The sequence below is a fragment of the Phaseolus vulgaris genome, chromosome 4 (genome assembly GCF_051622355.1).
Source record: "Phaseolus vulgaris cultivar YP4 chromosome 4, ASM5162235v1, whole genome shotgun sequence".
NCBI classification, from domain to species: Eukaryota; Viridiplantae; Streptophyta; class Magnoliopsida; order Fabales; family Fabaceae; genus Phaseolus; species Phaseolus vulgaris.
The window spans coordinates 8,686,629-8,830,807 of record NC_143501.1 but is presented as its reverse complement, the minus strand read 5'-3'; the positions used below and the strand labels follow the sequence as shown (position 1 = coordinate 8,830,807).

Genomic DNA, 144,179 nt, shown 5'->3' with positions numbered 1-144,179 from the left:
GTTGATTCACATTGGAACAAGAATTTATGTTATGACAAAGGTAAGAACTCTATCATCTTTCTTCATAGCACGTGTTTTAAACATGAAGAAATTTTGGATGTTAGGATCCCTCAAACATACTTTGTAGACACCAAATTTGTCAAATTTTTCAACAACCATCGTAATTTTGACTCCATCAAGTTTGAAGCTAGCCACATCTTTCCATAGAGTGATTTCCAACACAATTTTCACACATTTGACTTTAGAATGGATAACTCCATTCACTAACTATTAAGGCCAATATGAATTAAGTCATTATATGATACATGTCTTAATCTCATAGTCTTACCATTGATACCCAACTTTTGATAATAACAAAATAAATTTTTGGTTTTCCTAACATAAGATACCTGGTGTGAAATAAGTATTAGAAGAAAACAAAAGAAGGATATTAGATCATGAATGAAACACAAGTCGTTGATAGGATGCAAGTTGAGTTTCAAGTATAAAATGTAAGAATAGATGAGCTCGTTATAGACCTATGTTTGATGACTTTTTACGGCAAGTGCACCGCGTTGTCAGAAGTAATAATGTGTCCCTGAGGACGGATATCGAACCCACAAGGAACAGTTGAATATTTAAGTAAAAGATTCGCTAAATATAAAACAGAATAATAAAAGTTTGTTGGGAGTTTGTTGAGATGACAATGATTAACAAGAAAACAAAGCAAAGAGTTGTTACTTCAATTGGAAAAATAGGGATTTGGTTTCATCTTTCTCACTCTATTTTATTTTTATTAGCATGATAACATTATGTCCTTTGATTGATATTGATGCTAGTATAAAATTCATTTATATCGATTCTTCGTATATAAAGTTCTTAAAATGCTTCCTACATATCGATTCCTCGCATATTTATAAAACAACATAGTATCAAGATCAGACGTTGATAGCAATTAATATTTCAAGTTTATTCCTAGCACTCAAATATGTTAAGTATTATTGTTTAGGTCAGAACCATAAAAATACTTTCTAGTTAGATTTAAGATTCTAGATCAAGAATTAGAAGCAAAACAATAATACCAATAATCAATCAAGAACAAAATATTATATTTAGATATCACCTTAATACATAAGAGATTGAACAAATTACTCCCAAATCCACAGGGTAGAATTAGTCACACATCTTCTAACACCTTTTATTCTCCCAATGGGTTACAAGCTACTCAATGATTTTTTTTCTCTTAATCTTGCACACTAGGGTTGAGCCTCTAGCCCCCTATTTCCTAATCTGCTAGGGTTAAGTGACTTCTTGCTTGACATTGATGAGCTCATTGAATAAAACATAAAAAGACCCAATGTGTCTAGCGTTATCTCGCTTAAGCGAGAATGGGCTCGCTTAAGCGAGATGCTCTGATGTTGATTTGAGCTTTTTCTGCACTTGTGCATTTCGGGGCCTTTCAACTTTCTCCTTTTACCTTATATTATTCTTCTTTAGCCCAGTCATCTCAATTCTTCCATAGAAGCCTAAAATTAACACCAAATTTGGGAATAAAATGTCCTTATTCGAATAAAGATGATAAAATATGTAAAAAAAGGTATAAAATCATAAATTAGGGGTTATTTTATATTTATTTTAGCAATTAATACTCATAAGTGTCTATATTTTAATATGAAATATTATTGAAATTAGACACTTATCAATTCAATGTTACTGTAGAAAACAAGAAAAACACAAGAAGGGGCGTGCTAAATTGTGTTTTAATAATTCTTTAAAAAAAATTCGTGAATATTGTCTCATAATGATAATTCAGACGATAGTATTATAGGTTAAAAAAAATGTTAACGATTTTCTTAATAGAAATTGAGTCTAATAAGATATGTTAAACAACTTTTTATTTAACAAATCCACTTGTGTTAAAATAGGAAGAACACAAGAAAGGAGGATTGAATTGTTTTTTTGTTTTAAAACTTTTGTGCACTTTTCGCAAATATAGTCTGACAATGAATACGTAAACAATAGATTTATAATTAAGTAATCAACTAATGGTAGTTGTATCTAATGCAGTGTATCAAACAAAGCAATTTAGCTTAACGAAATTACTTATATGAAACATTTTGGTTATATCTAATATTGCAGTGACTCTCCTTCTTTGTTACATATAACAATAATATGCAAAGTAGAGAGATAGAAAAAGAAAGGATACACACTATAACTTTTATATTTGTTCGTCTAATCAAATAAACTATGTTCAGTTCTCAATCAACTAATTGAGATCCATAAGCAAACTACTACAATGAAATACAATTGAGTATTCTTTGGGCACATAGTCACTCCTAACTAGCCCCTTGAGTATTCTTGATACAAGTCATTCATGGATTAATCGAGTAATCTTTGGACCCTAACCACTCTTGACTAACCCCTTGAGTATTATTGACACAAGCCACTATTGGCTCAACTAAGTATTTTTTGAGCTTGTATCCACTCCCAGCTAATCTCTTGAGTATTCTTTATACAAGTCACTCCTAACTTAATTAAGTATGATTTTCCAAACAACCACTTCTAGCCAAGATGAATAATTTGCACATAGAATGATCAATTGATCAAATTGAAGCTTGCTAGAAAGGATAATCGTCTAAAGGTGTATGTAGAATTTGATCACACACACTCTCTCTCAGTTAGTTGATTGAACACCAATAATGTTCTTCTGTGAAGCTTTAAAAGGGCACACAAAATTTGAGCAACATTTTAGCACTATACAACATGGTCTATTATTTTCTTCTTCTCCTTGAGATGCTTAATATAGGGTTTGAAAAAGATGATTGTTGTGAATAAGTTTTTGCCACTGAATCACCTTTAGTTCTTTTGTATATACTTCTTTCGTCTAAAGAGCTTGCTTGATTGGAATGCATTAAATGATCTCTTCTTCTTTATGTAATATTTCCAAAAGCTAGATCCAGTTATCTTTCCTTGGACAATGTGCCTTGGCTTAATTTTCCCTACTTGTGCATAGTTGTACAAGGCAAATATTCTTTCCAGAGTTGTCAATGCTCAATGCTCAATACTTCAGAATTGCAAAGAAGAAGTAACTTTAGTTCGAACTCCAAGATATCTTTTAATGTTGACTTTAACTTTTGCTTTTAATGGGTCTCTTTGGCATATAATATTCCATGCAACATAGAATGAGCATATATGTATGTATATATATACATATATTTATATTTATTGAAGTACAAGGTTAGCTTACACTATGTGCCTTATCAAACGTAATAAAAGACAACATAGTGTTGTATTATCTATCTAAGAAGAATGCTAAGTTTAAGCAAAAATTAGTGACAAGAGAAAATTTGGGAAAATGAATGTGTTTTTTGGGTGTATCTTTGGCATTACAATTATCTTTTGCTTCATTTTTTTGCTAAATAGAAAATGTAATATGTAATGTTATCCCCTTTGAAGTGGATCTGAAATGAACTTAAGTACAAATACATGTTTTCCCTTTTTATTGGAATGTTGTGTTTTCTCTATTTATTGAAATCAATGTTAGTTATGATTGTATCAGGCAAAAGAAGCGTTTTGAATATGTCAAATGGAAGTAATAAAAGTCATTAGTTGTAATGAAGAAATTTAAAAGTAATAGGTAATATAACTTGTCCATACATGTTTGATAAAGTAAATACAAAAGTTGGTGGAGCCTCAAATACAACAGGACAAACTACATTAAAAAACCCTCCATCAAATGGAACAAAAAATGTTCAAAAGAGGCAACACATGACCATTAATAACGAAATTTTACACATCCCAATGCAGTTTTACTTTTTCTTTTGAAAGACCTTAGTAGAACTTGCTTGATAGCCTACAATAGGTGTCTCCATGTGAGTGGTGGACGATTTGCTCTTCTTCTTCTATGTTCATTGAGCTATTGTGGATGTGATTTGGTCTATCATTCCAGATGTAGAACCTTTACTCATGGTCCTCATTGCAGTTGCAGTTGGATTGTTTGGTGTCTTCATTTTCCCTTGCACATATAGTACACATTAAAAGCAAATTTGGATAGAAGCTTTACATCAGTGTAAGTGGTAAATGGTTCATTACCTATGTAGTTTTTTTGGACCTTTTCTAAATTAATTTATGCAAGCTCTACTGTTGTGACCATACTGTTGACATGTGTTGCACCTCATTCTCACGTTTGTTCTGCTAATTTTTGTGGCATGACAAATTTTATCAACTTCTCTCCTCCTTAATTATCTTGGCCTTCCCGGAGGTGTCTTATGCAATGGAGTTACGATGTGTAGTGAATTTTTTCTTGACCACAACTACTATCCATTTATGACAAAAATTTCTTGGTTGCAATAAGCATCATATGCATCCCTTTTGTAATATCTTATTTATAGGTTGTTCTAACTTACAATTGATTGCAACAACATGTCTACAAGGTATACCTACTAAAACCCCAAAAGAACATGTACAAGTATGGTGCTTAAGATCTACAACATATTTTTTTAGTGTAATATGTAAATTGGAACTTATCCTGTCCAGACCATACAGATAACAAATTTCCACTTCTCTTATCCTGTCCCAACCCATTCCACATTATCACTCCCAACCCTTTCCACATCATCACCCTTAAACCCTCATTACCATTGACTTCATCACTTTGATCAAAGCCAATGTACTCAATTATATGTGTTTCACTAATGACATCATGTTAAGCATAAATTTCTACTTTCGGCTTTGTATTTTTTGCAGTTAGCCATATCCATAGAATCTCTATCCCTAATTAAGTATTTCAAATTTTTCTCCATCCTTCCTTTCTTAGGTTTCCACCATAGCTTAACCTTATAATCATACTTAAACTCCTTAATTATCCCAACCACTTCAAAATATGACCACCTATTGATAAGAGCCAAAATCAGTAATATTTCATATTAAAAAATAGGCACTTATAAGTAATAATTGCTAAAATCCTAATTTATGAATTTATACATTTTTACATATTTTGTGATCTTTATTTGAATAAGAACGATTTATTCCCAAATTTTGTATTAATTTCAAGATTCTAGGGTAGGATGAAGATGATTGAGTAAAAGGAGAATAATATAAGTTAAAAGGGGAAGCTGAAAGGCCCCGACATGCACCAAGCCCACAAATACCCAACTGAGCATCATAGGATCTTGCTCAAGCGAGCCCATTCTCGGTTGAGCTAGAATGCTCCAGCAACATTGGTCAATTTCAACGTTTTACTCGCTCAAGTGAGCCCATTCTTGCTTGCGCGAGAATCCACTTAAGCCCAATCAAATTAGGTTAAATAGGGGGTTTTAGGCACAACCCTAGTGTGTAAGATTGAGAGGAAAACATCATTGAGTGACTTGTAACCCAATTGGGAGAATAGGAGGTGTCAGAAACATTAAAGGAGGCAGTTGTCAAGGAAAAACATCATGGATCTTCTTTTCATGCTTTCCTTGCGTGTAATAGTCATCACGAGTGACTAATTCTACCCTTTAGGATTTAGAGTAATTTGTTCAAACTCTTATGTATTGAGGTGATATCTGAACATAATATTATGTTCTTGATTGATTATTGATATTATTATTTTGCTTTTAATTCTTGATCTAGAATCTTAAATTTGTCTGGAAAGTATTTTTAGGGTTCTGACCTAATTAATAATACTTAACATATCTGAGTGTTAGGAATAGACTTGGAATGTTAATTGCTATCAACATCTAATCGTAATGATAAGTTGTTTTTATAAATATGCGAGAAATCGATATTTAAGAAACACCTTAAAAATTTTATATGCGAGGAATCAATATAAATGGTTTTTATAGGAGCATCAATATCAATCAAAGGACATAATATTTTCATGCTAATCAAAATACAAAAGAGTAAGAAAGATGAAACCCAATCCCTATTTTTCCAACTTGAAGCAACAAATTCTTTTACTTGTTTTTTGACTAATCATTGTCATCATAACAACTTTCATTACATTTTTATTATTTTGTCTTATATTTAGCGAATGTTTTACTTGATTATTCAACTGTTCCTTGTGGACTCAATATCCGTTTTTAGGAACACATTATTACTTCTGACAATGCGGTGCACTTCCCATAAAGAGTCATCACCTATCTGAATTCAACCAATGAAAAACATGTTTTTCACCTCCTTTGTAATGCAACAACAACGGAGATGTTATAAACTTTCTCATATGATGAAGATTGATTGTGAATCCCATTTCTTACATTTTTATTCAAATATCATTCATAACACAAAACAAAGCAAAACAAAAAATTCTTACCTTTTAAAACCAATGTCATTCTACGAAAACAACCCTAAAGATCACCCCACCAAAACTCTAATTCACCTCATAAAACGAATGTCACAATCACTCAACCACAATAATCTTCTTGTAGAGGGCAATAATGTAACTTTTTCAGTTAAACTTTGTCACTCTTTGTTTTCTCCTTTGTTTCTCCCTCCAAATACACTGTTCAAACCAAACGATTCACGTGGACGTTAAAATACAATCCACGTTGAAAGTATGTTCGTCACTTCAAAAAAAGTTAATGTCGTATATTATCAAAGACTCGTTCCAATAATTTTCATACTAAAAAAACCAGGAAGTTTATAGTTTGGACTAGAAATGGAGAATAATTTCACATAAAATACAATAAAAAAAACATATTTAACCTTGTTATTAAAAAAATTTGATTATATTTTTAAAGTCTTATAGAACAATTTACTTAATTTGTCTTCATTTATTATTACAGTTTTTCTTAACTAAAATCACTTAATATTTAAAACACTATTTAATGTAAAATAAAAAAATATAAAAAAGTTGTTTGAGTTGTGTTTTAAAACCTTTTCATAGAATGTCAATAATTTAGTATTTTATATAATAGTAAAAACTCATATATATATATATATTTATTAGGAAAGTTTTTATTATAGACAATAATTTCTTTTTCTTCTTGAATAAAGAGATTCTTCTCTTGTTCTCAATTTTTATTTTATTTTATCTTTATATTAATATTTAATTTTATTAAAACAGTTATTAAAAGTTTTGAATGGAATTTTTTATTTATTTTATTTTTTTGTAGTGACAATAGATGCTTTTCAATTTGAATTTTATCATATTTTTTCTTTCTATATTTTTTCTCACTTTATCTCTCTTTTTCTCAAATATCTTGAAATCCAATAATATAGCTCTCATGTTCTCTTTCTCATATATACAAATACACATACATTTATGTTTTGTTTAAATAAATAAATATATATATATATATATATATATAAATAAATACGAGATCGTGTGTATTCCACTTGTAGTTATAATGCTAATGTAGCCGATCACAAATATTTTATTTTTCAAATGCATTTATAGAAACAAGCACCGTTTCATTCTCGATATCTGTCAAAATAAGATATAATTAAATCTCCCAAAATATTGTTAACAAAAAAATTTGAATCAATTTATAAAAAAAAAAAAATACATACAATTCTTTCATTAGTTGAAATTGATGTAATATTCAAATTTGTACTAAATAAATTCAAATTATTAATATATTTTTTCAACAATTTTTTTTAATTAGGTAAAAAGATTGCATAATATTAATGGGGTCAAAGTGATAAAATAAATGAATCATGAAAATGAAAAAAGGAATCATGTTTATTATTAAAATGTTTTTAAAAAAATTATCAGTTTAGAGGAAGAAGAAGCAACAGGAACGACGGCGTTTTGGTGGAAAGCTTTAGAAGGGAAGGCATACTCATTGAGTGACTAAACATTGAGGTTTGACCTCCCAAAATTGGGCCATTTTCCTAACCCTAGCCACGCTTCACCGCCATCATCGTCCACCTTCCAGAAAAGAACCATAACCAATCTTTCTCACTCTTTCCCTTTTCTCTCAAATTCAAGATCCTTCCAATCCATCCCTCTCTCCCACCCAACCCCCATGCACCCAAGATAATCTCGTCTTCTTCTAACCATCTGGAGTTTCGCGGATCCTTCTAAGGCCAGATCGAGGTAAACCCTAGTCGATTAAGTGGTTTTTCATTTTCGGGCTTTTTTTAATTTTCCGGGGCAATGCAAATTCGTAGTCGGTGGTGACTCACGCAAGTTCTGAATTTGGACGCTTGAATTTGTTGGTTATTTCCTCGCTTGGTTCACTGGTTAAGATCGAGAGTTAAAGATATGATCTTTTCATTTTGGTATTGAGGTTTTTGTTTTTGCTTTTGTTTTTGTTTTGCCCTTTTCTGGTTGACTAGTGGATTAGGTTTGGATAGTGATGTCTGTGAACAATAATAACCCTTCTAAGGGCATTGGGGCCTCTTCCTCATCCTTTGGCAATGCTGGAATATCCTCCAATTCTATACCTACAAACCTTGGTTTTTCACAGTCCCAAGGACCGGGCCAGATTCCCGTTGGTTTTCAAGGGCAGTTTCCACTGTCACAGGCCCATGCTATTGTCCAAGCTCAGTCCAAGGCCCAGGCTCAGGCTCAGGCTCATGCCCAAGCAGCAGCTGCAGCCCATGCTCAAATCCAGGCTCATTTGCAAGCACAGGGTTTGAGTCTTAATCAGAACCAAGGTGGTGGTTTGGGGAGTTTGGGGCTGTCCTCGCCTATTTCCACACCGGGCAATGCTAGTGGGAAACGGATCCCTTTGAAACCTCCAATTCGGCCAGTTGGATTTTCCCCTCCCAACAGCTTCTCTCCTTTGAGACCGATGGAGCTCACACCTGCTTCCCGGAGGAAGAAGCAGAAGCTTCCGGAGAAACAGCTGCAAGATAAAGTGGCAGCTATACTGCCCGAGTCTGCCCTGTACACACAGCTTCTCGAGTTTGAGTCTCGTGTTGATGCAGCACTTGCTAGGAAGAAGGCTGACATCCAGGAAGCGCTCAAAAACCCACCCTGTATTCAGAAAACCCTTCGCATCTATGTATTTAACACTTTTGCTAATCAAATTCGCACAATTCCAAAGAAGCCGACTGCAGAGCCTCCAACCTGGACGCTGAAGATAGTTGGAAGGATATTGGAAGATGGTGTAGACCCTGATCAGCCAGGAGTGGTTCAGAAGTCGACTCCTTTGTATCCCAAGTTTTCAGCTTTCTTCAAAAGAGTAACCATTTCTTTAGATCAGAGACTATATCCAGATAATCATATTATTATGTGGGAGAATGCTCGATCACCTGCTCCACATGAAGGTTTTGAAGTTAAGAGGAAAGGGGATAAAGAGTTTACAGTGAATATACGGCTGGAAATGAATTATATACCAGAGAAGTTTAAGCTTTCGCCTGCTTTGACAGAGGTTCTTGGTATTGAGGTTGATACCCGCCCAAGAATTGTTGCTGCGATCTGGCACTATGTAAAGGCCAGGAAGTTGCAAAACCCTAATGACCCTTCTTTCTTTCACTGTGATCAGCCTCTTCAGAAAGTATTTGGAGAAGAAAAGATGAAGTTTACAATGGTTTCTCAGAAAATATCTTCACATTTGTTCCCTCCACAGCCTATACTTTTGGAACACAAGATCAAGCTATCGGGAAACAGTCCAGCTGGGACTGCTTGTTATGATGTGATGGTTGATGTTCCTTTCCCAATTCAGAGGGAGTTGTCTGCTTTATTGGCTAATGTGGAAAAGAACAAAGAGATTGAGACATGTGATGAAGCAATATGTGGAATCATTAGAAAAATTCATGAGCACAGAAGGAGACGGTCATTCTTTCTTGGTTTCAGTCAATCGCCAGTAGAATTTATTAATGCATTGATTGAATCTCAAAGCAGGGATCTGAAACTTGTTTCCGGAGAACCTAGTCGCAATGCAGAAAAAGAGCGCAGATCAGATTTCTTCAACCAACCATGGTAAGCCTTAACATTTATGTTATTTTTTGTTTATAATACTGTTAACATGGTTATGATTTAGCTAATGAGAATAATTTAAAATCTAGCTTTATAGTTTAGATATTAATAGTTGACTTCTATATGTTGCCTTAGATCATTTGGATTCTAATTAGTTGACTGATACACTTAGATCACCAACTCATATCCATGGAAGGATTTCATTTCAAAATTCAGATGTGACTAAAAGTGCATCATATTGACACCCGAGGCTTCTTGAGATTGCATTAACCCTCTTCTTATTTTTCCTATTCACAGCAGTTTTAAGTCTCAAGAGATGTTAGTGTTTGTGCCAACTAAAAGTAGAGTTGATCAGTGTTCATGTGTTTTTTCTTCAATGTTATATAAATGCACGTCAGTTACAATCATTGTTAAATTTTATCTTGTTTGACAACTTGAACAGGGTTGAAGATGCTGTTATTCGATATCTGAATCGCAAACCAGCTGTGGGAAGTGATGCACCAGGAAGCACATGACAGGAGGAGTTGGAGGGCCACTTACTCAGTAATTCATCCCTTTTGGCGATGTATTTGGGGATATATATACTCAGTAATTCATCCCTTTTGGCGATGTATTTGGAGATATATACTACGAGAATTTCTGAAGTAGCTAGTTTTCCGACTTCCATGCTGTATTAGTGGCGGGAAGGAATGCTGCTCCATGGTAATATATACAATATGTTGTTGTATGGGTAGTATGAGCACAACTAGTTGCAGTGCTGATAATTATTTGTTAGGTGATAAATGGTGCCACAGTTTCACATCTAGTTGTAGTCAACTGTGGTGAATTCTTTGGTTACCTCAGAGTTCATTTCTCCGCGCAAGATGCTTGTCATTATGGAAAATTGTATTAGGAAGGATTTGATTGGTGTACAGTGTCTTCAGTTGTCTTGCGACAACACGATAAAAAACAAATGTTGCACCCCATGCCTCGTATTTCATCTATATCTATAGCTTCTGTTGACATTGATTTTTGGACTGTGTTACCTGCTCAATATGAATGATAGTAGTAGTGGTAAATAAATAATTCTCTAATAGTAAAATTTGGTTGCTTTTCTTCTTTTACTTTAACTCAACTTGAAGCAATGCAACAGTCTTTCATGAACACCGCATATAACAGGCTCCAAGCTTTACAAATAATGATTTTGGTTTATTTGATGATGTAAAATTATTTTACATTAAATGTTAATAGAAGTAATGTTTTTGGATTAGTTGATCATTTATAATGATTATACATGAAAATTGTACTCTATAATCTGATTTATTCAAGTATTATTTGCTTTACATAGTTTTTTACATTGGTTATCATAGCAACATCAAGTTCTAACTGTGAAACCGTTTAGATAATCTCCAATACAGTTGCCTAACATAAGTTGTTTGACACTTCACATATTTGTTGTTTAACATAATTTACTAAATAATACGACATGGCTTCCGTAAACAGGCAAATATTGTATAAGAAAGACATGGCTTATGTAAACAGGCAAATAAATTTGTGCTTTATTAATTTTGGATGATAGGATAGTGACCTACCATTGTAGGGACAGAGGACGGAGAATTAAGGTTTAATTTGGGAGATGGAACCTGAGAAACAACTACCACAAGCAAGAAAGACAGTAAACGCAAATTATCCAGTCTTGACAGAAAAAATTTGTTTCTTTAATATTCTTTTTGAATTTAACTCTTCCTCTCATATTCTTAACCAAATTCTTGTTTGGCAATAATTTCTACTATTTCTGTGTTTGCTAACATATTTACATAACTTCCAACAAAATATCCACGGACATATTTTTATTCAAAGAACTAGACTACACGAACTCACGTATAATCAATAACTGAAAAGTTACTAGTTTTATATCAGCGTGCAAATAGCTAAACACATTTGACTAATTGGATAACATAAAAATACACTTCAATATAAAGAAAAACCAAACTCTTCATCAGTAACTGATAAACTGATTCGTCAAGTGTTACTACTCAAGATAGACATTTTGCCACAGTTTTGACATTTCCTTGGATCACCGTAAGCCAAAGGCATTATGAAATCCCAAATAACCATGGAATAAAAAAAAACTTGTTAAAAACTCTAGGCTCTATTAAAGTATATAATACTAGCACCACTAACGGGCATGATGAATTACTGCAAAACTTGTATAGAAAGGCGATTGTTTTGGCAAAAGGTTCCATTTTTTGCGATGTATGCATTCATTGCTTGAGTCCTTGAATGGAAACGTACTGTGGCCAATTTAATAGGTTCTGCAGCCCCCCAATCTCCTGACCTGAAAATAAGAAAATAATCTCCAGTTTTAGAAGCATATAATCAAGCAGCCATTTGTTTCAAGGCACCGAAAAAATTACTTTCTTTCTATAACAATCACCTACCTCACTTCATCCTTTTTCATGTTTCTTTTTTTTCAATTACATAAATTCTAACTTTTTTATAAACTACTAATATTAATACTTGTTCATGGTAATAACATTCTTGGGAGGGTTAGGAACATAGATACAATTTATTGAAGTACAAAATTGAGAGAGATCCTTAAATAAAGTGAGACCTGCCAAATTTTGTGATTTTCAACATATTTCAATCAATGAGAGTATGTGTTCAGAATGTTAAGAGTTTATTCCAAGCACTTCTCTTTCTATGAATACAATTTTATACCTTGAAACAACCCCTCAAGGTTTAAACATTATTTTAGTCCTTATAAATGTAGAACTGTTCACCTTCAGACCCTAAAACTAAAATTATCGCATTTGATCCATTAAATGTGTCAACTGTGATCCTTGTCCACCACAGAAGTTCTTCACTTTTAGGTCACTGGTGAAAATGGGGACCACACATGCATGATACATTTCCATAAATGAAACTAAAAGCACTTGTAAGAGAAGAAAATAAGAAATGCACTAAACTTCTCCATAAACTAAATATGATTTATGCTTTTTGTAGAAGATCTGTCGTTAGTTCCTCAAAAATAAGATTTTTAACTACAGCGTAAACTAGTAATTTGTAGAAGTTTTCTCACTTATTTTAATTTTATCTTCTCCTAGAAGTATTTATGAAGAAGTTTTGCCAAACACGTTCTTAACTAAACTAAAAATTGCCCTCTTCACAAAAGACTAAAAACATGTTTAACTCTAAAATAAAATATCAAATTTGAAGTATAGTTGATGTTAACCTCAAAAATACGTTGATGGCAGAGGAATCAAATTCACAACCGGACAGGATGCGCGCTACATCTTCATGTGAAGCAGTTCGATGCATTCCTTGAATCAAAATCTAAAAAATTTAGGCAGTGTTAGGTAAATGTGTTATTTCCACTGTAATATTTGCATAAAACAACAAAAATTATAACACTTCAACTGGCAGTCTTCAGTTTATAAAGTAATTCTAAATATAATTTCAGCTTTAGCCAGCATATCACACAACAGTGGTAAATAGAAGCACAACACCAAATACCAAATTTTTATGGCATCCACAATCTTAGTACTTCCATACGAGAATCCAAGCGATCTTTTGATTTATAGATAATGCATTCAATAAGTAATGCATAAATAAACTGAATAAGTTTGATGTTGTAACTTGTTGTAAATGAAGGATTATTAGGATAAAAATATTTTCAATATCTTTATAATTAGGAGAAAAATATATTTGGAATCTTCTTATTCATTTACTTGAAAAAATAAGATGGAGGAAAATCAGGGTATTCAAGCTACACTTTTGTGCCTTTTATTGATGTATATATAGGAGTTACAAAAGGTAAGGCACTTACCTTAAACCCTAACCCTAAAGAGAGACCAATGTAATCTTCTCTAGAGCACCATGAATCAAGGCATTTTTGTCAAGTTAGTGAAGAGGCTAGTGACAAATGGAAGCCATGGCAAGGAAAAGACGAACAATGTTAATCTTAGCCATAGGAGAAAAAGTATCATAGTAATACAGACCATAAATCTAAGTGTATCCCTTAGTCACTAAGTGAGCTTTGAGACTATCTACTTCACCAAGAGGACCAACTTTAATTGCACAGACCCATCTACAACCCACAGACTTCTTACTAGGAGAAAGGGGGACAAACTCTCAAGTACTACTATGTTCAAATGCATGCATTTCATCAATCATGACTTGTCATCATCTATATAAATTCTCTAGTTGTACTCTTTCTTCAATAAGATAAATGTCTCAATGATCCTTTTTGCTTTCTCTGTTTTCTCTTTTCAATATTTATGTTAATAAGCAACTTTTTGGTTTCTCTTGAATCCATTCATTTTGAAATCATGAGCTATTCATGCACTTGATATTGCTTTTGATGAAGGTTGGCATAGCTTGGGGCTAGAGAGTGACTCAAAGTTGGTTGTATAAGCTTTTCAAAATTATCATACTATTCCTTGGTATCTTTGCTCTAGATGGCAAAATATGAAGTTTAAATGTAAAATTGAGATTTCATGTTTCTCATATTTACATGGAAGGGAATAATTGTGTTGATAAACTTGCATGCTTAAATGGTGTAATTGAAAGATATAATCATTGGTAGGATGACATTTTGGATTTTCTTACATATGATTTATTAAGGATTCTCAACCTTATTATAGATTTCTTTCTTGAGTAGGTTTTGGTATAGTTCCCCTACACTTTTGTATTTCTTTTCTTTATTTTTACCCTTTTTGAGTAACCTACAAATAATTGATATGATATAACATAGGATGACAACATAGATGGGATCATATGTTTTACAATGATGCTTTTCCATAATCTCTTTTTGAAACAAAAAAACAATAACATGAAATCGCTATGTGTTGCTTGATCCTGACTATAACAAACAACACCCTAAACTTTCAAAATCTTAAGGGAAGAAATTTTTTGTTTGTGATGGTTCAAGTTTCAGATACTTAGATATTCATGAATAATTCTGATTTGCATGTTCCTCATACAACAGAATTACATTTCTTGATCCTTTTCCATTATCCTTGGTACTTTAATTTCAAAGAATTCTTGTAAAATGTGTTTAATTAACATTCCTTAATTATACAAGTCAACAAAATCAACCAATGTTTTAAACTTTTCATTTATTAAGGGAAAACAGAAAAAACAATAATATGCATCTCTTGACAAAGAAGTAAAGATTAAAACTTCTAAGATTTACCTCCAAATTATTGTGATCTGCTCACTATTTAAAAATCCAACAATAAAAAACCTTATGGTTATGCATTTGGGTAGTTTAAATATATTATAAACCATAAAAAAATAAATACTATTCTAAAAACAATAAGCAAAGATAGGTAAGAATCTGTACTGACAGTTTTTCCATCATATGGTTTTACAATGTCCCATTGGGAACGATCAGCCTGATATCAGAAAAAGGAACAAAATAAAAACATTTTCCAATTATAAACAACCATAAAAACTATTTGATTTTTGAAAAATACATCTGTGCAGAGCAGCATACCCTGTCCAATCTGTACAAGCGACCTTTCCTTACAACCACCCTTATAGCATTGTCATAGGATTTCCGAGTGGGGAATTGCAACAACCTGATTATACCCAAAACATTTAAATGATAATTTGAAGTAAACAATCTAAGAGGAGGCCCACTTAGAAAACACAATGATAAGCCACTTTCAGGATGTTAGCTATGCTAGATGATTATTGCACGGGGAGAGTCATGCGGATGAACCAAGGTAATAACGAAATACTAATTCTAGCAATTGAGGAAGTAAAAGAGAGGAAAATCAGTTTAAAAAAAAACGGGGAGAGGGAAGAAAGAGGTAGGCAATAATTGGATAAGGATTGAAAGGGAAGGTTAGCACACCCTCAAAAAGCTACTCTTTGTCTTTTCACTTTTCCTGTATTATGATTTTACCTCTGCAATTGGGATTATTTCTACTTGTCTTCAATGAAATACATGAGTTCATATAACAAAACGAGTATGACAAAATCTAACACTCCATATTATGGAAAGACGCCTTAATTAAAGTTCAAAGGAGTGTTTTTTAATGGTGTTTAGTTTCACAACAACTAAAAATATGACTTAAATAGAACTTTAATATATATATATATATATATATATATATATCTTGAACAGTCCTCACCGACAAGTCAGTTTTATAGGATTTTAAGGCTTGAAAGTCCAAATTCTAAGATCATGACATGTAACAAACAAATATATAATGAAATTGAACTTTCCCTCTTGTTCTCCAAAACATCATTCAAAGTAAAGGAAAAAGAAAAGAAAATGCAATTGCCTGTGATAGGCATGAAAATGCACTGATTATATTTCTATGACAAAATACTAGAACTTTCACAATACACACAAAGCAAGACAAAAGATGGAATACATTACGTTGAAACTGGAAAAAAGCTACGGTTGTAATCCAATTTAACATCCTCCAGAGTCAAATTACAATCTTCAAAGAAGTTGATGATATCTGTTTTCAGTACATGTTTACGAATACCAAACAGCTTACCATATGTCACTCCTAAAGAAATAAAGAGAAAGGAAAACGGTCATTACCTTAGATGGAAATTATTTAAAACAAAAGAACTATAAAGTGTTAAAAGGTATTATTTAAATAACATGGCTAGCAGTGAATGGGTTAGAAATGTAACATCTTATTTTCAAAATCCAAATGTATGCAAAAATATATTGTCAATTGCATCAATGATATATACTGTATGCCAAATTCCTATAATTTTATACATTTATTATTTTCACATTCTCAAATCCGTAAACTATTTGGCCTTTGAATGTTAATAATACACACGAATAGATATGAGGAGTAACCAAAAACTTAAAACAAGGACAATGATGATGATGATGATGACATGGAGGAGGAGGACTTTGCTAGGCATCCCAATTATTTGAAATTAATAATTAGAGAGAAAGGGATGCACTCCTCCTTTCTCACTCTTATCTCCTCTCCCCATTGTAAAGTTTACCATAAGCCTTATGTAGGACCCAAATAAACTTTAAAGAACTATATACACAGTAATTAGAAGGTTACAAGATGATCTAACATGGCATGGCATTCCTCATTTGAATGAATCATCATTACCTAAAATGAAAGATTAGCCCACCTTTTCCTTTTCTTCCAAATTCTCCATCCTAACATACCGAGTTTTGGAGTTAGGTTTAGGATGGGAAAGAAGGGAGTGACAGATTTTTTTTTCTTTCTAATAAACATTCTCTAATTTTATAATTTTATAAAACAAAAAGAAATAAATTAATATATTAACAGACTTAATATGTCAATCTTTTGTTTATTGTTAGAAATATTGCACAAGTCTCTTAACTTAAAATAAAATATCCTCCTTTCTTCTCCTTCAAAGCCAATAAAATAACACATCCTTAATGTTAATCTTTTGTTTAGTTTACCCCTCCCTTTTCTTCTCCTCCAAAACCCAACTCCCAAACATAGCCTAAAGGTATTGATACTCTCACAGAAACAAGAACCTCCTCCTACTCCAAATAAGAATAATAACAACAATGTACTAATACTCTAAGGGCTTGTTTGATGGTCAGGACATGATAGGATAAGATACAAAAGTAGGATACGAACATGATAAAATAAGAGCAAGAAAAGCATTAATTATATATGATATTTGGTGCATACCATGATAAGGACCAAATACTAATATGTTGTGTTGGTCGGTGATGTCCGTGCAAATGGTTACAATGACAACAACATCAATAACGAGATGGTAGCAAATGGTAAACATGACGACAAAGATGGACCGATGACAGTATAATAAAGAAATGATGGTGACAATGACAAAGATAGTGAGAGTGATAACAGTGGTGAAAGTGGTAATGTCTCTTATGACAAAAAGGGTGACATTGACAATGATGATGACAGATGTAGTGACACTAATGACATTGACAATGATCATGACAGATGTAGTGACACTAATGCTGTCCATTAGTATGTGACAGAAGTAGTGACCATGTAGCGTAGTTGCTATGATAGAAATAAATATCCTATACCACAGAACCAGACAACTGATTAAAGCAGGGCAGAATAGTTATATTATCCTATTATATCATATCCTGGCCACCAAGCGGGTCCTAAAAGTAACAGCAGCAACAAGTTTTGCATATCAGTCGGCAACTCTGACCACAATTTCGGCCATAATGTCAAGGTTTTTGGACTCTATGTGGCATCTTTATGGCTGCATCTGCCGCAATATCAAGGAATGCGGCAAAACCACAACCATGATAGCAATTTAAAACCTCCAGTTGTGGTAGAACAGTTTTTTCTCTCTAAAATCTAAGGAAAGTTTAAGAGCAATAGAAATGGGAGAATAAGTGCACAAATAGGGTGGTACCAGAATGATCAACGTCAAAGAATGGAGGAGGGGTAGTTGAATTGAGAGGTGGCTGTGCTGCTTCAGTGGAGAAACACCTCACTGGAACAAGTGCACAAACACTTGAACTGCACTTGGATCTCAATGCAGCCCTAACAATAGAAGTCATCTTCCACAACACACCTGCTATTTCCAAACCATAAAATGAGAAGTTAAAAACAACAAAGAGAGGATCTTAGCCACCACCCAATTCATTTTGTTATGAAGCATAGATAAATAAACGTCTTTTGTAAGTGGAAATGCAATTGAAGGCACTGTGAAAACAAAAACGAAAATGGGTACGTAAAAAGATGATACTTTTGCGAAAGTACCTGTTTCGATTTTGATACCTTGATCGCCAGAGAGAAGATTGGGGAAGCAGTGCAGCGAGAAGGAACACACACAAGACAAGTTCAGGGCAGTGGGTTTTGTTTTGGGTGCCAGATTGGCCCATTACGGTTCCCAAACGGCCCACCTACTTTGAACATTCAAAAGCCAATTCTTTCTGGACCTCCATCTGTTTCTTCCTACACCTCATATTTCGAAAATACCAAAATACCCTTTTTTTAGTTGTCTAAAATACAAATTTTCCATTTTAGATTTGTACAATTTATAATATAATTCATAATATAAAATCATCATTTCTTATTATCTAAAATACAAAATTTAATTTTTAGATTGTACCATTCATAATAAAAAATCCAAAATACAAATTTTGCTGAATTATATAATTCAAAATATAAATTTTATATTTTATATTATATAATAAAAATAAAAAATAATTCACAAGTATTAACTTCTCAAATTTATAATTTAGGAAGTCTTGAAATTCCACATTTTAAAATTAAAAAAATATCAATAAAATATGAAAATAATTTTAGTATTTTTAAAAATTTAGGAAAGGAAAATATGGAAGCACAGAAAGAATTTGTCACGTTCAAATCAATTGCGCCCAAGAAACAATTTTGGTAATTGCAAAAATTTCATAATTATAGAATGAGTGCTATAATTACATAATATTGCTTCTGACATATTTTTTATTGATTAGAATTTATTAAAAATAATGAAAAGAGGAATGTAAATTATTAACATATTTTTTTATTGATTAGAATTTATTAAAAACAATAAAAAGAGGAGAGTGTTATTAAATAAGATTGAGATTGTTAATAAATTTCAACTAATGAAAAAGAGTCTTTGTAATATTTCTCTTTTATAAAATATCTTTTATGTAGGTGCAATAGGTACTGATTAACAATATTTTTTAAGTTTTAATTGGGAGTTCTAGCTCAAATGAGTATTGTATTTTGTTAAAGTAATTTTATGTACTTTGTTAACAAGACAATGACAATAACATGGTTGTAAACCTTTCATACCAAATGTTTGATTGCTTCAATCTATGAATAAATTTTTGGTGATCATACCAAATGTTTGCTTGCTTCACAATCTATGAGCTTATGCACTTGATTAGAATTAGATACACTTTGAGGAACTAACATATAAAAGTTTTCTTCTAACTCTTCATGTAAAATGTGTTATTCACTTCTAGTTGATGTAAAACCACCCTTTTATGGAAGAAACAACAAGTGTTTTCATGTTTGTAATCTTAGCAACAAGAGAAAAATATATAGATAATTAAGCTCTATAACTTGTGTCCATCTTTGAAGCACAAACACAAATTTGACTCATACATGGACAAAAAGATAAGCTTAAATTGAAAATTATAGAACACATAATACGATAATATATATATATATATATGATTATGAATCTATTAAAATGTATATACTTCATAATATGAAGAAGAAAAAAATAAAGAGAGACATTTATAAAAAAAAAGGTTTAACAAAAGATAAACTTATTTCAATCACAATGTTTGACTTTTATATTTGTTCATCCTCATTGAAACATACAACTTATAAGTCTGGTCTATCCTGAGATAAGCTAGGAATCACAAGAATTTCATTGTCATTTATTTAAAAGTCATCTTTTACAATATCTCACAATTTAGTTTTCTCTCTTTTGTATTTTGAGGAGTTTTTTTAGACAAGACAAAATTACTACATGAAAATGCACTTGTATAGTAAGGACTTCTTGCTAAATGAAATGGTAGTTATGAAAAATAAAGCATCCTCCTAATTTCACAATCAAGAGTATTGGTTAACACCATTGTTTATTTCATTTCCTCCATTAATTACAGGTGATAGAGGGACCCTTTTTTATTTGAATTTTCTATTTTCAATGTTGTTTCTTTGTCTAATTTTATAAACTCAACAGGTTTTGACGAGATCGCATCTGGACAAATTTTAGCTCCTTATCTCGTGATTTTTAACAAATTAACTCTTACTCAAATATAAAATCTATTGAATAAAGAATCACTCAAAACATTAATTAATTATAATATAATACATTATATTTTTCAAATAATATTCAATTATTATGTTATTTAAGGTTATTTTATATTTTTAATTTCAATATGATTATTGTAAAAAATGTTATCTTTAATATTTATTTTTTTAAGTAAAAGTTTAGTTTATTTTTTTTATAATATTATGCTCTAATAAAACTTTAATTTACCATTTAAAAACATATTCAAATAATAAAAAATATAATTTTATCTTTGTAATTTAAAAATAAAATAAAATCAAAATATAGTATCCAAATTATAAAAAAAAACACATAATATAACATAATTATATAATTATATATCAAGTCATATTTAAATTTAAACTAAAAAACATAAATTAAATAAAAAAAATATTCTTCTCTCACAACTTAAGTTGAAAAAAAAAACATAAGTTGAAAATAAAAAATTATTTCAAGCCTTCATTATTTTCAAAATGGCAATGATTTGACATTGATGCGTTTAAATTAGAATTAACAAAGAGTAAATTGATAATTTTAAATTAATATGATGAAGTGTTCCTAATTTAACAAGTCTATGGTTTGAAAGTTTAAAAAATACTCCTTATTTTAACAAGTCTGCCAACGGTTTGACAATTTCAAAATTACTAAGAAACAACTCTTAAGCGGAGAGTATACTATAGAGGGCTAATTGTGTTTAAATAAAATAATTAAAAACATTTGTTAAAAATTTTCTTTACATTTTATTCTTCCAAATCCTTGTTTCTTTTTTTTTTCTTTCTTCTTCTTCTTCTTTGTTTGTTGCAACTCAACGCATTCGTGCAAGTTAACATGGTTTCAACTCAACACAATAAAGCTACAAAATTTCGTCTCTTCTTCTTCTTTTTCTTCTTTCTAATTCCTTTTCTTTTATTTTGTAATGCTTGTGTAATTTATAGAGTTGTATGTGTCTCATCTTCCTCTTAAAATGAGATATACTAAGATAATTTAAATCATGGTTAAGGAATGAATATATTATTTGTTCCTGGATTATCTATTTATTTTTTGTTTCTTTTAAGTATAATGGATTCATGTGTGGTTTTTGTGAGTGACATGTCTAAGGGGTGCTCTATGTCATCTATGGCACATCCAAGGACAACGTCGTGTCTGGCCAAAATAAGTGTATCTAGCATCTCGTCGTTCACGCATATACTACGTGTCTATGTCGACGATGTGTCCAAGGCACAAAAGTGGAGGCTCCACTCTGTATCGAAGCTTTATAAATGTGCGTTCTTTTCCCACTAAACATGCTTTGTAAATCTCACTAATGTTATTGTGATGCCTTTTGATTTTGAATACCTACGTATTTTCAATGGGGATTACTCCAACAAGTAAATCAACCAAGACTAAAGTTTTGTTATCCTTAAGAGCCTGTATTTTGGCTTATTGGATCGAGTGTTTACCATTAAGCCAAAAACTATAAGCTATATTACTTAAGAGTGTAACAACTCAAGCACCAAGATTCGATTGTAACTTGGCCTACCTGATCTATACCATGATACAATTGATGCACCATGCAACACGACTTGCATAACATTAATCTAGTAAGGGAATTTGGAAGCTTTTTCATAGGTTTTGGGTTCAGTCTTAAAGAGCAAAGAAAAGGTAAAGAATGATGTGAAGGAGATAGATGAAAAAGATACGTGAATTTAGATAAGAAATGAGGCATACTTAAGGAAAACTAATTTGATGCTCAAGTAGGAGTTTCATAGATGTAATCAGCCAAGTGTGATGGTGGACGCCTGATCCTAGATGACTTTTTGAGTTCACAGTTTGTTACATAGCAAGCTTATTTAGAGAAAAGTTGGTGGTTGGATTTGTGGGTGAATAAAGGGAAGGTTGACAGAGTAGTCGATTGGGGTGGTGACGGATTTGACTCAATAAGTAGAGGAGTATGTTTATATGCATGTGGTGAAGTTTGAAATGATATATTTAGTTTTGTGTGTATTTTGATGTAAGTCTATTTTGGTGAGTGTTAGAGCAAAACTGCAACAACCCTATGATTTTGACTAAGTGCTTAATAAAACAAAATATGAAACACGAAGAAGATGCGTCTGATAGACATTGTATAAAAATATTAGATCATGCAAAAATGTTTGTGCTTCGTCTGATTGACGATATAACATTATGCAAATTTTCCACTTAGCCTGATAAGTGATAAGTGCAAATAGACTCAAACATAAAGAATATTCTTGAAGTTTAATTTTATACTATAGTATTCACTATATGTCGCCAAGATGTCCACTCTTAAGACAAGTCTACATCAAGATATCTTAGGATAAGATAAATCTACATTGTACGCCAACTATCCTGACATAAACATATGTCAACTTTGGGTTAGTCATCTGTCCAATATGGTGTGTATGTTTACCATGTTTTGGTATGAAAGATTATGCATTCTAGAGAGATAAGTATTGTCAACTATCAAAGATGTTCTGAGAAGAAGAGAAGAACTATTAATGTTTCATGAAGCGCATACAATGCTTCTCTACAATCAAGCTTGATAAAGGATAAAAGAGAGATGAAGATATTCAAATGAGTTCAAAGCTACTCAATGACCAAAAAAGGATTGCAATGACTACATTCTTCAAGCACCTATATAAAGACATGTTTCGATAAGAGAAAAAAGAAACTATAACATTATTTGCAAGTGCTAAATGAAGCTAAATTTTCTCTACACCCAAAAGCTTTAAAGAAAAAAACATTGTTTGTGTTCATTAGTAAACTAGGAGAAAGTGTTTATCCTAGTAATCATTAAAAAAAGGCAATCCCTCCATAATGAGTAAAACATGTGATTTGGTGATCACATTATTAGAAAATCATTTTTCTTAGTCAAGAGTGGTCGTGTTCTAAACAATACTCAATTTTAGCTAAAGTGGTTGGGTTCCAAAGAATATTCGGGTTTTTCAGTCAAGAGTGGTTGATTGTCAAATAATACTTGGGTTTTAGCTAAAAGTGACTGAGTTCAAATATTACCCGCTTTGTACTTTAGAACATTAGTTTGCTTGGTGAAACTTGACTAGTTGATTAAGAATTAGACGTAGTTTGTACTATCAAAAGAACCAATATGAAAATATTGGAATGGTTTTATAAAATTTTTCTTGGAATTCTATTTATAATGTGCATCATGTGTAACTAGATATCTTCAATAATGTTTAGGTATATCAACTTGATACAACAAAGATCTAGCCAAATTTAAAATGTAGTATTTCATTTCTACACTTCCATTTTTCTCACGAGAATCAACATAAGATGTTTGGTTTATAATTCCTTCTTTTGCATAAAAATATGTTTAAGTAAATTTTGGACCATTATCATATCTTATCTTTTTTACTTTTTCGTATTGTCTTTCTTGTAAATCAAAATACGATTAAACATGATTATGAACGCATACAATAATGTTCTTATACAGATCTTATCATATCATGATTCTCACATATATCCATACAATCAAGAAGGAATAGACACTTACCTTGATCCATGAGTGATCCTACTTGAGCAATTATTTTATCTCCTTTGTCCCAATCTATCTCTTAGAAATTTCGTTCTTGTCACACACTTTCGTGATGGTTAATAGTGAGACAACTATTATTTGCAAAGACAGAACCCTATAGCCTTTAGTTCCCAATCTCCATCAGATGTCGGTTTTCATTAGGTATATCATCAGATATATATTTCTCATGTTAACCAATGGGCCTTTAATTCTATTATTATTATTAAATCATATTTGGGCCCAAAGCCCAAAATCTAAGTCATGTGAGTCACTTTATAGAAATTAATTTACATAATTTCTTACATTCTCCCACTTGACTCATATGAGTTATAATACTTTCATGATTTAATAATTACATAAATGCACATTTAAAAGGCCTTACGTAAATTGTTTCTATCATTAATCAAGATCAAGGATACAAAAATAATAAGAGTCATGGTGGTTACATGTCATTTCAATCAACACATTTCCTTCCATGTACTACTATATCATTCTTTCTCCTTAATATGACTTTATAGTGAGAAATCCATAATAGGTTCAAACATAATGTCATTTTTCATCAATAACAACATAATTTGTTTTCCACAACATAATTTATATGCATATACATAAAGTAGAAAACATAAATTTCAGAAGCTTTATTTATCAATGAGCTCAGAGTGTCAAATAAGCATTAATAACAACATTCATCATTCACTAGTAGACATAATACCCATACTTACAACATGACCAGTAAATGTTTTGGGCAGTAACCCTTTTGTTAGAGGGTCAACAATCATAAGATCAGTGCTAATATGTTCTATTGACACTCTATGTTTTTGAACTTCTTCTTTAACGACAAAGTATTTCTATTTCATATGTTTAGCACCTTTGGAATACTTGTCGTTTTTAGAAAAGAAGACAGTTGCGGAGTTATCACAATAAATTCTCAGCGGCTTGGCAATACTGTCAACAATTCCAAGTCTTGGAACAAAACTTCGCAACCAATTAGCCTGAACTGTGGCCTCAAAGCATGCCACAAATTCAACCTCCATGGTGGATGCAACAATGATTGTCTGCTTCGCACTTTTCCACGAAATCGCTCCTCCGACTAAAAGATACACATAACCAAAAGTAGACATTTTCTTGTATCCACACATCCAGCAAAATCTGAATCTGTATATCCAATCACCTCAAGATGATCAGATCTTTTATAAGTAAGCATGTGATCCTTCGTTCCTTGTAGGTATCTTAAAACTTTCTTTGCAGCTTTCCAATGATCCAATCCTGGATTACTCTAGTATCTACCAAGCATACCAATTGCAAAACTAATATCTGGTGTGTAAAAGTTTGAGCATACATTAAACTCCCAACAATAGATGCATAAGGTATATTCTCCATCTGTTTTCGTTCCAAATCATTCTTTGGACATTGCATGAGACTAAATTTGTCTCATTTCTGTATTGGAACAGGAGATGTTGAACATTTATCCATTCTGAATCTCTCTAAAACTTTATTAATATATGTTTTATGAGACAAACCTAACAGTCCTTATGATCTATCATAGAATATTTCTATTCCTATCACATAGTATGCCTCACCCATGTCTTTCATCTTAAAGTTATTAGAGAGAAACTTCTTAGCTTCACTTAATAAACCAAGATCATTAGTTGCAAGCAAGATATCATCAACATACAGAATCAGGAATATAAACTTTCTCCCACTGACCTTCAGATATATACACCAATCAACGATGTTTTCCTTAAATCCAAAGGACACAATAATATCATTGAACTTAAGATACCATTGCCTAGAAGCCTGTTTAAGCCCGTATATTGATTTCTTAAGTTTACACACCATGTGTTCCTTTCCTTCTTCAATGAATCCCACTGGTTGGTCCATATAAACATCCTCTTCTAAATCCCCATTCAAAAAAGCAATTTTGACTTCCATCTGATGCAACTCAAGGTCATAATGAGCTACTAATGTCATAATAATTCTAAAGGAATCTTTCTTAGAAACAAGTGAAAATGTTTCCTTATAATCAATGCCATCATTTTTTAGTAAAACCTTTGGCAACAAGTCGGGCCTTGTAACGTTCGATATTGCCATAAGAGTCACGTTTAGTTTTAAAGACCCATTTACACCTGACTCTCTTGCATCCTTCTGACAATTCTATAAGGTCCCATACATCATTCTGTGCCATTGATTTAAGTTCATCTTTCATGGCATCTAACCACTTATCATAATTATCATCATTGATGGCGTTTGAAAATGAAATTGGATCATTATCAATACTTAGGTCATTTTCTTACTCTTGTAGATAAACCACATAATCATTCAAAATAGCAGACCTTCCTTCTCTTTGAGATCTTCTTAATACTATTTCTTGTGGTTGTTCTACTACAGGTTCATTGTTAACTTCATGATCATTAATTTGTTGTTTTTCTTCATCATTGAGTGATTCAACTACGTTAGGAACAACAATACTTGAAGTAGAGGTACTAGTTAAAGGAACTTGTACTCTAACTTCCTTAATCTCCACATTTTGTGAAGTATCACTCCCACTGGTTTCACCATTTTCAATGAACCATGCATTTCCATATTCAACACTTCTTGTGTTATGGGTAGGACAGTAAAACATATACCCTTTTGACTTTGCTGGATAACCAATGAAATATCCATTGATTGTTCTTGCATCCAATTTCTTTTCTTATGGATTGTATATTCTAACTTCTGCCTGACATCCCCAAACATGCAGGTGTTTGAAATTGGGTTTCCTTCCTGTCCACAATTCAAAAGGTGTATTTTGAACTGCCTTACTAGGAATCCTGTTCAACAAATACATGGCAATTTTTAAAGCATACATCCACAATGAAACAGGTACAGTTGACTTACTTAATATGCTCCTAACCATATCCATTTTCGATTACGCCTTTCTAAAACACCATTTTGTTGTGGTGTACCTGGCATTGTGTATTGAGCACAAATAACATGTCTCTCAAGGAACTTAGCAAACGGACCAGGGTGTTGTCCACTTTCATCATACTTTTCATAATATTCACCACCTCTATCTGACCTGACAATTTTCACCTTTCTGTCTAATTGCCTTTCCACTTCATTTATATAAACTTCTAAGGCATTCACTGCTTGTGATTTTTCATGCAGTAAATAGACATAACCATAACGTGAAAAATCATCAATAAAGGTGATAAAATACCTTTCTTTATTGAAAGAACTTGCATCAAAAAGTCCACATATATCAATGTGTATAATTTCAAGAAGTTGAGTACTTCTTGTGGCTCCCTTCTTTATGTGTTTTGTTTGTTTGCCTTTAATATAATCCACACATACATTCAGATCAATAAAATCCAAACTTGGAAGTATTTCATTCTTTACTAATCTTCTCCACCCTTTCTTTGGAAATATGCCCAAAACGTTTGTGCCACAAGAAAGCAGAACATTCATTCACTAAACTACGTTTAGTGCCAACATTATGATGCGAGGTCATAAGAGTTTCAGCATATAGATTATCAAGGTTCAATCTATATAATCCATCATAAAGAGTACCAAATCCAATCAAATAGGTACGCTGATATAAACTGAAACATCCATTCCCAAATTTAAAAGAGTATCCGGCAACATAAAGTTTAGACAATGAAACTAAATTCCTAGATATACTAGGTACATAAAAAGTATCCATCAAGTCTAAATAAAATCCAGTGTCGAGGATTAAACAATAAGTCCCGACTGCTTCCACTGGAACCTTCTCTCTATTCCTCAAGAAGACAAACTTTTTGTTTGGCTTTATGGTTCGGGTTGAAAGGAATCCTTACATCATGTTAGAAACATGAGTTGTGCATCCAGAATCAATCCACCAAGAATTATATGGAACTTCAGTTAGGTTTGATTCAAAACATACATAATAAGCATTATGCTTACCCTTCTTTTCGAACCAAGCCTTACGTTTCAGAAAATCCTTTTGGAAATGTCCAAATTTCTTACAGAAATGACATTTGCCATTCTTCTTCTGGAGCTTAGTAGAGGACTCATTTATCTTCAGTGGTCCTTTACCCTTTCCATGTTTCTTGAAGACCTTCTTTCCAGCTCCCTGATTGTTCACATAGTGTATAGAGTGGTTTCCTCGATTCTTCAATCTAGTCTCTTCCTGTACTAACATGTTATAGTTCTTATCCATTGCCATTCCTATAGACTTAAGTCTTGTCGTAATATTAGTCATTTCAATGACATGTCGTGCATAGTACGAGAACCTTCAAATTCCATGGTGGTTAATGTACTCATTAATGTCCCAACAAGAGACTTATCAGTAGTTTGGGAGCGCTCTTCCACAAATTTCATAAATTCTTTTGCATTATCAGTTTTGGGAAGAGCAGACTTAATATTACTTGCTATGCTCATTCGCATAAAGATACAGGAACATATACTTGATCACACATGCTTAACATTAATACTTTGAGTCATAAACTAAACATACAATACAGATTCAGAAAACATTCTATGTATACTAATGTTCTCCTTTGGGAGATTCATTAATACACAAAACATAATGATGCTAATAGTATTAACTTTATTTGGTAAGATATATGCATTAACTAGAAACACTTGTTATCTTTGGATATACAAGCAAAACTAATAACACATACTCACTACCAACAATCATATCCATTAATTATAAGGACAACTAATCAACCTTTGGGTGATCCAAAAATGTCTTATAATAATGAATTTCCATTTACCCATACATAAATAATTTAGCATCCATTCTATAGGTAATTGAAATAAAATTTATTAGTAATATGAAATTAAATAAAACTTAAAGATTTGATCACTTTGGTGATTACAAATCTATCATACAAATAACTTCAGAAATTATATCATTAATTGAAATAAAATTCATCCATAATTTAGAATTAAATAAAACATAAAGATTTGATCACTTTGGTAATTACAAATTTATCATACAAATAATTCCAAAAATTATATCATTAATTGAAATAAAATTCACCCATAATTTGTAATTAAATAAAACATAAAGATTTGATCACTTTGGTGATTACAAATCTATCATACAAATAATTCCAAAATCATATCATTAATTGAAATAAAATTCATCCATAATTTGGAATTAAATAAAACATAAAGATTTGATCACTTTGGTGATTACAAATCTATCATACAATAATTCCAAAATCATAATTTAAAAATAATACATAAAGCAGAAAAATTAATTTTCCATTCCTCACTTTCAATCAATTAATTAAACTTTAATTTAATGCAAACTAAATTACATTATAACATAATAAAATTTCATTAAAACTTTAATTTAATGCAAATTAAATTACATTAAAATTAATACATAAAGTGGAAAAAATAATTTTTCATTCCTCACTTTAATTAAAATTTTAATTGAAATCATTAATAAAATAAATGAGGTAAGGAAATTAATTCATAAGTTTCAGTAATTGAATTAAAAATAAAGTAACATAAGATGAATGAATGACATAAGGTGCAGGAATGAATTCATTGCTATTCATAAATTGAATTCAATATTATATTACAATTCATGCTTTTCATTAATATCATCAGGAATTGAATCCACATCATCATCTTCATCACGCCTTTCTTTTCGAAAGGCTCCTATCACCGTCACAACACTACCATCGTGCAAACAAGGTTCACGGAAGCGGCGAAGGCTTGCGGTCCCACTAATAGGTTCATAGGGTTTTTAACACCGTTAATGGTGTTGGGTAAAGGAAGATTAGGGTTATGTTAATGGAAACCTTAATCCATAAACCCTAATTTTAAAATTAGGGTTCTTTGATTTTTTATGGTTTAGGACAATTAGAGATATATTATAGAGGAATGGAAACCTTAATCTATAAATCCTAATTTTAAAATTAGAGTTTTTAAATTGGGAATATTTTAAAATTAGGGTTCTTTGATTTTAGAAAAATATTAATGGAGAATCACAACAAGAGCAACGACGCTATGATACCACATGTAAATCAAAATACGATTAAACATGATTATGAACGCATACAAAAATGTTCTTATACAGATCTTATCATATCATGATTCTCACATATATCCATACAATCAAGAAGGAATATGCACTTACCTTGATCCATGAGTGATCCTACTTGAGCAATTACTTTATCTCCTCTGTCCCAATCTATCTCTTAGCAATTCTGTTCTTGTCACACACTTTCGTGATGGTTAATATTGAGACAACTATTATTTGCAGAGACAAAACCCTATAGCCTTTAGTTCCCAATCTCCATCAGATGTCGGTTTTCATTAGGTATATCATCAGATATATATTTCTCATGTTAACCAATGAGCCTTTAATTATATTATTATTATTAAATCATATTTGGGCCCAAAGCCCAAACTCTAAGTCATGTGAGTCACTTTATAGAAATTAATTTACATAATTTCTTACATTTCCAACATATCTACATGATTTTGCAAATGTGTGCGTCGAATTTGGATTTCATCAAACAACCCACACAAATATGCTATAGTCATCTACGACAATAAGAATGTACTTGTGACCATGAACAAAATTTATTTGATAGAAACCCATATGTCAAAATGTAACAACTCACAAATTTCAAAGGCTTTATTCTTACTAATCAAATATGACAATTTCATTTGTTTTTCCAAATTGAAAATATCATAAATAACATCCTTGTTTATAAAAATGTTAGGATCTTTCCTAAATATAGTTCTTAATCTCTCATTTCAAAGGTGCCCCAACCTAAAGTGCCATAAACTTCATTTTGGTATGCTTTCTGTTGTAGCATTGATGAACTGAGCCTCTACCATTTTCTTTTAAGTATATATCATCTGTAAATACAAACCTCCCACTTATTTAGCCAAATCAATCATCCTCATTGATTTCATATTCTAGAATTGACAATTCTCAAACAAAAAACTTACAAAACATTTAGAATTTTGACATAATTTAGACATGAAAAAAAAGGTAAAAATTGAATTCTGGGAGAAATAACTCATTTGTCAAAATAAGGCCAAGAGAGAAAACTATTATACCAGAGTGATTGGGCAAAGTTTTATGCCCTTTAGGTAGAATTACACTAACAAATTTATTTTGATGAAAGGTATATGTGAAAAAAAAAACAAGAAAGGAGAGTTAAATTTTGTTTTAAAAAAATATTTCTTTTTCATAAGCATTATTTAATATTTCACAATTAGACGATAGATTCAGTATTTACAAAAATAAAAGACTTTTAACTTTTGCAACTTCCATTATTGAAGGAGAGTATTTACATAATATTTTTTATATTGGTTCGTCTGTCGCAATACGTCTAGTTCTTGACCAATAAAGTTTCATTGAATAGAGTACCGCTACGAAATATAAATTAGTATTATTTGATTAAGCTACTCCTGGTTAACAGTGAGTATTCTTTGGGCTTATAGCAACTCTTGACTAACCTCAGTAAAGTATTATTTATTTAAGTCACTCTTGAATGACCACAAAGTGTTCTTTAATCAAACCACTTATGGCTAACCACTAAGTGTTCTTTCACAAGTCACTCCTGACTCAAGATAGTTACAAAATTTGAGCGATTAATATATCATTGTTTTCGCTCACTAGAGAGGGTAACGTCTTTCAATGTATAAAAGGTTTAAGTTCTCTCTACTAGTTTGTAGGAATAAATACAAATTGTACTCTTACAAAGCTTTTCTTCTCTTTGAAGCATATCTTTATATAGGCTTGGAAAAAGTAGTCTTTGTATTTCCTTTTTTAGTTTTTGAGTAGCTTTGAACTCTCTTGATTGTCTTATTCTTCTTCTACTAGCTTTTAATGAGTTTTTGCGTTGAGAAACATTATGCATGACATGTAACATTAATTTCTCTTCTCTTAATCTTTCAGATAGATGACAATACTTATCTTCTTCCATAGCATAACTTGTTCACCAAATAATGGTTAAATACACTGGAGAGGACATATAGCTGGGCTAGAGTTAAAAGAAACTTGTGTTAGGAGAATTGACAAATGTTGCAGCTTTGGCTCTACTCCCAAGATATAATTAAATGTTGTTGTTTGGTGCATACTTCCTTGGGAATAGATGTAGAATACATTTTTTGCAATACAAACTCAAACTTCAAAAATATTTTTCATGAAAGTGTTAGCTTGATCATTTAGCTATACTTATCGTCTGATCATCTTTAATTTTTAATTATTAGAAAATGTGGTTGATCAACATGGCGCTCTTATCATCTAAGAAATTGTGCAGTTGTATGATATAATATTCGTCATATAAGACACAACTACATATCTTGTTAATTTAAGCACTAAATCAAAACTACAAGGTGTTAACAATATTGACAATATCAAATAATATCAAGGAACAATATATGTTATCTATGGCTCATGAATCTAATATCGAGGAGTTAGAATATTGACATGAAGGACAAGATAAAATATAGAATTTTATCTAAGGATAGATGGGATTGTGTAGGCATGCTAATGCTGACATGATTTGAAGTGTGGCATGAAGAAGCTAGCAAACTTAATTGGAGTACTAATGTAAGCAAGTTTCTATTCAAGTCATTCAATACTTGTTGAGGACTACATGAATCCTCGTTTCTTGGTTGGTCCTGATTCTCCTCAATCTTTTCCTAGACAACATTGTGCACTGTAAATTATTCTTTGAACCAAAATTCAGAGGATACTCATGTTTCTTATAACACACGTTAACAATGCCCATTCTTTCCACAATAGGAACAAAGCTTTTCTGAGACACGTCCCCAACTGTTATTGCCTTTGCCTCTGCAAAAGTTCTCGATGTTTCCAGCAAACACTTTGTTTCTCTTCACCAATACTTAGGTTACCATGCCTTTCACGTTGAATTATGATAGAAAAAACTTTGTTCAGAGAAGGTAAAGAGTCCATCAACAATATCTGAGATTTGACAGTACTAAGATAGTCATTCAAACCATTCAGAAACTGAATAATTGTATCTTGAAGTCTATAATTTTTTGCATTACTCAACACTTGGCAATTACATCGAATAGGACAAGTGCAAGTAAGAATCGATCTATAACTTTCAAGCTTCTCCCACAGCTTGTTAAGCTTAGTGGAAAATTCAGTTACACCGAGAGGTCCTCATTTGAAATTATGGATTTCCTTGTTGAAGCTCTGAAACACGAATCAAATCTCTTTGTAAGAATCATTCTTTTAAATCAGACCAGATGTCTATAACATTTTCCATGAAAACAACACTCTCCTATTGATAAGGAGATGGAATTCACGATTCATTAGTTGCATCTTTTCCAAGAAAAATAGTGTGAATCTATAACAGGTGGCACCAGGAGCTTCTTCAACAAATCTGTATCTCTTGTTCGCGATCAAAGAGGTTGGGGCATCATTATTGCCCAAGAATGGTTGGGGCATCATTTAAACCTAAGAATAGGGTCTAGGATAGTGATTGCACCATTTCCCGATTCTAAATTTGAATTTCTGGAGAGTTGCACAACATAGCTCCTAGAGAAAAGGAGGGGCTAGAGATATCATAAGAAAACTGGAAAGAAATTTACTGAGTATATGTATATTCTCATTCAAGTTTTGAATACAATGTTTCTTTTACATAAAAAATAAAAGAAACGTAACAAACTAAAACAGACATGACTGATTTCTATAACCATGTAGCGGATCATGATTTGTTGATTCAGTGGTGGTAGCGGATGAATCATGTAATACAGATTTGTTCGTTACTTATTCATACTATTTTTTACTGGTCTAATAACTGTTTCAAAAACATCAATTCTATTTTTCAAAGTTCAGAATGATAATTTACTAGGATAACAATAAATCAAATGCGTAGATGTGACACAATTTAAGGTGCGGGGAAAATGATAAAATGGGTGAACAGCAAATGCATCATGATTAAGATCTCAAATTATTTCCTTGAAGAGAAGGAGTAGCAGATATTCCATGTAAAACTCTGCAAAACTAAAGTAAAGCGATTACTTATTTATAACACCTTTCCTATAGCTTACATAGCTTATCGCGATGCCTAGATGCATTGTTCGGTGTTTTGAGTGCTCAAAGGTAAGTGCAAGAAGAGATATTTGTAGGTGCCCAACATCAAATATTGTATTGGAATGTTGGTGCTACTTTTACAGGTTTGAGTGACTTGCTTGGACTTTTACCCGATGCCATGAAGTGTTCAAAATCCCTCTCAGGTTCCAAATGTCTTCAACCTTTTCAGGCTGGACATTTGCAGCAGAATCTACCTGCAAACTAGACAAAAGGTGAGATGTCACAAAATATCCCCGACTAAATTAGAGGGGTGATCCCTCTGAACCATAATGAAAATGGTGTGAATATAGTATTAGAATAGCAGTTATTCAACTTCTTGGGCGGTTAGTTGTTAGCAAAGTAGTTAAGTCAATTACACAATGACTAGGTTGTTAAGTATTATAGTCAACTAAGGTGTTAATATAGGTAGTTAGTTATACAGCTGTCACTCAGACAACTACACTGATCCTGTAAATTCTTCAGTGTAACCTTTGTTCTTTTAATTAATAAAATCTCTATTCCGTTTAACTTAGCATCTTGAGCTTGAAGGTCCTCCTCAAGGGTTAAACCTACTCCTTCCACTTTGCTTACCTCCTCTTCTAAGTCAACACATTCTTCTATGGTACTATCAGGTAGAATCTATATCAGCAAAGCACATTGCCTCCGACATTTAACTCTAAATATTCTACATAATCGATCATTGTCATGCATAATACATTATGTAAATACATAATCAATTATGGAAAGCTTATAATTGATTATACACATGGCATTGTAAACATCATGGATCCAATTTACAATAAATAATCCATCCAAATGCTTGCATTTCACCTAAAACAAACTCACAACTTACCTACAGATCAACACTAATCCATACACGCCTACAGTAAAAACACTGGAACAATCAAAGGCTGAAAAAAAGAGTCATGGTATTGATTGAGAATGGAGCATGACACAACTTTGTATCCAGTATATTGGTACAAAGGTTGGGGTTAATTGCTAACCCCAACAATAGATGACTTTTAACCACTTAAATTTGAATTGAATGACCATTATCCTACCATCGTGGTCGTACATGATACATCTATACATGTTAACAACAGATTTACAGACTCATTAAGTACATTAGAAAAGATACTAGAATCACAACAATGGGACGACATACCGCTTTTGCAATTATCTCAGTGCTCTGAAGAATATCAGCCGTGACTTCAAAGAATACCCATGCCCATTTGTCACTGCTGGCATGGTCTGATATATAGGGAACACCACTTTTCTGAAATCTTGAAGCTTCCATCCATGTTTTGCCTCCATCAATAGAGACATCTACTCTCTCAATGCCTCTGCCACCTCCTGAGGAGGCATATCCACTAATTTTTACCTGCACACGATATGCAAGAATTAAGATTTCAGTCAATTACAACAAGGACAAAAATGTAAGAAAAAAATTGCGAAAAATCATCAAATGGAATATATGCCAAAATTTGAGTTAAGGTAGATGGATAGGTGTGTATTGAAAATTCATTTGTGCAAAGAAAGATTGTGGACGTGTTTTCATTTTCAGGAAACTTCAAATAAAAATATTATTTGAATTTACATAAGAGGAAAACAAAAATAATTTTCTCAGTACTGGGAATCGATCAAGGAACCAGAACAATATATTCTGAAGAAAAAGTCAAATACAGGGATGTTTTTGAACTTCATAGTGACTAATAAAAGCAAAGAAAATTTATATGTTTTGGAACTTCATAGTGACTAATAAAAACACATTCATGTAACTCAAAAAAAAGAAAAGACGAATTAATGCTTCCCAAATATTCATGAATAGCCCATCATAGGCCGGTTTGGACCAGTTTCTCAGTAAACTCTTCAAGGGAAGAAAAATAAGAATAAAAAACAAATTTGATTTCTCAATAAGCTAAAATTAGAGAAGCTATATGAGAGAGAGCATCTACAAATTGGCTCATGCATAAGCTACTTTTAGCTTATGAATTAGCTAATTTCAATTTTTCTTCTCCTAAAAGGAACTTATGGAGAAACTCATTCAACCAGGTATACACATGATTAAATAAACTAACCTTCCCAGGCTTTATTGTGCTCACATCTTCTAGAGAACATATAACACACTGCCACAACAATATTAAGTATTAGTTTTTGTTAGGAAATCAAGAAACGGGAATCCTAAGACACAACACCTACTCTGCTACAAAAAGCAGAGTAACAGAAAGAGTTTGTATTCCTTCACAACCTTATACCAACACACACACACACACACACACACACACCTGGGTAAACAAATTACCATTTTGTCACCATTGCTAAAGTTTCAAAGAGGTAAAAAACAAACAAACTTGTTCTACTTGGTTCATCATGACCTGATTACTCAACATGCAACAAATTATATGTACTAAACGGGACTTAAAAATACTAACTGACAGGTTTTATGTTACTTAAAAAGGAAGCCAGAAACAGTAAAATAATCAAAATACCTGAACTGGGAAATCCATTTGGGGTCTGCGGGTAGACCAATCAATATTATCCCAGTTAACTGATGGTGGAAACATTTTGTAGTCCTTTTGCATGAAAAAACCCTGATACATGATAATTTGAAGTTATAGGGCATTTTGAATAGTAAATGTTTGGTATATCAATACAACTCTACATAATATATTAGACCTGGCATTCCTCTGCAATGATATTGATCTCTTCCAGCCATTTAACAGATCGAGCTCCAATGACACCAGGAACAACCACACGTAATGGATACCCATGATCCCTATTAAGAGGCTAATGAAAGGGGCATTAAACAGAGCTAAAAACACTAACTAAAATAATTACATAATATACCTCACCATTCAAAGCCAAAAGAAAAATCCAGAAGTAAATTCACACTGAAAGTATAATGTATAATTCTGTTACAAAGGAAAGACAAAGATTAAAGATAGTTATGGTTCAATGACAAAGTCTATAATGAATAGTAGTCATGCATACCCCCTGGATGTTCATCTCGTTACCTAGAAGAAAGTAATTGTTTTAAACTTTGCGAAATCTATTCAATAGCTAATCTTATTTATTCTACTATGAATTTATTGGATACATGTAAAGAAGTAGGAAAAAAGGAAAGAGGAAACTCAATAAATATTCTAAATTAAAGATACTTTATTTAGATCAGATGTATGACAGTTCAAAGTCCATAGACTAGTGCCAGACCTACTTGTTGGCATAAATAACACAATCTATTTATTATATTGATTTCTTTTTCTTAATATAAATAAAGCACCCATGTTGTCTTAGAAACTCGCGGTTTCAACTCAATGTTTCTCCCTTATCTAGGGTTTAACAATTATGAACAATAATCATTTCCCTCATATTTTAGATCAATAAAAGTAAAAAATATGACCACCCTTCTGGTGCTTATATTTTGAATTTCTTTTCGCAGTTTCTAATTCAAAATCCAGTTATAAAAGCATTCTAGTATTCATGTTCTTTTCGTAGGTTATGGTCTCGAAGAGGTGTAGAATTTTTTCTGGATTGTGATGCTAAATACAACCGAAGTAATGAAGCCTCTTTCCCACCAGGTAGGGTTGGCTACCTTGTTCCAACAACACCGCAATGATAACGTGCAACTGTTAATCACATCTGTAGTCATTAGACAAATCATTGACTACTAAATCCTTCATAATGACTTTGCCTATAGTTTTTCTTGACCTCCTAGCTTTACGTGACAGGGCTACCCTCCATTTGATCTCCTTTGTAGGGTTTAAATCTTCTCCAGACATGCATAACTACCTATAGTGGCATGACTGACTTTTCTTCATGTTCCAACACTTAGAGGTGGAAAATTTCAAGGATCTACTGAATCCTCTATTATTTTCAACTCTTAAAGGTGGAAATTTTCAAGGATCTACTGAATCCTCTATTATGGTATCTACATGTGGAAGAGAAGTTTGTGGCATTAGAGGAGGATGTGGTGGTAAAGGACATCCTCAATGCACATATTGTTAAAAAGTGGGTCTTACCCAAGAGAACTGCTACCTTTTCCATAGATTTCCTAACAAGATAGCCAATATCTCAAAATCTTAGGTTGTTGAACTAAAGTTTTCTGATAAGGAATATCAATAATATTTGAGGTTTAAATTCAACAGCCTAGCACAATCATCTACAAAAACCAATTTGTCAACAATTACATTTCACAATCAGTGGAAAGTCAAAGTCTATGGATAATTCACTCAAGTGCTTTTGATCATATTTCTGGCAATACCTCTATATGTTCTCTTTCCTTTCTTTTCCTAAAATTCCTCATTTTATAACCTTAGCTTATGGATCTAAAGTTGTTTCTCAAGGAATCGGTCAAGTTTCCCTTTTTCTTTCCTAAAACTTAAGATTTGTTCTCCTTGTTCCTACATGTCTCTTCAATCTTATTTCTTTAAGTCAAATAATCAATTCATTAATTTGTTCAATAACCTTTGATGCTACGTTACCCGTTCCTGTTTTTATTCCCTGTCATCAATGTTCATCAATGACCAAAAATACAAAAAACAGAAAAAGAAAACCATTCATGTAATAAACAATATTCATTTAATATCTTACAAACAAATTAAACAATGAAACCTGCAGTACTTCTAGTAAAGATGTCAGAAACCTACAGCATGGCATGAACAGAGAACCTTTTATGTTTGTTTCTTCCCCAAGGTAATGAAATCTGATAATAAAAAATTCTTGAAAACTTTAGTGCTGCAGGAAGATAGCGTAGTCAAAGGTACTTACTTCACCATTCATTTCATAAGCTAGAAGAACGTCTGCTTCGGGATTTGTGGCCTGACTAAGTGGTATTGAAGCCTTGTATGGGCCTCCATTTTCCTCCTATCAGATTTTGTAATTTTGAAAAAAATAATACAACACTTCAATGAATATGTACAAATAATCAAAATGAAGTCAATGTATCTGGAGTAAACATTTGAGCCATAGCCATCACCTTGCACTTATCAACGCTTACAAACTCCACATGTCTTCCACCAAATTGAGTTACACTAGTCAACTTTGGAATTCCAACAAGTTCTAGAACATCAGACAATTTGGCACCACCCCATATGGCTGAAAAAGGCAAATATAATGAAACAGTGATTAGAATATGAAATCTATTAGGGTAGAGATTTATTTTGTAGCTAAGTACTCAAGTGGCATCCAAGTTGCTATGGAAATTAATTAATCAAGAGTTCAATATGTTTTTGTTTCCACCTTTATAAAAGTTTTATGAGCTCCTTCAATCCTTTATCACGTCAATTTTCATCCCATTATTCCAAGAAAGTTGACAATACTAACCATTTCCAATAGCAGAAACATCCCAGCCAACTCCCCTTACTGCTTTGGTCTTGCTCATAGCAGTCCTTCTATTACCTGCACACTGAGATAAATCATTTGCAGGATGTAACTATCTTATCAACAGCAAAAAATCCAAGGCTTCAATTCAATCCAAGTTCTGCAAAACAGCACACACCTGTAATGTAGCAGTGACATTATACTTTGGGAGCATCCTGTCATCAAATAACATGATCATTTCATTGTAAACATGACAAATATTAAAAAACCCAAATTATTTTCTCAGAGCAGGTTGGTGTTGTTAATAACTCTTGGATACATGAAATGTCACTATTACGACTTATCCAATTTTTACTGAGTAAATAATCAAATAATTTTTTAAAGCAAGATTGTTGAATCCTGACTGTCCAACTAATTTGTGAATTGTGAATCATAAATGATATCAAATCATAAAACTTAGTCACAATGAAAAATATAGATTGAAATAAATCGTATAATAATGTTTAGTAACATAGTTATATTTAAAACCAGAAATGGACAATATACAAGGCTCGTGAAATAAAACAATAAGTCATAACTAAGTGCATGAACTCCATTTCTGAAGATTGATAACAGAACAGTGGAACAGCCGAATGTACTGCATGGAATGAATCTGACAGTATAAAACGTAAAAGAAAAGTGAAAATATAGCATTCGAATAATCAAATAGGGTGTGTTCAACACTCTTAATATGCATTTTAGCCATCAAAAAGGCTTTTAAAACGGTCCACAGCCACAATTATGGCCACATTGTCAAAACAATCATAATTATGGCTGCATCGACCGCATTTGTTCCCAAAATATAAGAGATGCGACCAAACCACAACCGAGACTGTACTTTAAAACCATGCTCATCAGCCAAAAACCTTAGGCATAGTTCACATCATTCAAGGACTAATTTGACCAACGCTGCAAAATTAAGTGACTAATTTGACATAATAGCCAACATTCAACCTCAAATCGTGCCACGCATGGCAAATCCTAGCTCAAATTACGACATTCAATGTACAAGTTTAACCATTAGCTATACCAAACACACACACACACACACACTAACCAGATATCTTTCATCATGATCTGTTTGGGACGCTCCAGCAAACCGGACACGGACACGGAGTACCTGCTCAACACAACCAAACGCGTCACAAAGCAAGATAAACTAACACCTACATAATTAAGGCACAGCGATGAAGAAACCTGTTTATGTCCTCAACGACGGGAATTGGACCGTGATTCCTCTTGTAAAAGAAATCGGAAGAGGTAACGTAGGAGGAAACCAACGCCGAACGCGGTGGCTCCGCATTGAACGGTGTCTGAGAGGGAAAAGGAAAAAACGCAGCGACGATTGGTATTTAGAGTTTGCGAAAATTGGGGAACAGAGAGAGAGAAAAAGGATAATAAATTGGCTTGCCTTGGCGTTGACGGAAAGAGAAGGGTGACGCGGAGGCTCCTGGGAGTAATCAGAAGGTGCTGTGAGACCTGGCATTTTCGCTGAAATGGAAAAACAGAGAGAAGAAAGCGAGTGAAGCAGTGAAGTTCAGTGCGTTGCGATAATCGAGAATGCTTGTGGTTATATACGTGCCATTGGAGGAATGATAGTTACAATGAATAGATAAAATTAAGTTGTTATTGTTTAAAAACAGTTAGATTATTATCTTTCTATTTTTTTGTTTCCTTTTTTACTGATTTCTGCTTATTATTGTTTTTTAATAATAATTTTATTACAGAATATGAGTTCTTATTAGGAAGATGAGACTAGAGAAATATTGAACTCTTCGTCTTCTTTTTTCGGTTGAACAAGTTGTTGGACGCTTGACTGTGGTCCTTTTCGTCTTTGTGCTTCTCCTTCGGCTCTTGGTTTTGGGTGAACACCGAACGGAGTACCTGCGGAAAACACTCGACGTTCAAGTCAGTAAAACGAGTAATCGGTATTTAGGTAGGTGCATACTAATAAATGACGTAGATTGTGTCATTAGAATATGTGTTATTTATATTATTTTAATAGACTTAATTCATTGAACCTGAGAGTTACATTACCTAATCATTAATGATGATTTAGTTTCACTAACTTTAAATTGAGCATTAATAGTTATACGTGTCGGTCAGTCTGATTGTGTATCGTCGATCAGGTAAACAGAGTCGTGCCAACGTGTGACTCTGTCATCTCGAATAGAAAGACCGAGACAAGTCATGGATAATATGTAATTAAATTTTATAACATTCATCATGGAATCTATCATACAGTACGGAGTGTGATTATTTTTCTACCTTTTGTGATGATAGAAAATTATTTTATTAAAACGGTTGATTGTAATAAATTTTAATCAATTATAAAAAATTATTAAATTCACCGTAAGTGCTTGTCGAGTGTTCCACGGATTCATTGAACACGTGTAATGCACTAGTGTGCCACCCTGGAATATTTTGTATTTTTGGGGCCGGTAGGGGTATTTTTGTCTCGCAACGCATTTCAAACTTATCTTCTAATTTTTTTTATTTTTTTAAAGGTTTTTTATACTAACAAATTGGAGTTTTTAAAAGAAAAAAAAAATCAAAATAAACCTAGTGTGGGTGCTTATGTATTTATATGAATAGACATGTTCACTCTACATGGCTAGAATTTGACTGTGGAGAAGTTGAATTTGGTTTCATAGAAATCCAACTTTTATATGATTTTTTATAACTTTTTTACAAATGTGTTTGTCTAGAGAGGTTCTTTAAAAGGAAAAGATCTTGAAAGTTTACTAAGTATATTATCAGGAAAGAGAATTTGATGACACACTTTTAAGTATCAATTATTTTTTAGTTAAAACGTTTCCTACCAGTTTCACAAATTTTCTTTATAAAAAATTTAAAAAATCTTTCAAGTGTGTGAGTAGAATCCTTAGGACCAAAAGACAATAACTAGTTCAAGAGATTTTTCTTTCTTAGTCTTGCCACCAATATGAAGCATTAAATGGTAAAACAACTTAAAGTAAAGGAGAGCTAAAACAAAAGTAAACTATACCAGTGTCCAAGTGATACTTTTGAGTTTGTTGTAACATTTCCAAAAGTCTAAAATGAAACTATTATACAGATATATGGAGATAGATTACACTTAAGAAAAAGAAAGAAAATTGCTAAAAAAAATTGTGACAAGAACAAGTTACAAAACAAGAACTTTAGTGATGGATTTCTACATTTGTGATGGAGAATTATGGCATTAATTCGGCTTTGATGCTTTGCGGGTTTTTTTTAATGTTTTCGTCCACTAGTCAATGATGTTTTCTTCAAAATGCTCTTCTTTTCTTCCAAAGTCTCCTAAAAAGGTAGTCTTTAAAAAGTTCTTCTATCAACACCTAGAAAGCTACTTTAGAAGTGAGTTTCTTTCAATATTCAAGGGAAGGAAGAGTTCAAATAATTTCCAAGTAGAGTGATCAAATAATTTCCAAGTAGAGTGAGAAGAAAAAAAATCAAGAAAAGCACATTTTGAAGAAGACAAATTTCAATTGAAAGATTATAGATGACAAAACTAAAAAAATTCCAAAAGAAAACAAGCAAAAATTAAAGCAAATTTCAATAAAGACACTCAAATAAGGAAGAGGTCTAGAATATGAGCACCAAAACAAACAAAAATTAAGAAAGTTGAACTATAGACAAGTACATTTACATTTTAAAAACAAAACTAGAAATGTAAGAACATGCATATAAGGGTGTGAATGTGTTGTGAGTTGTCCTATATATTTTTTTTCTCTTTGCTCTTATAGGTCTCGACTAATTCTCTTAATTTCTCTTTCATAATTTTCTTTGTTGTTTTTAGATAATATAGTTATGCATTTCATATTTATATATCCACCGACTTATTTCTACCCAATTTAAAGCAATTCTACAAGTCATGTTCAAGAACACAATTCAACTTAAAAATTAGAGGAAACTGTAAATTAAAACACGATTAAACATGATTATAAACGCATACATTCATGTTCACATATAAATCTTATCATATCATGATTCTCACATATATCCATACAATCAAGAAGGAATGGGCACTTACCTTGATCCATGAGTGATCCTACTTGAGCAATTACTGTGTCTCCTTTGTCCTAATCTATCTCTTAGCAATTTTGTTCTTGTCACACACTTTTGTGATGGTTAACAGTGAGAAAACTATTATTTGCAGATACAGAACCCTATAACTTTTTATTCCTAATCTCCATCAAATGTAGGTTTTTCATTAAGTATCATCATATATTTATTCTCACGTTAACCAACAGACCCTTTAATTCTATTATTATTATTAAATCATATTCGGGTTCCAAACTCAAACTCTAAGTCATGTGAGTCCCTTTATAGATATTAATTTACATAATTTCTTATAGAAACGAATCCAAAGTGTCTCGGCCTACTGCAATTTAAATGTTTAAGAACCTTGCTTAAAACTAAAACCAAAGAAGAGTTCAAAACAAAGAAGGAAACTAGTTAAAACAATTAGGTTTTCATGTCGTAGACTTAGGAAAATTGTGTGATTTTTTATGGACTACTTCTAAGGAATTGATGGACAATTAAAAGGACTACATAAACCGAGCCTGCGTGGATTAAAATTTTGTAAATTTCTTTTTGTACTCCCATAATTTCTTCCTACACCCACATACTCTCAAAATTTTCAAAATTCTCCATACCAGATTCTACACTATGAAATACAAATTTGTATTTCGAATTATACAATTTGAAATACAAAACTTTATATCCTGAATTGTATAATCTGATATAAAAATTTTAACTTTTGGATTCTATAACTTAAGAAGTCTCCGGATTCCACATTCTAGAATTAAAGAAAAAATGTTGAATGAAAATTGTCAACGGATAATTTGAGAATTTTCTGAAGTATGGGATGTAGGAAGAAACTCTCCTTAATCCCTAATTCATATCACCTTCATGAAATTCAACAATGCTTGATGGTTTTTTGATATTTAATAATGTGTTTTTCTTTTCTTTCTGAAGTACATAAATTATTTAAATTTGAATACTCATAAAATATAATAGTCAGAACTAAGTCATTTTTATAATAAAATTTAAATATAATGTTATATATATATATATATTATTTTTCAATTAGAATAGTAATAATGTGTATGCATGTATTATCTTAAAATGTATATATTTAATAAAGTATTTTATTAGTCAATTTATTAGTACAATTAAAATATAAATTTCATTGAAAACCAGAATATCATATTAATATTTTTTACCCATATCTTATTACGAATGAGTCATGAGAATATTACTGAGATCATTTATCTAATTCATCTAAATAATAAAAAATAATTAATATAATAAACAAAAAATATATTTATTTAAAATTTATATTTAAAAATTATTTTTCATTAATATAAAAAACTTTTCTCATGTGCGTTAGGATGTATATACATATATCTTTTGAAAATACGCAAATATAAATATCTATTTTGCAAGATAAAACTTTCTAGATGAACAAATTGTGAATTTCAGTTATTGTTAGTGTTGGCAAAAAATGGGTAATTTTTCCACTAAAACAGAACACTAACAGAGCTACCCGATAAATGATATTGAATAAATAAAGCGGAATAATAAAAAAGATAAAGAGGAAAAAACACACCAGAAAATTGTTAACGGAGTTCGGCCACTTTAGCCTAATCTCCGAGCACAGCTGAAACAACCCACTTTTATTATTATGGGAGAAGATATTACAAATTGGGATATATAACAGTGAAGGAGGAGAGGTTAATTTATAACCCTCAAACTTCCTTTCCAAACAATGAACCCACCGATGTGGGACTTGGGATTAAGCCAAAATCAACAAATCTCCACCTTGGCTTAATTTCAAGTCCCACCTAATACAAATATTTGCAAAACATAACAAAAACAAACTTTGCAGTGCTTCAAATTTGCGCCTCCGGGCGCCAACTTCAAATGTGCAAGATATTAACCAAGTCTAAACAATGTTCAAACTTGGCCCTTGTAACCACCTTGGTGAGCATATCTGCAGGATTCTCCGTAGTGTGAATCTTTTGGAGAACAATCTCCTCTTCTTCGAGAATCTCACGCACAAAGTGATAGCGAACATCAATGTGCTTCGTCCGTGCATGAAAGACTTGATTCTTTGCTAAATGAATAACACTTTGGCTGTCAGAATATAACTCAAGTTGTTTCTGACCAACTCCCAAGTCTTTAAGCAACCCATGAAGCCAAATTGCTTCCTTCACAGCCTCTGTAATCGCCATATACTCTGCCTCTGTCGTAGACAAAGCCACCGTAGACTGCAAGGTAGACTTCCAACTAACTGACGCTTTTGCTAAAGTGAACAAATAGCCAGTGGTAGACCGTCACTTATCCAAATCACCTGCATAATCAAAATCACAATATCCAACTATGCATTGACCAACTGATTCATCTTGCTCAAATGCCAATCCAACATCTAAGGTATTTTGGAGGTACCGTAGAATCCATCTCACAGCTTGCCAATGACCCTTGCCCGGATCATGCATGTACTTGCTAACAACACTCACAGACTGTGAAACATCTGGTCTCGTACACACCATTGCATACATTAAGCTTCCAACTGCATTTGCATATGGGACTTTCGCCATGTATTCTCGTTCTTCATCAGTCGTCGGAGATAAACGACTACTCAATTTCAAATGAGGAGCAAGTGGGGTACTTACAGGTTTTGTATCTTCGTGTATACCAAAACGTTGTAGTACCTTATGCAAATACTGCTTCTATGACAGCCAAAGTTTTCCCCTCTCTCTGTCCCTGTTTATCTCCATGCCGAGAATCTTCTTGGCTTCCCCCAAATCCTTCATCTTGAACTCTTTACTCAACTGAGCCTTTAACCTGTCAATCTCAACTTGGCTCTTTGCTACAATCAGCATATCATCAACATATACGAGTAAGTAAATGTAGGAACCATCTTCAAGTCTACACAAATACATACAGTGATCATATTTGCTTCTCTTGTACTTTTGATCCTTCATGAACTTATCAAATCGTTTGTACCACTTTCTCGAAGATTGTTTCAGTCCGTACAACGATTTGCTAAGTTTACAAACCCAAACTTCTTTACCAGCAACCTTGTATCCTTCTGGTTGAGTCATATAGATTTCCTCCTTCAAATCACTGTGTAGGAACGCGATCTTTACATCAAGTTGAGCTAGGTCCAAAATCAACTATGCTACCAAGGCCAACAAGATTCGAATGGAGGAATGTTTAACAACTGGAGAAAATACCTCGCCATAATCAATTCCCTCCCTTTGAGCAAAGCCTTTAGCAACCAACCTTGCCTTGTAGCGAACATCTTCTTTATTAGGAAATCCTTATTTCTTTGCAAATACTCATTTGCACCCAATTGCCTTCTTACCTTTTGGTAATTGTGCCAGCTTCCACGTCTTGTTCTTCTTCAAAGACTGCATCTCCTCTTCCATCGCACCAGCCCAATTACCACTCTCTGAACTCAGAATGACTTCTGGGTAAATGGATGGAATGTCATCAACAACTGGAAGTGCATAGGCAACCATATCCATGAAACGAGAAGGCTTATGAATATCTCGTCTATGTCTTCTAACTGCAATTGGCGCTGATTGTTGTTGAGATTCTTGGGTAGGAACCTCTTTCTCATCTGACTCTTCCATAGGAGAGTCACTTGTGGTATTTCGTGTTAGGATCACCACTGTTTGCTCAAACTCCACCTGCTTCCGGGCACACTCCACCTGTTGCGGAGTACTGTTAGCTCCTTCTGCATTTACCTTCTTTAACATGGCAAATTCATCAAAGGTAACATCCCTGCTGATAATCGTTTTCTTTGCCTCTAGACACCACAAACGGTATCCCTTCACTCCAGGACTAAAGCCCATGAAAAGAGCCTTCTTTGCCCATGGATCCAACTTTGATTCAATCACATGATAATATGCAATAGAACCAAAAACATGCAAAGAATCATAATCAGTTGCAGGTTTTCCAGACCATACCTCTAACGGGGTTTTGCCATCTATAGTAGATGATGGCAAACGATTGACGAAATGTTGAGCGTATGTCACAGCCTCAGCCTAAAACTCTCTGCCTAACTCAGCATTAGACAGCATACAACGAACTTTCTCCACAAGTGACTTGTTCATACGCTCTGACACCCCATTCAGCTGTGGTGTTTTTCTAACAGTGAAGTGCCAAACTATGCCACAATCTTGGAGCGGATCACTCTTATATTATCCTCCATTGTCTGTTCGGAGAACCTTAATCTTCCTTCCTGTCTGGTTTTCAACTTGAGCTTTCCACTTAAGGAAAATTTCAAGCACATCATTTTGTTCTTCATAGTAAACACCCAAACTCTCCTGGAAAAATCATCCACAAAAGTGACAAAATAATGCCTACCTTCGATTGATAGAGTCTTGGCAGGTCCCCACACATCTGAATGCACATAATCCATAATACCCTTGGTATTGTGAATTGCAGTGCCAAACTTCACTCGTCGTTGTTTTCCCATAACACAATGCTCACAAAATTCAAGTTTGCAAGCCTTTGTACCTTTCAACAATCTCTGCTTGGTAAGAATTTGCAAGGATTTCTCTCCAGCATGTCCCAATCTCATATGCCACAACTTCGTTGCCTCGTCATCCTTCTTAGTGCCAGAAGTTGATGCCGCTACTATCCCCACCACTGTACTACCTTGATAGTAATACAAATTGTTCTTCCTCACGCCTTTCAACATCACCAGTGCTCCTGAAGTTGCTTTAAGAATTTCATCTCGCATCATCACAACTAGGCATTTAGATTCTAAAGCCCCCAATGAGATGAGATTCTTCTTCAACTTTGGCACGTACCGTACATCCCGCAAATTTCTGGTGGATCCATCATGTTTTCGCAGCTTGATTGAACCTATCCCAGTTGTCTTACATGGATTATCATTACCCATGTAAAGAACCCCGCCATCAAGTTCTTGAAATTCAAAGAACCATTCCTGAATGGGACACATATGATAGGTACAACCTGAATCCAATATCCACTCATCTGGATACGATGATGCTGAAAGCGAGACAATTAAAGAGATATTTGATTCCACATCACTTTTGCATTATGCAACATTTGCATCTTGCGGAGCCTTCCCTTTCTTCTGCAATTTTGGACAGTCTTTCTTCCAGTGTCCTTTCTCATGACAGAAAGCACACTCATCTTTGGCAACGGCTCGACCTTTAGACTTAGACCTCCCTCTTCTCCCATTTGTTTGGCTTTGCTGACGACCTCTTGCCACCAATGTTTCTTCTGATGTCGTTGATTTGATTTTCATCTTATCCTGTTTTCTCAATTCATGACTATATAAAGCAGAACAAACAACATCTAACGACACATTCTCCTTCCCGTGAAGAAGCGTAGTCTCCAAATGTTCAAATTCATCAGGAAGAGATGATAACAACATCAAAGCCAAATCCTCATCCTCAAACTTCACATCTAAATTCAACAAGTCTGCTACTAATTCATTAAACATAGTGATGTGTGCATTCATAGTAGTACCTTGTTGGTAGTCAAATCGGAACAACCTTTTTTTCATCAGGAGTTTGTTCAGACCACTCTTCTTCAGAAACTTGTCCTCCAATGCCTTCCACAGTTTGTATGCAGAAGTCTCGTTTTTTTACAGCATACTTATAGGCAGGATCGAATAGTTCTGCATGCCAACTGGTTTGGCGGATCGAAACTTCTCCTCTACCTATTTTGGTTTCTCTCCTTCAATAGCAATATCAAGACCCTACTGAAAAAGAGAGTCCAAGACCTCTCCTTGCCACATGCCAAAATGTCCAATGCCATCAAATATTTCCACCGCCAATTTCAAAGTGGACATCGAGAACCTCGACCATGATGACAAGGAGTCCGACACTCTAGATACATCCTTCGCTTCTTCTTCTTCTTGATTTGTCATTACAAACTCAAAATATAGTATTCAATATTACAAATAATTTCAAACAAACCAAGGGCGAACCTTCGGCTCTTGATACCACTTGTTGGGCAAAACGGATAATTTTCCCACTAAAACAGAACACTAACAGAGCTACCCGACAAATGATATTGAATAAACAGAACGGAATAATAAAAAAGATAAAGAGGAAAAAACATACCAGAAAATTGTTAACGGAGTTCGGCCACTTTAGCCTAATCTCCGAGCACAGCTGAAACAACCCACTTTTATTATTATGGGAGAAGATATTACAAATTGGGATATATAACAGTGAAGGAGGAGAGGTTAATTTATAACCCTCAAACCTCCTTTCCAAATAATAAACCCACCGATGTGGGACTTAAGATTAAGCCAAAATCAACCGTTAGAAGACAAAATCAAGAGAGATATGATGCATCAGAAAATATTAAGGTAACATTCTAAAACAAAAACTTTAAGAAACTTGTTTTCTATCGTTAACTGAATGAAGTTCATCTGTTTACAAATCTGAATTAATTATGAAGATGAATAGTTTTTATTCGTGAAATTATAACTTTGATATATTTTGAGAAATGACAAAAGAGAATTATTCGTCGAACGCTTACTTGTAATGATTTGAATAAATTATTGAATTACTTTTTTGTTTCATAGACTATGATGCAAGTACGTAAAATATATTTAATATTATATTTTTCGCAGAGGAAACTACTCATCATACGTTAATTTAACCATAAACCCTAAATTGGAAGAAGAAGAAAATAAGGGAGAAGATTCGTTACTTATAGAGTTTTTGAGTTACAAAAGGAAAAAAAGTAATAAGAAAAAAAAATCATATTCACCTTTGCAAATTACACATGGACAAAATTTATCTAAAGAAAGGGTTTTTAAACTTATCCAATACTTCTAGACTTGGACTGTTTCTTCCTCCACCTCTATAAGTTCTTCTGTCATCTCATACACAGCGTGAAAATACCTTTTTATCCTTCTTGTACCACCTCCATAGTGTATTTTCTGAATTGTATAATCTGGACACACATTTGAAAAAAGACTTTTGGATTATGTAATTCAAAAGCTAAAAAAGACTTCCGAATTACATAATTCAGAAGCTAATCAAGCATATAGAAAAAGGTTTCTGAATTATGTAATCTGAAAACTAATTACGAATTTGAAAAAAAGACTTCCAAATTACGTAATCTAGAATATTACAGAGGGGTATTTTTGGAAATATGAAAATTTAAGGAGGTGAGAGAAGAATATATGGAGGTGCAGGAAGAAACAACCCTAGACTTGTATTAGCATGAATAGTAATATTGTTGTAAGAAAAATCTTTTTTTTTGGGCAAAAAACTGAAACAAATGGACTTGACCTAATTTGTTTAATTTGCGAAATGGCACACCTGGTATTCTTTGTCCAAAAATGCTTAAACAATCCACTAACTAATCCATTTACAAGTTAATTTATAATTGATTTTCTGATTTTTTTTACTTCTTTATTTATGTTTTATTCATACTTAAGTTTTCTTTTACATATTTAAATTACTATTGTAGCATAAAAAGTTAAAAACTTTCGTAAACTACTTCATTTCACAATTAAAAAATGTAAACTAAACTTTTCAAGTTAAGGAGAAAGTAAAACATAACAATTTAATAATTAATATATTTTGGGTGTTGTATGGCGCAACTTTTTAATGAATTATATTTTTTAAATTCTTCTACCAATTCACCCAAAATATCTAATTTTGTGTACCAATATTGTTATTTCATTCCATCATGAACACATTTTATTAAAATATAAGCATCCAAAACATTACTTATTAAAATTTTAATTTATGTAATTTATATTGATTATAAAGTATCATAAAAATCCACTTAATTAGTTGATCAAGAATCTAATTTTGCAAATATTAAAAACTAGATAGTGGTTAAAATATAATTATTAAAAGCGAGTAAGGACTAAGTTATGAATAATAAAAGTTAAACAAGGACCAATTTGTAGTTAATATAAACATTTAAGGACCAAATTGTAATTAAAAAAATTCAGGGACCAATATACAATTATGAAAAGTTTTAGAAGTTAGTCGGAAATACTTAGTTTCTTATACTCGTAGTTAGTTTCACACTTCCAAATAATTAATATACTTTTGTATTATTATTACTCATTGATTTAAATAATTATACCTTAAATAAAAGGTTCTACTCTTACCAAAAAGAGTGACAATAATTGAAAACAAATACCAAGAAGATAATGTCTTATCTTTGATCGAATTTGGATTCACTTTGGGAAGCTTTCAGGATGAACTTTTATTCACTCCAAATCTTCAGGAGATAAATAAAGAAGAGAAGAATCGTAACTTAAGTCTCTACTGAAAATGAGAACTCTACAAGAAAGAAGAAGAATTAGACTACTTACACATTTTCTTTATTGTATTAAGCTCAAACTTTTTACACATTTCTTTATTGTATTAAGCTCAAAGTTTTGCTTACATGTGAACTTAACTCCTTGTATAAATACCAAGCCTTGAAAATTTGTAATCAAACAAGGAAAGTCATGTGGTTAAGATATTCCTAGGTTGGAATACTTAACATTTTTCCCAAACAAGGTTACTCATCCCTCATTTTAAGTTAAAATTAAAAGTGAATACAAGGGAGTTTTGTTCTTATCTATATCGTAATATTTCAGAAGGGGAGCAATTCTTATAATCAAGCAATTTGAGGAACCCCGTGACATCAAAGGTGGTCGATTGAAGGAGATTGAGGTTAGCTTAACAAGATTTTAGTAATTCCATTTCTGAAAATGATATAATTAATTGCAATAAATTGTTCTAAAATAGAAGTGACCTCATAGATAATGTTAGATTATGAGAAGTGGGAAAACAATAGGGGTTACATGTGCTGGTAATGAGGAGGATGTCCTCAAGAATTTTGAAAATATGGAGGAGAGGGATAAGACTAGGTTACAAAATAATAAAGGAGGGGAAATGAAAAGTGTTTGTTAAGGATAATAAATCATAATATAAGAGGGATTGGAGCAACAATAAAAGGTAGTTATACAGGGATTTAGTATGTAAAAAGGGGTCGATTTTATGTATATTCAAGAAACCTAGATTGGGGATGTAACTGATGAAAAGTGTTATAGGATTTGGGGAGGTAGGAATATTGAATGGCAACAAGTACCAATGGTAAATGGGGATGAGGAATATTAACAATTTGGAATAATGATAGGTTTGGATTGCAACAATCTATTATTGGTAGAGGTTTTTTAGTAGTCATAGAGAAAACTAAGGACAAAAGAAATTATCATCTTGATTGTGAATGTGTATTCTTAATGTAAGTTGTAGAGAAGAAAACCTTATAGGGAGGAAAAGGAAAGAAGAGGGAAAATCAATGTTTATCAATCAAAAAGAGAGATAAAAAGGTTTAATAAGTTTATAGAAGGACTATAAATGTTAGAAATACCTATGGTTAGGAGGAAGTTTACTTAGTATCTAGTGACTGGTTGGATGTTTGGCCAGATAGTAGGCAATTCATCCTACAAAGGTCAATTTTGGATCATTTTGCACTTATTCTTAAAACTAAACAGGTGGATTGGGGCCAAGGCCATTTAAGTTGTTAGATGCTTGGAAAATAGACAAGGGTTTCATGATTTTGTGAAAAACAAATGAGATTCATACAAAGGGAGGTGGAGGGGTCGTATTGAAAAATTGAAAGTGTTGAAGAATGATTTAAAGATTTGGAATAAAGATGTTTTTGGTATTGTAGAGTTGGAACAAAAGAGAATAATACAAATGATAGAAGTTCTTGATTTAAAACAAGAAAATAGTGGGTTAGATGAGAAGGGAGCTTCAAAGAGAATGAAGCTTTTTGCATAACTTAACCAGTTAAACCATATAAAGGAACTTATAGCTAAGCAGAAATAAAAAATTAAATGGCTGGAAGTTGGGGATTCAAAATCTTTTTTTTTTTCATACGTTGTTAAAGTGGAGAAGGTTAAAAAATAAGTTTTAAGGGTCTTAAGGTTCATGGTCAGTGGAATGAAGATCCCAATTAGGTGGGAGGGGGGAGGGGTGAAGAGTATTCAAAAAGAGGTTTAAGGAAGAGTCTGTAGGAAGAGTGTAGTTGGAAAATGTGGAATTTAAATCTATATCTAATGAGGTTAACAAGAAGTTGGTAGAAGTGTTTATTGTAAAAGATATTAGAGATGTAGTATGGATCTGTGATAGTTGTAAGAGCCTAGGACCGTATATGAGTTTCATTTTTCCTTTATAAAGAAAGTTTGGGAATACTTGAAGGGTTATATCATGGAATTAGCAATGAGTTCTTTAGAACGTCAAGGTGGCCAAAAAGAGGTAATGTTTTATTTATAACCTTAATTCCTAAGAATGAAAATCCACAAGGCCTAGAGGAACATAGGCTTATCTCGATGGTTGGGTGCATATATAAGATTCGTGTGAAACATATGTCCATTAGGTTGAAAAAGGCTCTACAAAATGTCATTGACTTCTCTCAGGCAACCTTTTTAGGAGGAAGAGGGTTATTAGACAACATTATTGTGGCTAGTGAGGTTGTGGAGGAATTAAGGTGTAAGAGAAGAAAAGAGGTTGTTGTAAAAATAGACTTTGAAAAGGCATATGACTCTGTCAATAGTTTTACAAGTTAGGTAGACTTGGTTTTTGTCATAAGTCGATATCTTGGATTAAAGGATGCTTATAGTCAACAACCTTATATGTTTTAGTAAATGGTAGTGCATCCAAGAAGTTTACTTCATCAAAAGGGTTTAGGCAAATGGATCCATTATCATCCTTTTTGTTTCTCATTGTTCTGGAGGGTTTAACTAGGCCTGTGAGAGAGGAAAGAAAAAAACAAGTTGTTAAAAAGGGTTAAACTGGGTGAAAAAGAAGTTGAAATTAACAATCTTCAGTTTGCGGACAATACCATTTTTTTCACTAAAAACAATATTCTTAACATCATAACAGTAAAAATCATCTTAAGGTGTTTTGAGTTGGCTTCCGATCTGAAATTGAATTTTCTAAAGAGTAAGGTTGTTGGGTTAGAGGTTGATATTAGTCAAATTAACATATGCATGATTACTATTTTACGGCAAGTGTACCATGTCAGAAGTAATAAATTTGTCCCTAAGATTGGATATTGAACCTACAAGGAACATTTGAATTCACAAGTATAATATTTACTAAATAGAAAATAATATATAAAAGTTTGTTGGAAGTTTGTATGAGATTGCAAGAATGTAAATAAAGCAAAGTAAATAGTTGTTTGATTCAATTGGGAAAATTGGGATTGGGGTTCATCATTCTCACTATTTTGTATTTTGAAAAGCATGTAATATTCTATCTTTGATTGATATTGATGCCCATATAAAATTCATTTATATTGATTCCTTGCATATAAAATTATTAAGATAGTCTCCTAAATATAGATTCCTCGCATATTTATAAAAACTCCTTATCATTACGAACAAATGTTGATAACAATTAACATTTCAAATCTATTCCTAACATTCAAATATGTTAAGCACTATCATTTATGTCAGATGCTTAAAAGTACTTTTCAGAGTCAAATCTATGCATCAAAATCATGATAATTCAAGCGTTAAGAATAAAATGACAATACCAATCATCAATCAAGACAAAATATTATGTTTAAATATCACTTCGACACATAAGAGTTTGAACAAATTACTCTCAATCCCAAAGGGTAGAATTAGTCACTCATGTTGGTCATTACAAGCATGAAAAGAAGATCCAGGATGTTTCTCCTTTAGGGTTTTCTATCTCCTTCTATTCTCTTAATGATGTTTAGAGTTATATCTCACACCTCATATTTAACGTAGTTAGGTTTGGGCTAAGTGACTTCTTGCCTAGGCGAGTTATTACTTTCTTGGGCGAGTTTGACGAGAAAAAAAGCTCAACTTCTCCAGAATGAACTCGCCTAGGTGAGCCTTGGGCGAGTTCCTCTGGAGTGATATGGCCTGGGTGAGTTTGGACGAGTTTTGAATGTTCTGACTTTCCCTTTTCTTCTTGTATATTCTCCTTTAGCCCTTTCATCTCCATTTTCCCCTAGAATCCTAAAATTAACAGAAAATTGGGAATAAATAGTTCTTATTCATATTATAATCACAAAATATGTAAAAAAGTTTAAATTCATAAATTAAGAGTTAAATTATAATTATTTATCAATAAATATTCATAAGTGTCTGTCTTTTAATATGAAATATTATTGAAATATGGGTATGTGTGTTGGGGGAAACCTAAGAAGTTAAGCTTTTGGGAGCTGGTCCTTTTGAAGTTAAAGAGAAAACTATCCATATAGAAAGGAACGATGCTACCAATAGCTAGGTTATGCCCTTTTAAGTTTGTGTTAACAGCCATACCCCTAATTTACATGTCTATGTTCATAATTCCGAAGAAATTCATAAATGTGATAAATAAGATACAACGAGAATTTTTGTAAGGCTAGGGTAAGAAGGGAAAAAATATAGCTTCGGTTAAATGGAAAAATGTTTGTTGGCCAAAGAAGGAGGGAGGTATGGGGTAAAAGACATAAATACGTTCTATATTGCTCTGCTCGCTAAGTGGAAATGTCGCTTAAGAATTGAAAATTTTGGCCTGTGGAAAGATGTGATGAAATCTAAGGGTCATGGAGGATGCTTGATAGTAGGGTGGTTACAAAGAATGAGTATATGATGGAGGAATATTACAAAAGTCAGTAGTGAGATGTATAATGATCAATGGTTTAGAGAAAACGTTAGACGGGAAGTGGGGGAATGGTTTCAAAATAAATTTTTGGGAGGATAGGTGGTTGGGCCAAACGACTTTAATAAAAAATTACCAAAGGTTATACCATCTATCTATTGCAAAAGAGGCTAACATGGGTATAATGGATAGGTGGACTGAGTCTAGGTGGGTGTGGGAGCTTAAGTGAAGAAGATAATGATTTGACTGAGAGCTTAGTTTAGTGTAGAATCTGCTGGAAGAGGTACAACATGTAAAATCTATCTTTATTGAAGAAAATCAGTGGATATGGCTGGGTGAGGATGATGTTAGATATACAATCAGATCAACTTACAAAGTTATGCTGCTTAATAGGCAAATAGAATTTGTTAATAACCTTTCTACACTTGTATGTTTTCAAGGAGGGTATGATAGTTAAAGGTGTTTTTCTCAGGATGATGAGTTCGGGCTAGTCAATGGTATTCTCTGTTAATAATCCAAGTCTTTGTTGTGATGTTGGGCTATTTGAGTGGATTTATGCTTAATTCTCTAGACTTAGTGTAGGTTGTGGTTTCTTGGGTTTTGATCACTTTATGTATGTTTTTAGGTCATACACAAGTATGATTGCTTTGGCTTATATTTTCTTATTTGGCAGCAATCGCCATCACCATAGCAACCGCCACCACCATCGTCCTGGTTCGGAGAAGAAGCACGAACGCAGTCACCGCCACCATCACCACCGCGCGACGTTCTGCATCCAATGGTCACCACCGCGTGACCTTCTCCGGTCAGTCGCCACCACCACCGTAGTCATTCAGGTTGATGGTTTGTTTTTTGTTATTAAGCTGGAAATGTGGTGGGCTTTGATTTGTGTCTGCTTTTGTGTTTCACCACTGGCTATGGAATGTTTTTGCTTACTTTTTTTTGAGGTGGTATTGGTTATGTGCCTATGTGGTCAAGGAATGGAAGAAAGGAGATTTACAGTATTGCATATTAAAGAGGTGGTATTGGTTATATGCCTATGTAGTTCATTCTTTTTTCTTTAGTTTTTTTTTTCACATTTCGTTCTGCTTAAGTTGGTTCTTGCTTGTGTTGACTTGGAGACTGAGTTTCTGTTCCATTTTCATGGTTATTTTTGTATAGATTCAGCTGCTTTAGAGGTTAGAGGTTGTAGGAGGACTGTTACGTGGAACTCAAAGCTTCTTTTTGTATGGATTGAAATGTTAGATTTAAGAGTTCATAATGATGTAATAATTTGAAGAAATTGCACAATAACTCCAAGTTGTTTAAAAAATTTAAAAAAAATTTGCATGATTTGATATCCAATAACTCCAAGTTGTTTTGGCCAATTTTCATTGATTATACTTATTAATTGATGTAGTTGCTTGTTAATTGATTATAGTTATTATAATGAAATGTTGTAATAGCCAATTTGAGTGAAACAAAAACATTATCCAAATCTGAATGACTTATGGAAATCCATATATGGTTGAATTAGGCAGAGTTTGTAATATGAACTCTTATATGTTCGTTTGTAACACGAACTCTTACATGTTCGTTTATAACATGATCTCTTAAAAAATTGTTCACTTTTTGTCAATTGCTTTATGAACAGAACATGAATAAGTTTCTATCAAATCGTGCATGGATGTATGATAGGTGTTATAGAGGAAGAGGTGCTTTGAAAGAGTCTTTTATATTGGGAGTTGAAAAGTTTATAACCAAAGCTTGCCAAAGAGAATGTTATCAGAATGATGGGAGAATACAATGTCCATGTAGTAAGTGTGATTGTACAAGAATTTTGGAGGAAAGACTTGTGAAGGTTCACCTCTACAAACATGGTTTCAAATCTAATTATTGGATTTGGACTGATCATGGTGAAGACATGGTAGAAGGTGACTTGTATAATAACGATAATTGCATGGCTTTGGGTATAACTAGAGGTGCACACAATCAGTCACAAGATTACCAAGTTAGGTTAATGGAAGACATGGTGTTTGATGCTCTTAGGCAACAAGAGTCATTACGAGTACCAAATGTAGATAACATGGAAGAGCCTCCAAGCTTTTGTTGGATGCAAATACGCCATTGTATGAAGGGACATCAGAGTCCAAATTATCAATGTGTATCAGACTATTAGCTTGCAAAGCCAATTGGAATATTCCTGACCAATGCTTAGAGTTTATTTCAAAAATTCTTTTGGATGCAACACCAACCAAAATAGGTTTGCCTAAAAGTTATTATGATGCAAAAAGGCTAGTGTCGAAGTTGGGATTACAGGCTAAGAGGATTGATTGTTGTGTGGATGGTTGCATGCTCTTCTATGATAACGAATACGGTAAAAATGATGGAGCATTGCTTGAATGCAAATTTTGTCACAAGTCAAGGTATCGTCACCACAACACCGGAGCAAGTAACAAAAAACCAGTTGCTGTAAAGGCAATGTTTTATTTGCCAATAATTCCAAGGTTGCAAAGAATGTATGCTTCAACACAGACTATGGGACAAATGACATGGCACTATGATAACAAAAGCAGTAATGGTGTTTTGCGTCATCCATGTGATGGCGAGGCTTGGAAGCACTTTGATACCGTTTATCCCATTTTTTCTATGGAGGCACGCAATGTGCGACTAGGTTTATGCTCTGATGGTTTTAATCCATATGTGCAAACATCAAATGCACCCTATTCATGTTGGCCAATAATTGTGACCCCGTATAATCTTCCTTCTGAAATGTGCATGTCTAAACCTTATATGTTTTTTAGTTGTCTCATACCAGGCCCATTCAATCCAAAGGCAGGTATTGATGTATTTTTAGAGCCCTTGATAGACGACTTGAAGAAATTGTGGAGTGGTGTCCCATCATACGATATTTCAAGGAAAGAGAACTTCATGATGAGGGCAATGTTAATGTGGACGATTAATGATTTTCTGCATACAGTATGTTGTATGGTTGGGGAACTCATGGTAAATTGGCATGCCCACATTGCATGGAGCATTCAAAGGCATTTATATTACATCATGGGGGGAAAAGATTCTTGGTTTGATTCGCATCGTAGATTTTTACCGAATGATCATGCATTTAGGAGGAACAAGAATGCGTTCAAGAAGGGGGAAGTTGACATGGATCCTCCACCACCTAAGTTCACACCTACACAAGTTTGGAACAGAGTAAAGACTTATCCTAAAGTAACTGAAAGTGGTGTGCAAAGAATACATGGTTACAGAGAGTGGCATAATTGGACAAAAAGAAGCATCTTTTGGGATCTTCCATACTGAAAAGATAATGTATTAAGACATAATCTTGATGTTATGCATATTGAAAAAAACTTCTTCGATAACATCTTTAACACTGTCATGAATGTCACTAGAAAGGCAAAGGACAATGACAAAGCACAAATGTTCTAAATCCAATTATTGAGGTAAGTCATTTTTTCAAAGATTTGTGTTCTACAACACTAAAAGAGGATGACCTTACTAGGATGGAACAAAACATTCCAATAATTCTTTGTAAGTTGGAAAGAATATTTCCTCCAACATTTTTTGATTCTATGGAACATCTCCCTGTCCATCTAGCATAAGAAGCAAAACTTGGTGGACCTGTCCATTATAGGTGGATGTACCCATTTGAAAGGTAATAATAAGAGTTATTAGTCTTTATTTAATGTGAACTATAATTATCAATCATATCAAATTTATTTGATTGTAGATTCATGGGATATGCTAAACGTTCAGTGAAAAATAAGGCTAGGGTAGAAGGATCTATTTGTGCATCTTATTTGCATCGTGAGACAACTCATTTTTGTTCACACTATTTCAACAACTTCATGTTAAGACCACAACATTGTAGAAATGAAGTGGACATTGAAAGTGCAAGGCTTCCATCAATCTTATCTGTCTTTGACCAACCTGGACGTCATTCTGGGAGAGAGATCACTTGTTGGTTAACTGATGAAGAATTGAGCTCAACTCATGTTCATGTTTTGATCAACTGTAATGAAGTTAAGCCATACCTTGAGTAAGCGTCATGCAATATATTATTTTAAAACACTGTTATTCATCCATTAAGTTATCGCTAACCTAATGCATTGACACCTATATATTGACAACTCTTTCTTACATTCTAATGAAATTTCCGAATCACATGCTTCGACTCGTATACATGCAGATTTCCCTTTATGGTTTAGGACACAAGTATGTATCTAAAAATTCTATAATTTACTTTTTTTTTACTTCTTTAACCATTTCATAAAAAGTTAATGACATTGATATATTTATAGGTTCATAAAGACCCTTTAAATGTCAAGAACCAACACATAAGAGATTTATCACTTGGTCCTTTAAGGTGTGTAAAAGAATGACACACATTCTTTGTGAATGGGTACAAATTCCACACTCACGCATGGAGCGAGGGAAAGAAAACAATAAATAGTGGGGTCCATGTAAAAGGTCTTACAGAAGGAGGTGAGGATGATTTCTACGGTGTGATTCAACACATGTATGAGGTGGAGTACAATTCTTCGACCTCAGATAAGAAAGTTGTATTATTTTACTGTAATTGGTTTGATCCATCAACAAGAGGTACACAAGTAGATTCCAAATATGGTATTGTGGATATTCGAATGGATAGAAGATATGTGCCATTTGATCCTTTTATCATTGCACATAATGTTCGACAAGTTTATTATGTACCATATCCAACATCACGCAAAGACAAACGTGGTTGGTGTGTTGCAATCAAAACAAAGCCCAGAAGTAGTATAGATTCTGATGATGTAGAAGTTGAAGTGTCATATCAAGTTGATGAAATGTCACATGTTAATGAAGTCATTGAAGTTGAAAGGGTTTCAGGATTACAAGATTTAGAGGTTGAGCTTGAAGAAGTGGACATAAATAATGTATCATCATTTCAAGATCAGATAGATGAAGAAACAAATGAATGGGAAGAAGACAATGAAGAGGGAGAAAGTGAAGATGAATATGGAGATGACTTTGACATCTCTAGATCTGAATAGACTTAGGAAGCCAATGTTAACAAATTATATTTATTGTAGGAACTAGTATTGTATTGTTGTTAACATATTGTTTATTACTCCAATTAATTTGAGGTTTATGTTTGCTGATGAAATTTGTACATGTTTATTTCATTTTTTTTATTAAACTATATTTAACATATTTTTCTCCATTGATAAACTTATATAACCTTCATTATCATTTCATGTCATATATATAGATGTCATCAGAAGGTTCTGATCAACCATCACCGAGTAACAACCAAAAAAAGGGAAAAAAAATTATGTGATAAAATTGTTATCACGATTTAACAAACAAAATCCATCATCCAATCAACCCAATACACCTATTTCTTCTTCAGTTCATGGATCTATCCCACCAATAGCAGATGCTACCCAATCCACCCCACCAGTACAATATGCTATTGCATCAACACCATCTCCACGTGTTGGTTCTAATGCATCAACCCCACCAGATATTACACCATCCCCATATACAAATCTTGGAGGGACGCACTCAGCTTCTGCAGCGAATAACTTAGAGGACGAGGTCCTCTCAACTGGTGATCGCCCTCTGATTCAGCCTATTGGAGGAGGGTAAGAATATAACAAAATTCAATTTATATAATTTATTATTATTATCTTATAATTTTGACTAACTTTGTTTTGGTATTTAGGTTTTATCCATAAAAAAATTGCATCAAAGGCCATCACTGCCAGCATCAAGCAACAATTTGGTGAGTCATGGCCAACATGGGGGGCAATCCCAAAGGGTGAACGAGATATATTTTTTCAACGTTTTAAGGTACTTGTTTTTTATTCCCTTTAAATTTTTTATATTTTACAATTTGGATTGACGATTCTTGTTGTTTTGCAGAGAAAGGTCACATGGAGGGTTGAAGACGAGGAAAAAGTTAAGAATTTTTTTCATACAAAAGCTTCTCACACCCTTTCACAAATGTTTAAAGATGCTCGCCAAGAAGGTAAACGACTAGAATGGATTGGCAATAATGTTTGGAACAACCTCCTTGAAAAGTGGAACATGTCTGTGTATCAATCCAAATGTGATACAGCTGAAAAGAATCGTTTGTCTGAAAAAGGTGGATGTCTGCACACTGGAGGATCTATTAGTGTTCATGAACACGCTATTCGTATGGTATGATTTCCATATAATTTTTTTATATTAATTTATGATTAATTATTATCTTCTTAATTTATGAAATGTTTTCTTTATAGACAGAGGAGCTTGGCCGCTCGGTTCATGTTGATGAAGTATTTCAACAAACACATATACGGAAGAACTTTGTTTTAATGAAATACATTTTAGATATTTGGAAATAGTAAGTATTGTATGTATGGACAACTTTGAATGTGATGAATATTTGTCTTCTGAAAATTGGAATATACTCGAATGTTGATGAATATATGCAGGTGTAGAATATGGGGTGCTTCAAAATACAAAAAAAATATAGGGTGCTTCCAAATACAAAAAACTGATACTGTTATGTAGAATGTTACATACGGATTTATCCGTATGTAAGTCTGTCCGTTAATTACATACAAATTTTACATACAGATCCAAAATCCATATGTAAGAGTTACCTACGACAATTTTACATACGGATTTTTGTCTGTATATAATCCGTATGTAACTATGTCTTACATACGGATTTTTGTCTGTATATAATCCGTATGTAACTATGTCTTACATACGGATTTTGTATGTTACATACGGATTTTAGCTGTATGTAATTTGAGTTTTTCTTGTAGTGCTATATGTTTTCAAGGAGGGTATGATAGTTAAAGGAGTTCAGAATAGTGAATAGTATTCTCTGTTAATAATTCAAGTCTTTGTTGTGATGTTGGACTATCTGAATGGATTATGCTTAATTCTTTAGACTTAGTGTAGGCTGTGGTTTACTGGGTTTTGATCACTTTATTATGTTTTTAGGTCATACACAATTATGATTGCTTTGGCTTGGGGTAACTATATTTTCTTATTGAGTAAAGTACTAATCTAAGTATGTTATGTCTTTGAAAACGGTTTGTGAGATGGGAAACACTTTAATGTTGGGACATAAAGTATCCAAAAAATTGGGTGTGGGGTGTCAAATAGAAACTTTGTTTCTGGGCTCTTCTCTATTGTGAAGGGTTCATATTGTTGTAAGCATGTCTCTATAGGAACATTCTTATGTGCATTTTGTATACGGCTCAAAGTTCAATTTTTTTTTCTATAAATGGTGTATTATATTGATTGGTGGCATAATTAATGTAATATGCCTCTTTATTATATTAGTGTATCTACAATTTGATTCTAAAATAATTGTAGAATCTTATAAACAATTATTAATTTTAAAAAGTGTTTAACAAATTTATTATATATATATAATAATTATTAATTTATTATATATATATATATATATTAACTTGTTTGTGAAATTAGTGTTGTTCTAAAAAAAAGTTTAACAATTCTTAACTACCAACAGTTTTTCTAAATACTTTATAAGCTTTCCATAAACTAAAGTCCATAAACAATGTTCCATCATTGTAGAAACAAAAGTATCAATTTTAAACGTGAGTAGGATGGAAGTAAAAAAGAAACATTTTAGAGATATTAAAAAGATATTGTTCTCTAAAGATTAAAAAAGATATTTAAACTTTTAATAAATAAGAAATGATAAAGTTTTGCATCAAACCGTACACTTGATTAAATTATGAACCCTAGCTTTAGAAGTTGGGTTCTAAAGGAGAAGAGGATGAGGACTGAGCTGGAGGGAAAACAGCACAAGGCCATGGCATAATGAGATTCTGGAATTAAAGGCACAGAGTGACCCACAAAAACATTTGAACCAGAAGGCCACGGCATGGTTTGAGAGCTTATATTTTTGATGCATGGAATTATAAATTATAGAGAGTGACCTAAAAAAGAGGGGATACCCTCCTAGGTAGCGACCAGACTGACCCCTGCATGACCAACCAATATATATATGACACCGGCCAAGGGTGCTAAACTCCTACCTACCAACCTCTCCATTACTCTCAAACGGGGAACACCTACCTTCCAATACCATTCTTTTGCCTACCATCTTTATTCTCATTACTAAAACATTATTAAATAAATATTAATTTTAGATAAAAATTAATTTTAGAGGTAAAAAATAATTAATTGTTATATTAACTAAATTAGAAACTATTTTAAAGATTAAAAAAATTATTGGTATGTAATTTAGTTTCTATTATTGATAAACTCCTTTTAGAATGATATCTAATTAGTTAGCAAGGTTTTAGCTACCAATTATTTAGATTATAGAGTTGGTAGCTAGTAGTTAATATTAAGGAGTGAATTTTAAATCTAACTCAATCTTATAAAACCGGTTTAGCTTATACTCATTTATGTATTATGAAATGTCTTAATCGCCTAGTTGATGTGAGATCTCCAACCGCTAATTAAGTATCAATTTAGAAACTAATTTAGATACCAATAATTTTTTTTAGTCTCTCCAATAATATCTAATTTAGGCAATATAGCAACTAATTACTTTTTGTCTCTAAAATTAATTTCTATTTAATAATTTTATTGTAGTGTCTTAATTGCAATGAATAAATTGAATAACTAATTAATTTAGTCAATATAAATAAATTGAATAAAGAGAAACACTTCAAAAAATGTCTTAATCCTTATACATTTATAGCTCAATTACTCTTTTAATTCCTGAGTCTAATAATTCCTGAGTCTAAGGATAGGCCATAATAAAACATAAAGATTTCATATGCAGCCAATAATACAACATTTTCATATTTCTAAATCTATATTACCATTAAATCTTGACTGAACAATGCAATTTCACCCAAAGGTCTTGTTGAACTGTATAACCAATTTGCATAAGTAGCCCTGCGAAATCAGCACATATATCTCTCTATCCTAAAATTATGATTAGCAATGAGAGTCCAAACTGCTAATCCAAACAACATATGTCTATCCATTTGTTATACGACACCTTCCACAAATAATCTTCCTACGTTTATATTAAAATGATAAACAATAGTAATTGTAGTGTCACTAATAAGAGTATAAATTTATATATATATATATATATTAAAAATTTATTTTAGAATATTAAGTTAGATTTAAAGTTTATTTTTTAAAATTTATTCATTTATTTTTTTTTTTAATTCAAATTAAAGAAAAAAGAAGTGAAAGATACGTGTTTCCTCATGCGTGAAAGAGGGGACTTTCTTATTTTATGTTCCATAAATTTGTAAATGAAGTCTGATTGTTGAAAATCAAAGAAAGGTCTCTAAAAGCTTTAAAACAACAACTATTTTAACTGTAAAACGTTGATTTTCTAGTCACCTTTGATCAGCGTTTTTAGATGTAAACAAAGAGAATGACTATAGTAAAAGTCGTCATTTTACGCTCCCCTATATTAATTATTAATATATTCATTATTATTAATTTATATTATGTTAGTTGTCATGTTAGAATAGAAGTCTATGAAGAGGTAACAGTGGTGGTAAAGAGCGGCGACAGCGATAGCGAGCGTGCTAACAGCAACGAACGACAACAGTGAAGAACCGAATGGAGGAACAGAGAAAACCCAAAGAACAACGTGCAAGGCAATGAAAGTAGAAATGATGAAGAACCTTCACAACAATGGGAGAAAAGAAACAAAAAGCAATGGTGAAGAAGAAGCAGAGAGCTTGAAAGTAACTTACACAATGGCTCGAAGAAGACAATGACTCGAGGAAAACGAAGAAGAAGCACAGAGCAGAAGAGAAAACGAAGAGCCAGAGACAAATGAAGTATGAAAGCGTAATTGGCGTGCTCTAAGCTAGAGTAATAAAAAGAGTCTAACCTTTTAAGGGGACGGTTTTACCTCATAATTGTCTTCTTACACCAAACGCTTTGTTGTAAGAAGACAATTTTACCAAATAGTCGCCTTCTTAAAGAAATTTAATTTAAAAAATGTCATTATATTTTGAATTGGCCGTAAAAGCGTCTTAAATATAATGTCGAAATAAGTCCCTTTTGCATTAATGTCACTCGTACAAGATATTATTGATAATCAAACTAATATATATTTTTTATAAATAATATAAGAAATAACTGAAGTATTGAATAAGTACTTTTTACAGCATTAATATGTATTTATATACTTTATTTTTAATTTTCTCTAGGAAATACATTAATGATAGAAAAATTTAGTATACAAATTCATTTAGACAAAATCTTCAATTATGATTAACACCAATTAACAAGTAGCAAAATGTGTCAATTTTTGTTAATGTGAATGGAGCCTAACCCAACCCACTGGGTGAACCAAATGTATCTCACTAAATTATATATATATATATATATATATATAAGCAATTAATTAATGAAACAACACAGGTGTCCTTCACTTATAGTCAGGACAATAATTTGCATCTAATATGGGGAGGACACGATGAGTGTTCCCCTTTACTTTTCATATATTAAAATTAAAAAATTCTCATCATATCACCTAATTGCAGTCCTTAATCATGTTGGTTAGTTTTAAGGTCTTATTAAATGAGAAATTTATGTCTGAAGTTAGGAGTTTAGGTCAACAATATATAAAAGAAAAATCTTATTAACTTTAATATTTTAATGTTTTAGATTAAAATAATGTCAAAGTCTTAATTATATATGAGATGATTCATAATTTGCAAAGTTACAGATTCACATCTCTTAAATTAAGTAAAGAGTTTTGCAGGACATTCACTTTAATATTCTTTCATATGTATCACATGTTGGAATAAGAAGTGGAAATATGTTTCTCTTTCTACACATTATTTCATATATGTTCAAACTTTCACGATCAATATATAATAATATTACGAATTTATCAATGCTCATGGTGTCCTACGTTTATCATTTGCCTCGTTTTCTGAAAATCGAAGACATAATTATACCAACGTTTTTTCGTAATTGTGGTAAGAACACGTCCAAATCCTAAACTTTCATAAAAAAATTAACAACCTTACTTATAAATAACAAAAAAAAAAAACTGTCATAAACTAAAATTAGAAGCTACTTATAAACTAGAAAAATACAAAATTTTATCATATTAGTTTCTTCAAAATATCAGTTTTTTAAGTTATATGTATAAACTTGTTTTAGTATTTAAAGAAAAAAAAAATTAGTTTTTAGGAAATAATTATGGGTAAATTTATCCACACGTGTTAATTTTGTTATCTCCCGGTTTGGTTGATCTTTTAAAGGAAGATTTCGAAAAAAATTAATACTAATTAGTCATAAATAAATTTATATAGAAGATTATAATATTATTTTAACCTAAAATTTAAAATATATATATATATATGATTTTTTATAATATTATTTTTCTTTTAATTTTTATATATAAAACTTTCAACTCCTCACTGCTGTAAACTAAATAGGATATTTAAGCGGGTTTTTCTTTTTTTTGCACATTTATTTGAACCTACATAACATAAGAATATTTGAAACTTTTTGGAAAATTCGTTAACTATTTCATACTTTACTAATTATGATAATTAATTATACCACATATACAAAACCATACATTACGAAATTTCATACGGTTAATTAGTTTTAGGATGATGATAAATGAAGTCCATAATTAACTCTTAATTAATGAAAGTCAAATTAATATCTGAAAAAAAGTTAAATTAATGGTTATGCTGTGTAGTTTTCCTGAAATATATTTAGTTTTTTTAATTAAATAGATGTTTCTCACCATGCTAAAGATAGATTTGTTATATATTAAAGTATAAAGCTCTTGAGAAATTATTAACTTCACTGCTTCCTACAACAAAAGTGATTTTCCAGGAGTAAATGATGTTATCAAAAGAATTATATATAATCACACTTAAGAACTATATAAAATTATGAATATTTAACCCAAAGAATTGAGTTTGTAGTACAAATCAAATAGAAATGGTGTTGTCCTTTTGCTAATATTTAATTTTGTACTTCTAGCCTTGTTCTTTTATATAAGGACCTTTCCTAACCCTAATCCACACCATCTCACCAAACCTTCATCTTCATCTTTTAGCTACACTCTTCCTTTCTCTCAATCCACTTTGAGAACATGGCAAAGAAAGCCCTCAAACTTTTGGTCTCTCTTCTGTTTCTTTCCTATGTTGTGTATGCTGCTGCTGTTCCTGCAACTAGTAAGTGTCATGTGTTTCCACCTTTTAGGGTTTTGATGCTTCTTTATACAGTTTATTTATATTTTACACACAGAACTTAAGGATATATATGTTTGAATATGTGCTTATAGGAATTTCCATGACCAAGAAAGTGGATGCATTATTGCTTGAAGATCAGACTAAGGTGGTATATCTTCTTCTCTATGTTTCACATGTTCCATTGAAAAGTGGAAATATGTTTCTTTCTTAGCCTCTTCTCCCAAATATTTCACATATTTAGGATCAAAATCATAAACATGATGCTCTTGTGAAGACACTGTTTGCTTACCATTTACCAAGTTTTCTTTAAATTTAAAGCATAATTATACCACTGGTTTTCCAGCCAGCTACAAAACAAGGTGCAAATAATTTACATACATATACAGTATTCATCCAAGGTCCCTTTAGATTGAAGGAATATAGACATATGTTTATAAATTTTCTCTAAAAAAAATCCTAAAAAAAGTAAGAAAAAGAAAAAAATTTCTGATCTAAAATTAGTTTATACAATTTAAAATTAAAGATTTAGATAATATAACAATTTTTACAGCTTGAGAATAAGTTAAATTTAGTTCTGAACTTCCTTTTACTTTTATTTTTTTTCTAAAAGTGCAGAAACTTATGCAAGTATGTTCTATATATTATTAGATCATCTCAACAAATTACCACTGTTTATAAAACACAACAAGAATCTCATAATATCAAAACAAAATAATAGGAGAGAATTTATTTGCATTCCTAAAATTTGACAGATGTTCAGCAGCATATAAATACATTAGGAGACCCAAACCCTAGGAGAGAAATACATGAATACTAAAATGTTTAAATCAAATCACCCAGAACCCTAAACCAAAACAATAAATCAATTTTTTTTTATAAAGGTAATGATCACAAAAGGTGATTAGATTTTGACACCCCGCTTCAGTTTACATTTACACTAAAATATTAATATTTGTAATAAAAAAAAATTTAAAAATAAAAAAATGTCTTTAATGAAATATTAGACAAAATGTAAAATGTTAAAATATTTTTTAAAATTAAAAAAATTAAAAATGATTAAAATATTAATATTTAGTGGGGTGTAAAGTGGAGCAATGGTGTCAAACCATCATTTTTCATCACAAAATTAGTAAAATTCTGAAACTGAGTTTTCTGGTTAGAACTTTTTCAGTACTTATAAGATTTCGAATTTGTTACTTTTATTAGTGAACATGAATAAAGAAATCATTCTTTGCCTATTTACTGCAACGAAATGAATTTTTTATAACTAAGTTGTTCTTATTAAAAGAATCATTGGGAGAGTATTTAGATGATCAAATAAGGTGATATCTTTGTAACCCTTTTATTTTTCTGATCTAATCTTTAATGTAGATATTTATTCTTAATTTCTTATTACACATGTTTTGAATCTTGATGAAAGACCAAAAGGAATGTAATAACCTCAAAAGAAAACTTGGCATAACCATTTACTCTTTATTGATTAATGTTTGAAATTGTATAAAAGAGATTTTCAAAGATTTCAAACTCGTTTGGTGTTGATACAAGTCAATAATCTACAATAATGATGAACGAATTAAGTACCCCATTTTACAATTTTCTACAGAATCCTCTTGAAATAAATACCTAGTTCACAGCCATATTTTTTCACTAGTCCTGAAGATTCTAAGGTTTTATATATCTATTATAGTTGCTGTATTTTTTCATGTTCATATAGCACGATAGATAGTGGCAATATATGATTTTTTTTTCCAAGTCCAACATAGTCAAGATCTTAATTTGCAGGAGAATGTAGTTATGGATATAAAGAACCAGAAGGAGTTGTTTGACACGAAGGAAGAACATGAAGAGGGAAGAATGATTATGGATATTACAGATTACCCTCCAACAGGACCAAATCATTCTCATACCCCAAAATCCCCTGGAAAACCTGGGAATTAAGGGCTTGGGTGTGCTTAAGCTAAATTAAAATGTTTTGGATTGATCTGGCTTGTTGGATTTGTTCATGTGTGAGCATGGTTTTCAATCTATCCTTGTTAAGTCACTCTACATTTAAGTGCTTGTATGGTTTTGTGATGTAAGATAGAGTGTTGAATTTGTATTGTATGTGGCAAACTCGAATTTTTGCTGGTTGATCACCACTGTTTGTAACCTTGATTTCCGTGGTGATATGTGAATTAAGTTTGATTTATTTTTTATATCTACTTATCTATCCATTACAAGTGACCTTAAGCTAGAGAGGACATTTGAAAGGCAGAAAAAAAAACTACATTCTCATATATGAGAGATGTAATAATAATTGTTAGATCTTATTTTACTACTAGGATCAAATTACTAATTAAAAATTGTATTTTTTTTATCAATAATAATAAATAAATTAAAATAAAATATTTGTGGTGTCCCAACTTGTTTAAAAAACTTATTTACAAGACTTCCAACCAAAAACCTATAATAAAGGTGATTAAAAATTGAATTACATCATTACAAATCCATGTAGCAATTTTCCCAAGACCCTAAAATATACCATTGTACATGTGAAACATGTACCTCAACTTACTACTAGACACTTAGAAGAATAAATGTCATAGGCTCTAGTAAAATACTGGAAGTTGATAAGATATTATACGAGAATGGTTTTAAACTGAGTTGGTTTTAGATCCTACATATAAAGGTTATTTATGTCAAAACATATTCTTTGAGTTAATTACAATACATAGATAAAAGAGGAGAAAGTTTTGGAATTATCTAGCCTATACATGATACTCAGTAATTTAAATCCTCGATCTCAAAGATTTGATAGCTATTTACAATTAATGCTCATATTTTCTTGTGATTCTAATAACTCACACCAACACTCCCCATGTATAAATGTCCTTAATTAATGGCCAACTTGTTAAGGGAGTCATGAAAGTTCTTACCGGACACTGTCTTTGTAAGAATATCTGTCAACTGGTTTTCTAACTTGACAAAAGGAAATCAAATAACTTTCTCCTCAAGGTTTTGCTTGATGAAATGTCTATCTACTTCCACATGCTTTGCTCGATCATGTTGGAGTATCCATTGGTTTGCAGTCCAACAACACCACTTCAGCCAATAGGTCAAACACATACTTTCTTTGAGACAAGAAAAATTCTCTTTATGACCTCGCCATCTATTCCTAAGAAGAACTTGAATCCATCCAAATTCTTCATCTCAAACTCAGCTGCCAATTACTCTTGTAATCTTGAAATTTCTTTAGTATCATCTCCAATAATAATCTTGTCATCTACGTCAACAATTAGAGTTGTCACCTTTCCTTGCTGATGCTTTTATAATAGGGTGTGATTTGCCTTACTTTGGTTAAAACCATATCTTCTCATAGCTGAGCTAAACCTTCCAAACCATGCCCGAGGTGATTATTTTAATCCATATAAGGTCTGCTCTAACTTACATACCTCCTTGGTTTTGGAAGAGGGCATATAGCCTGGTGAGATATCCATATAAACCTCTTCTTCAAGATCTCCATGGAGAAAAATGTTCTTCATGTTGAGCTGGAGTAGTGACCAATCCAAATTTACTGCAAGAGATAATAGGACTGTAATAGTATTTAGTTTGGTCACCGATGAAAAAGTTTTTGTAAAATCTATATTGTACGTCTGTGTGAACCCTTTAGCTACTAGCCTTTCCCTGTGTCGATCAACGGATCCATCAGCTTTGTATTTGACTGAGAACACCCACTTGCACCCCACTATCTTCTTCCCTTTAGGAAGTGGTATCAGCCTCCATGTATTATTCTTTTTTAAAGCTTCCATTTCCTCTTGTATGGCTTGTACCCACTTAGGATCAGCTAAGGCTTCTTCCACATTCTTTGGAATATGACAAGAGAGTAATGTCTTTGTGAAGGCTTGAATAGGCTTTGATAAATGTTGAGTAGTCACATAATTTGCAATGGGGTATTTGGATCGCCTTTCTTTTATATCAGGAAAGTATCTAATGTTTTCACCAAAGCTCAATTTCCCTTTCTTTCTCTCTGTATAAATGACATATGGTTGCATTGAATGCTGACAAATGTGTAATAATACTTTTATGTTTTATATTACTCTGTTCCCCTTAAGTGAAACATAAAATTTCAAGGTGGTATCAAAGCGGGTATAACCTGCTTTGCTCCACTGCCTCTATCACTGATTTTTTCTTTCTCTTTTTACATCTTTCAACATTGTTATCTTTATCTTTTTCTCATGGTTGCGACACAACAAAGTTCTTCAAAAAATGATCAACAAAATCCAGGGAAAGCGTATTACCTTCACCCAAGTGAAAGCCCAACCATGGTCCTAGTCACTTCGCATCTTGATGTTTCATATTACCATTTATGGAGAAGAGCATTGAAGTGTGCTCTTCTTTCGAAAAACAAGTATAAGTTTTTTAATGAAAAGATATCAGAACCTCCACAATGTGATGGTCAATATGAAGTATGGGAGAGGTGCAGTGTAATGGTGATCTCATGGATCATACGTAGTCTCACAACACAGATAGCTCAAAGTACTATGTACATCGACAATGCAAGAGAGTTGTGGGAAGATCTTAGAGAAAGATTTGAAAAAAGTAATCACTTTAGGATTTCGAACCTCTTATAAGAAATTAAATCCATCAAGCAAGGTGAAAGAAGTATCATTGAATACTACACCAATTCCAAGACCATGTGGGAAGAGTTGGATTCGCTACGACCTCTACCAACTTGTGTTTGCAAGGTGAAGTGTAGCTGCGGGTTGATGAAAATAATGGCGAATTATAGGGATTCAAAACAGGTGATGTGCTTCTTGAAAGGTTTAGGAGAAGCATACAATGTGAAAACACAAATCTTACTAACTGAATTGTTGCTAGGTATTAATTGTGTCTTCTCTTTAGTTCTCCAACAAGAAAGACATCTAAACAAGGGCATGGGAATAGACACGAAGGTCTTGAACAATAGTGCAAACCAGTAGAAAACAAACAACAGAGTCAACAATGACAATCATGGGTAGCGCAACTATGGTAGAGGAAGAGAAAAGAATTATGGAAAATAGTGTTATTTCTGCAACAAGATGAACAACACGGCTGACAAATGATACTTAAAGCATGAATTTCCACCGTGGATGAAATAAAAAGGTAATTACGCTGCAAAATCCTTTGAGAATGGTTAAGAAAATGAAGTTGAGAAAGAAAAGTTTACGTAAGGAGAGAATCGTAATGAGCAGATTATGAAGCAAGAACGTAGGTAAAGAAGGTATGAATAGTTGGATAGTTGACAAAGGAGCCACAAATCATGTGGTTTGCTCAATTTTTTTTTATAAGCTATTGCAAAATAAAATTTGTAAGAGTTAGGTTACCCAACAATAACAATGTTACTATTGTTTATGTTGGAACATTGGTATCATAAAAAAACACAATTCTACATAGTATTTTATGCACACCTAAATTTACATTAAATATAATTTATGTCCAGCAGCTACCAACATCCTTGAGATGCCAACTTGTTTTTACTCATAATATTTGCCAGATACAAAAGAAACAATCTTCGAGGAAAATTGGTCGATCTGAAATACACAATGGACTCTACCATCTACATATAGAGAAACATTATGGGCTGATTTGTAGTATGCATAAAGTATTCTTTCCATGCATGATAATAAGCTTGATATTTGGCACTGTAGAATGGGTCATCCCTCAAATAGTGTTGGAAAATTTAGGTAAGAAATATTATGATGTGAATTTTGATAATATGAATGTTTGCACTTCTTGACATTTAGCCAAGCAGCATAAAATGCCTTTTTTGCTTAGTAAAACAATCAATAATAATGTCTTTGATCTTATTCATATGGCATTTGATGTCCTTTTGGTTTCAATTCTGGTCACGGGCACATATAATTTCTAACAATAGAGATGACTATAGTAGATATATGGATTCACTTAATGAAAAACAATAGCAAAATTATGGAATTCTTGCAACACTTTATCACTTATGTTAGGAATCGGTTTAAAAAAGGTATTAAGGTCATTAGAACTGATAACGAGAAGGAGTTTTGTTGGATAGATTTCTATAATTTGCATGGCATAATGCATCAAACATCTTGTAACGAAGCACCACAACAAAACTCCACAATTGAAAGGAAGCATCAACACATTTTGAACATCACTCGTTGCCTTATTTTTCAATCTAACTTGCCTAGAGTTTTTTGGTCATATGCAATTTTACATTTTGCACATCTAATAAATTGCTTGCCATCTCTTGTGATTCAAAATAAATGTCCCTATGAACTCCTGCATGAGTGTTTACTTGATATTTATGATATGAGAGTTTTCAAATGTTTATGTTTTGCTCCCACTCTTGAACAAAATAGACATAAACTTGATCCAAAAGTATGAAAGTGCATTCTCCTTGGTTTTAAACAAGGCACCAAAGGTTATGTTGTGCTTGATGTTAATTCTAGAGATATTTGTATCTAGAAACGTTCTTTTCTATGAGACTTTCTTCTGTAATTTGAATGAAAAGGATGATCAGGAAATTTTCCAAAAAGACAGTGACTTCATGAAGAAGGTATATGATGATGTTCCTATGTAGAGTAAAATAAAAGAATGTGCTCAATGAAGATTTGAGACGTTTCACTAGGATCAGAAAAATACTAGCATTTTTAGAACATTATCATCATCAAATCATGTTATCACCATGTAATAAAAATCTAGAAAGCAACAAAAAGGTACATGATCCACTCAATTATGTTATATCTTACAAAAATCTCTCGAAAAAACATCTAAACTACTTTTTATCCATTTCCTCGCAAACTGAGCCATAATGTTATGAAGAAGTGTACCGCCCTGGTAGTCGGAAGTGATGACGTGGCACCAAGCTACAGTGTAAGGCGTGTTGACAAGGCGCCAGATCCGCAGAAGGGAAGGAAGTCGGGGGGCTCGTGTAGTCGCCAGTTATTAAGTTGGCGTGCTCCAATCTCCAGCATACCAGGCGATCGTCCAGTTGAAGATGAAGTCGCCAGATGTAAACTCAGGCGACCACGTGATTGGAGATCGCCAGAACAAGCACATCGTCGAAGATGAAGGCGGTGCAGATTATGAAGGCGGCCGGCGAGACCACAGGGAAGGTGTACGAGAGCACCCTAACTCGCCAATTCCAGTAGAGATCGCGCTCCCAAGTTAGCTATGCACTGGGCAGTACCATGCATAAGTAACTTAGCCAAAATGAGAGTAGAAGCAGCGCCCAAGTCAAGGAGGTTTCAGATGATGGCACGTGTACAGTTGGATGCGAGCCACGTGTCTAAGTCTGTAACTGCCAGGAGAGAGAAAGTGACCAGGTATATAAGAGTTCTCAACGAACTTTCGAGGTACGCACGTTCAGATTATACTCTTTACGCTTGCGAGTTCTAGAGCACACTGTGAGAGAGAACATTGCACGGTTCCTTGAGATTTCCAGAGTGTTCTTGCTCTTAGTATTTGGTGGTTTTGTCACTGACTTGGGCGTTGGAGTGCGATCGGCTGCAGGGGCGCCGCTCTGTTCTTTTGCAGGTTCTTGAGGTGGATCTTAAAGAAGGACGGAGGTTTGAAGCGGTGCTCACGTCGATCCTTTGACGAGGCAAGTTCCAGCGTTCTGGTCAATAGGCAGGATCATCAGGCGCCCACCGTGGGGCCGTGTAAAACTTGCTCCCATCCACAGCGTGAGTTCTTGGAGGTTTTCGAAGTTTTCTGCGTGGTTGTGTGCTGGTGCAACCATCGTTTGCTGTTTGCTTGAGATTTGTTCGGTAATTTCGCGTTTTATGCCGTTCGTTTGGGTTTTTTGTCGGTGAAGTGAGGTTTTCTGCTGTCTACGCGTGATTTGTTCGGTGGAGTCTGAGTTCTTTCGCTCGTTTGGTTATCCGCGGGGAAAGCGGTGGTTTCTGGTGGAGTTGCAGGTTTGTTTGAAGGTTTGCGGTGTTCTTGAGTTTTCTTGCGGAGTTTCGCACAGTTTTCTCCGATTGATCGCTGAATCGATCGTAGCTGAAGTAAGTGTTGTTCGCTGCATTCTGTGATTCGCTAAGTTTCATGAGAAAAATGAGAAGCAATCGTTCAAGTCCAGTTGCGCCCGTCGCTGCTGAAGGCGCCGCCGCCATGACCATGGCGCAGATGGTAGAGATTATGCGCTCGTTGCAGGCAACTGTGGAAGCCTCGCGCATAGAGCAGGCGAGAATGCACGAGGACCTGGCCGCCTCTCGGGCCAGGAATGACGAACTTAGCAAGGTGACTGAGGAGCTGCGTCAAGCTCTTCAGGAGCAGCAGGGGCGTTCTGTTGCTGAAGAGGTCGCGCCGTCGTCGCCACCTCGCGTTTTTCCTATGCCTTTCGATCAGGCGATTACTGACACGCCCATTCCTGCGAGCGTGGTTCCGGTTAAGGTTGTTTTTACCGGCGTGGAGGATCCTGAGGCTCATCTCACCACGTTCCATACACAGATGATGCTGTCAGGAGGGTCAGACGCCGTCTACTGCAAGATGTTCGTGAGTACGCTCCAAGGAACGGCGTTGGAGTGGTTTGTGAGCCTGCCTAACGGTCACATAACAAATTTTCAACAGTTCTCGAAGATTTTTGTCGAGCAGTACATCGTGAATAAGGCACCGCCCAGGGTGTCTTATGATTTGTTTGATATAAGGCAGTATCAGGGAGAGTCCCTCAGGGACTACTTGAATCGCTTTGGGGCGCAGATGGTCAGATCGCCGGCCAAGGATGAGGAAATGCTGGTCTATGCATTTAAGAAGGGCGTGCTGCCGGGACCATTCTGCGAGGCATTGATCAAGGCTCACCCCGCCACGTTCGCTAAGGTTAGGCGACTTGCGGTGGCCCACATCGCCGACGAGAGTGAAGTCGCCGAGAAGAGAGGAAGCGTGGCTCCCACCAGGCCACGCGCCCAGACGAGGATCCAGCCTCACAGGGTGCTGGAGACAGCGGCGGCTAGGAGGGATCAGAGGAGTCGCCATCCTTATGATCCAAGGAAGAACAAGGGCAGAGGCCAAGGTCGCCAGCAACCAGCACGCCGGGAATACAATCGCCCGCCTAAGCACAAGTTTGTTATGGGATTGGCGGACCTGATCGCCATTCCCAATATATCTGCTAGGTTGAGGGCACCCGAGAAGGTGGGCGACAAGGTGCTGGGACCAAAGCCAGATGCCTGGTGTGAGTTTCACCAGGGCTTTGGCCACACTTTGGACTCGTGTTTGTCTTTAGGATACCAGCTCGATGATCTAGTTAAGAGCGGGTTCCTAAATGACTATCTGCTGGATAGGAGGACGGGAGGTGCGTCGAGCTCCCAACCAGCAGGTGGAGAAGCCCAGCAGCATGAGATGCCCACGCACGGGGAAATCCACACCATTGCAGGGGTTTCTCAGGAGGTGGATGCACCGCATCACAGAGGAAGAGGTACGCGAGGTCTGTGATGACGGTGGATATGTTTGAAGACCACTCGCCGGAAGTGGATATTACATTCACCAAGCAAGATCTCCGGGATGTTGTGCCCCACGACAACGATCCCATAGTGATTTCGCTGATAACAGCAGGAAGAAAGGTCCACAGGGTGCTGGTGGACCAGGGAAGCTCGGCAGATGTGATGTTCTGGCCGACTTTCACGCAGTTGGAGCTGCCCCTTGACCAGCTGAGGCCCTATGGAGGGTGTTTGTATGGTTTTGCTAGTGACCAGGTGGAGGTCAGGGGGTACATAGAATTGAGGACAACGTTTACAGACGTGGCGGGTTCAAGAACGGAGAAAATCAAATACCTCATTGTAAACGCTCCTTCAGCATACAACATCCTGTTGGGAAGGCCCACGCTCAACAAGATAGGTGCCATACCGTCGACCCGGCACATGAAGGTGAAGTTGTCGTCCATGGAGGGGGTGGTGATCACCATCAAATCCGATCAGAAAGAGGCGAAGAAGTGCTATGAGAATAGCTTGAAAAACAAGAGATCGGTGAGTTACGTAACGACCACCCCACCTCCTGGTGTGAAGCCCAGATCGGCGGTAACAGAAGAGACCGCCGGAAGGGACGTGGAGATGGTGGACGCTGAGCTGGGGGAGAAGAGCGCTGGCCTGGAGGAAGAAGAGGCAAGGAATCGCCCTGAGGAAGCGAGAGAACTAGGAATCGCCAGGGCGGTGATCGCTAGAGAGACCAGGCCAAAACCCGTCGAGCAGTGGCTCGAGAGAGAAATCGGGGGAAAGATCTTCAAGCTGGGAAGATCCCTGGAGGTTGAGCTCTAGGACCAGATCGCCAAGGTGATTGAACGGCATCTGGATGCGTTTGCATGGTCCGCCTCGGACATGCCCGGGATCGATCCCGACTTCTTGTGCCATCATCTGGCGATGGACAACTTGGTGAGACCAGTGCGACAAAGAAGAAGAAAGTTCAACGAGGAGAGGAGGCAGGCGATCAGGGACGAAACACAGAAACTCCTCGCTGCAGGCCACATCAGGGAAGTTCAGTACCCTGAATGGCTAGCAAATGTCGTACTGGTGAAGAAGAGCAATGGGAAATGGCGCATGTGCGTCGATTTCACTGACCTGAACAAGGCTTGCCCAAAGGATTCGTATCCTTTACCGAGCATAGACGCCCTGGTAGATAGTGTTGCAGGGTGTAAGTTGCTGAGCTTCCTGGATGCCTTCTCGGGGTATAATCAGATCAAGATGCATCCCATGGACGAAGAGAAGACAGCCTTCATGACGGAGAGATCGTGCTACTACTACAAGGTGATGCCGTTTGGGCTGAAGAACGCGGGGGCCACATACCAGAGGCTGATGGATCGAGTACTTGCACCGATGCTGGGAAGGAACGTGCAAGCGTACGTTGATGACATGGTCGTGACCTTGCCAGAAAAAAGCAAGCACATTGAAGACTTGGAGGAATTGTTCACGACGATCGCCAAGTTCAAGTTGAAGCTGAATCCAGAGAAATGCATCTTTGGCGTGGAGGCCGGAAAATTCCTGGGTTTCCTCTTGACTGAAAGAGGCATAGAGGCCAACCCGGATAAGTGTGCCGCCATCTTGGCGATGAGGAGCCCAGCTACGGTGAAAGAAGTCCAGCAGCTAACAGGTCGGATGGCAGCCCTGTCTCGCTTCGTGTCAGCTAGTGGAGAGAAGGGATATCCCTATTTCCAGTGCTTGAGGCGGAATAACAAGTTTGTTTGGACGAAGGAGTGTGAGGAAGCCTTCGTCAAGCTGAAAGAGTATCTGGCGAGCCCGCCGGTTTTGTGTAAACCGCTGGAGGGAACCCCTCTCAGGTTGTATTTTGCTGTAACTGAGAGGGCGGTGAGTGCGGTACTCGCCCAGGATCAAGATCAGGCTCAGAAGCCTATTTATTTTGTTAGTAAGGTGCTGCAGAGCCCCGAAACGAGATATCAGGCCCTGGAAAAGGCTGCGCTGGCTGTGGTATTTTCGGCGAGGAGGTTGCGCCACTATTTCCATAGCTTCACCATACTGGTGATGACTGACCTGCCTATCCAGAAGGTCTTGAAGAAGCCTGACGTTGCGGGAAGGATGGTGAAATGGGCACTGGAGCTGTCAGAGTTTGACATTAAGTACGAGCCCCGAGGCCCGATCAAGGGGCAAATCTTTGCAGATTTCGTGGTCGAGCTCTCATCTGAGGCAACACAAGTAGAAGGGGACGACTTCCGTTGGGTACTCTCGGTGGATGGATCGTCGAACCAGCAGGGTAGCGGTGCTGGAGTCATTTTGGAAGGACCCAACGGCGTGCTGATCGAACAATCTTTGAGGTTTGCCTTCAAAGCCAGTAACAATCAAGCAGAGTATGAGGCGCTGATCGCCGGGATTTTGCTGGCCAAAGAGATGGGAGCCAGGGTGCTAATGGCTAAGAGTGACTCGCTGCTAGTCACAGGGCAAGTAACAGGCGAGTTCCAGGCTAAAGATTCACAAATGGCGGCTTACCTGGAGTATGTGCAGGAATTGAAGAGTTCCTTCGCCTCCTTTGAAGTGGTGCATGTGCCTAGGGAGCAGAATGCCCGAGCTGACTTGCTAGCTAAGCTCGCCAGTTCAGGCAAGGGGGGTAGGCAGAGGACGGTGATTCAAGAAACTCTGAAGACGCCAAGAGCATTTGTAGCAGATCACCTGGTTCTTCAGATAAGCAAGTCGACGGAGAAAGCAACGAGAAGCCATAAATCCCTGACGCAAGAAACTTTGAGATCGCCGAGAATTAGAGCATGTCGAGGAGAGAAGGAGAACATGACGCAGGTCTGCGCTATCCATGAGCCAGACACCTGGATAACCCAGTACAAGCGGTGCCTGGCAGATGGCCTCCTCCCACTGGATCCGGCAGAGGCTAGGAAGGTAAAGAAAAATTCCAGCAAATACACATTGATTGATGGCGATCTGTACAGGTTTGGGTTCACTCACCCACTCCTGGAATGCGTACATGGCGAGAAGTGCACGAGAATCATGGCAGAGCTCCACGAAGGTATATGCGGAAGCCACGTCGAGGGTCGAGCTCTGGCCGCGAGGACTCTCCGTGCAGGCTACTATTGGCCAACGATGAGAGAAGACTGCAAGAAGTATGCGCAGTGTTGCAAACAGTGCCAACAGCACGCCGATTGGCACAAGGCGCCTCCCGAGGAGTTGAAGTCGATCTACAGTCATTGGCCGTTTCATACTTGGGGAATCGACATCCTGGGACCTTTCCCGCTGGCGATCAGGCAGATGAAGTACTTGGTGGTGGCGATTGAGTATTTCACCAAGTGGATTGAAGCAGAACCAGTGGCCCAGATCACCGCACACAAGATCGAAGGTTTCGTGTGGAAGAATATTGTGTGCCGGTTTGGTGTGCCCAAGCGCCTGGTGTCGGACAACGGGACTCAGTTTGCAAGTCACCTGTTGAAGAAGCTTTGCGAAGGGGTGGGAATTCAACAAGTGTTTGCATCCGTCGAGCACCCTCAGACGAATGGCCAGGTGGAGTCAGCCAATCGGGTGTTGCTGAGAGGATTGAAGAGAAGGCTCGAGAAAGCCAAGGGAAGCTGGGCTGAGGAGGTACCCCGTATAGTCTGGGCGTACCACACAGGAACCCATGAGACCCCATTCAGCTTGGTCTATGGGTGTGATGCCATGATTCCAGTAGAGATCCAGGAGAGCTCCCCGAGATTCCAGAACTTCGTAGAGGAAGACTCGAATGAAGAGAGAAGGCTGAACCTGGATCTACTGGATGAAGTCAGGGAAGAGGCGAGATTGACGGCTGAAGCGGTGAAGAGAAGGATTGAACGAAGATACAACTTGAAGGTGATGTCAAGGCAGTTTAGAGAAGGCGATCTGGTGATGAGGAAAGCCCACCAGTACGAGATGGAGAATAAACTGTCGTCCAAGTGGACGGGGCCGTTCAGAATAACCGAGGCGCTCAGGAACGGCGCCTACCGCTTAGAGACATTGGAAGGAGGGGCGATTCCTCGCACTTGGAACGCCACGCATCTGAAGTTGTATTACAGTTAAGAAGCTTTGTAAGTAAAGACAAACACAAAAGTTATATTACAATGTCTCTGTTAAAACGGTTTGAAGGGGGCACTCTTTTTTCCCTAAGGAGGGTTTTTAATGAGGCTACCCAATAAAAGAAGAGTTGTCGAAGTTCAAAGGTGTTTTGGATTGCGTGCTTGTTGTTTTCGGAAAGTTTTGAAGAAAGACCTTGTCACTTATACGTAATTTAAGGCAAGTAAAGATATATTACGTGCTTTCTAAAACAGTTTTAAAGTCCTCATCGTTTTTCGGCGATTGGAGGCACCAGTCAAAGTTTTAAAGTCCTCATCGTTTTTCGGCGATTGGAGGCACCAGTTAAAGTTTTAAAGTCCTCATCGTTTTTCGGCGATTGGAGGCACCAGTTAAAATTTTAAAGTCCTCATCGTCTTTCGGCGATCGGAGGCATCAGCTAAAAGACCTCAACGCCCTCGCGCGTTCTGAGGCGAGATAAAGACCTCCTCGCCGTCGAGCGAGTGCAGGCGAGGAAGAGTGAAAAGTCCTCAGTGTTTCTGGGGGGGAGGAGATGTAACCCCTGGGGCAATGTAGAGGCACCAGTAAAAAGTCCTCAGTGTTTCTGGGGGCGAGAAGATGTAACCCCTGGGGCAATGTAGAGGCACGATTTAAAGACCTTCTCGCCGATGAGCGAGTTCAGGCGAGTTTAAAGACTTTCTCGCCTATGAGCGAGTTCAGGCAAGATAAAATCCTTCTCGTCTCGAACGAATTCAGGTATGGTGTAGAGGGTGGAAGAAGTCTTGAGGGTGGCTAAGGTAGGTTCGAAGAGAACGCCTAGTCACCCGGTCTTTTGTTCTGAAGTTCAGGAAGGTAGAGAAGGATCCACAAGGCGCCTCTACCCCCAGGTGAAAGAACAATGGCCAAGGCATGTAGCCAGAAAGAAGCTGATATCGCCAAGAGTCTTCGGCGACCAGGAAAAGTTCAAACGGTGGCGAGTAAGTTAAAGACCCGTTTTGATGAAGCAGATCGGGTGAAGCAATGTTTTAAGCCAGTAGTTGAGTTAAAGTTTGTTGCTTGAAGAGTAATTTTACGCTAAGGTTAATTGCCTTAAGATTACGAGTTGTTAAGGTGATTGTTGTTTGAAGTTGGAGTGGTTCAAAACAGTTAAGTATAAGATCGTGCCTACGAATTCGCTAAGTCTTTTCGTTGAAGTAAATCACGCAAGAAAGGTTAAGGGCAGACAAAGAGGTTACAAGAAGTGATGCAAAGGTATTTTCATTAAGTAAAGTATCAGCTCAAAAATACATGTACAAGAAAATACGAGTTTATTACAGAATTATATACGAGGGAAAGGCACGAAGGTAGCAGATGGAGAGAATCGATTAGTCTTCAGCGGGAACCACTTTTCCATCCACTACCTCGTTATCAAGAGACACCATGCTGAGGTCCAGGTCGGGGAACAAGTAGGCAAATTGTTCCCGCGCAGCTTCGAATCCAGCAGCCAGAATTTGAGCGGAATTCAGCTTGAGTTCTTCAATCTGCTTCTGAAGTTCCTCAATCCGTTTCTTGAGATCTTCAGTTTGTTCCTTCAGCTCCTTATTCTGTTGCTCCAGCTCTTCGACTTGCTTCTTGAGTTGTTCATTGGTTTCTTGAGCCTGGAGAAGGTCTTCAGCAACCTTCTTGGATTCTGCTTGCGCTTGTCCCAATTCGGCAGCGAGCTCCCCTTTTTTCTTGTTGGCTTCGGCGAGCTCAGCCATGGCATCATCCCTCGCCTTTTCCACCTTTCCAAGGAGGGTCTCTCGGTCGGCTGACCTTTGCTCCAATTTCTTCACCTTGGCGGCGTCGGTTTTTATGAGAGCCTCCAAGTCAGCCACCTTGACGCGATAAGGCACAATCTTGCTCTCCAGTTCGATCTTTTCTTGAGCCAATTGCTGCACCTTATGGCGGAGATCAGTGGCCTCCTTGCGCGCCAACCTGAGCTTGGTGCTCATCGCGTCTTCTACTCGAGAGTGTTCAATCTCCGCGAGTGTCAAGTTGAAGGACAACTTCTCCACCTCAACCCTTATGGTGCTGTTCTCAGTTCTAAGGTTGAAGAGGTCGTCCTGGAGCTTCCTGGTGGAACTCTCCACAGCTCTGGTTATGATGGTGGGGATGTCTTCTGCTATCGTCTTCAGCTTGGCAGAAAGAGGCTCCCACATCCTCGTAACCTCAAGAGGGAGGTTTGCTGCTTGGAGAGGCACCAGGTGCGCCTGTTGTTGGTTTTCGTCGCCACCTTCTTTAGTTGGTTCTTCAGTAAGTGCTTCTGGGCGTGGTGGCGACGTCGGGGATTCGGTGATTAGAATTGGAGAGGTATGAGCAACCTCATCCCCGATTGGAGCAACCTCTGCGGCTGAGGCATTTGAAGGGGGACCCCCCCAAGCTGATACATATGACGTGGAGGCGCTCGGGGGGTCCTCCATAAAGTTTGGCTCGGCGGCCTCAGCTTCAGGTGGCGCAGATGCCAATGGAATGGCTTGGACAGGTGAGGCAGGAGCTGGTGGAGATGGCAAGGTTGGAGGTGCGGCAGGCGTGGATGGAGGTGTTGAGGTTGGAAGAGGGGGTGGGGCAGGTGGTGAAGAAGGTGTCACCCTCTTCCTCTTCGTGATAAGGCCATCTTCAATGGCCTCGTCGTCCTCCTCTTCCTCCTCGTGGATCATCTGGGGGGCTTTCCTTTCCAGAAGAGGCAGAGATCTCTGTCCAATGCGCCCATGCTATCAGGACTTCTGGGTCTCCTGAAGCAGCTCTTGGACTCTTTCTTCCCCTTGTCCACCCAGTACAAGGGAAAGCCGTCGAGTAGGGAGACGTCCTTGTCGTTATGGCGCACTTGGACGAACTTCCCTTTCCAGTCTTTATAGGATTGTTGGAAGATGGAGAGGATTGACCTCCCAGCAATCCCATTCAAGCTTACCCACAGGCGGTCTCCTGGGTGTTTGGCTTCAAAGAGAAATAAGAATACGTCCACCGATGCTGGCAACCCCAGATGGTCGCACATCACTTGGAACGCTCGCACAAACGCCCAGCTGTTGGGATGGAGCTGGGCGGCGGCGATGTTGAGCTCGGTGAGGAGCTCCCTTTCGAAATGGGTGAAAGGGAACTTGAGCTTCACCTTCTTGAATAAGGTTGTGTAGACGAAGCAGAAGGGCCCGTCATTGCTCGCCCTGTCATCGGCGCAAACTGGCAGCTCGGGGGGGCAAGACAGCATTATCATCTTCTCATCGTGCTCCTTATGAAACGTTTGGTGAGGCTCATCCCCCTTAGTCAGCCGCAGAACTGCCCCAGCAGTGTTCACGGAGGACGTTTCCCTCAACAGGGTTGAGTTAGTCCAGGGATAGAGTTTTTTGAAGTCTGGTGGGGGAACGGAGGCTCCTCCAGTGGCAGGCGGAGCAGCCTGGGCCGGGTTGGGGCGGGAAGGTGCAGGCCTTTCAGCCTGAGAAGACGAGGCACCGCGCGCTCGCGGTGGGTTGTGTGCTTGTGAGGAGGGGTTTCGTGATGAAGGAGGTGGATTCGGGGTGATCTTGGAGCGAGTCATGGTGGAAGCTGCAAAGGAAGAAGAAAGGAAAAGGCAATCAGGACTCGCAGGGGCTGACGCTAATTATGAACGAAGGGTGAACAAACGAACGAACGGAGGTTCGTTGCAACAGAGACAAAGCCCTAAATTACGAAGAAGGAAAAATAGCAAAAACAACCCACAACGTATGCACCAGACAGTTACAGAATGATGCGAATCGATTAAAATGCAATAAAACCCAGCAGAAGAAGGAAAGGAAGTACCTTTTTATGATCAGGAAGGCGATGAAGAATGTTGGTGATTCGGGAAGTTGAAGAACGTCGAGAGCTTTTTTTGCAGAGGAAGGTTGGAGCGTTCGAGAATATGAAGAGAAGTGATGGAACAGTAGGAGCGAAAATGGGTTTAAGGGTTTTTCGAAATGGGTTTGGGAAGCGCAAACGTTAACTGAAGGTAACCGTTGATGAAACCACGTGTCGAGCGATGGGTGAGGGGTTTGGTGGAGCGTCAGAGGAGCAGAAGGTACAACCGCTTGAAATTCCGCGCCAGTGCCACGTAGATCGGTATTGGCGTGACTCTTTAGTCTTTTCGCTGGACAAGTCTTCGCTTAAGACTGGGGGGCTTGTGTACCGCCCTGGTAGTCGGAAGTGATGACGTGGCACCAAGCTACAGTGTAAGGCGTGTTGACAAGGCGCCAGATCCGCAGAAGGGAAGGAAGTCGGGGGGCTCGTGTAGTCGCCAGTTATTAAGTTGGCGTGCTCCGATCTCCAGCATACCAGGCGATCGTCCAGTTGAAGATGAAGTCGCCAGATGTAAACTCAGGCGACCACGTGATTGGAGATCGCCAGAACAAGCACATCGCCGAAGATGAAGGCGGTGCAGATTATGAAGGCGGCCGGCGAGACCACAGGGAAGGTGTACGAGAGCACCCTAACTCGCCAATTCCAGTAGAGATCGCGCTCCCAAGTTAGTTATGCACTGGGCAGTACCATGCATAAGTAACTTAGCCAAAATGAGAGTAGAAGCAGCGCCCAAGTCAAGGAGGTTTCAGATGATGGCACGTGTACAGTTGGATGCGAGCCACGTGTCTAAGTCTGTAACTGCCAGGAGAGAGAAAGTGACCAGGTATATAAGAGTTCTCAACGAACTTTCGAGGTACGCACGTTCAGATTATACTCTTTACGCTTGCGAGTTCTAGAGCACACTGTGAGAGAGAACATTGCACGGTTCCTTGAGATTTCCAGAGTGTTCTTGCTCTTAGTATTTGGTGGTTTTGTCACTGACTTGGGCGTTGGAGTGCGATCGGTCGCAGCGGCGCCGCTCTGTTCTTTTGCAGGTTCTTGAGGTGGATCTTGAAGAAGGACGGAGGTTTGAAGCGGTGCTCACGTCGATCCTTTGACGAGGCAAGTTCCAGCGTTCTGGTCAATAGGCAGGATCAAGAAGCAAAAAAAAATTCCTGAATGGATGGAACCCATGAAGACAACGATATAGGCCCTCGAAGCCAATAAGACTTGGGAAATAATGGATCTTCCTCCTAACAAAGTACTCATTTGTTGTAAGTGAGTTTACAAGATTAAGCAAAAAACAGATGGTGAATTCGAAAGGTACAAAGCAAAACTCATTGCCAAGGGATATACACAACATGAAGGCATATATTATATGGAAACTTACTCACCTGTGGCAAGGCTCACAACTGTTCAAAATTTTATCGTTGTGACTGCTGCCATGAACTGACATTTATAACAACTAGACATGAATAATAAGTTATTGCATGACGATTTGCAAGAGGAGGTCTACATGGAGCTGCCCCCTGGTATAACTAGTAAAAACACTTGACAAGTTTATCTCCTAACCAAATCCTTGTACGAGTTGAAGTAGGCAAGTAAACAATAGTATGGCAAACTCACTACTTTTCTTCACAATATCATCTTAGTATGTTTGAAAGCAGATCATTCTCTTTTTGTTAAAACCATTAAAACATCTTTCATTGCCCTTCTCATATACTTAGATGATATATTAGTAGTTGGTAACAATATGAAAAACATAGAGGATTTCAAAAACTCCTTAAACACAACCTTTAAAATAAAATATCTCGGTCATTTAAGGTTTTTCTTAGGACTAAAAATCGCTAAAACAAATAATGGTATCCATATTTGTTAAAGAAAATATGCTCTCGAGATCTTAGCCGATGCAGGTATATTGAGTGCAAAGCCAGCAGCCACACCCATTAACAAGAAGAACGAAAAGCTTTTTTTTATCATAACTTAGTTGTGCATGAGATTAGTACATACAAAAAAATCATTGGAAGACTACTCTATTTGGTTAATTCAAGACCGAATTTCATTTTTTCTATACATTTTATGAGTTAATTTGTTCAAGCACCCTCAAGGTTACACGATCAAGTCGTTCAAAGAATCCTCAAACATATAAAGGCATCACCATCACAAGGTATTTACTATCACAAAAACAACAATATTCAGATCTTTGATTTTGACTGGGCCTCATGCATTTTTACTCAAAGATCAACCACTGGGTACTCGGTTTACCTTGGAAAATCATTACTGTCATGAAGAACCAAAGAGCAAAGCACAATGTCAAGATCTTCCTTTGAAGCGGAATACAAAGCTCTTGCAACTGCTTGTTGTGAAGTACAATGGCGCAGCGACGCAAGTCTTTTTTGTGATAGTCAATCTGCACATCACATAACACACAACAACAATTTTTATGAAATAACTAAACACATAGACATTGATTGTCATGTGGTGAGGGAGAAGCTGCAACAAGGACTCTTTCATTTACTCCTAATCAACACAAAGAATCAACTAGCAGACCTCCTTACGAAACCACTTGAAAAAGAAAGGTTTTAGAAACTATTATCCAAGCTTGGTGTTTCCAATATTCATCCATTAGCTTGAGTGGGGATTTTGGCATTTTGTGTTTTGGGCTTTATGTGTTTGGGTTTGTTCTTTCTGTTTGCACCAAAACCCAATTTACCTTTATTTCTCTCTATATAAATAACATATGGCTACATTGAATGTTGACAAGTATGTAATAATACTTTTACGTTTTATGTTACTTTGATCCTCTTTCTCTGTTTTTCTTATGTTAAACACTATGTGTTTCGTTTACCCTTAAATCAAACACAAGATTTTAAGAAAAATAGTTAAGTTTTATTTATTTCCTTATGATATATTAATGAAGAGAATATTTTTTTATAGTTATACATTAATGACATATTGAGTTATCATGTTAGTGATTAATATTTTATGAAAGATTTAATTCACTATTTTAGTGAGATTTTTGTTTTGTTTTTTAAATTATACTTTTTTTCATTTACATAACTTGAATTTGAGATCACTTTAGAAGATAATGAATTATTAATATGATTTGAAAATTTTCTTTTTTAAAATATTATTTATCATATGATTTAATTACTTAATCCCTTAGTTACACAAATTTTATGTTTTATTTCATATACTCATATAATCATATTTTATTTTTTTATATGGACATGCCATTTTATGTTTTATAATAAAATAAAAATATTAAAAGTAATGTATATAAAGATTGAAATGGGATGTTTTGAAAAGACTATAAGTAAAAAGAAAATTGTAAGTTTGAAAACGAAATGTGTAATTAAATTTGAATATGATTATGATAGTGGCAAACCAAGAATTACCTAACAAATACCGAAAACCAAATATTGGTGTACATTCCCCCTTGCCCGAAATACAAAGTGAAGATTTGGATAGTGAAGAATAATGTGGCAGAATCATGGAACCTTAATATACAACTAAAGACCTTAAAAGGACACTTGCCTAGTGAGAATGAAACAGCACCAACAAACAGTGAACACCAACATCAGCACCAACACTCACAAACACCACTTACCCAATAACCGACCCACTTCGGAAATTGTTCTTAGAAAGTTCCTAACAATGACCCATTCTAAAACCTATGCTTATTTTTCAATTTTAAGAGATAGAAAGGGCAAGAAGTAGTGTTTGTAGTGGACCCACTGGGTGTAAACAAATTATGACCCTTTATAATCAATTATATTTATAGCTAAACTTTAAATGAGTTTATGAAAATTTAATTTTAAAATTGTTCTTCTCTCGTAACAATTACCTGTGAAAAAGTGTTGTAAAGATATATGAACATATCAATAAATATTGCAAAACAAAAATAGAGGGTTCACAAAAGAACTTTAGCGATTTTTAGTGTTGGAGGAGATCTCGAAAGTGTAGTGGAGACTAGATATGTTCTAAGTTTGATGTGCAATATTGTCCTCTCTACCTAGGATCGTGGCTGCACGATCGCGAAGGTTCACGTCCTTCATTTTCTTTGTGTTTTTTCTTCTTTGCGGTCTTTCCCACAATTCCGACAGTTGTTCCATTTTTGGTAGTCAGTCAATGGAACGTGTCACAAATTCGATTATGAAGATGCAACAAATTTTTGGTTCCTCTCCCTATATAAAAAGGGGTTCCGTTCTCACTTTCACTCACAACTTCATTGTCTCTCCATCTTCCTCATCTCACTCACGTTTCATCTTCCTCATCTCTTCATCTTCCTTTTTATTCTTTTATTTTAAATTATAATATTTTTAGGTTTTGTTGGGTTCTTACTCTTTTAAGAGTAGCTTGCTAGTTTTGATTCAAGAAATTTTTTGAGAATTTCATGTTGTATCCTAAGGAACTTGTGCAATATACCGCAGTTTGGAAAATCAACTTTATTCATATTTTAAAGCCTTAATTACTAAAAAAGTGATGTTTGTTTTGTAAATCAAGTTATTTAATATTAGTTAATTATAAAAAAGTGATAATGTATTTGTAAATTTTTTTTATACACTCGTAATAACATGATATTTATGAATATTGTACCTGAGTGGAGAGATGGGGCCCAGGCACGGTCGGTTGACGTGGTGCAATTGCTGACGTGTTGACCTTCTTCTCCTCTGGTCGACTGTCCTTTCTTGCTGTCTCCTTTGGTCGGTCGTCCCTTCGGGCTATCAACTTCGGTCGGGCGGGGGAGGGTACCTGCGAAGGCACTCCGACGCTCAAGTAAGTATGAGATTCTAAGCGCAGTTTCGTAAGTGAATGAAAACGTACCTTTCTCTGGCTTGAGCACAGTATTTATAGGATTGCCTAATGGGCTTTCTATCCCTTGGGCTCAGGGTGGTTATGGATATGTCTTGTCAGTCGTGCTCCGGAATACCCGGGGAACATATCTTCTCTAAACGCATATTCCTTATTCTTCGGAGGTGTATCTTAACCACCTTAGCTTGTCACATAAATGCCCTTACATTTATTGTGTATACGGCCGATCCACGTGCGTTCGTTTCCATTTAGTGTATAAGGCCGGTCGGCCACGTGCGTTCGTCCGGTGCCTACCAGTACACTTGCCCCCCAGGCTCGAGGTGAATAAAAGCCGAAGAGTCGTAATAATTGTTGTGCCTTTCGAGTTGTCAGACATTAAATTTAACGGAATGACGGGACGTTCGCATTAGCGAAGAATATTTTCGGTTAGGCATCGGACAAGCGGCCTGCCTGCATGGAGCACCCCTGGAGGACGACCAGTACGACAGAAAAAATAATAGTTGATGGAAAGCTGCTGCCGATCAACCCCGATGATAATTTAAATGAGGAGGCCGAGGGGGAGACCCCTGGCCCACAGCCTGACGCCTCTTTTGAAGAGTTAATGAACAATGTGGCATAGAAAATTGCTGGACCCGACATGTGGGCAATGCACACTTGCATAAATAATTCTGATTACATTAAAGTAATAAGATAATTCTAATGCCGGACGAGGCATAAATAATTCTGATTACATTAGTAATAAGATAATTCTGATGCCGAACGAGGCATAAATAAGTGAATAATTCTGATGCCGAACGAGGCATAAATAAGTGAATAATTCTGATGCCGAACGTGGCATAAAAAAGTCTGATTACGTTAAGGTAATAATTCAGATGCCGAACGAGGCATAAGATTGAGTAAATAATTCGGATGCCGAACGTGGCATAATAATTATGATTACGTTGAGGTAATAATATAATTCTGATGCCGAACGAGGCATAAATAAGTGAATAATTTTGATGCCGAACGAGGCATAAATAAGTGAATAATTCTGATGCCGAACGTGGCATAAAAAAGTCTGATTACGTTAAGGTAATAATGCAGATGCCGAACGAGGCATAAGATTGAGTAAATAATTCGGATGCCGAACGTGGCATAATAATTATGATTACGTTGAGGTAATAATATAATTCTGATGCCGAACGAGGCATAAATAAGTGAATAATTCTGATGCCGAACGAGGCATAAATAAGTGAATAATTCTGATGCCGAACGTGGCATAAAAAAGTGAATAATTCTGATGCCGAACGTGGCATAAAAAAGTCTGATTACGTTAAGGTAATAATTCAGATGCCGAACGAGGCATAAGATTGAGTAAATAATTCGGATGCCGAACGTGGCATAATAATTATGATTACGTTGAGGTAATAATATAATTCTGATGCCGAACGAGGCATAAATAAGTGAATAATTCTGATGCCGAACGAGGCATAAATAAGTGAATAATTCTGATGCCGAACGTGGCATAAAAAAGTGAATAATTCTGATGCCGAACGTGGCATAAAAAAGTCTGATTACGTTAAGGTAATAATTCAGATGCCGAACGAGGCATAAGATTGAGTAAATAATTCGGATGCCGAACGTGGCATAATAATTATGATTACGTTGAGGTAATAATATAATTCTGATGCCGAACGAGGCATAAATAAGTGAATAATTCTGATGCCGAACGAGGCATAAATAAGTGAATAATTCTGATGCCGAACGTGGCATAAAAAAGTCTGATTACGTTAAGGTAATAATGCAGATGCCGAACGAGGCATAAGATTGAGTAAATAATTCGGATGCCGAACGTGGCATAATAATTATGATTACGTTGAGGTAATAATATAATTCTGATGCCGAACGAGGCATAAATAAGTGAATAATTCTGATGCCGAACGAGGCATAAATAAGTGAATAATTCTGATGCCGAACGTGGCATAAAAAAGTCTGATTACGTTAAGGTAATAATTCAGATGCCGAACGAGGCATAAGATTGAGTAAATAATTCGGATGCCGAACGTGGCATAATAATTCTGATTACGTTAAGGTAATAATTCAGATGTCGAACGAGGCATAAGATTGAGTAAATAATTCTGATGCCGAACGTGGCATAAATAATTCTGATTACGTTGAGGTAATAATTCAGATGCCGAACGAGGCATCAGATTGAGTAAATAATTCTGATGCCGAACGTGACATAAATAATTCTGATTACGTTGTAATAATTCAGATGCCGAACGAGGCATATATAAATCCGATAAATTCTGATGCCGAATGAGGCATAAGATTGAGTAAATAATTCGGATGCCGAACGTGGCATAATAATTATGATTACGTTGAGGTAATAATATAATTCTGATGCCGAACGTGGCATAAATAAGTGAATAATTCTGATGCCGAACGAGGCATAAATAATTCTGATTACGTTGTAATAATTCAGATGCCGAACGAGGCATATATAAATCCGATAAATTCTGATGCCGAACGAGGCATAAATAATTATTATTACGTTAAAGTAATAATTCTGATGCCGAACGAGGCATATAAAATTCTGACTACGTAAAAAGTAATAATTCTGATGCCGAACGAGGCATATATAAATCCGATAAATTCTGATGCCGAACGAGGCATAAATAATTATTATTACGTTAAAGTAATAATTCTGATGCCGAACGAGATATGAATTGAGTAAAGGACTAGGAGATTTGGATTTTAATTTAGTGCCTCGTTAAAACCTTTCCGGTCGTAAACCCTCCTTAGGGAAAAACCGACTGAGCGAGGAAAGAGTTCAACTGTAATAAAATTTGAGATGTGTGGCATTCCACGTTCTCGGTATTTCCTTCCCAGATAAATATTCTAAATAATAGGCTCCACCGGCTGCCGTATCAGCTATGCGGAAAGGTCCTTCCCAATTGTTGGAGAACTTGCCTCCTTCCTTCCGTGCGCTGCTCCGCATTCGCCATACTAAGTCGCCTTTGTGGAACAATCTTGGTTTAACTTTGGAGTTGTATTGTCTGGCCGCCCGAATTTTGCATGCTTCTTCTCTAATTCTACACTTGTCCCGGAGTTCGTTGATGAGATCGAGACCGACCGAGAGGCTTTCCTTGTTTAGATCAAGATCAAGGGTTTGCCGGCGGAGAGAGGGTTCGCCAATTTCGACGGGGATCATAGCTTCGGTGCCATACGTTAGGCTGTACGGCGTTTCTTGTGTAGTCGTCTGAGGAGTACAGCGATATGCCCATAATACTTCTAAGAGTTCTTCAGTCCAGTTGCCCTTTGCTGGGCCGAGACGTTTCTTCAGTTCGTTCAAAATAACTTTGTTTCCAGCTTCTGCCTGTCCGTTTGTTTGCGGATGTTCGACTGAACTAGCGATGTGTTTGATGTGGAGCTTCTCGTAAAATTCAGCTAACGTTCGGTCGGTGAATTGCCGACCGTTATCGGTGATGATGATTTGTGGAAGCCCGAAGCGGCAAACGATATTTTTCCATACGAAATTTTGAACATTGCGGGCGGTGATTGCAGTCAGGGGCTCGGCTTCGATCCACTTGGTGAAGTAATCAATTCCGACTAGTAAGAATTTACATTGGCCTTTACCGAGGGCGAAAGGACCAATGATGTCCATACCCCATTGGACGAACGGCCAAGGTGATAACATAAAATGGAGTTCCTCAGGCTTTTGATGGGACAAAGTGTCAAACTCTTGGCATTTAAGACATTTTTGTACGAAATTGGTGCAGTCACCTTGGACGGTCGGCCAGTAGTATCCAGCCCGGAATACTTTGGCAGCCATTGTCCGTGCGCCGGAGTGAGTTCCGCAAATTCCTTCGTGCAACTCTTGGATGACATAGGAAGCTTGGTCTGGTGTCAAACATTTAAGGAGTGGTTGGGTATAACCTCGGCGATAAAGGTCGTCGCCGATTAAGACAAAACGGGCGGCCTGCAGCTTCATGGTTTTTTCGCCGAGAGGACTACATGTGCCGTCGAGTAAATATTGCTTGATTGGGGTAATCCAAGTAGATTCCGTGTCGGTCGTCAGGCATTCCTGTAGGTCGATGCTTGGGCGTGCAAGCGTAACATGGATGACCGACCGATGCATTCCTTTACACTTCGTGGTTGCTAACCGGGACAAGGCGTCCGCGCGGGTATTGTGATCGCGTCGAACGTGCTGCATAGAAATTTCAGAAAAGGTGCTCATCGACTGTTTGACTAAGTGATAGTATCGCTGTAAAAAGCTTTCTCGGACTTCATATTCGTCGTTAAGCTGACCGATGACAAGCCGGGAATCACTTTTGCAAATTAACTTAGTGATTTCTAATTCTTGAGCGAGACGTAGACCGGCTAATATGGCTTCATATTCGGCCTGGTTGTTTGAAGCTTTGAAGTCGAATTTGAGGGCTTGCTCGATGACAATCTCGCCGGGGCCTTCCAAAACAACTCCAGCGCCGCACGACCTCTCGTTCGAGGAGCCATCAACATATAAGATCCATGATGAATGTTCGGTCTCGGCTGAAGAAGTAGTGAGTTCAGCTGCGAAGTCGGCGAGAGCTTGCGACTTGATCGCTCCGCGTGGTTGGTACTGAATATGGAATTCGGATAGTTCGATCGTCCAACCGATCATTCGTCCGGCTAAATCTGGTTTAGTGAGGATCTTTACAATAGGGTAATTTGTCCGAACAATAATCCGATGATTCTGAAAATACATACGCATTCGTCGGGCGGTAATGATGAGGGCCATGGCTACCTTTTCGATCGTCTGGTATCGGATTTCGGCGCCATGAAGGGCGCGGCTGACGAAGTAAACCGGCCGTTCTTCAAAATTAATTTCTTGCACTAAGACTGAGCTGACGGCTTCGTGTGAAACGGCGAGGTAGACTATGATGGGTTCTCGTGCGTCCGGTTTCTGGATGACCGGCGGGGTTGATAAAAAAGTTTTCAAATCGAGGAAAATTTCCTCACATTCGGTCGACCACTCGAAGCGGAATGCTTTTTTCAGTAGTCGGACGATTGGCCTCGTTCGTTCGGCGAGTTTAGGAACAAATCTGGATAGTGCGGTGAGTCGGCCGATAAGTCTCTGAATTTCCTGAATGGAGTTGGGACTTCGCATTTCGGAGATAGCTTTGCACTTCTCGGGGTTAGCTTCTATGCCTCTATGAGTTAGCATAAAACCTAAGAACTTCCCCCCTTCGACGCCGAACGCACACTTGTCCGGATTGAGTCGCATCTGGTGTTGGCGGAGGGCCTGAAAAACTTCTTTTAGGTCGGCAATATGTTGTTTGCATGAGTCGGACTTGACGACGATGTCATCGACATAGACTTCAACATTCCTACCAATCATGTCGTGGAATACGTGGTCCATTAGTCTTTGATAAGTGGCTCCGGCATTTTTGAGTCCGAAGGGCATTACTTCATAGTAGAAATTGCCGGAATCAGTCATGAAGGCCGTCTTCTTCCGGTCGGCCGGGTGCATTTGGATTTGATTATAGCCAGAGTAGGCATCAAGGAAGCTGAGGATGTGATGCCCGGCTGCACCGTCGACGAGACGATCAATGGTAGGCAGAGGATACGAGTCTTTTGGGCAAGCTTTATTGAGGTCTGTGTAGTCAACACACATACGCCATTTTCCGTTCGCTTTCTTCACCATAACCACGTTGGCTAGCCATGTGGTGTAATGGGCCTGCCGAATGAATCCAGCCTGTAACAATTTGTCGGCTTCCTCACGTGCGGCTTGACGTCGTTCCTCGCCTATATGTCTTTTCTTTTGAGCTATTGGTTTAGCTTCTCTATACAGTGATAATCGGTGAGTGATAACCTGTGGGTCTACGCCAGGCATATCAGCGGCCGTCCAGGCGAAAAGATCGGAATTTTTAACAAGTGTCGTCCCGATGGCCATTCGGTCGTCCGGTTTCAGCGAAGTACCGATGTGCGTAGTGTGGCGATCATCGCGAAGCGGGAATGGATGCAAGTCTTCTCCTGCTTCCATACGGGGATCGTCCATGCGAGGGTCGAGGTCAACAAGGGCTATCATTTGACGACGGGACATGTGTCGTCCGGAACGCCGTGTGGGGGAACGTCCTCGTTTTTGCGGGACTCGGTCGTCCGTATTGGTTGTATAGAGTCGTCGAGTTGGCTCACTTTTCAAACTTGCTACATAGCATTCCCTAGCGGTTTTTTGATCGACATGGATGGTTGCAATGTCGTGGTTAGCCGAGGGGAATTTCATGGCTAAGTGTGGAGTGGACACAATGGCTTTTAATCTGTTAATGGACGGACGACCGAGCAGGATGTTGTAGGAAGTTTGTGCGTTAACCAGGAGGTATCGTACGTTTATTGTTTTATGGAGGCCGTCTTCCTCACCAAAGGTTGTGTACAAGTCTATGTACCCCTTAGTATCGACCCGTTCACCTGAGAACCCTACAATTTGTTCGTTATAGGGCTGAATATGTGCTTCTGGGATGCGCATTTTCTTGAAAATGTCCCAATACAATATGTCGACCGAGCTACCCTGATCTACCAAAGTCTTGGCAATTGCGAACTTGTCAATTTCTACAGTGATGACCATGGGGTCGTCCTGGGCTGGATCTATGGCTGTAAAGTCTTCGTCAGTGAAAGTAATCGGAGGTATATGTGGACGCTTCCTCGTGGTAGCATGAGCGGACTGGATGTCACGAAGATGTTTCTTTCGGGCGGAATTTGAGCACCCGCCACCGGCAAATCCTCCAGCTATATAATTTGTTTCGTGGTTCGGTTCGCCCAAGTTAACGGGTCCAGCAATCATGTTGATGACTTCGCGGACTCGTTGGCGAGGTCGGGCGTTTCGGTCGGGACTTGTGCTACGGGGGCGTGTACGCCGAACGGGGCTTTCGCTGCATTTTCGCGAAGTCTGGCTACGGTCAGTGTGGCGTTTGTAATCGTTACGGTACGACCGGTCGACACCACGGGAAGGACGGTCAGTATTCCGTGGTGGGGATCTTGAACTCCTTGTCCTCTTGACGAACTGCCGTAAATGGCCAGCTTGGATGAGTTCTTCAATTTTATCCTTCAAAGCTTGACATCCTTCGGTCGTGTGACCGAAATTCTGATGGTATTGACAACGCTTAGCAGTATCTGCATTCGGTGGTGTTTGATACTGCTTCAATGTCGGGATTAGGTCCGTTTGTAGTGCTTCATCTAGGGCTCGTCCTCTCGGCACAGTTAAAGGGGTGTAACTGTTAAACCTGGGGATTCGGCCTCCCCTATTCCGGTCGGACCTCAGAGTGGTTCGGACGGTTCGTTCGGTTTCGACTTCTCTTTCTTTATTTTGGGTTTGGTCTTTAAGGGCTCCGAATCCGACAGCTTTGAACCGTTGATGGTAATCAATGTGTTCTTCGATTTGCATGAATTTGGTTGCTCGAGTTCGAAGGTCCTCCATGTCTTGAGGTGGTTTCTTGATGAGACTTTCAGTGAAACGGCTCGGTCGGATGGCCGAGACCAAATGGTGCAATGCAACCTCTTGTTTGAGCCCTCGGATGTTCATGCATGCTTTGTTGAACCTATCTAGAAAGGTTCTAAGAGATTCACCTTTTTCTTGTTGTACCGCTAGGAGAGACATGGAGGACATGTGATGCGGTCGGCTAGTGGCATATTGAGTGGAGAATTTTGCGGCTAGGGTGTCAAAATCGTTAATGGAGTTTGGAGGCAGCTCTGTGAACCAGGTAAGAGGTTCTCCCTGGAGCGACGTGGGAAATACTTTACACCACACATTGTTATCTGTGGTATACAAAGTCATTTGCGTCTTGTAGACATTTAAGTGTTCGTCCGGGTCGGTCGAGCCGTCATAGAGTTTAATGACGAGGCCTCTCCATTTGTCAGGAAGTGGAGTGGTGATAATTTCGTCTGTAAAAGGATGACCCCTTTTCCTTGACTTTCTTTCGACTGTTTCAGCTCTGGAAGCAGGATTGGTATTGGCAGGTGTAGGTATGCGAGAGGCGGTTCGGTCGGCCATATGGGATTGGCCTTCTCGTTCGGGATTATCGACCTGTTGTTGGAGTCGTGCATTCTGCTCTCTTAATAAGGCGATTTCTTCTTCTTGGCGGCGTCTATCTTCTTCTTGGAGGCGTCTATCTTCTTCATGTTGACGATGGTCTTCCATCCCCTTTTGTCGCAGTTCCTCCATCTGAGCTTGGAGGATTTGAATCATAGTCATCTGTTCTGCCATAGCGTCGTTGTTGTTTCTTGTCGCAACCATTATAGCTTCAAAAATTGAAGATTTGCCTCGGCCCCACGGTGGGCGCCAATTGTACCTGAGTGGAGAGATGGGGCCCAGGCACGGTCGGTTGACGTGGTGCAATTGCTGACGTGTTGACCTTCTTCTCCTCTGGTCGACTGTCCTTTCTTGCTGTCTCCTTTGGTCGGTCGTCCCTTCGGGCTATCAACTTCGGTCGGGCGGGGGAGGGTACCTGCGAAGGCACTCCGACGCTCAAGTAAGTATGAGATTCTAAGCGCAGTTTCGTAAGTGAATGAAAACGTACCTTTCTCTGGCTTGAGCACAGTATTTATAGGATTGCCTAATGGGCTTTCTATCCCTTGGGCTCAGGGTGGTTATGGATATGTCTTGTCAGTCGTGCTCCGGAATACCCGGGGAACATATCTTCTCTAAACGCATATTCCTTATTCTTCGGAGGTGTATCTTAACCACCTTAGCTTGTCACATAAATGCCCTTACATTTATTGTGTATACGGCCGATCCACGTGCGTTCGTTTCCATTTAGTGTATAAGGCCGGTCGGCCACGTGCGTTCGTCCGGTGCCTACCAGTACAAATATAAAAGAGTATAAAACTTAACGGAATACTGTTGGAAAATTATTTATTTATAGATTCTTTTAATTCAAATTATTAAAAAGATATTAAGTAGTTATATATAATTCGAAAATTATTTATGTATAGATTCTTTTAATTCAAATTATTAAAAAGATATTAAGTAGTTATATATAACTGAATTTTATATTAATAATATATAATCATTATTAATTTATAGTTATTATTAAATTATTATGTGTCTTAAATATTATATTAAATGGATTATTATTATTATTATATATATATATATAATAATAATTACTTTTGTTTGGACATAAACCAAATAGTGTGTATAAAACAAAAAAAGAAAAATTATTACAAAAGTCATAAACAAAAAAGAATCTTGTTTTCTAGCTAAATTTAAGTTGATATTTCAAACATTGAACTTATCTTTTGAAAATGACATTTTTTTTGTTAAAAATGACTAAAAATAGAAACTTTTACAAAACATATTAAAAATTTCTCATAAGAATTTGATTTGTTTGTAAGTATGTGAATAAAACAATATGTTTTGTCAAGTAAATACCTTGCTTTTAGTAAAAGAAAAAAACCTTAGTGTATATTTCACATCACGCAATAATTATCACTTTACAAATTTTAAAACGCATTATTATATTTCTATATTGTACATTTCACTATTTTAATAAATGCAATGACAAAAATAAGAACAATATCACATTACTTTATAAAAAAAATAGATTCTTTTGATTTTTTAATATTCTTATTTTTTTTTCAACAATTAGACTTTTTGTACGAAGTATTTAGTAGTTTTGTCTGTATTAGCACAACCTAGTATTTTAGCTACTTTAAAAGAAGTTGGATATCTGATAATATTCTTTAATATATAGATCAAAATATAAATTTTTAGATAAAATAATTGAATTGGATACTTCTCAAATCATGGAACATGTTAGTGTATTGTTATAGAATTAAAAGATTGATAAAATAAATAAAAAATACTAAACACATGATGATAAAATATGTAAATAATAAAATTTGACGAAAACAATAATTGTTTAGTAATTGCATAATTAAATAATAAAATAGGTATTTATTTTTAGTGTGGGACCCAGTGAGTTGTTACGAATGAATAAGCAGCAATTTGGCAAAGACATTGAAGGCGGCGTAAAAAGCGTAGTTGAAGTCTGCATAACCTTTTTGCCCTTTTTTCCATTGTGGGTCCCACTTTTTTATCTGACGTCATCTCCATCCTTAACCACTACATCTCATGTCTATCATTCACCTCTTTGCTTACTCATCTGCCACCTGTCACCACCCTAGCTTTTCACCACTTTAATCATTTCTAATAAATAATTTACTATTATTTAATCAAAATTAACTTTTTATTTTAATTTAAGATCAACTAAATATTCTTCTTGTACCAATCCGAATCTTCTTAATTAGAAACCAAGTAACTAAATTTTAACCTTAACTATATTTATTAGAGAGATAATGGCAACTTTGTCTTTTAATTGAATAATTTTATCTTTTTAACAAATAAAAGTATTTTATTTATTTATGTTCTTATATACAACTGAAGAGTTGAGAATAAAGATATTTTAGATATAAATTTATTTTTAACTCTTCAAAACACATTTTAAAAATAAAATTATGAAAATTTTAAATGTTAAATTAGATATCAAATGGTAATTGATATTAATGATGTGATCTAAATAAATCTGAGGTTAAAATAATTTAATGATTTTTATTTTCAAATAAGTAAATAAATTTTTTAATATCATTTTCCAAATTTATATATTTAAATTGTTTATTTTTTTAACTAATTATTTTTAAAAATAATAAAATTATAAAAATAATAAAATTATAAAAATTATAGAATTATACATTTTGATGTAATAAAAAATATTAATATTTTTGCTAATAACAATAAAAAAAACCTCTACTTTCCCACATTGTGGTAAGGGTAGAGGTTCATGAACCCATATTGGAAATTTAGTCATATTAAAAATAAATAAAAAAGTCTAGGGTAGGGTGGTAAGAAAATGGGTTTCATATTCTATTATGTACGGTCCAATGTTTAATTTTATTTTTTTTCAAAACATTAGAAATATAGAGGAGGCAAAAAAGGACAACACTATTTTATGTTAGTCACATATATTATCTACACAGTTTTATATTAAAAGTAAAATTATTTAATATATCCTTCATATAAATCAAAATTGATATAATACATATATTTTTTAAAATATACTAAAATATGAATCATTTCATCATAATAATAATATTATTATTATTATTATTAATATTCAATTCTAATAAAAAAATAAGCATGTTATAAAAAAATATAATTTAATGATCAAATCAGTAAAAATTAATTTTTATATAAATAATTGACAAGTATAATCTTATATTTTTTCTATTTTCTTTATATATATATATATTTATTTATATAAGTTTTCAACGATATACCATGTTAGTGTACTTAGTATATAATAATTTATTGTTGAATTACAGTATAAAAGTAACTTACACCAACTATACTGTCTTCAAAATTAAAAATACTTTAACAATGTTAATGTATATAAAATAATGTATATGGAATAATGTACGGAACTTAAGAAGGAATCATTTAAGCATATTTTAGGTTTGATCCATATTCCAAATTTCTTTTATCAAACTTTACTTATTTTTTTTACCAAACCAATCCCTTTTGAAGTGAAACTTAGAAGAATGAACCATGTCAAAGAAAAAAAAAATATGAACATCAAATATTTTTTTTTATCAAACTCTGTTCTTACTTTTTATTTTGTATTAGTTTAAAATCTGAAGTTATGTGTAAAAGGTTGAAATTAGTTTCACTTATACACAATTTTATTTATGTAAATAAAGTTATGTTTAAAAGGTTGAAATTAGCTCCACTTATATTTAATATAGATTAAAAGTCATTTCTTTCTAATTCCCAAAATTGAAAAACAGTTTCTTTGAAGATGCCTAAGATTTAATACATGTCTTTTTTTCTGATTTATTATTTAGTTTTAGTTTGTGTCTTGCTCTTGCACATTTTTTATGGTTAATTTATTAAAATTTAAGGATGTGTGAGAAACTGAGAAATTACTCACATAAGCATTTGTAACCTTAATCAAAATTAAACAATTAGCACAATGTATTTGAAAAAAACCCTATTTTTAAAAAAATTAAAAGATTAAAGTAAAATAAAGAGAAGATGAAGAACAAAAGTGTTTTTATAACAAAGAAATGGAAAAGTGCAAAAGAGAAAAAGAAGAAAGTTTAAAAAGGGATGGTATTGTGTCTCTGATGCCTCATGTTGTTGGTGCTTTTTGCAGGGTGACTTTTTCCCTCAGAGGGTTTTTGTAGCTTTTTTAGTGCAAAGTTTCACCCTTGAAAAGTTCCTTGTTAACAAAAGCTGCTTTTTTACTATCTCATTTTCTTTCTCTCTCTTTCTGTATCTCACCCTTTCTTTCTCTGTTCTATCTATATCTATGTATCTTGGAAGTGCTGAGAAGCTACACAGTGTTCTTCTGGACAAAAACCATTCAACAACAGTAGCATTAATTAATTGAGAAGGGGACATGTCTAATAAGGATCCGGGTATTAGGCTCTTTGGCAGGAAGATTCCGTTGCCGGAATCTCAGATTCCGGCGAGTTCTCAGATGGGGTATAAGATTCAGGCCAACTCTGCAACCATGGTACTTACTCATAAAGGATACCCAAAAGCCATTTTTCTTGGCTGATGTAGTATTTTCTTTCGTGGGTTTTCTATTAAAAAAAAAAACATCCCTTTTGCTATGCCATAACTGGTTTATGTTCTAGCTTTAGAATAGTGTGAAATATAAAGAGTATTTATTCCTAAGAAATTTCCCTTTCAACATTTTGAGAATATGTATCTGATGCACGTTCAGATTCATGGGAAAAAGGGTTGTCTCAGTCGTTCATTTGGAGTAAACTTCTGGTTGACAATTTGTCTTTATGTTTTCTCGTTTCTACATGAAATTTTGTGAATTAAGACCAAGGTTGGTGAAGTTGTCTTGTGTGAGCAATTGAGTTCTTAAAGAATATATGCCTAACATTTGGTTTTTGTTGTCATGAGAGTGTGTAGTTTTGTTTTGGATATCAAATAGGTTCTGCTACACTTCCATGGTGTTTTCTGTTTATTTAAAAGCCTGTCATACTGCTGAAATATAACATTAACTTGTTTCATCTTTATAGGAGCAATGCCGTTGGTTATCTATCAATCAGTTCCTTTCCATCTTTAGACAAAACTGTTGATAAATGCGATGAATATTTTCTTTTATTTACTTATTCATTTTTCCCTTATCAGCACTTCAGCAGTTTGCATAAAAAAAACTCTGTTTCCCTTTTGAACTTATGGATCCGTCCCTCCTAAAAGTTCGCAACAATCAAGTCCAAAAGTTTCTAGGTGCTTTTTCTGGTCATTTTCAGTAAATGTGTGCAACTGTTGCTGTTTATAATTGTCTTATTGTTTCTCAGTTCTAGTATGATTCATTTTCATGAATATGACATGGTTTGATGGGAGAGATAAACTGAAATTGACACAGATTAGTAGCAGGAGATGGACATGGTTTCATGTATGAACTAATATGCTATTACTTGAGAAATTGCTGTATTCTTAAAGTAAATTCTAATTGTTTTTCAGAGGAAATAATATAACATGATTGTGCCGTTCTTTGATTTTGTTTCTCCTCTATTCTTAATTTTCGCAGTTCTGCTTAACTTGTCATTGATTATAGCATAAATTTCAGAATGCTTGCGGTGGCTTAAAGAAAAAAGAAGTTGAAATTCCCTATACTGAAAACTCTGAGCAACCACAGAATTATTCTGATTCAAGGGATAGCGAACAAGAGTTCCCACATAATAATAATCAGCAGGAAAATGTGTCAAAAGTAAATACCAAAACTGTGGAAAATAATACAGAGAGTAGCAGTACAGATGAAGATAAAATCTTCAAGAAACCAGACAAGATTCTTCATTGTCCCCGATGCAACAGTTTAGACACTAAATTCTGTTATTTCAACAACTACAATGTCAATCAACCTCGGCATTTCTGCAAGAACTGCCAAAGGTATTGGACTGCAGGTGGAACGATGAGAAATGTTCCTGTGGGTGCTGGGAGACGAAAGAACAAGCACCTAGCTTCTCAATACCAGCACATTATTGTATCTTGTGATGGAGTTCCAACTACAAACGACTCTTCTTGTCACCAACTTGTCACAACTCTTCAATCTGCTGCTGTTTTCAGGTCTTCAACAGATAATGGTACTGTGTTGAAATTTTGTCCAGATGCCCCTCCTGTTTGTGAATCCATGGAGTCAATGCTTAATCTTAAAGAACAAAATCGAAGTGTTGATGAAAATATTGTCAATTGTGCAGAAAAAGGGGAGGAGGAAGTATCCCTCTGTGCATCAGCATCTATGACCAATGCTTGTACTGCAAGAAACACATTAACTGAACCTGCTGCATCAAAACCTCTGCAGTGTTATCCTGCTCCTCCGTGGATAATCCCTTGGAATCAAGATTGGAACAATGCTGCTTCCACTGCATCAGTTCAACCCTCTTCACTACACATGTGTAACCCTTATAGTGCCGACCCCGCTTCAATGCAGTGGTGTCCTACACCAATGATGGCTGTTCCAACCATCTACCCACCAAGCTTTCCCTTGCAATTTGTTCCTGGATCATACTGGGGTGGACAACCTATGTGGGGTGGTGGAACAGGAGCAGTGTCAATGGGTTTCAATGCCTGCCTTTCACCCACTTCCTCTACCAGTAATAGCTGCTGCTCGGGCAACGGCTCCCCAACACTTGGCAAACACACAAGAGACAACAATGTTTCAACAGATGAAGAAAAATCAGACATGTGTGTGTTGGTTCCAACGACTCTTAGAATTGATGATCCAAACGAGGCTGCAAAATGTCCTACATTTGCTTCATCAGGACTCAATCCTGAAAACCAGCAATGTGTAGCAGAAGGTACTATTTCAAAAAGGGCAAAGCCTAGAGAAGACAAAGAGTGTGTGTTGGGTGTGTCTCAAATCTTGGAAGCTAACCCTGCAGCTATTTCTCGTGCTCATGCATTCCAAGAGGGCATATAAGCAGTTTCTAGCCTCCACTTCCCCTTCATAATCATGTTCATATTGCTTGGTTCACATGCATAGAATTTATTTTGCAGGTAGCATTTTTAGTTTGTGTAGTAGTCCATTTTGTAACTACATTCTCTTGTACTTAAATCTATATTTGAGTTATGCTCTCTCATATTGTTGATTCTTGGAGACGCTAGCTACTGCAACAATAATACAGTGATCCCTGCATCACTCATCATTTAAGGTAGTTTAGTGATTGTTCTTGTGTGTAGCCCATGCTCCACAAATTCTTAGGTTTCTTGTCCCTTGTTCTGACCAAGAATTCTTAATTTCTCTGAAAATAATGCTACACCAAATCAATTAAAAACGTGGCACTGTAATTATATATGCATATGTATTGGCAAAAAATAATCTTGTATTAGTGTTACCATCACTTTACGTGGCATTACTTAATTCCTTTTGTGTGGACAAAGTAATGGTTTTGGACGACACGGAAGAGTTTGTTTTTGAATTTGATTCCATTCCCAATTTGGGAAAATAGCAGCCCTTGAAAAAAGTTGTTGGGCTAAAAGGAGAAAAGTAAGAAGGTTAAAATAATATATCTTTCTTGTATATGTTTTTCGTTCCAATAATGAGATTTTTTTTTTTCTTAATTTAAACTTTAGAAATTCTTGAGAAAACTATTAAAATGTGTTATTTTCAGTATTTTTTTTATAACATAACCAATGAATTTTAAGTGTGAATTGTATCATATTATTATAACATCTCGATTATGAGTTAGTATGAAATATTTGAACATCTTAATTCATTCTCGAGATTTGTTAGCTAAGTAAAAAAAATTGATAATGATTTATTCCAATAATTTTTTACTAGTATTTAGTCTAAAGTTTAGACTAAAGAAAAAAATCAATTTCTTATTAAAACAAAGGGATAAAACCATATTTAACTTTATCTAAATCCTTTTAAGTACAATGAAAGGGGTTAAAATCTTGCATAAATTTACAATACATACTTTCACACTCTTTAATAAAAAGAAAAAGATTTGATTAAATTACAGTTTTTGAGTCCTTTTGTTTTTCAAATTTTAGTAAAGTTCTACAGTGTTGATTCAATTTTTAGTTTTGTATATGTAAACTAATTATCTTCTTAAGTTTGTTTAGAACTTTACTTATAACAACAGACATTGGTTTTTGCTCTTGAAAGTTAGGTTCTTAAATCAAAATACGAATTTCGAATGATTTATAGATCCTTATCTCTTTGGCTTGAAATTAAGTAGTTTTATTCTACTATACTTGATTATACTTCTTGGACTGTTGGTACAAGTTCTTTTATTAATTTATAGAATGATAAATGATGTGGTACTACTTCTTTAGCAAATATTGTAGGATTATCTGATGGTGCTAGCATTTTGGATACAGTCTCTCAATTTTGGACAGGTGGTGATTGGAATATTCTATTGTCTTTACAACAGATGCCCCATCTTTTTTAGTCATATCATGGTAAGGACGGAACAGGATATTCCCAATTGGATTCTAGATGAGTCTGGTCGTTTCACCTTTAAATCGGCTAGGACTTTTTTCTTGGATCCATGAGTTCCTGTGATTGGGGTAAATTTATTTGGTCTTCATATCTTCCGCCTTCCAAAACACTTGTCCTTTGGAAAGTAGTTTTTCATGGACGACTTTCTACAGATCAACATATTCAAAATAAAGGTTTGCATATTTGCTCTATGTGTACGCTTTGTGAAAAACACGAGGAATCTATTCAGCATTTATTTTTTGAATGTTCTAATGCTTTGCGTATTTGGAGTTGGGTTTGACAGATTTTTCCTACTTCTCATTTCTCTAATAAGGATGATCTTCTCTCTTTTTATTAAGAGTGATGGTAATCCTTTGGTTAAATTGATTAAGCTTGTTGTGATAAATTTTTCTATTTGGATGATAAGGCGTATGAGGAATTATGTTCGTTTTCAGGATAAGATTGAGGTTTCTAGGGCTATTTCGGTTATTAAAGATTTAACTCGTCTAGTGGGAAATTCGTCTAAAGCTTCAATGAAGAATGATATGTTGGATTTCAACGTGATCAAGTTTTTTTATATTAATACTTGTACTGATAAAGTTCTTCATCCTCTTCCTGTTTGATGAAAGTTTCCTTCACCAGGCTGGGTTAAAATTAACATTGATGGGCTGCTAGGGGATATCTTGATCTTACTATTTGTTGACGTATTTTCCGTGGGAGTATGAGGGAGTTTATTGAAGCTTTCTCTGCATTTGTTGAAGTTCAAACTGCTCTGGTTGTTGAGTTTTATGAGGTTATACATGCTATGGAGGAAGCTCAAAAGATGGGGCTTACTAATGTATGGTTGGAATGTGATTCTGCTTTGGTTTGTGCTTTGTTTACTGCTAGTACTAATGTTCCTTGGATGCTCAGTAATTGATGGAATACTTATCTTAATTACGGTGGGAAAATCAGATTTACGATTACTCATATTTTCCGTAAAGGAAATGCATGTGCTGATAAGTTGGTTAATTTAGGATTTATTCATAGAGAATCTTTTCATAGGTATAATAGGCTACCATCTAGTATGTTCTTAGAATTCTTTATGAATATATAATCTATCTATGTTTCGTTTTTGTTAATATATGGGTTTTGGTCTAGTCCTCCCATATTTTTGTATTTTTTTTTAATAATATTTTTTTTTCATGTGATGACAAATGATTGTTGTTACTTGAGGTGTTATTGTAGCTGAGATGTCAAGTTGTATAGTGATACATAACGTGAAAACTTTTCTTTAAAAAAAACTAATTTTAATTTATTAAAATATACAAAAATTAGAAATGAACTTTTTACAAAAATTAAGGATTGAGAAAAAAATGAAAGGTTTGTATGTTTGTATACCGTTAAATAATATTTCCTCCAAGTTTGGAAATTCATAGGTTGTAAATAAAAGTTGGTTAGTAGTTGAAAAGTGTTAGTTGATAGTTAAAATATGTTAAGTTAGTAAGTATATTATTATATATATATATATTTGGTAAAATTATCTATTGCAGTAGCTCATAAATAAAAAATGATAGAAATTATGCAAGTGGATTTCAAACTTTTGTAGTTTTTTATTCACCAACCAATCATTTTAATTATATATTTTACTTTCAAATATTATATTTGTTATGTTATTATTTTACAAATATTTTTTTCAAATTTAAAATAAATTGAAAATATTATAGTTTTAAGTAGACATCTTATTTCCATTATGTGAATTAATATCATAGTTAAAAATAGTGTAATATAAAAAACTACCATATGATAATATCAATATCTTCAAATTTAATGTTGAAATAATAAAATAAATATCATGAACAGTATGGCAGTAAAACAAATAATGTAACATAAAATTATTAAAAACTAATTGTTATCTATCATTACGAACATCTTATGCAATAAAAAAAAATATTATGTACAAATAAATAAATTAATGAGTGTGAAAAGATGAACAAAGAATAAATAAATAATAAAAACTCCCTTATATAGTTAATATTAAAAGGATTTTTAAGAAGTAGTTTAAAACTAAAAAAGAAAATAAATATAAAAGTCATAAATATTAATGTATAAAAAAGCTACTTCAATTACAAGAAAAATTAGTAAGATTTTGAAACTTCACATTTGTTAGTTCAAGATAAATTTGTTAAGAACTGAATATAGTCTTACATTAAAATGACCTAATATAAAATTATTTTTGTGCTTATTCAATCTCTATAACTAACTTTGAAATGTATTTCTAATGTTTATGAAAAGTTCAAAGCTTTTTTTTATCATCATCTAATCAATTTGCTCAATTATTTGTTCATTTATCAAATTTGAATATAATATTTTCATTACCTCCAAAAGGACCAACGATAATAACATTTTGTAAGAGTTTTAGAAAAATATATCTAAAAACATAATTTAATCTCCTTTTGTATTTCTTTTTCATACATATATATTATTAAACTATCCAAATTTGAAAATAAGAATACACACTTCTTCATAAATTTAAGAATTTTAACTTGAATTTTGTTGTTAACGCAACTTATTTAGATGAACTTCTCTATAACAAATTTTGAGACAAAATAAACTTGTTTTTTTTATTTCCTTCATATTTTTTTTCTCATAAGATTTTATTAAAAATTCCTCAAAAACCATATTTTATTACAAATTAAGATAAAATGAAAATCTCCCAAATAAAAGTGCTAAAACTTATCAACATCAAATAAAAACTATATTGTCTTTCAATTATTTATTATTTATTTATTTATTAAAATTCATGTTAGATACATCATGGAAAATAACATAAAACAAGAAAACAAAAATATAGAAACTATATCAAATTATAGAAAAAAAAACATTTTTTTTTAAAGTAGTCTAGTCAACTACATTGGAAGTTTAAATTAAAATATTGAAAAAAATAAACAAAGATAAAGAAAAAAAAAATATTTTGTAATGCATAACTCCTGAGAACAATAAAAAGAAACTATTAAAATTTAATCAGATAGACTTCCATTTTTTTTATATAAGAAAAAATAAATAAATATGAACCACTTTAGAGATGACTCAACCCTTATACAAACCATAACACAACAAGTCCTCCAACTCCTTCTAAACCACCTAACCCTCACAAACTTAGAACAACAAACAGTCCATTCAAAAAAAGTAAACCTTACAAAAGCTCACTTAATTAAAAACATATAAGTCACAGGATCGATGCACCACACAGAATAAGTAAAACGAGCAGAACAGTTTTAGATGTTACCAAAGACCAAACCTTTAATTGTGTCAAAGTGAACACTTCATCTTAAAAAAAAATATGTTTATTTATGTGCTTCCAGATTTCACTAAATATAATTAATAATAAAATTCTATGATATGATACTAAATAATATCTATCTACCAACACAAATTCTATACATAGCTACCAACACAAATTCTATGATATTATTATCCATAGCTCCCAACAATTGTGTCCTTCGTCATTTATATGAATTCTCGTACTTTGGTGTAATCATTAACCTTTTCTTTTTCTTTTTCTTTTAAATGAGTGAATAAGTGGTTATTGATAGTGGTTTGAAGTGCAGTTCTTACAAGGCTACTGCGTGTGCGTTTGCTTTAATCGCTTTTCCCCTCCTTTTTACTTTCATGCAATTCATCTTTTGACTTCCTCAGCTTAGTATCTATTTAAAGCCTTGTTTGGGGGCATTGCTTTTTACAATGGAAAGACCCCATTACCAACCAAGTGGAGATATTTACTCAGCTTTTATGACTCATCTTATGCCAAAAGAGTGCTTCAAATAATGCATCCATAAAAAAACCCATTCTTTTCACTCTTTACAACACCCACAATAATTCTTTTTAAAGCCATAATATATATACTACTTTTATTTTATATTAATGCTAAAAAGAGTTTTACATTAATTAATTAATGTTATCTGTCTTGTGGAACAAATAAACATTCTGTCTCTTGGTTTGAGTTTCAATCACAAAATACACCCAAAAAGATACATGCAGCATTTCCTTCTTAGAAAGGAACTATTTAAATGATCAGAAGGATATTAACTAAAATGTTTTACAAGTAAGAACATTTTATAAGAAATTATTGTATTTAATGTTAAGGGGCACCCCTTCTGTATTTTTTTTATATTTTTGTGTTTATTTAAATTTTTAACTAGTATCCTCCTTAATAGGATCCATATAATCAAAATCGAGAATTAGACAATATATGTTTGTGAAATGTGAATAAGGAGGGAAAGAAAGTGAAAACAAAGAGTGATATTTTTTTACAGGAAAATATAATCACTATAAAAAAAATTATTAAATAAAAATTAATTTTAAAGACCAAAATAATTAATTACTATTTGACTAAGTTAGAAATTATTTTATAAATTAAAAAGATTACTGATATTTAAAGTGTTTTTATTATTAATAAAAATTTATAAAATAGTTTTTAAATTAATATCTAACCATTAGCTACCAAGATTTTAGCTACTTACTACTTTATATTCTAAGTTGTAACAAGGTAGGCATCGATCTTGCGAAAGAGAGAAAAGAGATGAAAAAGAATATGCAACCCTTGATTGGAAAAGGGAGAACATAGGAACCAAAAAAGAAAAACCCTGTAGCGGTGAGAGCAGAGAATAACAGAAAAGAAACGTGAAAGGAAAAAGAAGGAGTAAAGGATATTATTATTATTATCTAGAAGTATGTTACAAAAGGGGTATAAAAAGGAAAAACAAACAGTGTTGGACAACCCAAACAGGAAAAGCCCAAACTGAACCAAAAAGAAAAAATACAAGCAATTATATTTTATCACCCCCCGTCAAGCTGGGAGTACAGGTTCTTCATTCCCAGCTTGGAGTGAAGAACTTTGAAGGTAGATGGAGGGAGAGGTTTTGTGAGGATGTCAGCAGTTTGCATTGAGGAAGAGATGGGGAGTATTTTGATGAGTCCAGCGCTGAGTTTGTCCCGAACAAGATGGCAGTCGATCTCTATATGTTTGGTACGTTCGTGGAAAACCTGATTGGATGCAATATGTATTGCAGACTGGTTGTCGCAATAAAGGATGGCAGGTTGAGTGAAATGAATATGGAGGTCTTGTAATAAGTAGTTTAACCATTGGATTTCACAGGTGGTTGCAGCTAACGCTCTATATTCGGCTTCTGAAGAGCTTCTGGAGATCGTCTGTTGCTTCTTGGATTTCCAGGAAATGAGTGATTCACCAAGAAAAATAGAGAAGTCGGTTACAGATTTTCTTGTCTCGGGGCAAGTGGCCTAATCTGAGTCATTATCTGATTGGATGCAATATGTATTGCAGACTGGTTGTCACAATAAAGGATGGCAGGTTGAGTGAAATGAATATGGAGGTCTTGTAATAAGTAGTTTAACCATTGGATTTCACAGGTGGTTGCAGCTAACGCTCTATATTCGGCTTCTGAAGAGCTTCTGGAGATCGTCTGTTGCTTCTTGGATTTCCAGGAAATGAGTGATTCACCAAGAAAAATAGAGAAGTCGGTTACAGATTTTCTTGTCTCAGGGCAAGTGGCCCAATCTGAGTCACTATCTGATTGGATGCAATATGTATTGCAGACTGGTTGTCGCAATAAAGGATGGCAGGTTGAGTGAAATGAATATGGAGGTCTTGTAATAAGTAGTTTAACCATTGGATTTCACAGGTGGTTGCAGCTAACGCTCTATATTCGGCTTCTGAAGAGCTTCTGGAGATCGTCTGTTGCTTCTTGGATTTCCAGGAAATGAGTGATTCACCAAGAAAAATAGAGAAGTCGGTTACAGATTTTCTTGTCTCGGGGCAAGTGGCCCAATCTGAGTCACTATCTGATTGGATGCAATATGTATTACAAACTGGTTGTCGCAATAAAGGATGGCAGGTTGAGTGAAATGAATATGGAGGTCTTGTAATAAGTAGGTTAACCATTGGATTTCACAGGTGGTTGCAGCTAACACTCTATATTCGGCTTCTGAAGAGCTTCTGGAGATCGTCTGTTGCTTCTTGGATTTCCAAAAAATGAGTGATTCACCAAGAAAAATAAAGAAGTCGGTTACAGATTTTCTTGTCTCGGGGCAAGTGGCCCAATCTGAGTCACTATCTGATTGGATGCAATATGTATTGCAGACTGGTTGTCGCAATAAAGGATGGCAGGTTGAGTGAAATGAATATGGAGGTCTTGTAATAAGTAGGTTAACCATTGGATTTCACAGGTGGTTGCAGCTAACGCTCTATATTCGGCTTCTGAAGAGCTTCTGGAAATCGTCTGTTGCTTCTTGGATTTCCAGGAAATGAGTGATTCACCAAGAAAAATAGAGAAGCCGGTTACAAATTTTCTTGTCTCGGGGCAAGTGGCCCAATCTGAGTCACTATATGCTTTGAGTTGAAAAGTGCTTGCTGCTGACAGAAATAGACCATGACCAGGTGCATTCTTGAGATATCGAAGGATGCGAAAAGCGGCTTGACGATGACTTGTTGTAGGTGTTGAAACAAATTGACTCCGTTTGATCACGCTAAAAGTAATGTCTGGTCTGGTGTTGGTCAAGTAGATGAGTCTTCCTATTAGGCGTCGGTATGAAGAGGATTCTGCAGCAGATAGGAGATCACCTTGAGTACTTGAAAGCTGCGAAGAATGAACCATGAGTGTTGGGACAGGCGCACAATCAAGCATCCCTGTCTCATGTAGAAGATCCATGGTATACTTCCATTGTGAAAGGTGAATACTAGTGTTGTTGCGGGCTACTTCAAGTCCCAGAAAGAAAGTTAGGTCACCAAGATTTTTGATCTTGAAATGTTGATGCAACAGTGTAGTGATGTGAGTAATTTCCTCAGAATTATTTCCAGTAAGGACAATGTCGTCAACATACACAAGAAGGGCAGTTATATGAGTGTTTTGCGTTTTTATAAATAACGAGTGATCAACAGCAGACAAAACATAACCATTAGAAGGTAAGAATTGAGATAGTTTGGCATACCATTGTCGACTTGCTTGGCGTAGGCCATAGAGCGAACGTTACAGTTTGTAAACAATTTGTGGATTAGGGACATCATTTCCAGGAGCTGGCTTCATGTATACTTCTTCAAGAAGGTCTCCATGTAGAAAGGCGTTGTTAACATCCAGTTGTTTGAGGAACCATTTGTGTGATGCAGCAAGGGCGAGAAGCAGGCACAAGGTGGTCAGCTTTGCAACTGGAGCAAAAGTATCAAGAAAGTCTAGCCCTTCAAGTTGCGCATAGCCTTTTGCAACGAGACATGCCTTGTAGCGTTCGATTGTACCGTCTAATCTATGCTTTACCTTGTACACCTAGCGACAGCCAATGGCTTTCTTTCCCAAGGGAAGGGGCACCAGTGTCCAAGTGTTATTTGCAGAGAGAGCAGAAAGTTCTTCTGCCATTGCTTCTTTCCAGTAGTCATGTTTGGAAGCATCCTCACAATTTTGAGGTTCAGTTGAAGAAGAAAAAGAAGCAATAGTATGTTGAAAATTAGAAGATAGAGCATGATAGGACACAAAATTATTAACAGGATATTTAGAACTTACAGTATGTGCAGATGACAGGTCAGTGTGAAAATCTGCAAGGTGGGTAGGAGTTCTCCTAACTCGAGTGGACCTCCGTGGCGAGGTATGTTCCGCAGTTTCAGTAGGAATAATGATCTCAGTAGTAGTGTTGTTATTATCAGAGAAAAAATCATAGGTAGAAACATAAGGTTGAGGAACAGGCAAAGATAAATTGTTGGACCCTCATTCTCATCATCTTTCATTTTATAAGGAAAGTGGTGTTCATAGAAAACATTATGCTTGGAGATCTCAATTTTATGATTTTGAAGATTAAGAAAAAGATAACCTTTAGTGTGTGGTTGAAAGCCAAGAAAAATACCAGATACAGCCTTATCATCTAGTTTCTTTCTGTGAGAAGTAATAGTGCTAGAGTAGCAAAGACAACCAAAAACACGTAAAGATGAGATATCATACAAAGTACCATTTAATTTTTCATAAGGAGTCATGTTTTGCAGCAAAGGAGTAGGAATACAGTTGATGAGAAGAACAACATGTAGATCAGCAAAATGCCAAAATATAAGGGGTAAATTGGCTTGAAAAAGCAAAGCACGCGTTACATTAAGAATATGCTGGTGTTTACGTTCTGCAATACCATTCTGTTCGGGTGTTTCTATACAAGTTTTTTGATGAATAATGCCTTTTGAAGAAAACAGATTTGTCATAGCAAATTCAGCCCCATTATCAGAACGTATAATTTTTATAGTGGTTTGAAAGTGGTTTTCAACATAAGATAAAAAATTAGATATGTGATTTCTCACTTCAGATTTTGTGCGCATAGGGATCACCCAAGTATAGCGAGAAAAATCATCTACAATAGTTAAAAAGTACCAAAAACCATGCATAGAAATAACAGAACAAAGACCTTATATATCCATATGTAAAATCTCAAAAATTTTAGAAGTAATGGAATCACTTAAAGCAAACAGAAGTTTTCTTTGCTTTGCTCTATGACAAGTATCACACAAATATGGTTTATGGGTAGAAATAAAAGAGTATCGAGATCTCAAAACATGCAATCGTTCATCAGAAAGATGTCCCAATCTATTGTGCCACACATTAGTATCTTTCAAAATAGAATGAAAAGAAGGAGCAAATCTGTTGGTGTTATGTCTTTGAAAAACAGAAGCATGGAAAATGTACAAGCCATCTTTGGCTTCAACTGTACCAATCTTCTCTTTCGTTAGACTGTCCTGTATCACACAATCCTTGGATGAGAAAATCAAGTGACAGTTCAAATTAGAAGCAAGTTTGGAAGTGGAAATCAGGTTAAAAGTGAATTCAGGCACATACAAAACATTCTTTAGGTAAAACTTATTACTGAAAGCCACAGTTCCAGAACTACTAGTATAGAAACGATGTCCATTTGGCAAACTGATAAGAACAGGTTTTATACTTTTATAAGAGGTGAAATCAGACCAACAAGTGCAAACATGATCAGTCGCTCCTGAATCTAAGATCCAAGAGCCTTTAATACTAGTATAAAGATTTGAAATAGTAACATTACCAGTTGTAGAATCCTTGTGATTGGTATCAACAGTAAGAGAGCCCACTTGATTTACTTGCACAGGTGGCTGAGTGGCAATATTGTTTGTTGCATTCTACTTGATCAAGGCAAATAAGACTTGATATTGCTGAGCTGTGAAGGCAGAACGCATGTCTCCAGAATCCTGTTCTTGTTGACAATTCTTAAAGGGAATATCATCAGTTAAAACAGTATTAAGCAAAGGAGCGGTCCTACTGTTTGGAGGATTATAACCGGGTGGAAAGCCATGTTTCCTGTAACATGTATCTATGGTGTGACCATTCCTACCACAATGAGTACAAATTTTCTTATTGCTGTTGAATCTGAAATTCTTATTTTCTTGATTTGGAAAACCCACTTTTCTATAACAGACATTCTCAGCATGACCCAATCTTCCACAGAAAGAACATTTAACAGAATTACGATTCACACTAGTATGATTAATATTTGTAAGCAAAAAATTACTTGCCAATTGACGTTCTTGTTGTGCCACAAGAGAGAAATTTTTTGAAATAGGTGGAATCGGTTCCATGAGGAGTACATGGGACCGAATATTGCTGAATTGATCATTAAGCCCTCGAAGAAACTGCATGGCTTGATCATCGCATTTCCTTTGACTAATAACAGAGGCTACAAAGCAAGAGGGCTTATGTTGACAAAAACAGATAGGGTTTGGTCGAAAGTTATCAAGCTCATCCCAAATAATTCTGAGTTTCGTAAAATAATCAGTCACTAACAAATTGTTCTGATTTAAAGAAGATGCCTCTAATTGCAAATCGGAAATCTTAGAGAGATCATCTTGGGCATATCTTGTTTTCAAATCATTCCACACATCTACAACAATATCCATCCAAATCACACTTTGTCTAATTGGAAGGGATACCGAATTCACTAACCAGGACAATACCATATTGTTGCATCTAACCCAGGCCGAATAGTTGGGATCGCTCGTTTGTGGGCAGGGATGGGTGCCCAAGACGAATTCGACTTTATCCTTCGCACTTAGCGCTGTTATGATAAACCGACTCCAAGAATGATAATTCGTCGCGTCAAGAACCGGTGAAACCAGTGAAGTCGCAGGGTTTTCACCAGGATGAAGATAAAGGTAATTGTTTGCTGATGGTTCCATTGTAGCCGATTTTGCTGAAAGAAAAAACAAGAAAGGAACGTAAGTAAAAAATAGGTATAAAGATGAAGAAAAGGAGGAGGACAAAGCGCCCAGCAGAGCTCTTCAAAGGAAGAGCTCTGATACCATAACAAGGTAGGCACCGATCTTGCGGAAGAGAGAAAAGAGATGAAAAAGAATATGCAACCCTTGATAGGAAAAAGGGAGAACAGAGGAACCAGAAAAGAAAAATCCAGTAGCGGTGAGAGCAGAGTATAACAGATCAGAAACGTGAAAGGAAAGAGAAGGAGTAAAGGATATTATTATTATTATCTGGAAGTATGTTACAAAAGGGGTATAAAAAGGAAAAACAAACAGTGTTGGACAACCCAAACAGGAAAAGCCCAAACTGATCCAAAAAGAAAAAATACAAGCAATTATATTTTATCAAATTGGTCTCTATTAGTCTTTTATAGACTAATTTAAAATATAAAACATTAGTAACTAAAACATTAGTAGCTAAAACCTTAGTTACTGATTTAGATACCAATTTAGAAATTATTTTATAAAATTTTATTAATAATAGAAACCACTTTAGATACCAATAATTTTTTAGTACCGAAATTAAATTAATATCTAATTTAGTTAATATAGTGAATAATTATTTTTTATCTCTAAATTTGATTGCTCTATTTAATTATTTTGTAATGAATATTATGATTTAAAATACGGTAGAATGAAATATTTATCCTATATCACTACAAGAAAATCATTAAATAAAAATTAATTTTATAGATAAAAATAATTAATTATTATATTGACTAAATTAAATGTTATTTTAGAGACTAAAAAAAGTATTGGTATATAAAGTAGTTTCTATTATTAATAAATAGTTTCTAAACTGGTATCTAATTAGATACCAATAATTTTTTAGTCTCTAATTTTTTTTTTCTCTAGAATTAGTTTCTATTTAATCATTTTTTTAGTGTCATAAATTTAATATTCATACAATTTCTCCTAGTTATCCAAAGAATTAGATGGAAGTTTGAACAATTAATTAATCATTCAATTGAATAACTCAATCGATTAAACATCATTGAACCATATATATGAATCAAATTTAAATATCAATCAATCAAATATGCATTCAATTATCAAATCAAGATTCTATTGATTTCTAAAATAGAAACACAAATTAATATCACAAAATACAAATATGAAATTAGAGAGAAGAACGACCTTAGAGGGTAAAATGATCAGTATAAAACTCATTCATATTGTATGTTCTTGATTTCGGGAATTGAAATACAAGAATTAGTTTTACATGAATGAAAAAACGAAGAACACAAAAAGAGAGAGGACAATGAAAGACAACTCTGAAATTGAGAGAAAAGGAGAGGAAAAGACAATTTCTAAAACAAAAAAACTAAACACATGAATTTTGTCTTGAATAAGTTGTGCACGTGAACCTAATTGATGAGAATCAAATAAAGGAGGCTTTTATTAATGGAGGAAGAGGACATCCACCCTCACATTTGAAGTTCTTCCTTCTAGTCTTCTCAAAATTAAAAGAAGACATAAAATAAAGATGAGGCCCAAGCCCAAGCCCAAGAAGGCCAAAGCCCAAAGAGCCCAAGTCCATCCCATGAGGGGCAAGGCCAAGCTTTGAAATACTCTTGTGTAGTTTTTGGGAGGTGTCATAGTAGAAAAAGGTCACACCTCCCATGTGACTTGTTTTTGGTGGGAATTTCAAATGAGTTTATTTGAAATTTCCCACCTATTTTTCAGCACCTTAGACTATAAATAGAGGTGCTTCCTTTGTAAAATTTAGATTTGAATTGATCTAAAGAAACTATACTCAAAATTGGAGTGAGCATTGGAGAGCTTTTGAGCCTTCTTCTCTAGTCTTATCTTGAAGGACCATGGTTTCCTCAAGTGGCGGCTTGCACACTCATCTAGGAGCATCCATACTTATAGTGGCGTGATCATCCAACCATTCTTCCATCTTCATGAGCATTCTCTTCTCCTTCCTTTCTTATCTTGTTAATTTCCTTGTCTTAGCTTGTTTCCTAGTTGTTTTGGTTCGGCAATTTCAGCTTGTTTTGTGTAGCTATGGTTCATTTGTGTTCTTGGCTGTTTTTCATCTTTTCTTCTTCAATTCCAGCAATTTGATTCGGTTCCTTACTGTTTTGTGTTGTTAATTAGTGTTTTTGCCTTTCATCCATCTCTTTTGGTTCAATTTGACAATATGTGGAACATCCAAATGAGTTTGGGATTTGGTACTAGTTTTTGGTGAGTTCTTGTCTTAGAACAATGATCCAACTCTAAGAAAAGTGTCTCAATAATGTCCAGCTCAAGGTGATTCCTAAGAATGTCAAGAATCATTCTCTATATGGCTAGTGGAATCACATCATGTGGTATCATGAGTCTTAGGTTCATTCTTGTTTAATTGTTGAGTTGTGTGCACTTTATTTCAAGAGCTCTTTTAATTTCTTGCAATTTAAGTTTCTGTTTTAGATTTTTACTTGAGTATTCTTGCTGTTTTTTTTTTCTTTTACACCAAGTGCTTGTGAAAAGGTTTATGGCACTCATAATTCTTATGAGTATGGTTGCTCTTTTGGAATGGCATTATCCTTCCTAGAGTTTACCTTAAGCTTCCTTTCACTTGTTGTTAAAATTTGTGATGTGTCTTTTAATTTTGTAATCATGTCAAGTTTTGTCTTAGTCATGTTATTCCATAATTGTCATTACTTCTAGTAGTACTTTTCTTGTTTTGATTGTTTCTTGCTTTAGTGTCTATAATTTTCTGAATTGATATTGATCCTTTGTGCATTTTCTTTTTAGAATTGAGTTCATACTTGTATTCTAGACCTATACAAGTTCCAATACATCATTTTCTATTATGTCTTTGCTAGTTCATAATCCTGTTTTTTATTCCTATTAGGATTCCTCTGTTTCTGAAAAAAGTGCTTACTGTTTTTTTCCTTATTGCAATTGATTTACTTACTGGAAAATTCTGAAATTCTGGATTTGAGATATTCAAAGTGTTAAAAAAGAATAGAAAAAAGAATCATTCAAAAATACGAAGTACACAAAAAATGATAAATAAAATAAAAAAAGTGTACAATTCTGCCGAAAAAAATACGGTAATCTGGCAGCGATTTTGAAAAATTTATTTCTCTCAATTGGCTTACTGTTTTTAATTGATTCCAGTGCCATTATTGAGTTAACATCTTGAAGTTTCTGTGGTTTAAATTTCATAATCCAGTTCGCTCTACAGCATTCCAGTTAAATCGGTGAATATCAAGCACAGTTTGCATTTTTAAAAAAATAAAATAAAAATTCCAGTAGCTAATTTTTTTGTTTTCTTCATCTACTCTAGTGCTTTTCCTTAAGTATTCTTTTGGTGTGCCTTCTTTCTTCATTGAGTTCTTTATTTTCTTGCTTGTCTTTCATTCATTAATCTTTGAGTTTGTCTTACATATAGTATTCCTTTTGCAATTACCTTTCTTTGCTTATACCTTTTCTTGTTTGTCTTTATTGTTTCATTGGTTTTGTGGTGGTTGCTTTTGAGATTGGTGTGCTTGCTTTGACATCTTTCATTTGAGGATTCCAAGGCCTCAAGATCAGATTGGTACAAGGACATTATTTCTTTGAGAGTGACCTCTTTTTTCTGCCTCCATTCACTTCGGCAATTTCATTGCCAAGCTCACTGTTTTTGCTAATTTTGTTTCTTAACTTGTTTGCTGTTTTTGTGTGTTTGCTGTTTTTTATTTGCAAAATGGCTGGCTATTCAAGTGGTGCATCTTACAAACAGCATTCTCCTTCCAAAGCTTCAGTCCTTGGTGAAGAAGAACATAGAAGAAGGAGGCATCACCATCATTCTCATGAAGAGAGCTATAACCGTGACCAAAGATATCACCAAGTGTTCAACATTGCTTGTAAAAAAGTCCCTAGTTTTAATGGTGATAGTGATCCTAATGTGTATTTAGATTGGGAGACTAAGGTTGACCATTATTTTCATGTGTATAGGGTCCAAGATGACGATAAACTTAGGATAGTTTCTTCATCCTTTTTGGACTATGCCGAATAATGGTGGCATAAAATTGTAATGGACATTATATATCGCAAGAAACCTCCCGTGGTTTCTTGGAATGCTTTGAAAGAGTGTATGCGCGCGAGGTTTGTTCCTCCTTCTAGGAAGGAACACTTGTTGAAGTTCCAAAGGCTTCCTCAAGGACATAGGATGGTAGAAGAATACATTAAAGATTTTGAAACAACTTTGACTAAAATGAATATGCATGCTAATGAAGAGTCAAAGCTAAAATGGTTTGTACGTGGTTTGAGAAGAGATATTAGAGAAATTGTAGAATTAAATGAGTACTCTTCTTTAAAGAAAGTGTTTCGCCAAGCCATCAAGGTAGAATCCTATCTTTTGAAAACAACTTTCAAAAATACTCATGATTATAATTTCTACAACTCTTCTAGGAAGGATGCCAACAAAATGTCTACTCAAAATTGTCCTTCCAATTTTTCCAAACAAACCATGTTTCCAAAGAAAGTTTCTACTACAAATCCTTCTAATCCTAAGTCACCTACCCAACCTTCAAATATCAAATGTTTTAAATGTTTAGGTTTTGGGCACATAGCTCTTCATTGTCCACAAAAGCAAATCTTAATGATAAAAAAGGTAAAACAAGACCTACCTCACCCACCTACCACAAGTAAAAAAGAAAAAGACAAAGAAGGCCAAGTTGACATGGATCTAATCCTTTCACCTCCAAGGTGTTTTCCTTCCTTATCTTTTTCCTTACCCAAGGTTCCTATTTCACCACCATCTTGGTTAAAAATTGTTAGGGATAATTTGTTCATACCTCCTAATGGTTGTCACCATTTAAGAGGTCTTTTTCCAAAACATCACATCATTCCCAAACAAATTTTTCCAACTTGGTCGATTAATAGAACCTCCTTTTCTGAAATCCCATTATTTACAAATGCTAAGTCATGTTTACATTTTTCTTCCACTTTTAATTGTAAAACTAAACTGACTTTGTTATATGCAGGGATTCAGAATTTGTGGACGAATTCTCTCCAACTCGAGGAGTATGATGAGAATCAAATAAAGGAGGCTTTTATTAATGGAGGAAGAGGACATCCACCCTCACATTTGAAGTTCTTCCTTCTAGTCTTCTCAAAATTAAAAGAAGACATAAAATAAAGATGAGGCCCAAGCCCAAAGCCCAAGCCCAAGCCCAAGAAGGCCAAAGCCCAAAGAGCCCAAGTCCATCCCATGAGGGGCAAGGCCAAGCTTTGAAATACTCTTGTGTAGTTTTTGGGAGGTGTCATAGTAGAAAAAGGTCACACCTCCCATGTGACTTGTTTTTGGTGGGAATTTCAAATGAGTTTATTTGAAATTTCCCACCTATTTTTCAGCACCTTAGACTATAAATAGAGGTGCTTCCTTTGTAAAATTTAGATTTGAATTGATCTAAAGAAACTATACTCAAAATTGGAGTGAGCATTGGAGAGCTTTTGAGCCTTCTTCTCTAGTCTTATCTTGAAGGACCATGGTTTCCTCAAGTGGCGGCTTGCACACTCATCTAGGAGCATCCATACTTCTAGTGGCGTGATCATCCAACCATTCTTCCATCTTCATGAGCATTCTCTTCTCCTTCCTTTCTTATCTTGTTAATTTCCTTGTCTTAGCTTGTTTCCTAGTTGTTTTGGTTCGGCAATTTCAGCTTGTTTTGTGTAGCTATGGTTCATTTGTGTTCTTGGCTGTTTTTCATCTTTTCTTCTTCAATTCCAGCAATTTGATTCGGTTCCTTACTGTTTTGTGTTGTTAATTAGTGTTTTTGCCTTTCATCCATCTCTTTTGGTTCAATTTGACAATATGTGGAACATCCAAATGAGTTTGGGATTTGGTACTAGTTTTTGGTGAGTTCTTGTCTTAGAACAATGATCCAACTCTAAGAAAAGTGTCTCAATAATGTCCAGCTCAAGGTGATTCCTAAGAATGTCAAGAATCATTCTCTATATGGCTAGTGGAATCACATCACTAATTTTGGATTTTAATTTGGTCCATAAACCTAATTACAAATGTTCAAGATAAAATTAAAAAAGTCAAATTCATATGGATTTCCATATAAAAATACAACAAATCTGCCTCAACTTCAAACAATAGTAGAAAATATTATAAGACCTCAACTCCAACAAACCATAAGTATATTTTGAAGTCATTGAAATGTAGAATTCAATGTAACTCGAATTTGCCAAGTATGATACATACATAAAAAAAACTTTATGGCCAAAAGAGTAAACAAAGATCTCTCGCTGTCACATATTCGTTTTATTATAGAAAGTAGAGTTGACCAAGTCCATCAACGCTTTCTTCTCTCTCTTGTCATCGACATCTTCAACAAATGGATAATAGAGGGGGACACCTTCCTCTTCTCCAACTTCCCATTCGATCTCAAAGAAACAGACCTATGGAAGATTTTTCGAAGATGGGGAAGGGTGAACGATGTTTTCATATCTAGAAGGTTGAAAATTAAGAAGCAAAGGTTTGGTTTTGTTAGATTTCACAGTGTGCAGAATATTAGGGAGTTGGAGAATCAGTTGAATACAAGATTTAAAGCACTAGACAGGCTTTAAAGCACTCTAATTGATCTCGATGAAGCAACACAAGCACTGGACATGCTAGAATATGCAAGATTTAAAGTTAGAGTGCTAGTGGGGTGCGAGGCAAAGCTAACCATTTATATGAGAATTAATGAAGATTTGTATCAGATATCGGTGGAGGAAGAATGCACAATTGAACACAAACTTTGTCAATGTCATTTGGGTGATGTCTCTAACGAAGTTGAAACAGATGTTGAATCAAACGTGTCATATGCATCTAGGCGTTTGGGAGTGGGAATTTCGAAGATGTGAGAAAGATTGTTGGGAGTGCACCTGCAGCATTTGAACAGGGTCTCCAGAGAACAACGTCATTTGTGTTGTTACGCTGCTGTGAATCTATTTTGGCAAAACCCTTATGTTGTGTTTGTATCCTGGTGATTATTGTTCACCCGGATTGAAAAGGAAATGAATTTGGTGTTTGTATTTGGGAGTTAGAGAGGATTAGGGGGCGAAGAAAAGTGATGAATGGGTAAAAAGTTTCCCTGATGAAATGAGAAGATTTGGAGTGAAAGTTTCTCATTTTACCAAATTACCCATGGTTCACCTAACCTATGAGCCATGCCTATGCCCGTGCCAATGCAGCTCCAATATTCTCTCCATTCTCACGCATGAGATTCCCTGCATAAACACACAACTCCAATATTCTCTCCATTCTCACGCATGAGATTCCCTGCATAAACACAGCACAAACAAACAGGGATTCGTACATTGTTTGGTGGATAAATTCAAGTGTGTGGGTGATGAATAAATGAGAGGGATGATAAATATGGAAGAGGAGTGGAGGTGGGTTATTTGTTTTGAGTTGAGGGAGTACCCTTAGAAGCGGTCGGAGGTGCTCGTCGGAGGTACGCAGTGGATGTGCGCGGTTGTCGGAGGTTCACAATCGTTGGAAGTGAGCGGTTGTCCGTAGGCGGCGTTGTTGGTGGTCGTTGGACGTGGACGGTTTCGCTGCTGGTGGTGGGTGGTGGTTCCGCTGGTGGTGCTCGGTGGTCGTTGGTGGTTCGCGGTGGCATCGTTTTCGCTAGGTTTCTGGAGGTAAGTTTCATACATAGATTCTGAATTTGGAGAATAAAATCTGAGAATGAAATGTGGAGTGAAGGAATTTGTAATTTATTTTATTTATGTTAATAGAATTAATAGAATGTTGTTGCCTTTTCAGTTTTCAAAGGTTTTTCTTAATCACATTGATGAGTATATTGATGAGAATTAATTAGCATTAATGAAATTTCATTAATGAAAGTTTGAATGAGTTTTCTAGTAGTTAAAACAAACTTATTAATATTTAAATTATTTCTGATATTTATTTTTTTTCTAAAATAAAGTAAAAAAATTTATAAATATCAGTTTAAATTTATAAAATAATTATAAGTATACAAAATATTTAAATATTTAAATTTTCCTAAAATCAAGTAAAAAACTTTATAAATATTATTTTGAATAGGCTTTAAAATAATTATAAGTATACAAAATATTTTAAAATACTACTTTATAGATAGTTTACATATAATATTTATTTTTTTCCAAAATCAACTAAAAGACTTTATAAATTTTATTTTGAATTTATAAAATAATTATAAGTATATAAAGTATTTAAATATTTTAAAATATTACTTTATAGATAGTTTACATATAAGATTTTATTTTTTCTAAAATCAAGTAAAAGAATTTTATAAATATTATTCTGAATTTATAAAATAATTATAAATATACAAAGTATTTAAATATTTTAAAATATTACTTTATAGATAGTCTACATATAAGATTTTATTTTTTCTAAAATCAAGTAAAAGAATTTTATAACGAATTTATAAAATAATGATAAGTATACAAAGTATTTAAATATTTTAAAATATTACTTTATAGATAGTCTATATATAAGATTTTATTTTTTCTAAAATCAAGTAAAAGAATTTTATAAATATTATTCTGAATTTATAATACAACTATAACTATACCACTTTACAAAGTTTATATATAATATTTATTTTTTTCTAAAATCAATTAAAAAAAAATTATAAATATTATTTTGAATTTGTAATACAACTATAACTATAATACTTTATAGAGTTTATATATAATATTTTAATTTTTTTTAAAAGTAAAACAAAATTGAGTATTATTATTTATCTAAAATGTGGTTCTTTAGACCTAATAGTTAAACTTATATGATTGTCAAGGATTTGTGACCATGGATAACGATAACCATTGGTCTATGTATTTCGAAAATGTCGAGATGTCTAGCATGAATGACATGAATCCCGATGTAGTTGGTGTTGATTTCACACTAGTTTCACAAATACAAGAGCAAATCAATTTGCGGACACAAGTAGCAGCAATGACAATTCTTTGCATGATTGGATATGGATTGAACGTATTGCGTGTGTTAACCGAGACAAATAATCCTATACTGGAGTTTATTCCACAAAAAGAGCGTCGTCGACAAGAATTGATGTCGTACTTGGTCCATACTGAAAGATGTCGTGACATTATTCGCACGAGTCCGGAAGCATTTATTAATTTATGTCAACGAATAAGAGGAACGGATATGGTTAAAGATGCATTTCGATCTACAGTTGAAGAACAAGTGGCTAAATTTTTACACATCATTGGTCATAACGTTAAGAATCGAAGTGTTTCGTTCTTCTTTCATCGGTCCGGGGAAACAGTGTCTCGTCACTTTCATAATGTTTTGAAGGCAATATTGATGTTGCATGGAGAGTTCTTAATTCAACCAGCTGGGACTGAGGTTGAACCTCATATCTTAAACAACAATCGATTTTTCCCATACTTTAAGGTATGAATATGAGAAACAATAGTTAAATATTTAATTCATGTTGTATGCAATGCAAGTTATTTATAAATGTGAAGTTGTTGTGTATTAGGATTGTTTGGGTGCCATCGACGGCACTCACGTCCGTGTTAAAGTCCCTCGAGTTGATGCTCCTCGTTTTAGTGGAAGAAAAGACTGGCCAACGCAAAACGTATTTGCTGCTTGTGATTTTGACATGAAATTCACATATGTTCTTGCCGGGTGGGAAGGAACAGCCTCTGATTCCAGGATATTGAAGGATGCGTTTGTACGAGAGGATTCATTGGTCATTCCGGAAGGTTAGTTGAGTGTGTTTTCAAGTGCAATAAATATTCATTTGGTCACATCACTTATAATTAACAATTATTAATGGATGGTTGTAGGCAAATACTACCTTGGAGATGCAGGTTATGCTCAAAACCCAAGTTATAACTCCATATCGCGGAGTTCGATACCATCTAAAAGAGTATTCCCGAAGAGGTCCACAAAATGCCCATGAGTTATTTAATCATCGTCATTCCTCACTAAGAAATGTTATCGAAAGAACATTTGGTGTCCTCAAAAAGCGATTTCCAATTATCGCTAGCGGAACAGAGCCTCATTACTCTGTGGACACTATGACCGATATTGTTTTAGCATGTTGTATTCTTCATAACTTTCTTCGCGGGGTGGATAATGATGACTCTTTGTTGGAAGAAGTTGACCGTGAGTTGATGCAAGGAGATATAGATGTGTCACACTCGCAAACTCGTGAGGATGACTACAGGCTCGGGTCACAAATTAGGGATACTATAGCGAATGAAATGTGGACAGGTTATTGTAATAATTAATTTTATGTAACATCCGTGAACTTATATTTATATTGTTGTAAGAACAATTTCATGGTTTAATGTTGACATTCCACCTTTATTAATATTTACGTATGAAACTATTTATGTTATTGCAAAAGTTTAACCTTTTTTATTAGGTTTTATCATGGATCACGGGAAGGGTATTGCTTCAGAGTCATCTGCAGCTGTCCGTGAACACAAAAAATGGACTACCGACATGGATTTCCGATTGTTGAATGCCATGATCGATGAGGCATCTATGGGTAACCGCATTGATGGTAGTTGGACGACGCAGGGTTACACAAACATTGTTAAATCCTTACATCAGACTGGATTGGTAGGGATTACAAAAAATAATGTGAAGAACAGGCAGAAAAGCCTTAAGGACAAATGGCGTGAGATCCATGATTTATTTAGTGGACTGAGTGGTTTTGCTTGGAATCTAAGCACGAAAATTTTCGAGGCCGAGGATGAAGTGTGGGATTCGTTGATAAAGGTAACGTATTCAACTTGATGTTCACTTATCGCATACATTAGCCACTAATTATGATTATGAGTGTATTTCTTTTCATTAATGAACAGGCAAAGCCCTCGGCCGCAAAATGGCGTGTTAATCCCATCAGGCACTACAAGTTGATGGAAGACTTATGGGGGCTTGATCGTGCTACTGGCCACGGTGGAAGAACAGCATTGCAGTCCTCAAGTCGAACTCAGTCTCATCATTTTAATGTAGATCTTAATGATCACAATATGGAGGACATCCCAGAGGAGCCAGGATTGGATGCTACTCAATGTGAAAATCCTCGCTCAGTTGATCCTAATGTTGATTCATACAGCCCTGGCCCTAATTTGACACCCCCATTGGTGCCACCTCAGTCATCCCAGCCATCAGGTGGTACTTCTTCTTCTAGAGGCTCAAAAAGAAAAGCCCCTATGGTGAACGTCATTGATCTGCAACTGGAAAGGCTTAACACAAGGTTTGAAGGATTAACTGATATCCTTGGGAGGGGTAGTGATCAGTCAGATAGGTTATGTCATATTGCTGAGCGACAAGCCATTTCATCTGAGGTTGTCGCTTTGTCATCACAACGAGTGGCTAATGCTACGGAAGAAAATCTGCAATATAACAAACGCCATGTTGTTGCAGAAGAAGAACGAAACTCCATATTTCGTGAACACACGCGCACACTTCGTCGTACATCGACTTTCCAGTACTCTGAATCTGATATTTGGGAAATGTTAATGGAGATGAACATACAAGATGAAGATTTGTTGGATAACTGTTACGACTTCTTGTGTGGTCATCCTAATGCGGTAAAACAACTCTTTGGCCTGCCTCTTGAGCAAAGAATGAGAAAGCTAGTCAAGATAATGACTACAAATCCCTAAACTACGTAAAAATTTGGTTGTATTTTATTATGCATGTGTTTTTCTTTTCGAATCTGTAATCTTATTTATGACACGAATCCCTAAACAAATTAAGGACTTCCATGACTATTTTGAATGAAACATATTTCATTGTATCATTCATATGATTTTCTGAATCATTATTATTATGCACAAAATTTATCAATGAATTTTGCTTTAATAAACTAAAATACTGCATTAATACACATTAATATTTATTTCTTAAAAAAATAATCCTTTATCGAATTATACATCCAACAAATTATCAGAAATAATTTGTTCCATACCGGAAATAATATTTTAATTACATACAACTATAATTGAAAAATAATTAATTCACAATTACAACTTTGTTCTCAATAATGTTTATCAATCATAAATATGATCCAAAAAATTTATATAATTTATAATTTTCCGAAGTTAGCTCGAACACGGTATCGAAAATAATGTTTCAATTGTCAAAAAAATAATTTTAATTTAAAAAAAATGTAATTCACAAATAATCAATCAAAATAATTTTTTTATCAATTTTTAAATATAAGGGCAAATGTGTAAAGTTACATATTTATCAATTAAAAAAAATACAATTTCAATCACATCCATCACATCACTCACAAACTTTTATAAACTTTCCCTACACTTTCTCCTCTCTTTACCTTAATCCAAACACCCTAACTTTTTTTACACTTTCTCTTCAAATCATCTCAAATCCACTCCCTCATTTCCACTCCCTAATCCAACAAAGCCTTAGGAGCTTTCTTTGCGCCCAATATCAACACTTTCACAAAAAAAGAAAACCTAATGTCATTAATGCCAACAACTTTAAGTAGGGTTGACGAGGAAATGGGGGTTGGGCCTTCAGAAAAGGTCCAATGTGAAATGAATCAAATAACCCATGCGGCTACGAAAGGGAGGTGTAAAATTAAAAATGACTTTGAAGCCCAATCTATCTTAGGTGGAACACATTGTTTAGAGGACAAACCCAAATCAAAAACAAAACCAGTTGATTTTATGGTGGAGGAGCCGCAATGGTATGGGCCTCTTGGATGCCCTCTTATCGTGGAAAGGTGGAATGCGTTGGGTGAAACGGAAGAGGCAAGGAATGTTGGGTATGTTGAAGCCACCATACATCATTTCCAACCACTGGTGGTCGCGGAGGAGACACGAAGTCAGCTACCGTGCGCGTCGATAATGGAAGAGCAAGGTGAAGAAGTTCCTCTCTATCATGCTTCATCTTCGGCAGGAGAAGACACCGCAGGGGTGGCAACTTCACTACAGTCAATCACGATGGTGGAGGATTCTCTTTATACAACACCCATAGGGAGGCCAACCCATTGCCTATGCATCCTACTCTTACCACCGTGGAGCACAGTTCTACGTAGAGCCACCTCTAAACTGGTAATCAAATGAACCAAAAAACCTTCTCGCAGGACCAAAACCGATCTGCAGGTTGCATTCCCGCATCCACCAATTTCATTACCTCATCTCATCCACGTCATTCTGCACCTATCGAATTAATTTATGCCAAACGCACTCTTCAAACCACAAACCTTCTTAGTAAGGAAAATCAAATGCGAGATATTCAACAATCTCTTACAGGGTTGAGATCTTATAGAGTAAAAGACACATATCTTCCATTTGATGAGTAAAGTAAGCTGGGTTCTCAACCGTTTTTGGAAGGAACAGGAAACCAGCTGAAGGAAGGTGAAGAATTGGTGCCCATTAATTCAAGTGCCCTAGCGGAAAGAAGAGTCTTTTGGGAGGGTGAATAAAGCAAAATCAGTAAACAGGAAGAACGTAAGCAACTAAGGTTAACTCTATCTCAAATCAATCATTCTATTTCTGACATGGCTATAAACAATTGTAACCATTTATTTTGGTTAAAACATGAGAGTCTAGAAACGATGAACTTATGGGAATTGGGTAAACAAATAGGTGCCACATATGGGGATGAAGGAAAAATATTGGTAAGCCTAGAAGAACTCGAAACAAGTGATAGGATTTTAAAATATGAAAGGGTTTAGGGGTAATGATATTGATTTTTTTACAGCGAACCAATTATTGGGAAAGGTGGGATTCTAACAATATGGCACAAAAAATATTTTCAGTGTACTAATCATATCATGAATAGATGGTTCATAGTGTTTATGAGGCTATTCAAGGAGAATAATATTCCTGTTGTTATTGTAAATGTGTATTCTTCATGTAATCCGCAAGTGATAATGAAAAAGTGGGAAGAATTAAAAGATGTCAGACAAATGGAAGCTTGTAATTCATGGTACATATTGGGGGATTTCAATTCTATAAGAAGCGAAGGGAACAAAAGGGGATAAATTGTGTCACTAGTAATAAGAGAGAAATGTAAGGTTTTAATAATTTCATTGATAGTGTGAAAGTGGTTGATATACCCTGTATTAGTAGAAAATATACCTGGTATAAACCTAATGGTAAGATTAAGAGTAGGCTTGACAACTTTTTAACCTCCTTTGAATGGTTGCAACATTGGTCGGGTAGTAAGCAATTTGTTCTAAGTAGACAGATATATGATCACTGTGCATTGCTGCTAAGATCAAATGTGGCGGATTGGGGACCAAAACCATTCAGATTTCTTAATATTTGGAAGGAAGATAAGGAGTTTGACAGCTTTGTTAAAAGCAAATGGGAAGGTTACTTGGTTAGGGAAACAAAATCAAAGTGTTAAAAGAGAATATGAAATGCTAAAGAGTGATATGAAAGGATGGAACAAAGACATTTTTGGGTATACAAACAAGATCAAACTTGATATCTTGAATAAAATACAACAATTTGATATGAGGGATGATGTAGACGACCTAAATGAAAATAAGATCAGGGAACGAAGAGAACATTTGAGCCATCTACATGATATCAATATACAACACTAGTCAAGGGCACTATGGTTCAAACAGGGGGGTTCCAATTCTAAATACTTTCATGCGTCAATTAAATGGAGGAGGATTAGGAATGATATCAAAGGAGTACATTATCATAACTCTGGTACCTGGGTGGAAGAGCCAAACACGGTGAAGGAGATGGTTAAAGAGTTCAAGAAAAATAAGATGTTGACTGTCGAGGATATAGGCGTCAGGTTGGATAATGTTGAATTTAAGGCCATAATAGATACATATAACCTACTGCTGACTGAACCTTTTGAAGAAAAGAAATTGAGAACGCTATTCGGAATTGTGATAGTAGCAAAAGCCCTTGCCCAAATGGAATATCTTTCAGTTTTATTAAAAAGCATTGGGATCTACTAGAAAAGGGTGTGTGTGGAGAAGTAAAACAATTTCACAATGAGGGGAAGATTTCGCAGGGCTGTAATGCTTCATTCATAACACCTTTCCCAAAATCTGAGAATCCTCAATCTCTTGAAGAGTATATACCTATCTCACTTGTAGGATGCTTATACAAGATTCTGGCCAAAGTGTTATCTAGAAGGATTGAAAAAGTTATTGAGAAGGTGATAGATGTGTCACAATCAGCTTTTTTTTTTTATCTAATAGAGGATTATTAGACAGTGTCCTTGTAGTGAACGAGGTTATGGATGATTTAAAAAGGAGGAAAAGTGGGGTGATTGTGAAGCTTGAATTTGAAAAGGTGTATGACTTGGTGAGTTAGGAGTTCTTATTCTACATGATGGGAAGATTAGGGTTTTGTGGAAAATGGATACATTGGATAGAGCATGCCTTGAATCTTCTACTATCTCGGTCTTGGTAAACGACAACCCGACAAAAGAGTTCAAACCGTCTAGAGGGCCTTAAACAAGAGGCCCCAATGACACGTTTTTTGTTTTTTTTTTATTGTTTCACAAGGTTTGGCTGGGCTAGTAAAACAAGCAACAAGAAAAAACCTGTTTTCTGGAATAAAAGTTGGGGATAAAAAAAGTAGATGTGAATTTACTCCAATTTGTTGATGACACCCTTTTCGTATGTGAATCAAATGTGCAAAATATCATGTCGATTAAGGCTATGTTAAGATGTTTTGAATTAAGCTCGGCCTTAGAGTAAACTTCCACAAGAGTAAAATAGGTGCAATTGGAGTAGACAGGAATGCGATGAAAATGTACTATGAAATACTCCACTTTAACCTAATGGTTTTACCCTTCACCTACTTAGGCCTACCTATCCGTGATAACCATCTAGGTGTTCCTTTTGGGAGCTGGTGATATCGAAGATAAGAAAAAAGCTTTCAGTATGGAATGGGAGGACAAGATTAAGTATTAATTGAACCACAACTACTCCTAGTTAAGACTAAGTATTTTTTGGAACATATCCATTCCTGACTAAAACTGAGTATCTTTTATAATGTAGTCACTTCTAGTTAAGACTAATATTATTTAGAATGCAACCGCTACTAACTAAAATAAAAGGAATATACAAAGAATGTGAACTAACAAAAATGTATACTTAAATTTTGATTTTATGTATATCGAGGTTTTGATGCATGGTAAGTTGACTAAAAGCAATTTGAAACAAAACCATGAGAAAAAAAATATATGTTATTATTCATGCGTTTTAAGATTTTCAAAATAGTAAAATAAAGAGAAAGAGATTTGATTTTGTGGAGTTTTGGATGAAAAATCACAACATTTTAGGGATTTGAAAGGTAGTAATCTGAATTATTTAGATTTTATTTGTTTATTTTTAAATATTATTTTCATAAATCTATTCAAATTTCCTATATTTTAAATTCTTAGTTTGGAAAATATAATTTAATTTCTAGCATATGAAAAATTCATTTTCTAAACATCTATTTACAAATTTAAAATTTAATAGTAAACTTTATGAAAATAAACACCAATTTCTTTTTTTTTTTTTTTCTAAAAGAACGTTTTTCACCACAATGCATTTTAAATTATATGAAAATATTTATTATTCTTTTATCATTCCTCATGCAAACCTACTTTCTTTCTCTCTTAAAACTTAATCTTTTTACGTTAGAAAGCAAAGATAAAGTAACTTTTGTTTTTATTAAATCTCTATATACATTAAATTCTATTTCATTTTAAAATATTTTTTTAATCTCTAACACATTGACCCGTTTTATTTATAGTATAAACTAATAATTTAATCTGATTTCAAACAAACTTTACATAAAAGTAAAAAAACGACATATGTTTTAGTTTTACATATTCGGTCAAGCATGTTTAAACTCTTAATTCTGATAATTTTTTTAAGTTCTGTTTTCAAATTTTAAAAACACAAAAGGATATGGTCCTTTCTAAATTCATCTAAATTTGTCTTTAATCAGTTACAAAATTGTTTTTAATCCTTTTCAGATTTTAGAAAACACAGTGGCAAGGTCCAATTGCGCTATCCAAGTTGAGTTGGATTTGAAAAAAAAAAATTCATGGTCTGACAGATTTTTCTCTAGATGTTGTTTTGGGGTTTGATGTTGTTGCTTAGAAGTCTTCTCTTTTGACTATTGTGCCTAATGCAGATGTTGCTCTAGAGTCTAATGCGATCCTCTCTTCAAGTGTTGCTTTGTTCATGAAAGAATGTGAAATTGTGGCTAAGTATTTGAATGATGAAGTTGATATATAAGATAACCTCTTAGTGATAATGAAGATGATGAAGTTAAAACTACTAGGAGATCTGAATATCCTAGAAAATGTTTTAAGATATCTGTTAATAAGACATAAGAGTCATTGGTTTTTCTAGGATCTTCATCTATAGGCTCTTCTTTCTTGAAAGCTGCTAAAAACCTATCTTTTGATTGATCAAAATTTATAATTCTTTCTTATGTATGAGTTTTGGCACAGTCTTTCATACTTATTTTTTTTTTTTAATAATATTTTTTCATGTATAGGATGCCTGATATGAAACTTCATTATTAAAAAGAAAAAAGGTAATTAACCAAATCAATATTTTTTTTAAAGTTTAACAACCACATTTATTTATGTAAATGTACAGGAAATTCGAATGTAGTTATAAATAAAAATACAAGGACTAAAGACATCTTTAAATGATTTTTTTTATAGACAATAAATAAAAAAGAAATATTCAAGGAATTCTCAAACCCGTGTATAAAAATAGATTAGATGCCTAAAAGTAAAACAGAAAATAGATCTAATACCTAACGAAAAATCACCAAAAAGAGAAGCTTGTAAATATTACTATACTCCTTATGAGTGAATTTTCTTTATCAGATAAACCTAAAAGCTTTTTCAAAACAGAAAACAACTACCCTGCTTAGTACCAGAAATCTTTTGAAACAAAACTGAGAGCAACAGCTGGAAGCAGAAGCTGAGATGAACTTAAATATTTTCCTTATCTTTAACTGATAATCGGTTAAATAGTTGAGAATCCATTAACTCTAATTTTAAACCAATTAATTTTACAACAGTGTTTAGAGATAGGTTAACATTATACAGTGATAATTTTCAACACTTGGTTTAAAACACCATCTTTTTTCTATGCAAATACCAATGTAAAATTGCTTTAAGTACTACATAACGTGTTTTACGGTCTGTTGAATGGAATAAACGTAGCAAGTTGTCATTATTATAGTATTAAATATTGTTCTTACATGGAAAATGAACAATGTTTACGCAACCGTTACCTTTCGAGCATGCTGCCAAGAAATGGAGTAGTGGAATGCATCATCTCCATAAATTTTCCAAACAATTTTTCCCAGAAAAAGAAAACAGAAAACCAAGGAAGAATTTCAAAGCTCCATTCAAATTTATCCCACCAAGTTATTGATGTATATATAACAGCATTTGCAAGAGACTCAAGTTAGTGCAATGCCTAAAATGATGATCACTACAATCCTAGTCTTCATCTTCGTCCTTCCGTTCACATTCGCTGAGCTACGCGTTGGCTTCTACACCTCAACTTGTCCAAGAGCAGAGAGAATTGTACGTGAAGTTGTGGAAAGCCATTTCAGCAAAGATGAATCCATTGTTGGAGGCTTGCTTCGTTTGCACTTCCATGATTGCTTTGTGAGAGTAAGACCAAACTATTCTCATTGCATATACTTCTCAATCGCACATGCTTTTATTGAAGAAATCATGAATTAGGTTATAATTTCTTTGTGTTTGATGTTATGTCACAACCATGCTTTCACCCACTTGGACTGTGAAATTGGAATTTAAAATTTCAGTCAGAAAAAGTTCTGAATTCGCATATAAGTTGTGATAAATTCTTGATGATGTGAGTGATGTCACCATGATTGCAAGTAGGGTTTGACCATCCTGTTCCATTTATTCGTTCTTTTTCTTGATAAAAAATATCATTAGAGTTAGGGATAACAAAGACATGTGATATTTTGATGGAAAAAACAGATATTTCTAGAAACCCAGTTGAAAAGGTTTTCTTTTTTTAATCTAACAAAGAATAAAATAAACGAAATAAACTAAAGCAGAATAACTCAAAATTAGTTATAGATTATAAATTAGTTAGAAAACCAAGATGATAAGCATTAGTTTAAGACTTTTAGGCAAAATAACTCAATTATTTCAAAAGTTCTCCATCCCTTAAAATCAGTCAATATTTTATTACAAAATTATTTTTTCTTTTACTTTTAGTGTAGATTATTTTTCTCTATTTCTTAATATAAATCAATAATCTAGTAAAAGATTTTTTTTTCCTACTTTTAACTGCTGTTGTAATATGGGATAATTCTCTGTTAATTGTCAATGTATCATAACTGAAATAATTCTAAACATTTTGGTTTTAGGGCTGTGATGGTTCTGTACTAATAGATCCGACAAGAACCAGAACATCGGAGAAGAAGGCAGGGCCGAACCTAACTGCTCGTGGATTTGAGATCATTGATGATGCAAAAACGTGGTTGGAACAAGAGTGCCCTTCAACAGTTTCATGTGCAGACATCTTAGCACTAGCCACAAGAGATTCAGTGGAACTGGCAGGAGGGAAGTGGTACAGCATCCCCACAGGAAGGAAAGATGGTCTCTTGTCTGATCCTGCACTGGTCAACCTTCCATCGCCGTCACTCTCTGTGTCAGATGCTCTTCCATTTTTCACCGCAAAAGGGTTGACATTGGAGGACATGGTGACCCTTTTGGGAGGACACACCGTTGGTTTTGCCCATTGCAGTATGTTTCAAAACAGGCTTGAAGGAAATGGTGATCCCTCAATGGACCCTGCATTGGAACAAACACTGGTGCAAATTTGTGAGTTCAAAAAGAGACCTAACAGTGACCCTCTTGCGTTTTTGGACCAAAACACATCCTTTTTATTTGACAATCAATTTTACCACCAAATGATTCTAAGAAGAGGGGTTCTTCACATTGATCAGCAATTGGCTTTGGACCCACTGTCAAGAAACATGGTGCAGAATTTTGCAGCAAATGATAGTTTCTTCCAAGAGAAGTTTGCAAAGGCCATGATAAAGCTGGGGAGCATTGGTGTTTTGGATTCAACTGATGGTGACATTAGAAAGAATTGTAGGGCATTTAATATTCCTTTGTAGAATCAACTCTTGCATTATATTAAAGGAAATGCCCATGCAGGATGAATAAGAGCATATTTGAAAGTTATTTTTGTTATCTTTTAGTTTTAAGTATTAATTAATATTACAATAAAATTATTAAATAAAAATAATTTTAAAGATTAAAAATAATTAGTTAGTATATTGATTAAATTAGATATTATTTTAAAAACTAAAAAAAAATTTAGTATATAAAGTAGTTTATATTATTAATAAATAATTTTTAAATTACTATCTAATGTTTTATATTATAAAGTTGGTAGTTAAATTCTTGTTAATTAATCACATATCAATTTAAAAACTAATTATCAATAGAAAGTAATCTAAATACCAATAATATGTTTAGTTTCTAAAATAGTATCTAATATTAATCCTATAAGAAAATTATGAAATAGAAACCAATTTTAAACAAAAAATAATTAGTTGTTATAATTACTAAATTAGAGACTAAAAAAAATTGGTTTCTAAATTAGTTTATATTATTGTTAAATAGTTTCTAAATTGGTATCTAATTAGCAACCAAAGTTTTTGCTACCAAATTTAGAATCTAAATAATTGGTAGTTAAAACATTGGTAACTAATTAGATACCAATTTATAAACTATTTTACAATAATAGAAACTAATTTAAAATTTTTTTTTAATTTTTAAAATGGTATCTAATTTAGTCACTATAACAACTAATTATTTTTTATTTCTAAAATTATTTTATATTTCATGATTTTCTTGTAGTGTAAATATTTTTTTTAAATTGATTTTCATTTAATGATTTTTTTTAGTATAAATTAAAAATGAACCTAGTTTTTTTTTCTTTTGGAGAAAAAAAAAGAATAAAAACATTTGATAATGTAATTTGTGTTTTAGAAATCTAACATAGCTAAACCAACAAAAATGTATAACTTTATGGATATTTATAGATTTGATCAAAATAGTTAAGATGAGATTGAGTGTCCCACACGTTATTAAATTGAGATGTTTATATGTTTGTCTGGACAGCATTAACTATTTTTGTAGGTAGTTTTGTTTTAGGATTTTAGGAAGTCTAAAATAGAATCTTTTTACAGCTAAATTTTCGTTAAAGGGATTTGATATTTATATCAATGAATTAAAGTTTAAAAATGTGTATTCAAGAGATGAACATGAGAGATTTATTGTGACATTATATATGGTATTAAAATTTTAAAAATTAAGTTATAGTGAAGATAATTAATGTATAAAATTAAGAAAGTGATGTTATGTTAATTTTAAGTTGTTTCACTACAAGAAAGTACGTATTAGTTGTCACCAAAAGTGTTGATCATGGGATGAACTTTATCAGTGTTGTTAAATCTACACAAGTTAATCACGAGAATAATTAAAGATAGTATCAGTCAAGATATGTTAATCTATAACAATTCTAAAAATAACAAAATAGTAAAAATAACACAAGTTGAGACTCTGAATGTATTTAATGGATTTAAAAAATAACAATTAAGTATTATAAAAAACTTACTAAATAAAATTAATTTTAAAGATTAAAAGAATTAATTATTATACTAACTAAATTAGATATTATTTTATAAATTAAAAAATTATTTTTATTATTAATAAAAAAATTATAAAATAAATTTTAAATTGATATTTAACATTTCTAAATTAATATTTTTAAATTGGGTGACTTACATACATTGTACTGTTTCTAATTCTGATTTGGTCCACTTTCTGCTCTAGTTCTCTTGCATTTTTCACTCTTGCCAAAAACCTAACCTTTTTCCTCTTTTGTTTAACCTCCGTGAGATAAACACATTCTATCCGTTTGTTCTTAAGGAGGAGAAAGAAAAAGAAGTGAATAAATGAGAGTATTGAAGGAAAAGTTGAAAAAATAGGAAAAAAAAGATAAAAAAATTATATAAAGTATTATTTAACTTACGAAACACGAAGAATTAGAAGAATATGGAATGCCAAAAAAATTGAATGGATTTCGAATGTAATAAACTAGGAGGAAGATACAAAAGTTTACAAAAAAAAATCTGACAAAAAATAACAACTCACATCATAACATCCTTATTTATATTTATAACTAACTAACTACTAATTGTTCTAACTATATACATTAAAACAGAAAAACAGAGTAACTTGCTAAAATAGTCCTCTAACATCAGTATTTTATATAGAACTTTGTGTGTAGGTGCATGTTTTTATTTGTAATAAATGTTCAACACCAAGAAAAAAAAAACTGAAAAAAATGAAAAAATAACAAAGAGGAGAGACTGCGAGCAGTAAATGATGAGAACGAGTTTGCGAAGGCCTTTGATATGCACGACCTTCTTAGTGGACTCATAAACCCTGTTTTAGAAAAACCAGCAAGGCTATGTAATATTTACAGAAGCAATAGAGAATGTTGAATCTTTGGTGAAGAACAAAATCATAAGAGGAGAAAGCGAACATGAAAGATGAGAGAACTGGACAAAATATTATTGAGTAGTAAAACCACATCAGTTACAGAAAACCCTAAAAGGGATCTTAAATACAAGGGTGCAAACAACAGAAACATAATAGAAAAACTGGAAAGGGAAAAAAGCCCAACAGAGGCCCAAAAACCCCAAAAGCCCAGTTTTGACAGCCCCCCTCAAGCTAGGAATAAATATCTTTCATTCCTAGCTTGGAAAACAGAATGTTGAATTGAGTAGTAGGTAGAGGCTGGGTGAAGAAGTCTGCAGCTAGTAATGAGGAAGGAATAGGGAGAAGTTTGAGAAGGCCTGTGTTGAGTTTATCCCTAACAACATGGCAGTCGATCTCTATGTGTTTGGTTCATTCGTGGAAGACCTGATTGTGCGCAATCTGGATAGCAACTTGGTTATCACAATAGAGAAGGGCTGGTTGCTGATGTTGAATGTGTAAATAATGCAGCAGGTATGTTATCCATTGAATCTCACAAGTGGTTGCAGGAAGGGCACGATATTCTACCTCGGATGAGCTTCTGGATATGGTTTGTTGCTTCTTGGACTTCCAAGATATAAGAGACTCCCCTAAATATACAGAAAAACCAGTTATGGATTTGCGAGTTTTAGGGCATGTAGCCCAATCAGAATCAATATATGCCTTTAATTGAATAAGAGATTTATTGTGTGAGAATATACCTATGCCCGGAGTTCTTTTAAGGCAGCGAAGAATGCGCATTGCTGCCTGGTGATGCTCATTGGTTGGGTGTGAGATGAATTGAATGAGGTGATTTATAGAGACGGGGATGTCAGGTCGGGTGTTGGTAAGATAAATGAGACGTCCTATCAGTCGTCTATAAGGGAAATGCCTTTTGTGGCTGAGAGTTTAGTATTGTGAAGCATTGGTGTGGGAGTAGGAGCACATGCCAGCATCTTTGAGCAGGTCCATAATGTACTTTCGTTGACTCAAGTGAATGCCAGTGGTATTACGAGTCACTTCAATACCAAGAAAATAAGTTAAATCACCAAGATTTTTAATATGAAAAATATTGTGTAAGAAACTGGTGATGGTAGAAATCTCCACAGGATTAGTCCTAGTGAGAATGATGTCATCCACATAGACCAACAGTGTCGTGGTGTGTTTGCCATCATGTTGCAGAAATAAAGAATGGTCAGTAGTGGAAATTTTGTAATTATGTGAAAGTAAAAAGCTTGAGAGTTTAGCATACCATTTCCTACCTGCTTGTTTGAGCCCGTAAAGAGATTTCTTGAGGCGACAAACAAGATTGGGAGAAGAGGTTGGAAAGCCTGGAGACAATTGCATGTAAACATCTTCATCTAGATCTCCATGTAGGAAGGCATTATTTACATCTAGTTGCTTGAGTGCCCAATTTTGAGCTGCTGCTAGAGCTAGGAGAAATCGTAGAATGGTCAGCTTTGCTACAGGAGCAAAGGTATTTAAGAAGTCCAGTCCTTCAATTTGGTTGTACCCTTTTGCTAATAAGCGGACTTTGTATCGTTCAATAGAGCCATCTGCATGATGCTTGACTTTATAGACCCATTTACACCCAATTGTTGTTTTTCCAGAAGGAAGGCTGGTTAGGGACCATGTGTCATTATTTTGGAGTGCCTCCAGTTCATCCTTCATAGCTTGGATCCAAGATGGGTGCAAGACAATTTCTTCATAATTTCGGGGTTCCTCAGCATAAGTAATTAACATTATTGTATTTTTGAAATACTTGGATAAGGAATTATAATTTAAAAAGGAATGAATGGAATGTTTAGTACTTACAATATTGTTGTTGAGATTGGGTACATCAAAATCTCGAAGGTAAGCAAGGGGCCTTCTGTTGCGGGTAGATCTTCTAAGGGAGACAGCTATAGTCTCACTTTGCTCAACATTAGTATCAATCTCAAGAGTATTATCAAAGGGACTGTTAGTATCATTCATATTTCTAATGTGCATGTAGAAATCATCATGAGTCTGGGCATAGTTTTGAGGTACATGTAAAGAAAAGTTGTTTGAATCATTACCTTGAATGAGTTTTGAATGATAAGGAAAACAGTTTTCATAAAAGATAACATTTCTTGACACATCATGGTTATTAAGATTTAAAAACAAAAAACCTTTTGTGTTTGATTTAAAACCAAGGAAAACATCTGGAACAACATGATTGTCCAGTTTTTTTCTATGAGCAATGATAGTTGAAGAATAACACAAATATCCAAAAACACGAATAGAAGAGATATCACAAAGCTTTTTATGCAGTTTTTCATAGGGAGCGTCATTATTAAGCAGCGGAGTAGGCATACAATTAATGAGGAAAACAACATGTTGTACAACAAAGCACCAAAAAATAGCAGGAAGTTTAGACTGAAAAAGGAGAACCCGTGTTACATTTAAACTGTGTTGTGCTTTCTTTCAACAATGTCATTTTGCTCAGGTGTCTCAACACAAGTGGTTTGGTGGATAATCCCTTTAGAGGCAAAGTAATCATGCATAAAAAATTCAATAACATTATCAGTGCGAATATGGTTTTGACTTTAATAGAAAAATGATTTTCAGCATATGCAACAAAACTAATAATACTAGCCCTGACTTCAGATTTATTATGCATGGGAAAGAGCCAAGTATATATAGTAAAATCATCAACTATAGTAAGAAAGTATTTAAAACCAAGCATTGATACAACAAAACAGGGCCTCCAAATATCAATATGCAGCAATTCAAACGCATGAGCAGTTTGAGTATTACTAGGAAAGAAAGGAATTTTTCTTTGTTTTGCTTGATGATATGCATCACAAATATAACTTTTGTCAATGTGAACGTTAGGATAATAGTTTTGTAGAATTTTTAACTTTTCTTCTAAAGGATGTCCCAATCTGAGGTGCCAAATATTATTGTGTCTTGCAGTACAACTCAGAATACTGCCATTAATCTTATTGAGAACATATAAATCATCAACAATATCAATTGTTCCAATCTTGTCTTTGGTCATGGAGTTCTGTATCAAACACTCAGTAGGGGAAAAATAAGTTCACATTTAAGAGATGCAGTCAATTGGGATATGGAAATAAGATTAAAAGTAAATTCTGGTACATATAAAACATTTTTAAGAATGAATTTTTCATTAAGGAAAACTGTGCCAGAACAAGAAGAAATAACACAATTCTCATTGGGAAGGTTAATAGTAATAGGTTTAATATGATTATATGATGTAAAGTTAGACAGAGAGAAGCAAACATGGTTTGTGCCTCCATAATCTAGTATCCAAGTGTATTCATTAAAAATAGAATTTTTGAGTTTCTGGATATTACCTGTGATGGCTGAAATCTGATCCTGATGATTAGCAGAGATGGAACCAACCTAGTTCACTTGCACTTGATTGTTGGAACTGCTTACATTTTTCAAAAGGTCTGAGAGAATCTTATATTGATGTAGAGTGATGCGAAAATCTCCTCCACTATTCTGTTTATCCTTATCTTGATTTTCAGAACTTTCTTCTTGTATGGCAGTGGTGATGTTGTTGAATTGAGGAGTCTTACCATACTAGGATTTATATCCAGGAGGATACCCATGTTTCTTGTAGCAAATATCAATAGTATGACCAGTTCTATTGCAGTAAGTACAAAACCTTTTACCATTGCAAAATTTTGGTCCTTTGTTATCTTGGTTAGGAAAACCATTTTTCTTAAAGCAAACATTTTCTGTGTGACCAAATTTACCACAAAACGAATAGGTAGTGTTATTGGTGTGAGTGACAGGGGAAACATTTCTAATATTAGCAACAAGAACATTACTATTAAACCGACGTTCATGTTGAACAACTAGAGAAATTTTTTGGTAACATCAGGGACAGGTTCCATTAGAAGAACATGAACTTTTATATTGTTATATTGATCATTAAGGCCACGTAAAAATTGCATTGTCTGATCCTCTCTTTTTCTTTGAGCAGTAATAGAAGGCACATTGCAAGAACATACAGGATCAGGCCTAAAATTATTCAATTCATCCCAGATTATCCTAAGTTTAGTGAAAAAGTCAGAAACAGAAAGATCACCTTGATTGAGAGAGGAGACGTTCATCTGAAGATCAAAGATACGAGATAAATCCCCTTGTGAGAAACGAGTCTTGAGATCATTCCAAATGTCTAGTGTTTTATCCATCCATAGGATGCTCTGACGCATATGAACAGAGACCGAATGCACAAGCCAGGATACCACCATGTTGTTGCAACGCGTCTAGGATGAGAAAGAAGGATCGGTCTCAGGAGGTCGGGTAGTGGTACCATTGATGAACTCGACTTTGTTCTTAATGCAGTGATGACCGAGCGGATCCAAGAAAGATAATTGGTTGAATCAAGAACAGGAGACACAAGAGGAGTCGTGAGATTTTCACTGGGATGTAGATACAAGAAACTGGGGGTAGGATTTTCTCCATGAGCAACGTTCTTGCT

At 34.8% G+C, this 144,179-nt stretch overlaps 8 protein-coding genes, 1 long non-coding RNA gene and 2 pseudogenes across 18 annotated transcripts; 6 read left to right on the top strand and 5 right to left on the bottom strand.

Annotated features, from left to right (window-relative positions):
• Positions 1-7,631: 7,631 nt before the first annotated feature.
• LOC137837118 (SWI/SNF complex component SNF12 homolog) lies at positions 7,632-10,837 on the top strand. Of its 2 annotated transcripts, XM_068645985.2 has the most exons (3): positions 7,632-7,999; positions 8,242-9,832; positions 10,272-10,837. In XM_068645985.2, exons 2-3 carry the CDS (start codon positions 8,262-8,264, stop codon positions 10,342-10,344), a joined length of 1,644 nt encoding a protein of 547 aa, XP_068502086.1. In that variant the 5' UTR covers positions 7,632-7,999; positions 8,242-8,261; the 3' UTR covers positions 10,345-10,837. The 2 variants fall into 2 exon arrangements, with proteins under 2 accessions (XP_068502086.1, XP_090157539.1); XM_090301413.1 differs by having other exon boundaries at positions 7,632-9,832.
• Positions 10,838-11,785: 948 nt separating this feature from the next.
• LOC137837117 (Ribosomal protein S24e family protein) lies at positions 11,786-18,605 on the bottom strand. Of its 3 annotated transcripts, none has more exons than XM_068645983.2 (7): positions 18,553-18,605; positions 18,185-18,346; positions 16,203-16,338; positions 15,309-15,393; positions 15,160-15,207; positions 13,044-13,144; positions 11,786-12,146 (listed from the first exon to the last, which is right to left on the bottom strand). In XM_068645983.2, the coding sequence occupies exons 2-7, from the start codon at positions 18,330-18,332 to the stop codon at positions 12,005-12,007; spliced, it is 660 nt and encodes a 219-aa protein (XP_068502084.1). In that variant the 5' UTR covers positions 18,333-18,346; positions 18,553-18,605; the 3' UTR covers positions 11,786-12,004. The 3 variants fall into 3 exon arrangements, with proteins under 3 accessions (XP_068502084.1, XP_068502083.1, XP_068502085.1); XM_068645982.2 differs by having other exon boundaries at positions 18,535-18,602; XM_068645984.2 differs by having other exon boundaries at positions 18,185-18,349; positions 18,535-18,599.
• A 15,403-nt stretch (positions 18,606-34,008) lies between these two features.
• SOX (sulfite oxidase) lies at positions 34,009-41,107 on the bottom strand. Of its 2 annotated transcripts, none has more exons than XM_068645981.2 (12): positions 40,913-41,107; positions 40,699-40,814; positions 40,559-40,621; positions 39,641-39,677; positions 39,466-39,547; positions 39,119-39,237; positions 38,911-39,006; positions 36,820-36,930; positions 36,633-36,734; positions 36,222-36,269; positions 35,309-35,524; positions 34,009-34,365 (listed from the first exon to the last, which is right to left on the bottom strand). In XM_068645981.2, exons 1-12 carry the CDS (start codon positions 40,985-40,987, stop codon positions 34,330-34,332), a joined length of 1,101 nt encoding a protein of 366 aa, XP_068502082.1. In that variant the 5' UTR covers positions 40,988-41,107; the 3' UTR covers positions 34,009-34,329. The 2 variants fall into 2 exon arrangements, with proteins under 2 accessions (XP_068502082.1, XP_068502081.1); XM_068645980.2 differs by having other exon boundaries at positions 34,009-34,358.
• Positions 41,108-57,783: 16,676 nt separating this feature from the next.
• On the top strand, positions 57,784-61,180 carry LOC137838236 (uncharacterized; annotated as a pseudogene).
• Positions 61,181-61,398: 218 nt separating this feature from the next.
• LOC150027877 (uncharacterized) lies at positions 61,399-62,518 on the top strand. Its single transcript, XM_090300934.1, has 5 exons — positions 61,399-61,432; positions 61,540-61,740; positions 61,855-61,982; positions 62,055-62,333; positions 62,414-62,518. Exons 1-5 carry the CDS (start codon positions 61,399-61,401, stop codon positions 62,516-62,518), a joined length of 747 nt encoding a protein of 248 aa, XP_090157060.1.
• A 5,686-nt stretch (positions 62,519-68,204) lies between these two features.
• On the top strand, positions 68,205-70,545 carry LOC150027876 (uncharacterized). Its single transcript, XR_016520636.1, has 3 exons — positions 68,205-68,353; positions 68,464-68,516; positions 70,154-70,545. It is a non-coding gene; the product is annotated as an uncharacterized LOC150027876 (long non-coding RNA).
• Positions 70,546-71,344: 799 nt separating this feature from the next.
• On the bottom strand, positions 71,345-98,701 carry LOC137805518 (uncharacterized). The gene is made up of 4 exons (XM_090300933.1): positions 96,116-98,701; positions 93,406-95,125; positions 71,803-72,377; positions 71,345-71,452 (listed from the first exon to the last, which is right to left on the bottom strand). The coding sequence occupies exons 1-4, from the start codon at positions 98,699-98,701 to the stop codon at positions 71,345-71,347; spliced, it is 4,989 nt and encodes a 1,662-aa protein (XP_090157059.1).
• Positions 98,702-102,517: 3,816 nt separating this feature from the next.
• Positions 102,518-105,639, top strand: LOC137817776 (cyclic dof factor 1). Of its 6 annotated transcripts, none has more exons than XM_090301779.1 (3): positions 102,518-102,980; positions 104,055-104,568; positions 104,683-105,639. In XM_090301779.1, exons 1-3 carry the CDS (start codon positions 102,864-102,866, stop codon positions 105,402-105,404), a joined length of 1,353 nt encoding a protein of 450 aa, XP_090157905.1. In that variant the 5' UTR covers positions 102,518-102,863; the 3' UTR covers positions 105,405-105,639. The 6 variants fall into 6 exon arrangements, with proteins under 6 accessions (XP_090157905.1, XP_090157903.1, XP_090157904.1 ...); XM_090301778.1 differs by having other exon boundaries at positions 102,599-102,980; positions 104,043-104,568; XM_090301781.1 differs by having other exon boundaries at positions 102,602-102,980; positions 104,016-104,568.
• A 7,336-nt stretch (positions 105,640-112,975) lies between these two features.
• LOC150027875 (secreted RxLR effector protein 161 pseudogene) lies at positions 112,976-113,617 on the bottom strand (annotated as a pseudogene).
• Positions 113,618-115,927: 2,310 nt separating this feature from the next.
• On the bottom strand, positions 115,928-117,135 carry LOC150027874 (uncharacterized). Its single transcript, XM_090301782.1, has one exon. It carries the CDS (start codon positions 117,127-117,129, stop codon positions 116,077-116,079), a length of 1,053 nt encoding a protein of 350 aa, XP_090157908.1. The 5' UTR covers positions 117,130-117,135; the 3' UTR covers positions 115,928-116,076.
• An 18,361-nt stretch (positions 117,136-135,496) lies between these two features.
• LOC137836408 (peroxidase 44) lies at positions 135,497-137,353 on the top strand. Its single transcript, XM_068645132.1, has 2 exons — positions 135,497-135,799; positions 136,531-137,353. Exons 1-2 carry the CDS (start codon positions 135,596-135,598, stop codon positions 137,284-137,286), a joined length of 960 nt encoding a protein of 319 aa, XP_068501233.1. The 5' UTR covers positions 135,497-135,595; the 3' UTR covers positions 137,287-137,353.
• Positions 137,354-144,179: the final 6,826 nt, after the last annotated feature.

Bases quoted from the DNA above. Each gene is read 5' to 3' on its own strand.
- LOC137805518 (XM_090300933.1), bottom strand. From the start codon at position 98,701: ATGGTTGCGACAAGAAACAACAACGACGCTATGGCAGAACAGATGACT. The intron at 95,126-96,115 runs GTGAAGAAAGCG...CCTATTGTAAAG, and splicing joins GGCTAGCCAACGTGGTTATG to ATCCTCACTAAACCAGATTT. The intron at 72,378-93,405 runs GCAAGTTCTCCA...TCATTTATACAG, and splicing joins CAGCGCACGGAAGGAAGGAG to AGAGAAAGAAAGGGAAATTG.
- LOC137817776 (XM_090301776.1), top strand. From the start codon at position 102,864: ATGTCTAATAAGGATCCGGGTATTAGGCTCTTTGGCAGGAAGATTCCG. The intron at 102,981-104,042 runs GTACTTACTCAT...CATTGATTATAG, and splicing joins AGGCCAACTCTGCAACCATG to CATAAATTTCAGAATGCTTG.
- LOC137837117 (XM_068645983.2), bottom strand. From the start codon at position 18,332: ATGACTTCTATTGTTAGGGCTGCATTGAGATCCAAGTGCAGTTCAAGT. The intron at 13,145-15,159 runs GTCAGTACAGAT...TAAATTTTTTAG, and splicing joins AACCATATGATGGAAAAACT to ATTTTGATTCAAGGAATGCA. The intron at 12,147-13,043 runs GTTAACATCAAC...TCTTATTTTCAG, and splicing joins GCCATCAACGTATTTTTGAG to GTCAGGAGATTGGGGGGCTG.
- LOC137837118 (XM_068645985.2), top strand. From the start codon at position 8,262: ATGTCTGTGAACAATAATAACCCTTCTAAGGGCATTGGGGCCTCTTCC. The intron at 9,833-10,271 runs GTAAGCCTTAAC...CAACTTGAACAG, and splicing joins GATTTCTTCAACCAACCATG to GGTTGAAGATGCTGTTATTC.
- LOC150027874 (XM_090301782.1), bottom strand. From the start codon at position 117,129: ATGGAACCATCAGCAAACAATTACCTTTATCTTCATCCTGGTGAAAAC.
- LOC150027877 (XM_090300934.1), top strand. From the start codon at position 61,399: ATGTCATCAGAAGGTTCTGATCAACCATCACCGA. The intron at 61,433-61,539 runs GTAACAACCAAA...TTTCTTCTTCAG, and splicing joins TTCTGATCAACCATCACCGA to TTCATGGATCTATCCCACCA. The intron at 61,741-61,854 runs GTGATCGCCCTC...TTTGGTATTTAG, and splicing joins GGACGAGGTCCTCTCAACTG to GTTTTATCCATAAAAAAATT.
- SOX (XM_068645980.2), bottom strand. From the start codon at position 40,987: ATGCCAGGTCTCACAGCACCTTCTGATTACTCCCAGGAGCCTCCGCGT. The intron at 39,238-39,465 runs GTTAGTATTGTC...TGCCTTTTTCAG, and splicing joins TGTTTCTGCTATTGGAAATG to CCATATGGGGTGGTGCCAAA. The intron at 35,525-36,221 runs GTTAGTTTATTT...TATCGTGTGCAG, and splicing joins GCACAATAAAGCCTGGGAAG to GTAAAAATTAGTGGATATGC.
- LOC137836408 (XM_068645132.1), top strand. From the start codon at position 135,596: ATGCCTAAAATGATGATCACTACAATCCTAGTCTTCATCTTCGTCCTT. The intron at 135,800-136,530 runs GTAAGACCAAAC...TTTTGGTTTTAG, and splicing joins TCCATGATTGCTTTGTGAGA to GGCTGTGATGGTTCTGTACT.